Source organism: Lygodium microphyllum, chromosome 24, assembly GCF_053477565.2.
Source record: "Lygodium microphyllum isolate KBCC chromosome 24, Lygodium_microphyllum_v1.1.10, whole genome shotgun sequence".
In the NCBI taxonomy this organism is placed as follows: domain Eukaryota; kingdom Viridiplantae; phylum Streptophyta; class Polypodiopsida; order Schizaeales; family Lygodiaceae; genus Lygodium; species Lygodium microphyllum.
In genome coordinates, this window is record NC_141158.1 from 13859521 (window position 1) to 14003699 (window position 144179).

The following is a 144179-nucleotide window of genomic DNA, read 5'->3' on the forward strand; positions in this document are numbered from 1 at the left end:
AGTGTGTATATATGGAGGGGGAAAAAACCAAGGGAGAGGATATACACACACGAGAAAGGGCAGTTTCACATGGGGGGGGCCGCGGCTGGGGTGGGTAAGTAAGTGGGGGTAGGTGGGACCCTAGTTGGTGAGGCGCTCGAATGTTCGACGACCGGAGGACGAGCGGGAGGCCCGCCCCACAGGGATGGCGAAGGCGGCCGCCGGGGGACTAGGCCCGCCCACGGGGAGCCTGGTGAAACTGACGGCGCGCTTCAGCGACGAGCTCCAGGTGGGGCGGGGCGGCCCGCCCTCCGCCATCGACGAGCTCTCCCCCTCGGCGCAGGCCTCCCTGCTCGCCATCCCGCCCGCCACGCTTCTGGAGCGATGCAGCCCCGCCAGCGCCGCAGGAGACGGGGTGATGCGGCACGCCGGCGGAGGCGTCACCGGCACGCCCCCGAACAGCCCTGCGCGGCTCATCGCCCGGCGCAGCAGCGCGTGCCCGGTGGAGTGCGACCGCCGGAGCCACGGCAGCTTCCGCTCGCGGTCGCCCTTCGCGCCTGACGTCGTCCCTGCTGCCAGACCGCCCTCTCCTCTGTCTCCTCTCCTGCTGGCCCCCTCCGTCACCACCAATTGAATCTCCGGTGCTGCGGTCGGCGTCGCGCTGCCCTCTGTCTGCGCATCTGCACCGGCCGCTGCGCCGCGCGTGCTGCCCCCGCCGCTGCGCGTGCTCCCGTCGTTGAAGGACCCCCGCCGGCTGGACCCCCAGCGGAAGGACCGTGAGCCGCTGGCCAGGAGGCTCCGGCGGCAGAGCGGGCAGGTGGTGTGGGAGTAGAGCCACATGTCGATGCAGTCTGGGTGGAAGACATGCTTGCACTTGGGCAGCATCCGCAGGGGCTCACCCTCCTCGAACTCCGACAGGCACACCACGCACTCCGTGCACCCTTTCTTCTTCGCCGCCGAGTTGTAGGCCACCATCGGCAGGTTGGCCACCATCGCCGGGTCCAACCCCACCTGCTCCTGCCTCTGATCCCCCCGGCCGCCCCCGCCGCCGGCCCCTCCATTGTCCCCCTCCCCGAGGTCGTCCTCCGTGGAGCACCTCCTCACGTACACCGAGAAGAAGCCCATGAAGAAGAAGGCGCTCAGAAGCACCACCAGGATTATCGCCATCGACGGGCTGAAATGCGAGCTCATGTTCAGGGAGTTGGGATCGAGGTCTGATGATGATGATGAGTTAGATGATGATGTCGGCGACGAGTTGGTGCCATTTGATGATAGGGGAGGAGGCGACGCAGCAGCCTGCAGCAGCCTTCGGGCAACATAATACTGCTCTACATACATGCTTTGGGGGAAATTCATCCGATTCTGTGATCAGAGCCAGGGATGATGATGACGGGGTTGTGGCAGGCGGATGCTACAGGCTAAATGAATCGTCGTGGAATTGGAGAAGTAGTAATAATTGGACTTATCGGGAGGAGGTAATTAATTATCTGAGGGTAGCAAGCCAATCCAATGAATTACAGACAGCGTGAGGTGTGCGATAATTTGAACAACGTCGACGGGGGAGCATACTCGGTGTGTGGGTGAGGCTACTATCGATGTCGCAGAAGAGCCTCGAATGGAGCTGGAGGGCAATCGCTGAGGACGGACATGGCGGCTATGGCAGCAGGACGACAGAAGATGAGAAAACGAGAGAGAGGAAGAAATGGAGGGTTTTGTTTCGCTGGTGACAGCACGGGCGAAAAGTCAACGAAAGCAGGGCCCGACCGGCGACGAGAGAGAGCCGGGGGGGGGGGGGGGGGGCTCGGGAATCGGGAGTCGGTAGCAGCCCACGAGGCCTACATTATACAAATCGAAGAGGCGATCGTTGCAAAGAAGCTTCTTTTTCATAGTGCTCACCCACGCAAGGACGATATTTTCATATGGAGCGGACCGACTTCTTCCACTTTTGATGTCACGCCAAAATGCTTCAATCCATGGACCTTTGAAATTTTTGCGTTTGGGGGCTTCATGGCTCCCAAGAAGCTTATATTTTAAACAAGGCTTAACATCCAAGTGGAACAAGTCAGTGCTCCCTCTAAAACATTGGTCTTTTTATAGACAGCCTTTTTTTAAATTTGGAAATACCTGTGATTGGGCTCCATGGTTGAACATAAGCTCATATTATTATTGTTTTCCATAATAAGCCAAAAAGATTGGAAGGGACCTAATATTGATTAAGGTTGGTTACACACCAAGGTGGATGGCCTGTTTTCGCAACAAAAAATGAAGTGACAACAAGGGTACATGTCCCACTTTTAGAGGCCCTGAGTTTCACACTCAATGGATACTTCTGGGCCTGGGGTCTCCCCCACCCAACTTCTGTCCACACCCACATCCACAAAAGGACAACACTTTTCACATTAAAAGGTGAATTTGCAACTGATAGGAATTGAACCACCACCAATCATAAGCTATGGGTGTATAGAACTAGCAGGCCAACCAATAGTAGCCAACTCATATTTGTTGACACTAATGGGCATGGTTGTGTGTAAGGAAATGTCTAGACAATTTTGAGGTCGCGCAAGGACTCTCACCCGATGTGTGATTGGCCTAATTTCTCCCACTTCAATGGTAAGCCAAAATGTTTTAAAAAGTCAAATTCCCAGTCTTCGCACCTTTGAAGCTAAGGCCAATTACACATTGCCTTGGATGGACAAGGCAATGCACAAAAGGAAACGAGTATTGGACCACATGTCAACGAGGGATTAGGCCCACCTTTTTCAGGTGACAGACACATTTGGGTGAGGAAGACCGACCACCGAAGACTCGCACAGTAACAAACTCTCTCATTTAAAAACATAAATTTTGAGTCCTTCTACGAATCCCCTCACTTGACGAAGTGTGGAGAATTCTTCATCAATTTTTTTCTATTAAGCCTAATAGTTTGTTATATCAATGATATATTTTTGAAACGGTGAAATTTGTAGAATCATCCTTGTTCTCAAGAAGCCTATAAGGGCAGCTAAGATAACAATGAAGCAGTGTTCAATATGGGTGCATAAACTTAATAGAGAGTCATGAAGGAGTCGTCCTATGTCTTGACAAACACCATTGTTTTCTTTTTTTAATAATGCGAGGGTATATTAGATTGAAGTGATTGCAACCCTCCTTAAATGAGGCAAAGACTAGTTCAATTCTGAACTCAAGACCTTAGTAGCTAAGACATCCTAGACTTCGACTTTCCTCAAATAGGCCCAGGCCACCTTGAAGGTGTGATCCCTGCTCCTTATGTATCTCAACGTGGACAGAATCTTCGCTCTCAACAACAGCCATCCTTCTAGTAGTTGTTTCCATGTAGACAGTCTCCCAAACACCCTCTCATTCCTTCCTCTCCAGATCCATGACATTGATACTTCTCTCAAGAGATTCCATATCTTCAGAGATTCTTCATTTAGGCTCCCCTTGTCACCGAACAGTATGACTTTGCGAGAGATGCTCGCGTCCAAACCCGCAGTGTAAGCCCATTTTCCCATCTTGTTCCAAATTGCTTTGGTCTGTCTACATTCCTAGAATAAGTATGTAGTGGATTCAAGTTCTCTCTTACATAAAATGCACACCATTGATCCTTTGAAAATCTTCCTGAGCCTCTCCTTGGTGGGAAGTTTGTTGGCTATCACCTTCCACAGCAATACATTGATTCTATTGGATGGGATTGCTATCCATACTCTTCTAACTCCTCTCTTCCAAGCTCTTTGTTTGATTCGAGGGAATTTCTTCCTCCAATTCACTGCAATGATGGAGATGAAGTATTTATCCTTTGGAATAAGGTCTTTTTCTTTCTTACAGTTGAGCAACGGCTTTCCCCTCTGAGATTCAAGGGCTCTAACCAAAAAAGAGCCGCCCTCACATATTGCAGTGGGCCATCTTCTCTTTTCTTGGTTAAGATGTTCTCAATGCAAAGGCGTCCCCTTGTATTGAGGTGGTATTTGTCCGTTGCTTCTTCAAGGGTCATGAACTCCAACTTGGCATGGTCCCACAAGTCATGCCACTTGTTTATTCCCTTCCTCATCAACATCATGCACAAACTGGGTCTTTCCTTCCATGGAGAGCACTGAGGATTGAAAGCTTTCTGACATAGGAACACTGATTGATTTGGGTCACTCTTGCTTCCTTCCTTGCCCACCCATCTTGCATCTGAGATTATATTTACAAAGGGTGAGGAACTTGGCCTAACAAAACTTGGTCTAAACAAATCATTTAACTATTGATTCAACTCTTCCTCCATAGTCTTGGACAAACTATATGAAAACTTGAACTCCACCATAAAATCACACTTCAATTATTACTAGGCCATCTTTGAGATGGCAATACAACACAATCCTAAGCGCCTACAATTTCCAAGCATTTGTTGCCAATGTTGCAATTGTTCAATCTTCTATTTGGAATGCTAGATTTAGGAACGAAAAGGAGCTCAAGTACATTTCTAACACTGCATCAATTGTTGAGCAAACCTTATTGTCAATAACTCAAGAACAAACTTGCCTTTTGTTGTCTTAAAATTCTTTTGTGATTAGTAATGTAGTCAATTCAAGTTATTTCTCTATTAGACAACACCATGGTGCGCTCTTATACAAGGAATGGTTTGGGAAGAGTTAAAATTTCTCGAGATGAAAGGCTCAAGACTATTCAAATTTTAGTGCCTCTCCTTTTTTCTTTTCCTTTAAAGAAGGATACATGAAATGTATTAGAAGGAGGACCAAGTTGGAGTGGATATGAAAGGACCAAAAGACTAGTAAGTTGCTTAAACATAAGAGACAATTTTGGTTATGATAGGCCCATTGTAGGTGCCTCCTAGGATCATAATAATAAATCTTGGAGGTGGGTGTGGAAGTTGAAAAATAAAAAGGGTGATTAGCCTTCCTTGGATTGAGAGCACTAAACACCAAAACTTTCAAATATCTATTTACTCTCTTAGTGATTTCTTTTGTGTCCAAAATTTCTAACCATATCTTTTAAAACTTCCATTAGCTTATATCTAAAAGGGAAGCATGAGTTGGTAGGAATGAGTTTTTGTGCACAAAGACTAGGGAAATTAAATTGATTTGAAGTTTGACCTTTTTCGTGTTTATTTTGCTCAGATAAATTCGGTGGTCTACTACCCCTTGGGCTCCATTGACAAGAATGCTACTAGAAGAACCAATGAGAGTCATAAAGAGCTAATTTGACAACCTTATCATTGGATTTGTCCTCTTAAGCCTTTAGTCTTTCAAACATTGAGGCAAAAAAGGACTAGAAGACTAGTTCTCATAAACTTCAATAACTTGTTTCTAATCTATCAAGGGAAATGAGATTAGAATACATATAATATTTCATAGTGTTCACATTTGTGGACTAGGTTGTCACTCTTTAGCTTGGAAAGGAGTAGCATACAACCAAACTTTCATGCATTGTATGTCTCCTCTTTAGGTGAATGAGTTCAACATTCTCAATGAGCTCAAATTCATACTCCATCAAGCATACATTTTAAATATTTTGGTTGTCTATTGGATAAGCTACATGATGGGATCTTAAGGTTATCTTTCAAGAGAAAAAAGCATCTAGTGGCACATGAGAACATCATGTCACATGTAGCTTACATATATATTTTTAGTTTAGTTTGAAAAAGCCATAAGGATGTCCCATTGGTATTAAACAAGGTTTTGCATGTAAAGGCATGTCTAGATATGAGGAGTCACCTTTGTTATTGACAAAATGCACCATAATGGTGAATGTATCACTACTGTGCTCGTGGTCCAAAGTTCCTTTGCAAATAGGAGACACCTCCATGAATAATCATGATCATAAAGCTAACCCAAAAAGATAACTTGATGTCTCTAGCTATGGTTTTCCCACATGACCAGAACCCATATGAAAAGCATGATGCTTGGTTTAAGAAGAAGTACTGCAAACAAGACATCGATTGATGGCTAAATATATGACAAATGACAAATCCATATGTGAATAGACCTAAAAACACAAATGTGATAAAATGTAAATATCTATGCTCAATGAAGCTATTTATGCCAATCAAAAGCAATATGAATTTTTGGAATAATGTACTTCTAATTCTTATTATCTTTCAAATTCATGAAAATTGTAAAGATTGCATTTTCAAAAAGGGTTAATGTAAGAATTTGAAAAAAAGGTTACAAAATTATGAACAAAAAGAGTGCATTCTCCCAATGTGGAATTTACAAATAAAGCATTTTGTAAATTAGTCTTGAATGCACATGGTACATACTGTTTATGCACACTAAACAACATGTGGCTACAAAGCAACTACTTCCTACAATTAAAATTTTCTATTTTATGTATAGAACTTCTTGGTTGATTTGTGGCCAAAAACTTTACGTGCCTCTTAATCATCCATCTTCGTCAGTTGGATGGACTGATATGGACCATGTTATATGTATATGTAGCACGCTATACATGATAGAAAAGTGGTGATTTTCAATCAATCTTGCAATGTGACGTTGTAGAACCCTAAACTTAGTACAGTTTAGGGACCAAATAATAAACGTTGCCAAAAGTCACTTTAAAGAAAGTAGATGGTAGAGAGCTTGTAAAGTTCAAAGTCTCATTTGTAGAGCATGGAACCTAAAATTTCCCAATCACCCAATCATTCATTGATCATGGAAAATGAAAGGACTTCTAGAATCTTGTGAGTCATAACTTTGAGAGTTTAAAATGCATGAGACAATAGTCCTAAAGAAGCTTTGACTTTCTTGTTTATGTTTCTCTATGGTTGGAGCATCTCCATTTTTTCAAGGGATAGGTGGTAACCAATATTCATGGAAAAGTCAGTTAATGATCACTTAATCAAAGCTTTATGAGTGTCACATATGAAACATAAATTCAATGAACTAATGATTAACTTGTTTGGAGTTCTTACATTAAGCTCAAGAAATAAAGGCCTTGCAAATATGTTTATCAATCGATAGTGAAATGTGTTAACCACCTCTTAGGAAAAATTTTGTGACTCAACTATTTCATCACATTGTTTGATTGGATACGTCAGGGAGACATCATGTTAATCCTTGCACCGCATTAGTGAGGCTTAACTTTATGTTGTGGAGGGTTGCTACAAGGGGCTTCCCTTCTCAGGAAAGAAATAGGAAAAGTATGTCATTTTCTCTAGTTTGTGTTGTCTACAAAGGGTAGAGAGAAGATAGTGGATCATCTCTTCTTCTACTATTTAGAAGTTAATGGCACAATATAAGGAAATGGGTTAGGACTCCTAGTTCCTTTATAAAGTTTAATTTCAAGTTTATTCTTTCAGTGATATTGCAAAAATGGATGAGAATCTCCAAAGGATTGGAATATGAATAGAGCTATGATTATCAAACATATTGGGAGGTTTATGAATTCCAAGGTCTTTAGAAGCATCCTTGCCTTTAGAGGTATAGGTGAGCCTTGTCCATGCGTATATATCTATGCTTACATATTTTAACATAAGTGCACATTATTATAAAAAGATAAGGAAGAGTAGTGCAAAAATTAATAATTGAAGTAGCAAGGAGAAGCTTCCTCATTGCGTATCTTTAGAATATTAACATGTATTTATGATGAATGAGAGTTTGTACATTTACCCCCGGTAGATTACTTTGCAACATTGTTGTACTTCAACTATTGACCTTGTATTCCATAACGTAAGATTCACAAGCAATTAAATTAACTAGTGTGTCTGGATGTGGGCCTCAAGAGGCCACTCACTGCCTTATGCAAGCTAGTGTTGTTATACTAGGAGCACGTTTCGTGCCATGCACTAGGAGCCATATAATGAAAGCAATATCATCCTTTTGATTTTTTTTGCTCTTTAAGGTCACAATCTACAAGCATATCTTTATTTGGAGGGAATGTGACATGATTGGCACTTACCCTACTATCTTGATGGTCCAATGCCTACTTCCCACTCATAATTTAAGTAGATGTTGTGTCCACCTCCAAATCACACGTGGCTCTCACTTTTGTCCTTTTTATATGGCCTCATGTGATAGCACCATATATTCACATAGAGGTTATCGTACTTTGGTTAGAGATGAGGTGATCCAAACCTAGGAATGAGGTAGAAGTGCACGTACATACAATGTTTGAAGTTTGTAATAAAAGAGCAATTTATACACACATATTTCTTGTTTGCACTAAAAAGGTGCATTGTATACACAATGTTTGAAGAGTTCAACCCATGTTTCACACTCACTCACTCACTCACTCACTCACTCACTCACTCACTCACTCACTCGTGTGTGTCTTGCTTAAATACTTCTAATATTGTAGTTCGGGGATCATTGATCTAGTTAAGCAACACTTATGTCATTTAGGTTATCAAATCATCAAGAGGACACATAGATGTTGGTATTAATTATGTTGTCAACCCATTAGGGAAAGTGGGGTAGTGCTTCCACACTCTTATTTAGGAGCACAAAAACGCTTCATTAAAAGCTTGGTGGCACCAAGTGAGGATATTAAATCACTATCATCAAAAGGAACTTGATTATCAAGTTCTATGTGTGTTGCAATGTTTACCATCTCCTTACATATTACAATTTTCTAAAGTTCTAGGGCTTTTTAGCAGCTTAAACCTTCTTACCACCATTTTTCTATAAGAGATCTTATACCAAAAATGTTCAAGGATTTTCGAAGGAGGGTATGTCCATGGATGTTTGAGATATGCTACCATTTTCTATTTGCAAAGTGAGCTCGATAGTGAGCGCAAGAATAGGGTTAACGAACTTAAAGAACTGAAATGCACTTTCATTTCACATTTTCAAGGTTTCTCACTAAAGGTGGTAAGGGGATGAACATTTGTAAAAAACTCACCTTAGTACATTCTTTAAGGGAAAATTTTGTGAGATCATTATGCCCCTGATAAAAATACTTTTTAGCCCCTTTAGTTGTAAAAACAGATTGATCACTCTTTCAACTTTAAGCCAAATTAAACTTTCATTGCTTAATTGTAATTACAAAGTTGGTTTTTCCCCCTTAGGATCAAGGGTTTTAAGTTCAAACCCCCCCCCCCCCCCCCCAAAAAAAAAAAAGAAACGAAAAGAAAAGAAAATCCTTTCCATTTGTTTCATCATAAACCTTTGTTCTAATTCCAAAAACCATGTTGAATCCTAAATGGTTATAGTATTCCCTTACATCTTCTTCTATATTCTCCTCTTTCTTTCTTTCCTTTGTTGGAATGCGAAGTTGAAATGTATATAGTAAGTGTAACATTTATAGCTTTATAAGAAGAAATCAAGCTCTTAATGAGCTTTGAATCTTAGTCATTACAATTTTCCAATTGGCATGTTTGGCCTTGACACGTAGCAAAGCCAAAACCCAAGCACAAAATCAACTGAAATGCTCTAAAAGATGGGATGACACATAGCAAAACCAAAACCGAGGCACAAACTCAACTGAAATGTTCTGATGGGTCGTCAGAGATGTAAGTCAAGGCTTCCCTTTGAACACAAGACCATTCCTGCACTCGCATATTTTAGAAATGAATAGATTTGAAAATATGCCTTCGAGGATGCGGGATGTAGGGTTCAAACTCATGCATGCCCCAAACTCAACCCACACCCCAACCACTAAGCAACTACCTCACATTTTGGCCAAAGGAGCCTCTCTATTGTCAAGGGTTGGTTGTGCTTGTCGGCTCACTAACAAGGGGTTGGATGGGGAATCAAGTCGCGGTGGGAATAGGTCCTCTTTAGCCGCCCACATTCGAGAGTACTAAGCACCTTAGTACTACTTTCACCACAAACTTTCTTTCATGGAACGGGAAATAACGTTTCTAAATTTTATCGCTTTTGAACTTTCCTTTTTCGGGTCCTTGAGACGTAGGCGGTGACGGGTAAACACCCCGTTGGATAGCCTTACTAAATAAAAGTAGCGCGTGGCAGCAGTCCCACGTGGCAACCAAAAAGGTCCCTATTAGGACGGCCATCGCTCGTGCAGCAGGCATCAAGCGACCGCCACGTGTCAGTGCAAAAGCACCCCACTTCGAAACCCAACGACGCGCGTCGCGCGGCCAAGACCCTATCAACTTACAAACTCAATGCCACGACATAAGTTACACGTCACTCCAGGCCCGCCTTCTCTCCATCTCCTTATCCCGGGTATTGAACAAATTGATGGCCAAAGCTTTAGCACCATACATTAACACATCAATAATCAGCACCTCGACTTTATTAAAAGGGAGATGTGTTGTGGATAATGTTCTAGATGTATTAATGGCTACTGCGTGGGCAAGCAAATCTAGGCAAGAGTCAACACTTCTGCAGTTGGATGTAGAAAGAGCATTTGATAAGGTCACTTGGACACCTTCGTCAAAAGAGTAATGGAGAAAATGGGGTTTACAAATAAGACCGCTAACTTGCCATTTTTTCTAGCTACCAGAAGCAAAGCATGAGTTGCCTTCAATGGCACTTTGCTTCGTGAATTTGGAGTGGGCAAAGGAATGTGGCAATGTTGTCCGCTCAATCTAGCACTAATTGTGATTGCCATGCATCCGATCTTTTGTTTGATGGAGAATATGGTTTCAAATGGATCACTAGTTGGCATAAAATATAAAGGCAAGTAGATTGCAATACAAAGGCTCGCAGATGATTTGATTATGATGCTAGAGGCAACCAAAAAAGAACTTATGAAAGGGCTACTACATTCAACATTAACTATTGGATATCGACACTTATCAATGTAATTTGAGGAAGACCTGGCTAATTTAGGATGGAAGGGAAACATCACTAAGAGAGGTCATATGACTAGGTATTTAGGGTTCCCAATAGGGATTGATAAAGAGAACGATCACATTAATTCGATGCTAAACAAGATCAAGAAAAAGGCAAACTGCTGGAGTCAAATAGTCTAGCCTTTGCACATGAAAGTAAAGATCTTGCATTGCTCCATCTACTCTATGATAAGATTTTATACACCCTTGATCAGCTAGAGTAAGGGGTGGAAAAGACATGGGATAGAATGATTAATAATTTTTCGTGGGATACGGTCAACAAAGGAAGGCACATAGCTCAAATTGCCATGCAAAGCACACAAAAGAAACTAATCGAGGGGGGACTATAGAGCTGATCAATGACCAAGAGGAACAAACAGTCCTGTTGTGGGAAAAGCTACTATGGATAAGCTTCTTGGGTTGAAATGATGTAAGAAATTTTATGGTAGGACAACAAAAAATTCTGCTTGTCTTCAAGAGTAAATGAAGAAGATATAGTAGTGGCATAGGTTATCAATAGAGTTAACACCACCAGCATCATCAAGGTGATTCTTGAGTCTTTTGAAAAAGTTATTAGTAGGGCTAAGAATGATGCCAATTTAAGGTCACTTCATTCGGATGAGAAAACATTATGGTGATGGTCTTTCATGCCACCACTAGTTGAAGTGGTGGGAAGAAGAGGGAGAAGTTTTTGGCTAATGTTGAAATTTGCAAGGTCAAGCACAACAACTTGGTTTCCTTCAAAGAGGGAAGCAACACTTGGAGTTTGAGGAAAACCTCTAAAATTAGCTGGATGGTTATTAGTAGCAAGTGTGCAAGGTACATGAAAAATAAGATGAATAATGGTGGAATGGATAGAGTGCCACATGTAAAATAGAAGGAAAAGGGCCAATTGATGGCCTTAGTAGTAGGAGGATTAGGAGATGGCTAACTCAAAAAGAACTGGACATAAGTAGGATAAATGAAATGTGGGGGCTTGACATTACCAAGGAATAGTGGTGTGAGGTGTTTGGGAGACTATGGATGCTCAAATTACCATTGAAGGACAAGGTATTTGCATGGGGGTGATGGTAGGAAGCATCCTCACCAAATAAAAGTCAGAGAAAAGGCATCTATTGGATGACAAATGTGCATGTGGAAAGAAGGAAACTATTAAACATACCTTTTGGAATGGATGTATTGTGTCTCAAGTGTGGTAATTAGTCTTTGGTAAGCTAAGGTGGCAAGGCAAGGAGCAAGAAATACTTAAACATAGAATATTGGGAGAAATTAGCACTATTGAAGGAAAAAAGATCCTAAGTTTTCAATATGTTAGAATCTTTACTCTATAGACAATCCAAGAGGCTCTTTGAAGGGTTAGATCAAATTTGAATATTAGAGATATAGTATGCAAGATTGAATGGCTTTAGGAGTCTATTCACAAAATGGCGAGAATCGGTGAGATGGAGATTTGACTAGAGGGCTTGGTTGTTTTGTCTAGTCATTCTTCCTTTTGTAAATCAGATATTTATTATTTCTAATACATTTTAACTCTTTTCACAACTAAAATCCATGCCATAATAGAGCTTGCTATATAAGATACTTAAGGGTAAAGTATTAGATAGCTTATAGCACCCAAGGGTCATAACACTTAAGGGCAAAATACTTGCTAGACCAAGACTTTTTAAGGCTAATGGAATACACATAGTTCCCATGAGCCTTCAAGTAATGCAATACATGCTACACTATGACACTTAGGGGTAATGCGATGCACAATACGTGCTACAATTTCTAAACAATTTCTAAAAAGGTGATAACTTTACTTGCTTGATTTAAAAAATATCTAGGCTCAATATCTATGCTACTTGTAGCATGAAAAAAAGGGGCTTCTCTATTAAAATTTTCAATCATTTAACAATAGCATTTATAAGAGCCTTGCCACACACTAATAAATCTCTTAAAGAATCGAATAGATCAACTTAACCTACATGCAGGACACATGCTAGTGAAGTTAGTTGTGGGGTTGATAGTAGAAAGAGCAACAAAGCTCACTATGTACATAAATGCTTCACAAACTACACAAAGAATCTTCATGTGAGAAAAACCATTCATTGAGCAAATTTTTCTAAGATAACTTTAAAATCCAAACAACATGTGGATAAATACTTTGATTATGAGAAAAATAAAACTCAAATGTATAATGTAAGATGCACTCATCTAGATAGAGCCCATAGACATTGTCTCTCACTCACACACACACACACACACACACACACACACACACACACACACACACACACACACACACACACCTCTCTCTCTCTCTCTCTCTCTCTCTCTCTCTCTCTCTCTCTCTCTCTCTCTCTCTCTCTCTCTCTCTCTCTCTCTCTCTCTCTCTCTCTCTCTCTCTCTCTCTCTCTCTCTCTCTCTCTCTCTCTCTCTCTCTCTCTCTCTCGTACATGTCACTAGTTATGTGGACAAGTTTTGGTCTACTCTTCTTAAGGTTACTCCTTTCATGGAGATCAGTAAAATGAAGAGAAGAAAAGGAAGTTTGAAGCTGGCCTACTCCCTCATTGACACAGAACCATAAAGGTGTATCCACATGAAACCTTATCTCGCATGATGGAGTCTGCCATCATAGCTGAAAGTTTGCATACACCTAGTACATCTCAAAAGTTGGAGATGAGTTCTTATAGAGCTAGACAAGAGCAGCTCTATGATCAACCAAGAGACAGGACTATTAGAAGAAGACCTATCTTTACCCATGACCAATATTCAAAGCAAGAGGGTAACAAGAAGAAGTGCAAGTATCTCTCACCCTCTGAGATACAAAATTACAAAGAGGAAGGAAGGTGCTTCCTTTGTGGTGAGTTAGGGCATATGAAGCTTGATTGTCCTCACAAAAGAAAGGAAGCAAATGTGGTTAAAGATCCTCCTCCACCATCCTCAAATTCTATTCCGGATGTGCAAGCTAACACTCATTCAAATGAGAAGAAAAGACAACTCTTAAAGGGTTGGGAGACACTCAACAATCAACGAGTTTTGATACTCTCTGATCCAAGGTCCACAGATAATTTTATATCAATAGATACTGCTGAAAGACTACAAATTCCACCAGATCGATTGGGAACACCAATTGGATCAAGTTTGACATTTGAAGGAATTACAACCTATTCTACTCCTATCCAAGGGAATTTGAATCTTAGATTGGGGATTACCGTGACTAATAATCTTTTCTACTTGCACCCATTGGTAACTGCGATGTTATCCTAGGCATGCCTTGGCATTACAAGATTAGACCTCTTCCTAATTCTGTTAAGAAGATCCTTGCATTTCAATTCAAGGGTTGGAACATAGTATGCATTGCTGATGCTGAAGATTAGCTTGTGCCAATGGTTAGTCATGCTAGCATTTCTAAAGAAATGAAGAAAGCTATTTCTGCGTACATGATTTTTGTGAGAGAGTCAAAAGAAGATAACGACTCAAGGGCACTTGATGTCTCTAATGAACACATAACACCAACTAATGCTTCTAAGTCTCATACTTTAAAAGAACCCCTCTCTTCAATTGATCAAGCCATACATGATTTTGTTAAATAATATGAAGATTGTTTTAGTGATTCACTCCCAGGAGAGTTACCTCCTAAGTGCTCGGAAGATCATACAATTGATCTTATCCCAGGCAGCTAACCAACCGCCTTATCGAGTAAGTGCAAGTCAGTAATAAGAGGAGATCCTAAAACAAGTAAACGAAATGTTGGAAAAAGGGTTAGTTCCACCTAGCTCTTCTGCATACTGCTCTCCAGTCTTACTTGTTCAAAAGAAAGACAGTTCTTTCCGTATGTGCATAGACTACAGATCTTTGAACAAGATCACAATCAAGAATCGTTTTTCTATCCCAAGGATATATGATATCTTGGATAAGTTGCAAGGGGCTAGTATCTTTAGTCACATTGATCTCAAGAGCGGCTATCACCAGATATGGATAGCACCTGAAGATGTTCATAAGACAGCTTTTTGTACAACATTTGGACTATACAAGTTTTTAGTCATCCCATTTGGTTTGACTAATGCACCCGCCACATTCAACCGAATGATGGAGAGAATTTTTAGACCTCACTCAAAGTTCACAGGTGTCTTCTTTGAGGACATTCTAATATTTTCATAGTTTGAGGAAGAGCATAGAAAACATCTATCTATTGTTTTTCAAGAGCTTCGCAAGCATAGACTATAGGTCAATGCCAAGAAGAGTGAATTTTTCCTTTCAGAAACTCATTACTTCGGCCATATTGTTTCTCACAATTTGGTGAGAATGGATTTGAGAAGATTCAAGCCATTGTTGTTTGGCCTACACCTACTTCTATACATGAAGTTAGAAGTTTCTTGGGCCTATGTTCATACTACAGGAGGTTCATACGGGGTTTTGCATATGTTATATCTCCTTTACATTGTTGAGATATCGAGCTCCACTCGTGATATGCCACGGTGACCGTTGTGCATTTATGTCACCGACTTGTTAGCTGCAGATGCGGTTAGTACACCGCCCATGAATAATAGCTAGATGACAGCTATCCTTATCTACTCTAGTTCATGGCTCAGTTAGTATGCCACCTTAGTTAGTTGAGTTTGGTTTAAGACCCACATATAGGGTTCTTCTATTTCTTTTGTACTTGAGTTCTTTTGGCTTACACAACTAAGAAGAGGAAAACTGTTTTCAGCCTCTACCTGTGTGTATATTCCCCCATTGTGCAAGCAAGAAAGCTACAAGTGAGACTCCTTCCTTCTCTCCCACAATCTTGGCATGGTATCAGAGCCTGGTTTATGGTAAGAAGCTCAAGAAAGCAAACCAAGTTCGCAGCATTCTGGTAAGAGGACTAGTGTTGCTTTCATTTTTCGAGTTTGGGAGCAAGTCTCTGCAGGTAGCACAACCAGAAAGTGCAAGAGTGCATTGTCTCAGATTGAGACGCCCTTCGCGATGAAGCAAGAGGGCAGTATATGCTGCAGGTAAGGGCTTTAGCCCTTGGTTACCTTGTTTTTTTTATTTGAGGCCATTTCGGGGCCTGTTTTGGGGGCGGAAGTTTTCCGCACGCACTCAAGAAAAGGCCCTGTTTTTTGCTGTGCGACCATTGTTCTACAGGTTGGTGAAAAGTTACTGTAGAAATTGCATCGTATGCCTATGCGCAAAGACATTGGGAGTTACAGAATCATCCTTGTTGCATGTTGATGCAAAATCATCATTAGGAAGTGACTGTGTGGTCAAATACCACTTTTATCAGTTTTGCAGATTTGCCCTTGTGAGGCTGAAGCTATGTTTTTTGCAGTGACAGAATTCTTTGTAGTGTTCTGTAAGTGCGTCTGATTCTCTTTCACATATTGTCACTGAAAAGCTTGACAAGAACAACTTCCAAGCATGGAAGTTTAGAATGACGAATTTCCTTATGGGAAAAGGATATTGGAAATTTGTTGCAGGAAACGAAGAAGAACCAGTTCTTCCTGATGTTCCCAATCAACAACAAATGCAGGCATTTAAAGGATGGCATGATAGAGCCAGAAAAGTTATGTACTGGTTGTCTATCAGTATTTTAGACTCTATGATTGTGCATATTTAGGATGCAAGTACGCCAAAGGAGGCATGGAATACTTTGTCAAAAATGTATAGCACAAATACGCAAGCTAGGAAAATGCAACTCAAGCAAGAGTTGCACAATGTGCAAAGAGAAAGTATGAGTATCAATGACTACCACATGAAGGTGAAGAAGATTGCAGATGCACTTGCTTCCATTGGGTCGCCAGTGGAAGATGATGATTTAGTTTCTGTGACGTTGAATGGTCTAGGAAAGGATTATGAACAGTTCCGAACATCGATTTCCGTTCGTGAAAGATTTCCTGATTTTGAGGAGTTGATTGCTCTTCTAATTTCTAAGGAGCAGAGAAATGGTGGTGCATCTTCTTCAGGAGGAACTTCAAACGAAGCTGTCTTCTACTCAAATGCTGGAAGAGGTAGAGGCAGAGGTAGAGGAGGCCGATCTAGAGGCCGTGGTAGAAATTAGAATATGCAGCAAACTTAAGAAAACCAGTCCTATGGAGGAGGATGTGGTAACTCTAGAGGCAGGGGGAGCCAAAGAGGTTGTGGTAGATGGCAAAGAGGGCAAAATGCAAACAGCAATGTTGAATGCTACTACTATGGTAAAATGGGTCATATGGCTAAAGACTGCTATAAAAAGCAGAATGACATCATGAATAGAAAATTGCAACAAGGGAATTATGCATCTTCTAGTAGACAGGGTGATGACAGAAATGAGCATTTGTTTATGGTGCAACACATGACCAATTCTGTGACAAGTGCAGAAGAAAGCAATGATGTATGGTATGTTGACTCAGGTGCATCAAACCACATGATAGGTCATGCAGAATGGATGCAGGATGCAAGGAAAATGGAAAAATCAGGATGGTGATGATACTGCACATCCTATTGTGCAGATTGGAAAAATTCCTTTGTCTATGCAGGATGGGAAAAGAAATACCTGTCGGATGTATTTCATGTCCCGAATATCACCAAGAACCTGGTTTCTGTTGGTCAAATGGTTGAGCAGGGATTGCAGGTCAGATTTAATTCTCATGGATGCTTTGTTGAGGTATGAAAAATAAAGGTCACTTGATAGCAAAAGGAAAGAAGAAAGGAAAAATGTTTATGTTGGATGCAAACATGCTTGAATTGAGTGCAGCAATGTTTGCACATGGGACCGGTGTAGTTGCAGATATTGATATCTGGCATAAACGCATTGGTCATGTTAATGTACAACGACTTAAATCAATGCAAGCCCAAAATATTGTTGCAGGATTGCCTAAATTCAAGGTTGCAGAAATGCATAAGGTATGTGAAGCCTGTCAATTTGGAAAACAGGCAAGGAAACCATTTCCTAGACATGTTCAAGAGAGTAAGAAGCCATTGGAATTAATCCACTCTGATATGTGGACTACTAAAACTGCATCTATTGGAGGCTGTCATTATTTTGTCACTTTTATTGATGACTATAGCAGAAAAGTTTGAGTGTATTTTATGAAAAAGAAAAGTGAAGTGTTTGGACATTTCAAAACTCTTAAAGCTATGGTTGAAAAAGAAACAGGCCTGCAAATAAAATGCCTAAGGTAAGATGGAGGGGGAGAGTACCTCTCAAATGAGTTTGCAAGGTTCCTACAGGAGCAGGGCATAAAGTAGCAATATTCATGCAGTCATACCCCACAAAAAAATGGAATTGCAGAAAGGAAAAATAGGCATATTGGAGAGGTATCTCGTGCCATGCTCAACGAAAAAGACTTGCCAAATTTTTACTGGGCTGAAGCAATTGCTATAGCAGTCTACATAATGAACAGGACTCCCACTGCAGCCATACATGGGATGACTCCAGAGGAGAGGTATACTGGTAGGAAACCATATATTTCTCATTTGAATTTTTTTGGTTGCATTGCCTATGTCCATGTGCAAGATGAGTTGAGATCCAAGTTGGATCCAAAAGCTGAGAAGTGCATCTTTATTGGTTACTCTCTGCAGCAGCAGAAAGGGTATAGATGCTATAATCCTTCTACTCGTAAGTTTATAGTAAGCAAAGATGTTTTTGATGAGATGAGTAGCTGGTATAAACCAGTAAATGTGATTGATGATGTAGATGCACAAAATGGTAATGCTGCACAGAATTCACAGTAGCAGTCACAAAATATTAGTGGACCTGGAGTGTCCTCTAGCAGTGGTTCACATTCTTCGCCATGGACAGGCAGATTGAGATCAGGAGAATCTCCTCAAAACAATGCAGATAGTGGTATGCAGGTTTCATGAAAAGGAAAAGAGAAGGTAGATCAGCCCATGTTTGATGTGAATGCAGGTCACTCTTATGTGGATGGTGAATCCAGTGGCTCAGAACAGAGCATTGATGATGAGTTGGGTAATCCTTCTATTGTTACACCTGGAGTAAGGAAGACCAGGGATGTTTTGAGAGTACTTGGGAGTGAACCTACTTTGCGGAGGTCTACCAGAGCTAGGTATCATGTGGATAGGCTGAAATATGATGGATTTACAGCCATTCACTATGCCTATATGGTCAAAGTGATACAGGAACCAGAACCCACTTCTTTTGAGCAAGCCATGGAAAAATGAAAATGGGAGAAAGCCATGGATGAAGAAATGGATGCCTTGGAAGCAAATGCTATATGGGAATTGGTACCTTTGCCTAAAGATAAGAATGCAATTGGTTGTAAGTTGGTTTATAAGGTGAAACACAATGCAGATGGTTCTGTGAAGAGATATAAGGCAAGATTAGTAGTCAAGGGGTATGCACAAACATATGGCATTGATTATGAAGAAACATTCAGTCCGGTTGCAAGGATGGAAACCATAAGAGCAGTCATTGCTATGGCTGCATCAAAGGGATGATCTTTACATCAGATGGATGTAAAGAATGTCTTCTTGCATGGTGATTTGCAAGAAGAGGTCTATATGGAGCAGCCACCTGGTTATGTGCATACTGTTCATCCTGAGTTTGTTTGCAGGTTGAAGAAAGCCTTGTATGACTTGAAGCAAGCACCTAGAGCATGGTCTGACAAGATAGGACAGTATCTTGTCACTATTGGCTTTCAGATTTCCAAGGCAGATTTCTCACTTTATGTGAGAAAAACAGAGAAAGGTATTATGCTGCTTGTCATTTATGTTGATGATTTGATTATGACAGGTGATAGTGATGAAGATATCCTTCATGTGAAAATGCTATTGAAGAAAAAGTTTGAGATGAAGGATTTGGGAGAGCTGCGTTATTTCTTGGGCATTGAGGTGATTAGATCACCAAGTGGGATATGGCTCTTGCAGAGGCAGTATGGATTGGACATGCTATCCAAATATGGAATGACAGGCTGCAAGCCTATTTCAGTTTCTTTGGAGCACAATGTGAAGCTGAGCGCAAATGCAGGTGAGCTTTTGGAAGATCCTACTATGTACAAGCGCATAGTAGGAAGTTTGATTTATATGACTATTACCAGGCCAAATTTGAGCTATGCTGTTGGATTGGTAAGTCAGTTTATGCAGGCTCCAAGGAAACCGCATTTGGATGCGACTAGACGCATACTCAGGTATGTGAAGTCCACATTGCAGTATGGACTATTTTATGAGACTCGGGTTCAGATACAGTTGCATGGATACACTGATGCTGATTGGGCTGGTAGTATTTTTGATAGACGATCTACCAGTGGATATGTGTTCTCTTTTGGGAGTGCTGCAGTCACTTGGAGTAGCAAGAAACAGCCTATAGTTGCCTTGTCGAGTACAAAGGCTGAGTACAGGGATGCAACAATGGCTGCATGTGAGGTAGCTTGGTTGCATAAGCTACTTTATGATATGCATCAGCTTACAGATGGGCCAATTGTCATTTATTGTGATAACATGAGTAGTATACACTTGGCAAATAACCCAGTCTATCATGCTAGAACAAAGCACATTGAAGTGCATTATCACTATATGCGGGAGAGGGTTTTACTAGGTCTTATTGATCTAGTTTATGTCAGCACAGAGGATCAGGTAGCTGACATATTCACGAAGGCATTGGGTGCAGAGAAGCTGCGCAAGTTCAGAGACCTGCTTGGTGTGCAGGAATTGGGGTTGAGCTCAAGGGGGAGTGTTGAGATATCGAGCTCCACTCGTGATATGCCAGGGTGACCGTTGTGCATTTATGTCACCGACTTGTTAGCTGCAGATGCGGTTGGTACACCGCCCATGAATAATAGCTAGATGACAGCTATCCTTATCTACTCTAGTTCGTGGCTCAGTTAGTATGCCACCTTAGTTAGTTGAGTTTGGTTTGAGACCCACATATAGGGTTATTCTATTTCTTTTGTACTTGAGTTCTTTTGGCTTACACAACTAAGAAGAGGAAAACTGTTTTCAGCCTCCACCTGTGTGTGTATTCCCCCATTGTGCAAGCAAGAAAGCTACAAGTGAGACTCCTTCCTTCTCTCCCACAATCTTGACATACATGACCTTACTAAGAAGCGAATTCCTTTTCGATAGGTTCAAGGCAACTATAAGCCTTTGAAAGAATTAAGTTTCTTGTGACTCAAGAACCAATTCTCATAGTTTCGGATCTTCAAAAACCTTTTGAAGTCCACAATGATGCTTCTGGGGATTGCATTTTCGCTAGGGATCAATGCCTTTTTGCTAGGGATCAAGGAAACTACAAGCCTTTGAAAGAATTTAGTTTCTTGTGACTCAAGAACCAGTTCTCATAGTTCCGGATCTTCAAAAACCTTCTGAATTCCACTGTGATGCTTCTGGGGATTGCATTGGAGCTGCGCTTAACCAAGAGCATCATTCAGTAGCATTTGAGAGTTGACGCCTCAAGGATCATGAGCTACATGCTCTAGTATATGAGAAAGAGCTTATGGCAGTGGTACATGCTCTTCAAGTATGGAAACACTATTTACTTGATGCATATTTTGTTATTAAAATAGATCACCAAAGTCTAAGATACTTCCTCACTCAGAAGAAGCTCTGAGAGAAACAGATGCAGAGGGCAATTTTTTAATCTATGTTTCATTTTCAAATCCTTCATACATCTGGAATTAAGAATGTGGTAGTAGATGCAATATCACGGCGACTCGAGTGAATGCAATCACAATTGTTTACCATACTGAGTTCATGGATTTACCCAAAATTTATGCAACTGATTCTGACTTCTCAACCATATGGGATCAACTTAACTCAAGTCAGTCGATTACACCTTACTCAATTCAAGATGGTTATTTATATCATCATCAAGCAATTTGTGTAGCATTACCATTGCGACACAAGGTAATGGATGAAGCACATGCATCCCCATATGCGAGACATAGGGGTATTCTACCCACTACTCAAGCATTGGAAATATATTTCTTTTGGCCCACTATTGAAGCTGACATTGAAAGACATGTCTGTGAGTGCAAGATATGCCAAAAAGTAAAGTATGACATGCATAAACCACCTGGTCTACTGAAGCCATTACCCATTCCCAATGAGCCTTGGAAAAGTATAGCCATGGACTTTATCATAGAGCTTCCTCGCATACAAGCAGGCAACGATTCAATCTAGAATATCATTGATAAATTCAGTAAGCAATCTCACTTTATACCTGTGTGAAAGACAATCAAAGCTGTTCATATGGCTAAGCTATTCATTGCTCATATTTTTAAGCATCATGGCATGCCTAAGTCCATTATAAGTGATCAAGATCCCCTCGTGACCAGCCTCTTTTGGCAAGCTCTCTTCGAGAACCTCGAGACAAAGTTAAAATTTTCATCCTCTTATCATCCTCAAATGGATGGGCAGAGTGAAAGTGCTAATTCTACTATTCTGGACCTTTTGAAATCCTATGTCTCTGATAATCAAAGAGAATGGGAAAAATATTTGCCTTTAGTAGAGTTTGCATACAATAATACAGTGCACTCTAGTACTAGTAAGGCACCCTTTGAGATCATCTATGGTAAGCCTCATTTACCACCCATTCTTCTTACGAAGGATAAGATCTTTGCAGCAGATGAGTTTGTTAGAGACATTGATACAACTTTCACTCAAGTAAAAGTTGCTATCCAAAGGACACAAGAGAAGCATAAACGCGAAGCTGATAAGTATCTTGTCGTAAGTTAGATCTCAAGTTGGGACAGTATGTTCTTCTTAAGTTTGAGAAGGATCGCTTGAAAAAGTAGAAATGTCAAAAGGGTAAAGTGCTTAAGCTTTCTAATCACTATTATGGCCCTTTCAAGATCACAGATAAGATAAACGATGTGACTTTTTGTTTGGATATACCAAGTTCATTGGAACATTCATAATACTTTCCATATAAGTTTGCTATGTCCCTATATTTGAGAACCTCCAATGAAACCAATCAATGAAGATTTACTTGACATAGAAGAAACAGAAGAGTTCCTTGTGCCTGAAAGAATTTTACACCATCATGACAATACTCTAAGGTCAGGTAAGGTATTATAGAAGTATCTGGTTAAGTTTAAGAATTGTCCCCCATTGGATACATAGTTTATTATAAAGAGAGAACTATAAGACTTTCCGAATCTTCTTAAGGACTATGTATCCTCTCTACAATTGAGGTCAACTATTTAGAAGCCAGAGGGATGTCACTAAATTGATTGCTTATTATGCATTCGCTATTTAATAAATTTATGCCAATAAATTAATGACTCACTTTTCTATAAGTGTTGATGATGATCTAGCATGGCCATGAGACCATTTAGAGACCAATATTCCTAGTGCATCACTTAATGGGGTGATCAGAGCACTATGACAGGGATATCTGGTACACACAGTACAAGTTATGAAGGGGGAAAGAAGTGTCTGCCAAGTGTAAGAGTGTACAAAAGAACCAAGAAGTTACACATAAATGAAGATGGATTAAGTTCTAAGAAGAGGAAGTGCATTGGCATTGTGTATATGTATTTATGTGTGCATCCGGGGATGCCTGGGAATGTTTACTTGTGTGTAATGAGCATTGCATTCATTTGGGATCATCCTCTCCCTTACAAGTCAAGGTCTAAGGTCTTTTCTTTCATTAAGAAAGACGAGAGAGGTAATTCTCTCACTAAGAAAGATGAGAGACATGATCCTCTACAAGTGAGGAGAGAAGTGATTTTCTATTTCTAAGGTCTAAAATGACACAAGCTTTTGTGTGGAAGTCAATCTTAAGGTTGAGGCCTAAGGAAATTTAATGAACTCTCCTTAAGGTGGTTGCACGGACCACAAGTTAAGAGTACAAGTTTGAGAAGCTGTTTTTTTAAAAAGACATAGTGAATCCATTTTTAAAATATCTCACAATAGAAAGATGATCTCTAAAAACGGCCCGCGTGGGTTATCAGAAACAACAAGATTTACAACTTTTGTGCTGGACATTTTTTCATTCGAGCAACACACAGAGAGATATCTCGAAATTGGTGTTGCAAAGTAAGTCCTGGAACATCCACATCTTGCATGAAGATCAACTCAAGTCTCTCTGCAAGAAGAGAAGCTATTGAAAACCTATGAAAGAGGAGGCTCTCCTTGGGTATGAGAGAGGTGAAGGAAGTGTCACTTTGCATGCATCCAAGAGGAGAAGAGAAGGTGCAAGTGCTACGGAAGCTCCGCTAAAATCAAGTGTTGTGAAAGCTCTGTTAAAATCAAGTGTTGTGGAAGCTCTGTTGAAATTAAGAGGAGAAGAGAAGGTGCAAGTGCTGTAGAAGCTTTGCTGAAATCAAGTTCCAAGAGGATAAGAGAAGGTGTAAGTGTTGCGGAAGCTCTATTGAAATCAAGCGCTAAGAGGAGTGTAAAATATTACACGGCACAGCGAACAGAATCTGAGAAAGAGATAGAGAGTACACAACAGATAAAGGAGAATCAATAAATTCTTTAACTCCAAACAATTGATACAAAGATGGCTCTGTCCACCCGTGCGCTTCCACTGTGTGAAGCTTAGATGGCGATCTAGACAGAAGATATGTGAAGAGCTTAAGGCTAGTTGGAACAACAACTCTAACTGGGTGAAAGATGAGTGAGAGATGGCTGCGAGGGGGTTTAGCTTTTATGGTTAGATCGGCCTGCTGACCGACCTACCATATGAGCCTCCACTAGTCGGCCAGGGAATATTCCCTTTATCATCGGGCTGGGGGCGCTGCCCCCGGACCCCCGCTAGGGGGGCCGCTGGCCCCCCTGGGACCCCCTAGCTAGGGGCCGCTTTCGCGGCCCCCGGACCCCACAATAGGGGCCCCTTTTAACTCCCTTACACCGCAACTCGATGCAATGCACCTCGAGTTGCTACCAGCTTAACCACTCCATCTAACCCAAAGATTAGACCCACAACGGTCACCTTTTTGCCATTTGGTCATCATATAAACCTCATCTGATATACAAGTCAGGACTCAACCAATGTCCGGGCTCACATTTCGCTTCTCCTCATAATGGGGGCCTTACAACTTTGAGCACCATGGATCATTAGTAGCACCTAATGAGGGTGGGGCATTGATCATATCTAACAAGGAGAGCCCTACACATATTGTGTAGGAGAGAAGGAGACTCAAGAAGGATCAAAAGGTTCCAACTTCCAAGTTGTGAAAGTGTTAGCCGGTTGTATACCGTGCAAGGAATTGTGATATTGTCTCTAAGATCTACAAGTAAGAACTGGTTTATGTGTAACAGAGGAGCTTGCTCCTTGTCAATAATATAACTCCACAAGGGGGGGATTGACCCATCTTCCACTCCCTAGTGTGTTGTTAATCTCTCTCTCTACATGTTTCTTTTCTCTCATTTGTTCTCTCTCTAGGCCAACATAATATTCACCATATATATTTTAAGTATATAAGAAAGTCAAGCATGTATCTCGGATTGATGCCAGGAGGCATATTCCACGGTGGATTCCGTGAGATTTTGCGGTGGACTTCGTAAAATTATATTTATTTTTCGGGGCTCGTACACAAGGTGGATTTCTTATGCGAAAAGTTGATGGGGGTGCCTGTCCTTTTCGAGCGTCACGTGAATTTAATGTGCAAGTGGGTGATTCGATAGCGGGTGATTCCAAAAAATATATATTTAAATTAATGGACGTTTATGAGTTTAGAGCGCACACTCGTATTAAATTAAGGTTAGGATAGAGTTTCAACCTATTTATTTATTTTGTAGATGAAGACTACTAGGTATTTACTTTTGTTGATTTAATTTTATTATTTTCTGACAATTGTGAATGCTTCAGTTGATGTGTAGAGTAGGCGGCAGTGGCGTTGGAAAGCACTGGGCGATAGCGTGTATTCAAGTTATTTAGAAAAAATTAGCATTTTTGATGGGCGCACATCTTAGGCATGGCACCAATATTTATTTTGACATGCTTATTTATTGAAGCGCTTGATATATATTAATTATTTTGTATGCGCATGGGTGCATGATATAAATATTCATTGTTGGTCATTGTATTTGGGCACAACTTGACTCTTGGGGCACCCAACCGCTTTATTCTTTATTTGGACAAAAGCAAACACAAAAGCTAAAGCATGCTAATTGTAAATTTGAGCTATTTTTGAGCTTGGAGATGAATAAAATATTAAATACATGCTTTATGGAGCATTCACACAAGGCATGGGGGGAGATTGAACCCAATTGGTCTTTTTGCTTCATGTCGTGCAAGTCTATTCTCTTGGATTTTGAGCAAAAAGTAGAGTTCTTTGTTCTTGGGGACCTTCCGATGCTTGCTTTGTACGCATACGACATCCGATTTGTGCACTAGTGGTATCAAAGCGAAGTTGAGATTGAGGGCTTCCAATCGCTTACCATCTCATGCGAAGATGAAGCTCCTGGAACGAACTGGCTCTACAGTCGACAATCCGTCAATACTAGCGCGTTCCCAGCGGTGAACAACCCCCTACTACGCAGTCGGATCGCGAAGGACTAGCCTCTAACGGAGGACTACTTGGGAAGCTTCCTTATCAACATGTTTTTTTTTCTTAGTTAGCAGAGAGAAGAGAGAGATTAAAGTTTAAAAGCTTAATAAGATTTCTTAAAATCTTATCTTCATCAATTCAAACGTCGGTGGGAGTATCTTCTGATCGTCGCCGATTACATTGACGACATGCCGCCGTCTTGGTCGTGTTGATTTAAAAAAAAACGTTTTAATTAAGCTTTAAAAGATAAAGCTTAAAACTCTTTAAGCTTTTAAGCTTAAACTTTCAAAACTCCAATCTCTCCCATAGCAAGAGTTCACACACAATAACTCCCAAACCAGTTTTAAATTTCTCTGCAAGGGGGTTCACACCTGCATTGTGACAGAGACGAATTTCAGCAATCAGAGAATCACACTCAGACTATATGGAAGATGTATCAACTTGGAAGAAGTCCGACATTAATTTTCGTAACCATGAAGAAGAAAGATTGCTAAAAAGCCACTAAAAAAAAGCAAGCCTTGTAAACCCAACCTTGAGCTATGCTCATCCCGCTAATAAGATTTCGAGAGTGTGAGGTTGTTTGAAATTTTGCAGGATGACCGATCAAAATATGGAAGATTTTATGGCCGAAGGTGATTTACCAAAACCAACGATGGAGCAAAAATTGGACCTAATTATGATGCAGCTTCAAGAAGAATGAAGAGCACGTCAAACTTTGCGAGCTCAATTGGCCAGTCTTCAATGATCTACTGCTGATCAAGACGGACAGAAACCTGAAGATATTATACGATGCACAATTGATGCGACACTTGAAGCACAATCTATTCTGAAAGAAGCCAAGATAAGTAAAAGAAATTTCAAATTTCGTACTTTCAATGGGTTATGCGATAGAAAGATTGTACTTGCTTTTATAAATCAGTTTGATGATTATTTCCATAAAGAACAGTATGCTGAAAAAGACAAAATTAAGTGTGTCACTAATCATTTAGTGGACAGACCATTGCTATGGTGGACTATTGTCCGCAAAAGCATTAATTGTCCTACTACTTGGGAGACTTTTCAAAAGAAATTTTTGCAAAATTTTCTTCCATCCCAATTCCACGAAAAAGCAATCAAACAGTGGGATCTTCTGCAACAAAGAGATCGTGAGCCTATTTCACAATATACCGAGCATTTTTGGAATGCTTTATTGTAACTTTGAATGTTTGAAGATGTGCATGGGGGCGACCCATAAGCGCAAGTTTATGTTTGGTTTGGTTGGTCACTTCCATGCGGAAGTGAACATGTTCAAGCCAATGACTCTCGAGGATGCGATTTCCTTGGCCCTTGATGCTGAAGACAAAATTCGAGGATGAGAGAAGCGACCACAACAAATCTCAAACAATGGTAATTTCAGTACAAAGAAATTTAATTCTAACTTTCGAAGATTCAATCAAAACCGCTTTGTTCCATCTTCATTTCGTAAATCTTGGACATGACCCCCTGCTTTACCACACCATCAAACATAAATCCAAATCCTAAGCCATCTCTTCAGCCAAATCCCAACATTCCTAAACTTCCCACTATTACCAATAATGTTTCTAAAGCCAAATCCATTGTCTGTTATAAATGCCATCAACCTAGACATCTAGCGGTGAATTGTTAATCCAAAAAGCCAACTGTTCACATTAACTATTTGGGAGCAACTGGAGATGAAGACCATGAAGAAATGCCAAAATTCATGGAAGACGATGACGATAACGGCACTACTTCAGATACTTTACCATGTATACCAAATCCTCATTCTTTATTAACGATGAAATGTCTTGTGTATGGTAAAGAAAATACTGTTTTACATGACGATGGGAGCACACACGATTTTATTTCTGCAAAATTGGTCAAAGAATTGAATTTACATATTGTTTCCACTCATTACATCAAGGCTGCATTCTTAGGCACTAGATACAATGGAACACAAGAAGTGCATGACTTAGATATTAAAATTGGTGATTGTGTTGAATGTAGAAATTTTTTAGTTGTGCCTTTGCAATCTAGTGACATTATCTTAGGAATGCCTTGGCGTCATTAGTATAATCTCGATATAGATTATTCCACACATTCAATGAAGATTAATTCTCATGGGAAACAAATCACATTGCATGGTATTCATACTTGTGATAATTTTCCATTGCTTAGTCATACACAAGCTAAATGTGCATTAAGAAAAGGTAGCAAATCCTACCTAATCTGGGTGAATGAAATTGAAGTTAAGGAAAATAAGATGCATCCTAGGCACACACAATTTCTTTCACAATTTAAAGACTGTTTTACTGCTGACTTACCACCTGGTTTACCACCCATACGTCTTGAAGATCATAAAATAGACTTAATTCCAGGTTCTCAACCACCATGTAAAACACCTTATCGACATAATCAAATTGAATAGAAAGAAATTCAAACTCAAGTTGAAGAATTGTTAACCCGAGGACTCATTAGGCCCAATAGTTCTCCATTTGGTGCACCTGCCCTATTAGTTAAAAAGAAAAACAACACCTATAGGATGTGCATTGATTATCGTGCCCTAAATAAGATCACTATCAAGAATAGCTATCCAATCCCTAGGGTAGACGATCTCATGGATAAACTACAAGGGGCTACAATATTTAGCAAAATAGATCTTAAATTTGGATACCATTGACAAGTACTACTGGACACATCTGACATATTCAAAACTGCATTTAGAACTCAGTTTGGACATTATGAATTTCTTGTTATGCCTTTTGGTTTAACTAATGCACGAGCCACATTCAACCGTATGATGAATCACATATTTTTGAAGCATCAGCATTGTGTCATTGTTTTCATTGATGACATATTGGTTTTCAGTAAGAATGAGAACGAGCATTATGAACATTTATCTTTGGTTTTCAAATTATTGAAAGAGAATCAATTATATACAAACCGTGAAAAGAGTGAATTTTTCCAAACTCACATTGAATATTTAGGACATATTGTTTCATCTGAAGGTATTAAAGTTGACCTAAAAAGTTAGAAGCAATTTTGAATTGGCCAATACCTAAAAATATGCATAAATTACGTTCTTTCTTAGGTCTTGCTAGCTTTTACATAAAATTTGTAAGAAAATTTTCATTGCTTGCATTACCTTTGACAAAGTTATTAAAGAGATGTATTGTGTATCATTGATCTGAAAATCAGCAAAAGTCTTTTGATTTACTGAAACATGCCTTAACATATGCTCATGTATTGCAACTCTCTGACTTTAATAGACAATTTTTCCTAGTAGTCACTGAAGCTAATGGATCTGGAATAGGAGCTATCCTTAAGCAAGATTCCCACCCCACAGTCTACTCTAGCTGCAAGCTTAAACCCTCTGAACTTAAGTAAACCTATGATAAGACATTGCTAGCTGTAATACAAGCTTTACGTCAATGGAAACACTATTTAATGGGATCTGAATTCATGATTAAAACTAACCAACAAAGTATCAAACATCTCCTTAGTCAGCCACAAATATCTGACCAACCAACATATTAAATGGCTGCTTTTATTCAAAGTTTTCATCCACTTGTCCAATATCAACCCGAAAAAGAAAATGTTGTTGCCGATGCCTTGAGTAGAAGACCAACTATTCATAATATCTCTGTGATCTCTTTTGATTCCCTTATCCCTATGAAAGATACCTATCATCAAGACCCCAGTTTTCAAGCTGATTGGAATAAATTAATTGCCAATAAGTTGGATTCCAATTGATTCATTGTCTTATGATGATGGATTTATGCTTTATGAGAAAAGGTTATGTGTAACTGTTCCATTTAGATCATTTGTGTTGCATGAAATTCATTGTCCCCCATATCAAGGCCATAGAGGTATTATTTCCACTTTACATACATTGATTGAAGATTTTTATTGGCCACAGATAGAATTTGATGTTTCTAACTTTGTATCTAAGTGTTTAATTTGCCAAAGAGTTAAGCGACACCATGGTAAGCAGTATGGTTTGTTAATGCATTTACCAATTCCTGAAAGATCATGGGAACATATTTCAATAGATTTTATTACTGGTTTGCCTAACACTCAAGCTAATCACGATATGATTTGGACTATTGTAGATTGGTTTACCAAACATGCATATTTCATTCCATGCAAGAAAACATTAATTGCATCTCAAGCTACTCAATTGTTTCTAAAAATTATTTTCACTAACCATGGTTTACCAAAAGTTATTATTTTTGATCGTGATTCTAGATTCTACAATAATTTTTGGACTACTTTGTTTGCAAACTTAGGAACAAAGATTGATTTTTCATCTGCATTTCATCCTGAAACAAATGGACAAACAGAAGCTACAAATAGTACAACCTTGGATCTTTTACGTGCATACACAATTTCAAAATCACAAACATGGGATACACACTTGCATTTACTTCAGTTTACATACAATAACACTCAACATAGAGCTACACGAACATCACCTTTTGAAATCATTTATGGATATAGATTGCCTACACCTAGTACTTTGTTGTCAAACAAAGTTAAAGCTGCTGATGATATTGCCAATATGCATGCCACTATTTTTAATGAAGTTAAAGATATGATTGCGAAAGCCCAACAATTATATACTAAACAAGCAAACAAGAAAATACAAGCTATGAATTTCATAGTTGATGATTATGTTTGGTTACACATTGAAAAGTGAAGACTACAAAGTGTTGAGAAATACCCTGTTGTACTAGATTTTATGGACCTTTCAAAATCATTCACAAAATCAATGTCAATGCCTTCAAATTAGAACTACCCCAACACTGAAAAATCCACAATACTTTTCATATCAGTTTGTTATGACCTTTAAAAGGCCAATTACCTGTCCACCCTATTTATGAAAATCCTCCTTTTTTAGAAGAAGAAACTGAAATCCTTGAATGTGAGACTATTCTAGATATCGACTTTATGACCACTAGAACTGGCCGTAGATATTCTAGATATTTGGCGAAATTTAAAAATCATCCTGTTGAAGAGGCCCAATGGATGCACACTCGTGACCTAAGTGCTCACCCCTCACTACTCGCTCCACATTGAGCTATTAGCAATTGAGGACAATTGCTATCCCACCCCAGGGGTATGATGCGAGGAGGCATATTCCACGGTGGATTCCGTGAGGTTTTGTGGTGGATTCCATAAAATTATATTTATTTACTGGGGCTCGTACAGAAGTGTAATATTCCCAGGAAATAAAAGTTAGTTGGTTAGTTCAAAAGTTAGTTATTCAATTAATAAGTTAGTAAGGTTACTAACTAAAGAAAAAATTGACTAGCATTAATAACTAACTAAAATAAATAAATAAATAAATAAAACCGAGAGTCGTAACTTGATATTTCTTATGAATTAACAAGGGCCGTAGCCACCCTTCATGGAAGTTATAACGTGAACAAGAGATATGAGCTATATTAATCACTAATGTTAATATGCGTAATAAGGCTGGTTTAAGAATATTAAACTTTTGGACAAGACTAGAATATTTTAGATATTTTGGAGATTATCTTAAATTAAAAAAAAAAAGAGATATGGAGATTTCTAGAACTAGATGTCATTTAAAAGAAAAAAACAAGTGATGTGTTAGTTAGTTTGAAGATTTTATAAAAAGAAAAATAAAGAAAAGTGACCGGCGAAATCGCGCGCGCTGCGATCCAGTTTACAGGCAGTAGACAACACTTCGAATAGAGAAAAGAAGAAAGAGTGAACTGAGAGCTTTCTAACCAAGTGTCTTGGCGTTTTACCCCCCTTTTGGAGCCAATGGAACCATCGGATTTATGATCTGAGCATCAGATCACTGATCTTTCCAAGATCCCCCTCCACAAAGAGCTCCACTTCTCAATCGCAAGCCCTCTTCTCCAATTCACTATAAATAAGAGGCATGGGGGGCACTTAGGGAGACATAAGGAGACCCCAAGAGGCTGCGAGAGAGAAGAAGAGAGAAAGAAGAATACTCCTTCAAGAGGCTGCGAGAAGCTAGAGAGAGAGAGAGAGAGAGAGAGAGAGAGAGAGAGAGAGAGAGAGAGAGAGAGAGAGAGAAGGAGGAAGAGAGTTAGCTCAAATCCCTTGTCCCGATCTTTAACTAAGCCATATTCTCTTACCCTCTCTCATCTAAAATCTATCCCACTTTCCCTATCTCTCAAACCCCTCGTGGACGATGGCTCAAAAGCGATGAAGTGGAAAAACCATGGAGATCAACACAACTGGTTAGGCAACGGGTATTGCCAATGATACGGGAGTGCCCGAGGTTGCGGGAGTTGCCACTACAAATGGAACATCGGGTGTGGCTAATGCGAGCGCGAGTAAAGATGAAGTTCCTAATGTCGTCATGCTGCCAAACCAGGTTATTCATTATTAGATTATTATTTTACAATATAAGTTAATTCATAAGATATTAGCTTCCATATTCTTCACTTACACATTAAACCGATAACTCATCTAGAAAAACATATTAGTACAAGCATAAAACGATTAATCACTATGATTTATAGCTAGAATAGTTGAGATTCTAAGGCATAGAGTCAGGATAGAATTAATTGCCAAAGGTTATTGTACATATGTCTTTATGCACATTCAATATAGATATGATCAAATGTGACGAGGTTAAGAATTGATTAGTGATGGTTATAGAACTAATTGTCTATTTAGGAATCCTATAGATCATCTCGTTGAGTTATTGACACAATATATTTCCTTAAGGGATTTTGCTTATGTTGGATAAGTGAATCCAAATGGAAAACTCATGCCTTGCTTAACATGTTATAAGAGGTGTACTCAACACTTCTTTATGGGGAGAAGAATCCTCATTAGAATGTAAGGTTACCTTAGGATAAGGTCTACCTTAGCTATGTGAAGCTGTGATTTACATGTTGGGATGATTGTCATTGCATTATTTGATACATATTTGAAAGGACTGTTTGTGCTTGCTAGAATCTAGATTTTTGATTGAAATTATTGTCAACAGAATAAAAGGAAGGATCGCGCTAGGCTACCCCCAAGCTAGCGGCAAGACCCTACTCCAAGGGGGTCATGATTATCGCTACGAGAGGCTTGGACCGGCTTCGTAGGCAAAAGGTCTGTCAGTAGGGATAGTATCGGGCAGTAGGAATTGTAGGTGCCAGAGGGGGCTCTGGCTGTAAATCCTGCATTGTTCCAAGAATCTGACGAGCCCCTTCGTGACCCAGGATGGGATCCTGGAACCCTAAATACTAGTTATGAGGGTGGAATATTGGTGGACAGAATGTCCTTATGGAATTCTATGTATCTTCCACTGGGACGGAATGATGAAAAAGTAGTCATTAGGTAGAACTGACTTGCATTGTTTTAGGGGGCCGGAATGGGATTTTGCCTTATGGGTAGGAGAGTTGACGTACCACACTCCCCTCCGTCTCCCATTCTCTTTGAACCAAGTGCAATGGCAAGTCCGCTTCAGATCGAGTAATCCTCTAAAAAGTGGAACTCAAAATTACTGACGCTAGCTGGCTGCTAGGAGACCCATCCGATTTTAGGAACCCAAATCTTCAGGTCGATCCTAGTGTGTTCGGCCGGAACTCTCCCGTTGTGAAGTAGACTCAGTAGGGACTAAGTGACAACCCCGTGATGTTCCAAGGGAGCACCGGGCGGTATCATTTATGGGAAAACCTACTAATAGACTACTAAAAGGTGTGCTGTGGGTTGAGACTAGCGGGCACCTCACAGTTGGTATCAGAGCGCACGTTAGTATAGATTACGACGTAAGCTTAAGAAAAGTATTATTTTTTCTAAGCATAGCCTAGGACATGTTTTCTTCTCTTTATTAACATATGTTTTTTGAATTATGGCAGAGTAACGAATCTTGGAAGCGATTCTTGATCTTTCAAGTAATGTTTATGTCAGCTATGCATTCATCCAGTTTTTCCTGGAGAATTCAGATGATGCGAGTACTAGATCAGTTGTACAACCCGTCGCCTCGATATCGTGAAAGACGGTGGATGATTAGTGGAGGATATTGCTATATCGATGCAAGCCGTCTAGCTTATCTTCAAAATAATCTGAAAAGGATAAAATGGATGGAAGATCTTAAAGTTGTTAAGATCTATCTATTTCATGAGGCCACTGTAAAATCAACCTTGTATACTAGAGGCAAGAAGATCAAACTAAACCAATATATCTATGGGGAAGTTACGAAGATCCTTCCGGCTGACAGAATAAAAGTCATAGGTCGCTCTAGCCGCCACAACTACAAAAAAGACGGATTTCCTGAACTCCCTCAAAAATATAGATTCCTAGATATTTACTCTCCGAATCCGAGTTACTTCATAAAGGATGTATCAGAGTGTCATACTTAGATTATAGTAGGGAATCTTTTCCTGAGAGAAAATAAGATGAGCCTGCGAGCCATCTGAATAGTGTATTTCCTTCCATCTGATTACCTTGTACATCCGTTGTAATAAAAGATTGATTGATACTTTATCAATCAGAGAAATAATGCAATCTTATTTTTTTTGTCTTGAAACCTCTGAAATCAATCAGAGAAATAATGCAATCTTATTTTTTTTGTCTTGAAACCTCTGAAATTGCAATTTTACCTTAACATGGGAAGAGAGTTGATTTGAGAGTTGTTTCAGTAAACTAAGCGAGAGATATTTTGAGTACTGAACTCTATTATTGACGCTACATAGATTTGTAAAATTTAACTTACAAATTGCTAAAAATTTCCCAGAATCTCGCATCCACAATAATTCCCAACAAAGCTCAAGAGAAAGGGAATCTTTTGAAGCAAGTCAAACCTCTAGAGTTTGATGGGAAAGGCGAAAATGTGGAAGCTAATGCAAAAATTTGGATCGAATCGATGGAAGATTATTTTACTGCTGCTGGAACTATCCCAGCCAACCAAGCCATGATAGCTAAGCTAAAATTAATTGGCGAAGCTCGACTTTGGTGGAAGCAGTGGTGCCGAGATCAAGATGTCCCTGAAAATACCATTACTTGGGACTTGCTGAAAGAAGCCGTAAGAGGAAGGTATTTACCTCCAGCTTATCGCACCTAAAAGATGAACGAGTTCTTCAATTTGAAGCAAATGGGACTGACCTTGGAAGCATACTACTCCAAGTTTGTTTCTCTTCTTAGATATGCACCCCCCATGGATACTGTTCAACAAGTGTCCAAGTTTTGCAATGGGCTAAATTATCCTCTGAACACTCGTTTAGAATCAATGCGTCCCATAGACCTCCAGGATGCTTTGATTCGAGCTGCTCCTATTGTGCGGGAAGTACAATCAAAGCCTAATAACAATAAGTTCTGGAGCTACAATAACCAGAACAAAGGAGGATTCAAAGGTCAAGCAAAAAGAACCCAAGGACAATTTTTCCAAGGACAAAAGAAGAAGGCAAAATCCAACGTAGTTGGAAATTTTGTTCCTACCTAGGGAAACATGGATGGTCTTAGGTGCTTCCACTGTAATGAGACAGGACATTTTAGGAGAGATTGTCCAAAGCTTGGTAGAAACCATCACCAAGGCCAATTTCGAGGTCAAGGCAAAGCTGCCCAAGGTCGTGGTCATGTAGTTATGGCAAGAGGAAGAACATCAAATATTACCCTAAATGAGACTAATAAGGAGGAAGACCCTACTATGGAAGAAGATATTGAAAGAGCAACTGTTCATGCTGCATTCCACAGGAAAGGACCAAATCATCAATATTCGGTAATACAGACACCGACTAGTCACCAAGGTAAATCATTTAAAGTTTTGATTGACTGTGGAAGTACACACTCATTTATTTCACCCAAGTGTGCTAAGAAGATAGGTATAGATACTGTAAATGCATCAAAGCTGCTTGTGGAATTAGCAAATGGAAAGGAAGTACTTTCTACACAGCAAACTGCCAAGGTAGAGTTTAATCTAGGAGAAAACCTTTCAAGTATGAGGTTTAGAGTAATGAACCTAGGAGCCTATGAATGTTTACTAGGAATGGATTGGCTGATTCCCAATGATGCTCATATCCATTGTGGAAAAGGTCAAGTCAGATTTCAGGATTTGAGTGGTGAAATAGCAACTACACAAGGTGAAACAGGGAAACCTAAAGTTCAATTGGCAAAAGCTTCTCGAATTGTGAAAGGCTTGAAGAAAGGATTACATGTTTACTTGATCAAGCTTAACAAGACAAATCAAGATGGTCATGCAGAAGAAGAACCATCCTGGCTAAAAGAGTACACTGACGTATTTCATGAAGAGCTAACTGAGTTACCTTCGGAAAGAGAAGTTGATCATGAGATCAAACTTGTTCCAGGAGCCGCTCCAGTGGCAAAAAGACCTTACAAAATGTCTATTCCTGAAGCCATCGAACTAAAAGAGCAATTCAAGCAACTGCTAGAACAAGGGTATATCCGGCCAAGTAGTTCACCATGGGGAGCCCCAGTATTATTCCAAAAGAAGAAAGATGGAACTCTCCGTCTTTGTATCGACTACTGAGGGCTAAACCAGGTGACAGTAAAGAATAAGTACCCAATCCCAAGGATTGATGAGCTTCTTGATCGTCTACAAGGAGCAAAGATCTTTTCTAAGATTGATCTTCGGTCAGGATATTATCAGATTAGAGTCAAGAATGAAGATATTCCAAAGACTGCCTTCAACACAAGATACGACCATTTCGAATTCATCGTGATGTCATTTGGGTTGACAAATGCTCCAGCTACCTTCAACAGGTTAATGCAGGACATTTTTAGACCCCATCCTGATGACTTTGTCCTTGTATTCTTTGATGATGTCCTAACTTATTCTAAGGAGGAAGAAGATCATGAACCACATCTTCGCATTGTCCTAGAGACAATGAGAACACACAAGTTGTATGCCAAGAAGAAGAAGTGCGCATTCTTCAAAAGGAAGATTGAACACTTGGGATTCATAATGTCTGTTGAGGGTATATCAGTAGATCCTGCCAAGGTCAAGGATGTTTAAGATTGGCCACCCCCAACCACTATCAAGGAAGTGATAAGTTTTCTAGGTCTAACAGGATGGTATAGGGTATTCATCAGAAACTATGCTCAAATTGCAGCACCTCTTACAAATTTACTTAAGAAGCAAGTTGCCATTAATTGGACGCCAATCGAACAGTCTAGCTTTGAGCAACTAAAGCATAGCCTAGCAACTGCTCCTATCTTAAGGCTACCTGACTTAAGCAAGGAATTTGAAGTTGTCACAGATGCTAGCTCTCTTGCATTGGGATGTGTTCTAATGCAGGAAGGACATCCTATAGCTTACTCTTCAAGAAAATTGAAAATCCATGAGCAGAAATATGCTACTCACGACCTGGAGTTATTAGCTGTGATTCATGCTCTCAAATTATGGAGACATTACTTGCTTGGAAATAAGTTTTTCTTAGTCACAAATCATAAAAGTCTTAAGTGGATTTTTACTCAGCCTGATCTTAATATGAGGCAACGACGTTGGATCGAGGTTCTACAAGAATATGACTTTGAAATTAAGTTCAGACCGGGTAAAGAAAATGTAGTAGCAGATGCCCTTAGTCGTAAAGCCTTCCTTAATGCTCTTATCACTGAAGAACCATCTAGGTCACAAACTCTGGCTACAATGGTATCGATGCCGACTAATCCTATCATCGAGTTGACCAAAGATGAAGCAAATAAGGACCTAGACTATCCACAATTGTTTTTGGAAGTTCAGAATAAGGAACAAGATCCCAAACTCAAGACTAAGTATGAGGAATTCTCTATAGATGAAGTTGAAGGACTTGTTTATTTCAGAATGAGACTATGCATTCCTTCAAGTCAGACTCTCAAGAGAAGGATACTTTGGGAAGCTCATGATTCTCCTTTTTCAGGACACCCAGGATATGCAAAAACTCTTAATGCTGTCAGGAAAAGTTATTACTGGCAAAAACTCAAGGGTGATGTACTTAAGTATGTCACTGAATGTCTAAATTGCCAAAGGGTAAAATCTGAACGCGTCAAGTTACTAGGAAAACTCCAGCCACTTGACATTCCCCAGATGAAATGGGAATTTATTAGCATGGACTTTGTAGTTGGGTTACCTTCTGTGCAAGGAGGATATAACTCAATAATGGTAATAGTAGACATGCTAACAAAGGTCGCTCATCTTCTCCCAACAAAAACTAATTACAAAGCTTCAGATATTGCTAGAATTTTTGTAAAAGAGATTTTTAGGTTACATGGGTTACCTAAAAGGATCATCAGTGAATCGTGATTCTCTTTTCACATCACACTTCTGGAAGAGTTTATTTAAAGCCATTGGAACCCAACTTAGCTTCAGTACTGCTTATCATCCACAAACTGATGGGCAGACAGAATGAGTTAATTAAGTAATTGAGGATATTCTGCGTGCATATTGCAGCAAGGAACCTAAAAGGTGGATTCAGTATCTATTCTTAGTGGAATTTGCCTATAATGCCTCCTATCATCGAAGTATTTAGATGACTCTATTTCAGGCACTATATGGTCAAGATTGTCGTATGCCACTTAATTTTTCCGATCCTACTCTAAGGGTAGAAGCCTTGAGAAAAATGTTAGAAGAAATGGATGATCAAATCAAGATCATCAGATAGGATATTCAAGCTGCCAAGGATTGACAAAAGGCGTATGCTGATCTAAAATGCAAGAACGAATCTTCAAAGAGGGAGACATGGTCTTTATCCGTGTCTATCCAAAGAACAGTTCTTTGTCTTTAGGAAAGTTTAAGAAGCTAAGTCCAAGATATTGTGGACCCTATAAGATTCTCAAGTGCCTAGGACCAAGCGCTTACAAGATACAACTCCCTGAGAATATAAAAATCCACAATGTATTTCATGTTAGCTTATTGAAAGCATACGTAGCTAACCCTAACCATCTCCTTGATGATGAACAAGTTGTAATACCTAGCCAAGGAGTCCTTGAGCTACAACCTGACAGAGTAATTGATGTAAGGGAAAGAAAATTGAGGAGTAGAACCCTTAGAGAATACCTTGTCCAATGGAAGGATTATCCTGAAGAAGATGCTTCATGGATAGATGAGGATGCTCTTCATCAACAATACCCACAGTTTCTCTCGAGATGAGGACATCTCGATTTCTCTAAGGGGAGAAGGATGTAATATTCCCAGGCAATAAAAGTTAGTTGGTTAGTTCAAAAGTAAGTTATTCAATTAATAAGTTAGTAAGGTTACTAACTAAAGAAAAAATTAACTAGCATTAATAAATAACTAAAATAAATAAATAAATAAATAAAATCGAGAGTCGTAACTTGATATTTCTTATGAATTAACAAGGGCCGTAGCCACCCTTCATGGAAGTTATGATGTGAACAAGAGATATGAGCTATATTAATCACTAATGTTAATATGCGTAATAAGGCTGGTCTAAGAATATTAAACTTTTGGACAAGACTAGAATATTTTAGATATTTTGGAGATTATCTTAAATTAAAAAAAAAAGAGATATGGAGATTTCTAGAACTAGATGTCATTTAAAAGAAAAAAAAAAGTGATGTGTTAGTTAGTTTGAAGATTTTATAAAAAGAAAAATAAAGAAAAGTGACTGGCGAAATCGCGCGCACCATGATCGCAGTTTACAGGCAGTAGACAGTACTTCAAACAGAGAAAAGAAGAAGGAGTGAACTGAGAGCTTTCTAATCAAGTGTCTTGGGGTTTTACCCCCTTTTCGGAGCCAGTGGAACCATCAGATTTATGATCTGAGCATCATATCACTGATCTTTCTAAGATCCCCCTCCACAAAGAGCTCCACTTCTCAACCACAAGCCCTCTTCTCCAATTCACTATAAATAAGAGACATGGGGGGCACTTAGGGAGACATAAGGAGACCCCAAGAGGCTGCGAGAGAGAAGAAGAGAGAAAGAAGAATACTCCTTCAAGAGGCTACGAGAAGCTAGAGAGAGAGAGAGAGAGAGAGAGAGAGAGAGAGAGAGAGAGAGAGAGAGAGAGAGAGAGAGAGAGAGAGAGAGAGAGAGAGAGAGAGAGAGAGAGAGAGAGAGAGAGAAGGAGGAAGAGAGTTAGCTCAAATCCCTTGTCTCGATCTTCAATTAAGCCATATTCTCTTACCCTCTCTCATCTAAAATCTATCCCACCTTCCCTATCTCTCAAACCCCTCGTGGACGATGGCTCCAAAGCGACGAAGTGGAAAAACCATGGAGATCAACACAACCGATCAAGCAAGGGGTATTGCCAATGATATGAGAGTGCCGGAGGTTGCGGGTGTTGCCACTACAAATGGAACATCGGGTGTGGCTAATGCGAGCGCGAGTAAAGATGAAGTTCCTAATGTCGTCATGCTGCCAAACCAGGTTATTCATTACTAGATTATTATTTTACAATATAAGTTAATTCATAAGATATTAGCTTCCATATTCTTCACTTACACATTAAACCGATAACTCATCTAGAAAAACATATTAGTACAAGCATAAAATGATTAATTACTATGATTTGTAGCTAGAATAGTTGAGATTCGAAGGCATAGAGTCAAGATAGAATTAATTGCCAAAGGTTATTGTACATATGTCTTTATGCACATTCAATATAGATATGATCAAATGCGATGAGGTTAAGAATTGATTAGTGATGGTTATAGAAACTGATTGTCTATTTAGGAATTCTATAGATCATCTCGTTGAGTTATTGTCACAATATATTTCCTTAAGGGATTTTGCTTATGTTAGATAAGTGAATCCAAATGGAAAACTCATGCCTTGCTTAACATGTTATAAGAGGTGTACTCAACACTTCTTTATGGGGAGAAGAATCCTCATTAGAATGTAAGGTTACCTTACGATAAGGTCTACCTTGGCTATGTGAAGCTGCGATTTACATGTTGGGATGATTGTCATTGCATTATTTGATACATATTTGAAAGGACTGTTTGTGCTTGCTAGAATCTAGATTTTTGATTGAAATTATTGTCAACAGAATAAAAGGAAGGATCGCGCTAGGCTACCCCCAAGCTAGCGGCGAGACCCTACTCCAAGGGGGTCATGATTATCGCTACGAGAGGCTTGGACCGGCTCCGTAGGCGAAAGGTCTGTTAGTAGGGATAGTCTCTGACAGTAGGAATTGTAGGTGCTAGAGGGGGCTCTGGCTGTAAATCCTGCATTGTTCCAAGAATCTGACGAGCCCCTTCGTGACCCAGGATGGGATCCTGGAACCCTAAATACTAGTTATGAGGGTGGAATCTTGGTGGACAAAATGTCCTTATGGAATTCTGTGTATCTTCCGCTGGGACAAAATGATGAAAATTGTAATAAACTTCCAATATAATAAAGAAGTTAGCTTTACTGTTCGAATTATATGCGTGTTAGTGAGATAAATTATGTGAAGAAACATGTGACTTAATGGACTAATTAAGGAAGTTGGTTGTATATGTTCCAATAAATGTGTTGCAGGTAATTAAAAAACTAAAGATGACCGATCATCAGAGAAAAGCGGGTGGGCGTAACCCCCGACGGGTCCGTCCAATGGTACGGTGGTCCCGGTTAGCTGGGAGCTTTTCTACATCGGAAATAGAAATAGGAAGAAGATAAATTGACCAAGTAGTCATTAGGTAAAACCGACTTGCATTGTTTTAGGGGGCCGGAATGGGATTTTGCCTTATGGGCAGGAGGATTGACGTACTGCACTCCCCTCCATCTCCCATTCTCTTTGAACCAAGTGCAATGGCAAGTCCGCTTCAAATCGAGTAATCCTCTAAAAAGTGGAACTCAAAATTACTGACGCTAGCTGGCTGCTAGGAGACATCCGATTTTAGGAACCCAAATCTTCAGGTCGATCCTAGTGGGTTCGGCCGGAACTCTCCCCTTGCGAAGTAGACTCGGTAGGGCCTAAGTGACAACCCCGTGATGTTCCAAGGGAGCACCGGGTGGCATCATTTACGGAAAAACCTACTGATAGACTACTAAAAGGTGTGCCGAGGATTGAGACTAGCGGACACCTCACAACAAGGTGGATTCCTTGTGCGAAAAGTTGATGGGGATGCTTATCCTTTTCGGGCATCACGTTAATTTAATGTACAAGTGGGTGATTCCATAAAATACATATTTAAATTAATGAATGTTTTGTTGTGATTCAGAGACAGAGACAAGAGTGAAGAGCTGAGTGCTCTCTCTTTTTTCTTTCATTATCTCATAGACCACACACATAACATAAGTGTATACAATAGTACTAAGGTCCGTAGGACCATTCACACTAGGTCTAAGACTACCGACTTATTTAATGTCCCACACTTGCAGATGCAGCTGGACACAGCTAATGTCGGTCATACAAACTAACAGGAGAATAATAGGAGCTTGATATGCTAACACTCTCCCTCAATCTCAAATCACCTGATGAACTTCAAGTAGCTGTCTAAAATTACTAAACTTATATTTACCCAAAGACTTGGTAAAGATATCTGCAACTTGTTCATTAGTCTTCACATGCATAAGATCTACTCTCGCTGCAAGAACCATCTCTGTGATAAAATGGTAGTGTATCTCTATGTGTTTTGTCCTGGCATGGTATACTAGATTCGTTGCCAAGAGTATACTACTGAGATTGTCGCATAATAAGGTCACTGGAGCATCCACCTGAATATCCAAATCAGCCATAAGCTTGAGCAGCCATGAAATCTCACATGCTGCCAATGCAGCACCCCTGTACTCTACCTCAGTACTAGACAATGCAACCATTGGTTGCTTCTTGCTGCTCCAGCTGATCATGACACTTCCAAAGCCAAAAGCATAACCACTCGTAGATCTGCGATCATATGAGCATCCTGCCCAATCCACATCTGTGTATCCAACCAGTTTCAAGGGCTTATCTCTCATATAGAATAGCCCATAATCTACAGTGGACTTAACATATCTCATAATTTGCCTAACAGCATCCAAATGTGGCTTCCTAGGCTTCTGCATAAACTGACTTATGAGCCCAATTGCATAACTCAAATCTGGCCTAGTGATGGTCAAATAGATCAGACTTCCAACCATCTGCCTGTACATAGTCACATCCTGAATTTAAGCTCCAGTGCTAATGTCCAACTTGACATTCTGATCAAGGGGTGTATCCAATGGTTTGCATTCAGCCATGCCATACTTTTTCAACATTTCCATGGCATAATGTTTCTGCATTAGCCATAACCAATTTTCAGCCTTGATTACCTCAATACCCAAAAGTACAATTCACCGAGATCTTTCATGTTAAATTCAAATTTCAACATCTTCATTACATGCTGTATGCCCAAGTCATCATCACCAGTGATTATCAAATCATCAACATATATGACCAGCACTACCAAGCCACTGTTAGTCTTCTTTGTAAATAGGATGTGATCAGCCCTACCAATAGTAAATCCCAACCTTTGCAAGTACTTATTGATCCTAGCATGCCAAGCTCTCGGAGCCTGCTTCAGCCCCCTGTACAGTGCATTTTTCATCTTGCATACATAATGCTGAAAATCAGGGTGAACATACCCTTCTGGCTAAACCATACAGACATCCTCTGCTAAGTCACCATTAAGAAAGGCATTCTTCACGTCCATCTGCTGTAATTTCCAGCCTCTAGCAGCAGCCAAAGCAATCATAGTGCGTATGGTTGCCATCTTGGCAACAGGGCTGAATGTCTCCTCATAATCAAGTCCATACTGTTGGGCATACCCCTTAGCAACTAGCCTGGATTTGTACCTTTCCATACTACCATCAGATTTGCATTTGATTTTGTAGACCCATTTGCAGCCAATGGTCTTTTTTCCTTCAGGCAGTGGCACAAGATCCCATGTCTTATTTTCAGCCAAGGCATTCATTTCTTCATCCATAGCTGCACACCAGTTCTCATCTTCCACTGCTTCAGCATATGTACCTAGTTCTTTGATCTCCATCATTTTTGTCATGTAAGCATAATACTTTGCAGTGTAGCCACTATATGTCAACCTGTCAACAGGGTATTTGACCCTCTGTGAGCATCTAGGCTATGGTGCACTGCTCGATTTTCCTCTCTCATGAGGAGGAATGTACCTGCTCTACCTTGCACCGGGCGTATAGACAGTCGGAATACCAAGTTCACTGTCTAAAGTGTCAGCAAACTCATATCCAGAACTCATTCCACCAAGTGTCATCATATCTCCCCCTCACTGACATATTGGTGTCAGTGGGACGGTGAGCTCCTCAATCTCCCTGTCCATGGGGATACTGTCTGACTACTAGCTCCTATCATAGCAGTGCTCTGCTGCAAATCAACTGTAGATACATGAGTGGAAGGCATATCTGATGGCATTGTAGCTGGTGATACATACCAAGAACCCATATCATAAAAAATAACATCCCTGCTCATCAAGGTCTCCCTAGTAGAGGGATCATAGCATTTGTATGCCTTCTTCTCTTGCGAATATCCAATGAAAACACACTTATGCGCTTTTGGATCCATCTTCTTCCTTTTTTCATCTGGAATATGCACATAAGCAAGACAACCAAAAACTTTCATATGATTTACTTCCGGCTTATAGCCATACAACTTCTCAAACAGTGTCATCTCATGAATACCTGCAGTGGGAGTCCGATTCAAGATATACATGGCTGTCATAACAGCCTTAGCCCAATAATAGAGTGGCATCTTCTTCTCATTCATCATGGGACGAGCAGCTTCCATCAAGACCCTATTCTTTCTTTCAGCTATCCCATTTTGCTGAGGTGTATAGTTGCAGGTAAGCTGCCTGCGTATGCCATTTTCAGCCAAAAAGTTGTCAAACTCATTTGACACATACTCCCCATCGCTATCTGATCTCAAGCAAGAGATATAGCAGTCAAATTTCTTTTCAACCTGCTTTTTAAACTGCTGAAAAACAACAAACACCTCATCCTTTGTCTTCAAAATGTAAACCCAAGTATAGTGATTGTAATCATCAATGAATGTCACATAATACTTCGAGCCTCCCATGGATGCATTATGGGCTGGCCCCCAAACATCAGAGTGCACTAACTCCAACAGACGTGTACTCTGCCTTACATGCCTGACAAATGGCAACATTGACTGCTTATCAAACTGGCAAGCATCGCATACATGACCAATATCTGAGTATTGGAACTTGGGTAAACATGTAACAAGCTGTTTTTTCTGCATAATTTGCAGCCTTTGCAAATTCACATGCCCCACTCTCTTGTGCCAAATTTCCAAATCTCTGATAGTGCCAAAACCATGGGCAAACATAGCTGAATTCAGCTTTGGCAAGGTAGCATCAAGAGTAAAAATTCTGCCATTCCTGTGACCATGAGCTATCAACTTGCATCCATTGCCAAACTCTTCAATAAAGCAACCATGCTTGTTGAATCTAACCTGCAAGTTCTGCAAATAGTAAGTTCTTTGTAATTGAAGGAACATGCAATACATCATGCAAATTTTTCTTTTTGCCATCATGAACCACAAGAGGCACTTTGCCTTTATGCTCAATGCTATGCTATGTGTCATAACCTGTATAGACATAGCCATGTTTTTCAGCCACCATATTAGTGAACCAATCACTGTGAGGAGTCATGTGGTTTGATACCCCTGAATCAATGTACAAATCTGCATCATTAGTGCTTTTTTCAGCAACTCTCTCTTTTACATACTGCATGGCAAACTATCTATCTCCTAAAGTATCATCTGCTTGACTAGACGTAGCAAAATGTCCATGCTGTTTGCCTTTCTGATTGCCTTGCTTCTTCCAGCAGTCCTTGGCAATATGCCCATACTTCCCACAGTAATGACAATCCTTATCCTTATTCGGATTGTCAGATGGACACTGCTTTTGCCAGGAGCCTTTGCCTCCAGGGCTAGCTTTCCCCCTGCCTCTAAAGTTTCCACCACCTCTTGCATTCAATACCTGCTGGTTGTTATTGCCATAGGATGCATTTTGCTCGCCTCCTCTGCCAGATCCATAGCCTCTACCTTAGCTGCCATGGCTGCCCTGATTCGAATAAAAAACTGCATCCTTATTTTTAGAATTGCTTGACCATGTAGCCAAGCCAAGTTTAACCTCCTCATGTATAAGTAATGCAACCAGCTCATTAAAATTAGGCATTTCAGCCCTCACAGACACAGAAGTATCAAAAGACTTATACTCAGGCCCCAAGCCATTCAAAGTCACAGCAACCATGTCTTCATCTTCAACTTGTGAACCAACAGATGCTAGCTGATCCGCAATGGTCTTAACCTTCGTGACATAATCTTGTATAGATTTGCTCTTTCTCTCCATGTTGTTGAACTTCTGCTTCAACTGTATCTTCCTGGCACTTGTGGTTGTGCCATAGTACTTGACCAAAATGTCCCATGCATTCTTAAGAGAGCTACAGTTCATTATCTGCATTACCATGGCATTTGAGATACATAAAGAAAGCCAATGCAAGACTCTACGAGCTCTTTCTATCCAAGCTCGGTGTAATCGTCTCTGATCAGCTGTAGGTCGATCTGGGAGCTCAGGTTCAGCTTCCGCTCCAGTCACCAACTCCCAATAGCCTTTCCCTATTAAGAAGTTCTCCATGCGAAACTTCCATATGGCATAATTGTTACTGTCAAGCTTTTCCCCCACTATCTGGGTTATATTGTCAGTCCTCTCTGCATTAGCCATGTCATATGCTCTGTTTGACTACTTGCAAGCCAAAATCTTCCTGACAATTTAGTTTCAGTCTGCAATTGTTTATGATAGTTTTCAGCACTCTATGTGCTCAGACAGTCAGCATTTCAAAGCAGTGGTACATACACCTCTTGACACTTGGCAATCACCTAGGTATTGCAGGCTGCATGTACGGACTGCATTCAATGCAAAAACTGCATGTATTTGGGCAACCTATTCATGTACAGACAAGGAGTCTGTAGGCTGAAAATGACAGTAAATAGTAGTTCTTTTTTTAGCTTAACATAGAGGGTACGTGCGCCAAGATCACTTACAGCAGTTCAGAGTTATATCTTTGCATATGGGGTTCCAAACATATCAATCTGACACACACTGAATACATCATGAACTGCAAGTACAAGAGCAAGGTACACGTTGTAAATTCCAGCCAAGCAAAACAGTCAATGACAATATATGTCACTCCACCAAACCCCTCAAAATGTCACAGACATATGCCACCATACATGGGAACCAATACATGAACCTGACATCTTCCAAGATTGTCCCGTCATCAAGACACAGTAGTCAAGACATTCACAGTTCATCCACAGTTCATTGACATTCAAAACCGTGTCAAGTCACTTGCTTTAGCTCCAAACATTTGCATCCAACTCCCTTCTCAATGCTCAAAACATTTGACACATATATGTCAAGTCACTCCTCTCACCACAAGAGTCAGCCAAAGACATGTAATGCTTCAAGAAGGACCATGCTTGCTACCCACACTTTTTGATAGTTTTTCAGCCTGCTTTAGGCTTCCAGATCCGTGTATTTTCAGTAAGAAATTTCAGCTTCAATGCATAACATTTAGTTTATGTCTTTTTTGCATGTACCCATGCTCCAGTGGTTGTTTTGGACATGTTTGAGAGCTTCATACTCATGTTAACCATGCATCCATGCTGTATGTACCTTGTATACAACAAACAATGAAAAATCCCAAACCTGCAATCAGTGATTTCAGCTCCTAGATGAGCTCACAGCAAACAAGAATGGTTCCATGCCTTCAATCACCCTTCAAAGGGTTCACACAATAACTGATCACGATCATGATTTGCAAGCATTTGAGTCCACATTCTGGACTGGCGCAATTCACATAGATCTGCTGATGTATTCAACAGCCTATATTGATGATAATGATGGTAATGAGCACTTTAGTCATAGGCTCCATACAAGCCTCGAGTACTTATATCGATCATAGAACTCATAATGAGTAGATGCATACCTCTACAGGAGCAGGAGCAGTTAGCCCTTCTTCTCAAGAAACTTAAAGCTTCAATTTTCTAGTCTTCTTCACAAATGCTTTCCACAGAGCCCAGTCATGGGTGCACTGATACCATGTTGTGATTCAGAGACAGAGACAAGAGTGAAGAGCTGAGTGCTCTCTCTTTTTTCTTTCATTATCTCATAGACCACACACATAACATAAGTGTATACAATAGTACTAAGGTCCGTAGGACCATTCACACTGGGTCTAAGACCACCGACTTATTTAATGTCCCACATTGCTGATACAACTGGACACAGCTAATGTCGGTCATACAAAACTAACAGGAGAATAATATGAGCTTGATATTGTAACACGTTTATGAGTTTAGATTGCACACTTGTAAATTAAGGTTAGGATAGAGTTCCAATCTATTTATTTATTTTGTAGCTGAAGATTGCTAGGTATTCACTTTTGTTGGTTTAATTTTATTATTTTCTAACAATTGTGAATGCTTCAGTTGATGTGTAGAGCAGGCGGCGGTGGCGCTGGGAAGCACTGGGTGATAGCGTGTATTCAAGTTATTTAGAAGAAATTATCATTTTTGATGGGCACGCGTCTTATGCATGGCGCCAATATTTATTTTGACGTGCTTATTTATTGAAGCACTTGACATATATTAATTATTTTGTATGTGCATGGGCACACGATTTAAATATTCATTATTGGTCATTGTATTTGGGCACAACTCGACTCTTGGGACGCTCAACCGCTTTATTCTTTATTTGGAGAAAAGCAAACACAAAAGCTAAAGCATGCTAATTGTAAATTTGGGCTATTTTTGAGCTTGGAGATGAACAAAATATTAAATACATGCTTTGTGGAGGGCTCACACAAGGCATGGGGGGAGATTGTACCCAATTGGTCTTTTTGCTTCATGTCGTGCAAGTCTATTCTCTTGGATTTTAAGCAAAAAGTAGAGTTCTTTGTTCTTGGGGACCTTCTAGTGCTCGCTACGTATGCATACGACATCCAATTTGTGCACCATGGATATTATAACACAAGCATGGTTATGTACACTATTTTTAATTCTAAAGGAGATTTTATTTATTATTCCTTACTATAACCTAACATCTACAATGTTAAACATACCTTTGTATGTTTCCTCTCTTTCCTTTCCATGAAAACCTAAAATTGCACACTTAACTACCATTGTCTAATGTATTTGAAATGTCAATATAGAATAAACCACAATTCCATTGTCATTTACCCAACCATGGAATTGAGGTGCCCAATGAGAACTGCATTAGAAGCACTTTGATACGGAGTAAAAGACAATTCTATTATCGTTTACCCAACCATGAAATTTAAATGCCCATATGAGGACTACATCAAAAGCACTAAAAACATGTTATGCAACTTATGTAAGTGTAAAAAATGGTGTTTCCCACTAAACAAAATGTACCAAAATCACACAAGGTCCTATGCTCATTGCTCAAATCCCTTATAGGATACCAACACCATCTTTCTTGAAAAGAAAATGCTACATCCAAATCATTTCCCTTAAACATGCTTATCACCACCAAATTCTCCACCCTATAATGGCATATTTGTTTATTTATTACCTAATGCTTGAAACAATTCTATATTGGTAAGTTTCAGTTGATGGATAAATTCATGCACGTTCTAGTCCAACCAAGCTCTTAAAGAAAAATGTAATAGGTGTGCTTGCAAGGAACATAAACTAATTGTTTGGTCTCTCTTTTTTGAAACCCTTCAGAGGTCCATCTCAAAGAATCAATTATAGTCATTGAATATGTTACACCCAACTATCCTAACCTCCTTAAATGTGTTTCACCTCCCCATGAAAAGCATACCCATTTATTTGAAGTTCAACAACCTCCTTAGCTAGAGGACTTGTTCCCTCAGCTATTGGCCGAACAACTAGTGTAGGACTAGGGGGCTTGATCACCTAATGCTCATCCACAACCCAATTTTTGGTGTTGGAAATATTGCAAAACCAAATAATTCCTTCCACTAGTCTAGTTGTGTACTTTCCATGTCCCCAATATCCTTGAGTAGCCCTTTTATTTCCCTCATTTATGAAACTTGAAAATCTTGTTGTATTATGTCCATCCAACATCCCAAAACCTATTATTTTGCTTCCTAGATTAGTCCTTCAAATTTCCCTCACAATCTTTTCCATCCTTGGTTCTTTTGGCATGTCCACTTTGTGTGCATTAGTTGTATCATGGTTAGTGTTTATTAAAGTTTTAATGTACTCTAGCCCATGCCTATCCTCTTCCCATGTCATGTCAAAGCCAAGCATTCTCCTTTTCTAACAAATACTCTTTTGGCTACTGTTGTTGCTATTTGTACTTATTAGATTTACACCCATTCCCTGTATAGAAGATTGTGTCAAGTTAATCAATATTTTTCTAGAAGAGGATCCCGCATCTTGATTGTAAAAGCTATTAGCAATGTCTTGCAATCCAAGGCCAAGTCTAGTCATTGAACCTTTCAAGTATGCATTGTATTTCACACTTTGACGAACTGACATAGATAAATCCACACTAGTTGCTTCAAAAAAAGTGCTTTGAGTTTTATATCCCATACTTTCTCTCACGTTTGCATGTTTTGCCACAAAAACACTAGAATCATCCTGGGAGACATACCATGCACCTGAATGGAATGCTCTAGACTCCCACCAAGAAAACCAAGTTTCCAAAGTTGATATCTCAACAACCATTGCATGATCAACATTACCAAATTTTCTTGTCTTTTTTTTAGCTCTCTATAGTGGTATCCAAAGATGCATTTCTTGTATTTTGACACAAGCACTTGTGGTCCTCCTAGGAAGAAGGATGTATACATTTTTGGGTACGTCTCACCATGCTCTATTGGTACTGGAACACACAACTTCTTTTTCTCTTTGGTACTCTCTTATTAGCATCTCCAAAGTACACTATTTGGATAGCAATGCAATTAGCATTGGCCTCATCTACCATGAAACTTTCAAATTCTGGTTTTTGAAATCCCTTTCTTTGAACCACATCATCAACATTTTCCAAAACTCAATGGGTGCATATTTTTCCTCCACCATGAACTCACATGTTGCTACAAGAAATAGCTCCTGCAAGTATGGGTCCTATACATGTGTAGACATTGTTGGCCAATGTAAATCCTATGCACATGATCAAAGTGCACCCACATGTCTTGCAGATTTCCACCAAGTCACATTCTATTGACCAAGTCTAATTCACTTCGATGACTAAGAGTACATATTTTAAAAACATAGTGCTACTAATGTGACCCTAATTGTTGTGGAAATAAGACACTAAGAGGTATCTACATTTGTTTTGGGGATCTAGTATAGCCCCAAAACCCATTGATGTAATACTTTGAGACCTTATGGTGTGTTCCAAAAATTTCATGTTTCTTTTCCTACGTGAAAGAGGTATTACATACTCCATCGTAATGGAAACTCATCATCACCAATATCTGACTACTTTTCTTTTTTATCCCCCATTAGCATGTCCAAAATGCTTTGGTTATTTCAAACTCTCATGTAGTATAGAATGGATTTCCCTAGATTTGGACATAAAAAAGATAGTAATATATTGAATCAAAAAGAACTTTCCAGTTTTACAAAAGTGAGTTGACTAGTTGATCATTGACTTGTTCTAGCCAAATCTATTTGACTAATATGACCTAAAACTTTGACAGTATCCCAAATCCACCAAAATATATTCCTAATCTTAGGTCAATTCATTTCCACCCTCTTGCTTTCAAAAATTGCACTAACTTTGGACTTCCAAATTCCTTGTAGAATAGCAATACAAATAGTATGCTGCACCAACACTTCTAATCTATCTCTATTGTGCCCTTTCCCAAAAACACAAAGTTCTAGAAGATTTTTGTCTAACTCCTATTGGCAAAAATGAGCTAGAATGTGCATCCACGCATGGTCATAATGAAAGCGCCCACGATGACTCCCCAATCAAAATCACATTCTTTAGTGGTAACTTGATTGCCCAAATCTCCTTTAGGACCTTAGCCAAATGATCAATTGTGATCTTTAAGCCCCAAGTTCTCCTAATTCTTTCCACATTTGGAGTCTTGACATAGCAAATCTTTTTGATTGCCTTGGTCCACAACATTTGAGATAGGTCTTCTCCACCAATCATGATCACCAATTTCACATTAGAGCTAGTCACCGGAGGAGCTGCCTTCATAGACCTGTTTCTCCTAGCCAACATATCTCCATGAATGCTCAAATGCCTTATTAAGGTTCCACTTCCTCAATCCTTCCTCCACCCTTAAAAATTTGCAAGCGACACTAGAGAACCCTGGAATATCATATCTAGCTACATAAGCTAACACAATATTATATAATTAAAAAATGACATTTTTTCAAGGTATGGATAACAAACTAATTTTTTGGGAGTCATAAATGTACTAAATCACAATATTAATAAAGAATGCAAGAAGTTAAGAGGGGGATGGAACTTCTAGAAATACTTGATATTTTCCATGAACTTCAATGTATTGTGAATGAAATTTCTTCCTACAAAGCATATAGTTTTTGCTTATATTTTCAAGAAAATAAAAAATTAAAGATTGTTGATGTTTGATACAACAGGTCCCTCTCCTAATCTTGGAAGTGTTCCACATTTTCCCATCGACATTAGCACATTCAATTAAATGCACTATAATTTCCTTCTTCTCTTCAACGCGGTAGTCATTATAGATGTGTTTGGGGGGAGAGGGAGAAGGAAGGAAGGGAGAGAAGTGGGAGACTTGTGGTTTGTGGTTGGGAGGAAAAAGAGAGAGACGTACAAAGAGAGAGAGAATTGATGGGAAGCCATCACTATCGCATTTGCCATTGCCTACCTTCAGTTGCATGACCAGCCTTCAACTACCCTACATTGCCTTGTTGACTCAATTCACCCCTACTAAGCTTCAAAGGTAGGCTAAAATCATATGTTGGGGTCCCCCCTACACACGCACACACACACACACACATACACCCACACACATGCACACGCACACGCACGCACACGCACACGCACACGCACACGCACATGCACACGCACACACACACACACACACACACACACGGGCTAAACAGGGTAAGATGCTATGCATTGTTTTGGGATAGAGAGAGGAGGGAAAGAGAGAGTGTGTGTATTCTCTCTCTCTCTTTCCTTGGCCCTCTCTCTACCCCAAAATAGGGCACAATGATGTGCCTATATATATGTATGTATATATATATATATATATATATATATATATATATATATATATATATATATATATATATATAGAGAGAGAGAGAGAGAGAGAGAGAGAGAGAGAGAGAGAGAGAGAGAGAGAGAGGACACACACACACTCTTTTTCCCCTCTCTCTCTCTTTGCCCCCAAAAGCGAGGAGATACACATGCTCTCTCTCTCTCTCTCTCTCTCTCTCCCCCAAAATAGGGCACGGATCCGTGCCCTATTTTGGGGTAGAGAGAGAAGGGGAAAGAGAGAGAGAAGGTACTTCAATCATGCAACTTAAGTAAACAACACACTCTCTAGGCCATCATCACATCATGAAACGAGCCTTAAAGAATTTTGGCTTTTTGAAACCTTGTTCAATATGAAATGAAGTTTTGAAACCTCAACACTCTCATGCAAAGATTGTTATTTGCCATGAAAAACCAAGAGGTAATTAGACCTATTGTAGATTCCTTGGGCTATCATTCCCAAATGGTTTTCTTTAGTTTTCTCTCTTTCTTTAGTTTTCTCTCTTTCTTTAGTTTTCTAATTACCTATCACATTCTCTGCCCACCATTATCTCATTCTCCATTGCCTATCACAAATGGTTTTCTTTAGTTTTCTAATTACCTATCACATTAAGTTATGGCATATAAAAGTAGCTTCGTTAATTAACCTGTTATCATAGGTTCCTTCGTGTAATTTTACGGCACAACACAAAGACAAAGAACATAGTCTTTTGGAAACATATATTTACTTATTATTTTGCAAAGTTATTTACAATGATTTTCTCCTTCTGCCTATGCAGAAGATAAACCTCCATTCACTGGAAATCCCTTTTGTCTACGTAGAAGAAAAGAAACCCTCTAAGATTTCCGTCCCTTCACTAGTAACAGGGACTCTAGGATCCCATCCTAATTCGTGTGAGAGTTAGGCAGTTCCTAGGAGCGATCGATAGATTTATGGCCAAAGTTCCCCCTGGCCCTGCTGCCTCCTCTTGCCTAATGGATTCCTCACATTGAGTGACCTCTCGCCCCATCAGGACTAGCCCAAAGCTCCTCACGGCGATACAAAACAATCCCCCTTGGAGCACGGTTTCACGTCTAGCCATGGGGGAGGCATAGCACGATATTTCCCCTTATTATCTTGATTATATATTTACAATCAGATTGTCAAGATTGTGGGAGAGAAGGAAGGAGTCTCGCTTGAAGCTTTCTTGCTTGCACAATGGGGAAAGACACACAAGGGTGGAGGCTGAAAACAATTTTTCTCTTCTTAGTTGTGTAAGCCAAAAGAACTCAAGTACAAAGAAATAGAAGAACCCTATATATGGGTCTCAAACCAAACTCAACTAACTAAGGTGGCATACTAACTGAGCCACGAACTAGAGTAGATAAGGATAGCTATCATGTATCTATTATTCATGGGCGGTGTACCAACCGCGTCTGCAACTGACAAGTCGGTGACATAAATACACAACGGTCACCCTGGCGTATCACGAGTGGAGCTCGATATCTCAACACTCCCCCTCGAGCTCAATCCCAATTCCTGCACACCAAGCAGGTCTCTGAACTTGCGCAGCTTCTCTGCGCCCAATGCCTTCGTGAATATGTCAGCTACCTGATCCTCTGTGCTGGCATAAACTAGATCAATAAGACCTAGTAAAACTCTCTCTCGCACATAGTGATAATGCACCTCAATGTGCTTTGTTCTAGCATGATAGACTGGGTTATTTGCCAAGTGTATACTACTCATGTTGTCACAATAAATGACAACTGGTCCATCTGTAGACTGATGCATATCATAAAGTAGCTTATGCAACCAAGCTACCTCACATGCAGCCATTGCTGCACCCCTGTACTCAGTCTCTGTGCTCGACAAGGCAACTGTAGGCTGTTTCTTGCTGCTCCAAGTGACTGCAGCACTCCCAAAAGAGAACACATATCCACTGGTAGATCGTCTATCAGAAATACTACCAGCCCAATCAGCATCAGTGTATCCATGCAGCTGTATCTGAACTTCAGTCTCATAAAATAGTCCATACTGCAATGTGGACTTCACATACCTGAGTATGCGTCTAGCCGCATCCAAATGCGATTTCCTTGGAGCCTGCATAAACTGACTTACCAATCCAACAGCATAGCTCAAATCTGGCCTGGTAATAGTCATATAAATCAAGCTTCCTACTATGCGTCTGTACATAGTAGGGTCTTCCAGAAGCTCACCTGCATCTGCACTCAGCTTCACATTATGCTCCAAAGGAACTGAAATAGGCTTACAGCATGTCATCCCATATTTGGACAGCATGTCCAATCCATACTGCCTCTGCAAGAGCTGTATCCCACTTGGTGATCTAATCACCTCAATGCCCAAGAAATATCGCAGCTCTCCCAAATCCTTCATCTCAAACTTCTGCTTCAATAGCATTTTCACATGAAGGATATCTTCATCACTGTCACCTGTCATAATCAAATCATCAACATAAATGACAAGTAGCATAATACATTTCTCTGTTTTTCTCACATAAAGTGAGAAATCTGCCTTGGAAATCTGAAAGCCAATAGTGACAAGATACTGTCCTATCTTGTCAGACCATGCTCTAGGTGCTTGCTTCAAGCCATACAAGGCTTTCTTCAACCTGCAAACAAACTCAGGATGAACATCATGCACATAACCTGGTGGCTGCTCCATATAGACCTCTTCTTGCAAATCACCATGCAAGAAGGTATTCTTTACATCCATCTGATGTAAAGACCATCCCTTTGATGCAGCCATAGCAATGACTGCTCTTACAGTTGCCATCCTTGCAACTGGACTGAATGTTTCTTCATAGTCAATGCCATATGTTTGTGCATACCCCTTGACTACTAATCTTGCCTTGTATCTGTTCACAGAACCATCAGCATTGTGCTTCACCTTATAAACCCACTTACAGCCAATTGCATTCTTACCTTTAGGCAAAGGCACCAATTCCCACGTAGCATTTGCTTCCAAGGCATCCATTTCTTCATCCATGGCTTTCTCCCATTTTTCTTTTCCCATGGCTTTCTCAAAAGAAGTGGGTTCTGGTTCATGTATTACCTTGACCATATATGCATAGTGAATGGCTGTAAATCCATCATATTTCAGCCTATCCACAGGATACCTAGCTCTCGTAGACCTGCGCAAAGTAGGTTCACTCCCAGGTGCTCTCAAAACATCCCTGGTCTTCCTTACTCCAGGTGTAACAATAGAAGGAATACCCAACTCATCATCAATGCTCTATTCTGAGCCACTGGATTCACCATCCACATAAGAGTGACCTGCATTCACATCAAACATAGGCTGATCAACCTTCTCTTTTCCTTTTCGTGATACCTGCATACCACTATCTGCATTGCTTTGAGAAGATTCTCCTGATCTCAATCTGCCTGTCCATGGCGAAGAATGTGAACCACTGCTAGAGGACGCTCCAGGTCCACTAATATTTTGTGACTGCTGCTGTGAATTCTGTGCAGCATTACCATTTTGTGCATCTACATCATCAATCACATTTACTGGTTTATACCAGCTACTCATCTCATCAAAAACAACATCTCTGCTCACTGTAAACTTACGAGTAGAAGGGTTATAGCATCTATACCCTTTTTGCTGCAGAGAGTAACCAATAAAGATGCACTTCTCAGCTTTTGGATCCAACTTGGATCTCAGCTCATCTGGCACATGTACATAGGCAATGCAACCAAAAATTTTCAAATGAGAAATATCTGGTTTCCTACCAGTATACCTCTCCTCTGGAGTCATTCCATGTATTGCTGCAGTGGGAGTCCTGTTCATTATGTAGACTGCTGTAGCAACTGCTTCAGCCCAATAAAAATCTGGCAAGTCTTTTTCATTGAGCATGGCACGAGATACCTCTCCAATATGCCTGTTTTTCCTTTCTGCAATTCCATTTTGTTGTGGGGTATAACTGCATGAATATTGCTGCTTTATGCCATGCTCCTGCAAGAACTTTGCAAACTCATTTGAGAGGTACTCTCCCCCTCCATCTGACCTTAGGCATTTTATTTGCAGACCTGTTTCTTTTTCAGCCATAGCTTTAAGGGTTTTGAAATGCCCAAAAACTTCACTTTTCTTTTTCATAAAATACACCCAAAATTTTCTGCTATAGTCATCAATAAAACTGACAAAATAATGACAGCCTCCAAGAGATGCAGCTTTAGTTGTCCACACATCAGAGTGGATTAATTCCAATGGCTTCTTACTCTCTTGAACATGTCTAGGAAATGGTTTCCTTGCCTGTTTTCCAAACTGACAGGCTTCACATACCTTATGCATTTCTGCAACCTTGAATTTCGGCAAACCTGCAACAATATTTTGGGCCTGCATTGATTTAAGTCGCTGTACATTAACATGACCAATGCGTTTATGCCAGATATCAATATCTGCAACTACACTGGTCCCATGTGCAAACATTGCTGCACTCAATTCAGACATGTCTGCATCCAATGTAAACATTCTGCCCTTCTTCTTTCCTTTTGCTATCAAGCAACCTTTATTTTTCATATCCTCAACAAAGCATCCATGAGGATTAAATCTGACCTGCAAGCCCTGCTCAACCATTTGACCAACAGAAACCAGATTCTTGGTGATATTCGGGATATGAAATACATCGGACAGGTATTTCTTTTTCCCATCCTGCATAGACAAGGGAATTTTTCCAATCTGCACAATAGGATGTGCAGTATCATCACCGGTCTCCACAAATCCTGGTTTTTCCATTTTCCTTGCATCCTCCATCCACTCTGCATGACCTGTCATGTGGTTTGATGCACCTGAGTCAACATACCATACATCATTGCTTTCTTCTGCACTTGTCACAGAATTGTTCATGTGCTGCACCATAAACAAGTGCTCATTTCTGTCATCACCCTGTCTACTAGAAGATGCATAATTTCCTTGTTGCAGTTTTCCATTCATGATGTCATTCTGCTTTTTATAGCAGTCTTTAGCCATATGACCCATTTTACCACAGTAGTAGCATTCAACATTACTGTTTGCATTTTGGCCTCTTTGCCATCCACCACGACCTCTTTGGCTCCCCGTGCCTCTAGAGTTACCACGTCCTCCTCCATAGGACTGGTTTTCTTGAGTTTGCTGCATATTCTGATTTCTGCCACGGCCTCCAAATCGGCCTCCTCTACCTCTGCCTCTACCTCTTCCAGCATTTGAGTAGAAGACAGCTTCTTTTGAAGTTCCTCCTGAAGAAGATGCACCACCATTTCTCTGCTCCTCAGAAATTAGAAGAGCAATCAACTCCTCAAAATCAGGAAATCTTTCACGAACTGAAATGGATGTCCGAAACTGTGCATAATCCTTTCCTAGACCATTCAAGGTCACGGAAACTAAATCATCATCTTCCACTGGCGACCCAATGGAAGCAAGTGCATCTGCAATCTTCTTCACCTTCATGTGGTAGTCGTTGATGCTCATACTTTCTCTTTGCACATTATGCAACTCTTGCTTGAGCTGCATTTTCCTGGCTTGCGTATTTGTGCTATACATTTTTGACAAAGTATCCCATGCCTCCTTTGGCGTACTTGCATCCTGAATATGCACAATCATAGAGTCTGAAATGTTGATAGACAGCCAATACATAACTTTCCTGGCTCTCTCATGCCATGCTTTAAATGCCTGCATTTGCTGTTGATTGGGAACATCAGGAAGAACTGGTTCTTCTTCATTTCCTGCAACAAATTCCCAATATCCTTTTCCCATAAGGAAATTCGTCATTCTAAACTTCCATGCTTGGAAGTTGTTCTTGTCAAGCTTTTCAGTGACAATCTGTGAAAGAGAATCAGACGCCATTACAGAATACTGCAAAAAATTCTGTCACTGCAAAAAACACAGCTTCACCCTCACAAGGGCAAATCTGCAAAACTGGCGAAAGTGGTATTTGACCACACAGTCACTTCCTAGTGACGATTTTGCATAAACAGGAACCAAGGATGATTCTGAAACTCCCAATGTCTCTGCGCACAAGCATACGATGCAATTTCTACAGTAACTTTTCACCGACCTGTAGAACAGTGGTTGCACAGCATAAAACTGAGCCTTTTCCTGAGTGCGTGCAGAAAACTTCCGCCTCCAAAACAGGCCCCGAAATGGCCTCAAATCAAAAAAACAGGGTCGCTTGAAGCTTTCTTGCTTGCACAATGGGGAAAGACACACAAGGGTGGAGGCTGAAAACAGTTTTTCTCTTCTTAGTTGTGTAAGCCAAAAGAACTCAAGTACAAAGAAATAGAAGAACCCTATATACGGGTCTCAAACCAAACTCAACTAACTAAGGTGGCATACTAACTGAGCCACGAACTAGAGTAGATAAGGATAGCTATCATGTAGCTATTATTCATGGGCGGTGTACCAACCGCGTCTGCAACTGACAAGTCGGTGACATAAATACACAACGGTCACCCTGGCGTATCACGAGTGGAGCTCGATATCTCAACACAGATCTAACTGTTGCAAGCACAATCAATCTTTCCAGTGCAACCATCAATGTGTGCATCAATAAAAAAGAAACAATGGCAAGTGTTTTTAGCATAAGAAGCAACCCCACCCAAATCTAGGGTTTCTCTTTTTAAGGTCCCACCTTATTCTTAGAGTTTCACTTCCTACTTGCAACTCTTTTTCGGGATTCGCAAGTAGTTATTTCGCGAATCTGATTAATTATGAGAAGTCTATTTTGTCCTTATGAAAAATTTGGTATTTTTGCCCTAAAAGATAATATGGGCATTTATGCCTATGGCAGGAAATTCATGAACTTCCCTGCCCTAAACCGTGCTTAACAAGATTTCAAATGCTTTTCCAAGTTTGTTTAAACTTTAGAATTTGTATCAATAAATTCTTATCGATGTCCAACAAGTCCTACACCTTCCGATATTTATTTAATTTCCTGATAGTAATAGTTTTAGGGTTGTCAAATATTTCATAGTTGCTTTCACTTTAGCATACTTGATATTTTAGGTTAGGTTTTCTCACTGAATCATACATGGATCAACTCATGATATTGATGCTCTCGCTAATATAATCATTAATATTAACATTATGTGTGTTTTCAACAAGAAAATAATTTTTATTTTATTCTACTCATATTCTATAGTTTCATTGACGATGTTTGACCATTTGCCAAACTTTCAACGTTATCTAGAAATATCAATTTTCTTTTAGCTATGTCCTAAGTGCAATGCTGATAGTTTTTCTGAAAATTTTATTCCAAGCAATGCAAAAATCATAAGTGTAATTTTTCTTTCATCTTTTAGACATCGAATTATATTTTCACGCACCTAATTTATGCACATCTAGTATATATTTTCCTATACAATTTTTGTTGATTTAATGCATTGATTATTTCATGATATTATCTATATGATTTTCCATAAATTATTATAGAATTCATATGCTTGTTTTGGTCATTAGCAAAATAAAATAGAGATAGTCACTTTCAAGGAAAAATTATAAAAAATTCATTTTTCTAACAACGTCTACCATTTTTATGTTATTATGATTACATGCATCTTTAACTAAATAACAATAAATATCGTGAAATCAACCATAATTAAAATATTTTCTTAAGGAAAGGCATATAATAATTTTCCAAGGAAAAGATTATTTTCATTGAATATTTAATTATTATATTACTTAGGTTATTTTCTTAAGTGGCAGTTCATATGTATTTTCATTAAAATGTGTTTATAATCGTTTAAAGCCAAATAAAGCGATAAGATTATAAAATATTAATATTTTTCAAACCGATGAGATGTTACCTCTCTCAGCTTTGCTGTTGATGGAGGTCTCACCAATTCCTACTGCGTGATTTTCTCAATCTGTTTCATTCCTTGCTTCCCTTGCTTCAAATATGCTTTTTGAATTTTTGCAACCTTGTGGAGCCATCTGATGTCAGGTGAAATTGATGTGGTAGTTCAAGGAGAGTTGGTGGTTGTCCAAGAAAATTTTGCCATTGTTTTGCTTAGTGATATGGTCATATGGGACCAAGGCGTAATAGGAGGTAGAGAAAATGAAAATGAGGTAGAAGGGGGGAGAGGGGGTATTTTCCTCTTTCAAGGCTCAAACCTTCAATGGATAAGAGAAGTAGATAAAATTTTCCTTCATCAGGAGGTCTTCCTTCTTGCTTTTTTTGTGAAGGAGAGGGGGTTGTATTTATAGGCATGAGGGGAGTATGCAGTCGATTGATTCATTTGGCTACTTGTCAAGAGCCAATTGAGTTTTCTTAAATATTCTTTTTGATTGCTTACTTGTTGGATGGTGGCATGGATATGATTTTTTAATGCTTTCTCTCTTTCCAGGCATTAAAAACATAATGTATTTTGGCCTATTTTTTCCAAAACGTCTTTTTATCTTCAAAATAACTTTATTTGGTAGTTTTTGGCCTAGTTACTTCATGACTAGTATATAAAGTCATGTTATACTCTTTGATACTTAACTTACTCAATATCATGCTCGTTCTTGCACGTTCTTCATCTACTGATTGAGGCTTTTGTGAATTGTCTTGCGATTACAAAATCAATGTGATCCTCGGCGCATTAAATGAAATCGAGAATGCCAAATTAAATATAATGCGATAAAATTATATGATCAAGCCGTCGTAATATTATTTACAAGGCATCTTTGCTTTTTGTTAGTTGGGAACATTGAGACGTCTTCTCGTGTCAGATTGCGAAATTGATTTAATGAGAGACACTTGATATCAAGAAAATTAGGTGCGATCACTTATGTGACAGCTTGACGAGTAATTTTTAAAACACGTTAAGGCTGAATTCATTTCTTGATATGAAGTGATGTGGTGCCAGAAATATTACATCCTCTCCTCCTTAGAGGAATTGAGATATCCTCATCTCGAAAAGAACTAGGTAAACTGTTTTTCAAGAGATGTCTCTTCTATCCATGTGGCATCCTCCTCAGGATAGTCTTTCCACTTGATAAGATACTCTCTAATGGTTCTGTTTGTCAAAGGTTTCTCTTTTACATCTAGAATCTTATCATGCTGGAGTTCAAGGACTCCTTAACTAGGCATTACAATTTGCTAATCATCAAGAATACATAATTGACTTTCACATGATCAAGAAATTGCAATTTGTAGGCATTAGCTCCTAGGCATTTGAGAACCTTGTATGTTCTACAATACCTTAGACTTAGCTTTTTGAACTTTCCTAATGACAGAGAACTCTTCTTTGGGTGTACATGGATGAAAAACATGTCTCCCTCTTGGAAGATACGCTCGTGTTGTCCTAGATCAGCATAAGTTTTCTCACAATCTTTGATAGCTTGGATGTCTTGTTTGATAGTTTTGACATGATCATCCATGTCTTCTAGCATTTTCTTAGAAGCCTCAACCTTTAGGGTTGGATTAGATAAATTCAATGGCGTCAAACAATCTTTCCCATACAATGCTTGAAATGGATAGTAAGCTCTCATTATATCTTCAATGACCTGATTAACCCGCTCTTTTTGACCATCAATTTTGGTAAGCTAATCTAAAGCAAAGTTTGGTTCCAATTACTTTAAATAGGCTTCTCCAAAAATATGACGTAAACAGAGGTTGGTCTGTTTAGGCAACCATGAAGCCTAAAGATTTCTTTCACAAACAGTCGTGCAATATCTAAAGCTTTGTAGAGTTGGTCTTGACTGGGATAAGATGAGTGACCTTTGTCAACATATCCACAATCACCATGATTGAATTATACCCTCCTTGACCAGAAGGTAAGCCAACTACGAAATCCATACTGATGAACTCCCATTTCATTTGTGGAATGTCGAGTGGGTGGAGCTTTGCCTGGCATTTTGACATGTTCCCGTTGGCAACTTAGGCATTTAGTAACATATCTCAGTACATCATGCTTTAGTCTTCCTAGTAGTAACTTTTCTTGACTGCATTAAGAGTCTGCATAGCCAAGGTATCCTAAGAATAGGGAGTCATGGGCTTCCCATAATATCTCATTTTTCAACACTTGACTAAGAGGAATGCAGAGCCTTGCCCTGAAATAGACAAGTCCATCATCCATAGTGAAATTTTGGTATTTAACTCTGAGCTTAGGGTCAGTGTCCTTAACTAGGATTTCTCTAAGCATTAGCTGATACTTAGGATCCTTGTGTCTGTGTCTTCTTTGGCTAGCTCAATGACTAGATTGCTAGGCATTGATATCATGGTAGCTAAAATCTCTCCTTTAGATGGCTCTTCCATGATAAGTGCATTTAGAAAAGCTTTACAACTTAATACATTAGTAATCACATTCTCTTTTCCAAGTCTGAACTTGATTTCAAAATCAGATTGTTGCAAGACTTCAATCCACCGACGTTGCCTCATGTTGAGGTCTGGTTAAGCAAAGATCCATTTGAGACTTTTGTGGTCAGTGACCAAAGTAAAATTGATTCCAAGTAGATAGTGTCACCACAATTTGAGAGCATGGATCATAACTAACAGCTTGAGATCATGGGTGGTGTAATTCCTCTCATGGATTTTTAGCTTCCTTGAGGAATAGGCTATCAGATGACCTTGTTGCATAAGCACACAACCTAGTGCAAGAGAACTTATATCTGTTATGACCTCAAACTCTTGACTTAGGTCAGGTAGCCTTAAAATGGGTGCTATTACCAAACTTTTCTTGAGCTGCTCAAAACTGGCTTACTCAATGGGCGTCCACACAATAGCAGTTTTCTTTTTCAACAAATTAGTGATAGGTGCAGCTATTAGAGCGCAATTTTTGATGAAAATTCTATACCATCCAATTAGTTCTAAAAAACTTATTACTTCCTTAACTGTGATTGGTGGTTTCCACTCTTGAACATCTCTAACTTTGGCTGGGTCTACAAAGATTCCTTCAAGAGATACTATGAATCCAAGGTATTCCATCTATCTTTTGAAAAAGGCACATTTTTTTTCTTCGCATAGAGCTTGTGTGTCCTCATTGTGTCCAGCACAATGTGCAATTACAACTCATGGTCTTCTCTGTCTTGGAGTATATTAGGATGCCATCAAAGAAGACTAGGACAAACTCATCAAGATAAAATCAAAAAATGTATTGCATTCATGTGTTAAATGTAGCATGGGCATTAGTTAGACTGAAAGACATTACAAGAAATTCAAAATGACCATATCTGGTATTGAAGGAAATTTTGGGGATATCTTCTTCCTTTATCCTTATTTGGTAATAACCAGATCGGAGATCAATCTTGGTTAAGATTTTTGCACCTTACAGTCTATCAAGTAGCTCATCTATTCTTGGGATCGGATACTTATTCTTGATTGTTACCTGGTTTAGTCCTCGATAATCAATGCAAAGGCAGATAATTCCTTCCTTTTTCTTTTGAAATAGTATTGGGGCTCCCCATGGTGAATTACTAGGTTTGATGTATCCTTGATCTAGTAACTGCTTGAGTTGCTCTTTCAACTCAATTTCTTTAGGGATAGATATTTTATATGGACTCTTAGCGATTGGAGTGGCTCATGGTTCAAGTTTGATCTCATGATCAACTTCTCTTCGAGGTGGTAATTCAGTCAGCTCTTCTTAGAAGATGTCATCATATTCCTTTAGCCAATATGGCTCTCCCTTGTCTTGATTATTTTGCTCAACCTAACAACCTAATTTAATTTTATGAGATACACAGATAATCCTTTTCTTAAGGGGGGGAATCCATTTTAGAGCCATTCTATTAACACTTTCGTATTTTGGCCATAACTTTTACATACAATATTGGTTTGAGGTGTTCTATAGCTCAAAACAAAGAGCTCAACAAGAACTACATGTTTAAGCCATCACAAAGTTGATTCTATGTAGGTTTTATTTCTTTGTTTTAACATAACAGTTTAAGTCTGAACATCAAGCATTCCCAGTAAATGTCTGTGTATTAAATGCATACATGCTCTTCGAGTATGTTGCATGGTTATGTCGATGCTTAGCATTTTTGTTTATGCCTAGAAATGATTTTGTTGAGCTCTACATCCTGGATTTGAGCTTGATCCGGAAAACGTATTTCCTTCATGGGGACTTGCATGAGGATATCTACACACAACAACCTAAGGGATTTGAGGAAAATGGCAATGAACACCTAGTATATAAGTTAAGAAAAAGTCTTTATGAATTTAAGTAGGCACCTAGGGAATGGTATCATAAGTTTGATGCCTTTATGCATTCATAGGGCTATTCCAGTAGTGATATGGATCCATGTCTTTATACAAAGAAGTCTCATGATGGTAGCCTTATCATTTTGGTGCCATTTGTTAATGATATATTGAATGTTGGGACTACTCGTGATGAGCTAAATGCTTTAAGATTCAACCCAAGAAGAGCTTTGAGATGAAGGTCATGGAGTATGCCTCTTGGTATGTGCATTACATGCAATTACTCTAAAGGACTCCTCTACCTATCATAAAAGGAGTATATTCATAAAATCCTTAAAAGGTTTCATATGTAGTGTGCTAAGCCTATTGGGTGCACATTACCTTCTCATGTGAAGATTAGTGAGGCATATCCCTAGTCAAAAAATAAGAGGGCCAAGATGGCCGGATGTTTATTCCTTATATTGCTATACTTATATGTACACTTTGTATTTAGTCAACTTTTTCTTATTTTCTCTACACTCAAGCACATTTTCATTTAAATGGGGAGGTGGTTGGGGGTTAACGGCCACATGTCCTACATTATCTTGTACTTATTGCCTACACACTTATGTGGTATAGGTGGCATATGCTTGTCACTATTACCTTATTCTTTATTCTTTACATGGCAATAGAATAAGGGAAGGCATGTCACACATTGTGACTATTGGAGTTTCCACATACCATCTTACGTGAACCTCCATAGCTCTTGCTTCTTTCTTGCTTATGCTTGTACTTCTATTCTTGCTCCACCTTTCAAGGAGAGGAGGGTGATATCCTCCTCAATAAGCTACGAGCAGCTAGAAATCTAGTCTATGGACTAGCACCTCAAGTTGTTGCACTTTCTCAAGAAAGATTTGAAGAGGCCATGCCACAAAGTACCAAGAGATAAAAAATTATTGATATTGAATTTGAGCAAAAAGCACTTTAAATGCCTAGGGTTGAAGTATCATCAACCTCCATACCTTTGGTCATGTGCAAGGTTTTGAAGAGCTGTTGAAGGAGCTAAAAGAGCATAGAGATAAGTTAGAAAAAGAAAGAAAATCATCTTTAACCATGTTAAAAAGAGAGAAAGGAACTCGTGCAACATATCAGGAGCAAAAGAATAGGAAAATATTTGGTTTGAAGAAAGGATAGGCTATATTGAAGGAGAGTATGACAAAGAAAAGGGGTATGAGGAGTTGCATGAGCAATGTGAAGTCGAAAGAGAGAATCGAGTGTAGCTTGAGAGTCACTATACCCAAGCCATTAAGAAGAAGGCCAAGGTGAAAGGAGAGCTAGATGTGCTAAAATATCTGCAAGGACAACTAATGACAAAGTTTGAAGAAGAAAGTCAACTTAAAGGAGGAGGCATGTCACACAAATAGAAAGCATGTGAAGCTAGAAAATGAAATAGAAAAGCCCTCACATAACTATACACAACTCTAAAAGCAATTAGAATATGAAATGTAATAGAGAAAAACCTTAAGTCAAACCTAGAGGGAACAACAAACTATACTAGAAATCCTCATAAAGTGGAAAAATAAGGGGTTGGAGCAAGTGAAGGAGAAGATAGGTAAATTGGAGGAGAGAAATGATGACGGCATGTGTGACTTGGTTGCCCGCCTAGCTCAAGTCAAATGTGAGAAGAATTTGGAAATTGAAAGGTCCAATAAATAAAAGAAGTAATGTGCACATAGTAGCAAAGCTTCACCAACACATTTCTTGAAGTGTCAAGGCCATCTAAGAAGGACACTATAGATCATCTTAAAAGGAAGCTACAAGTCACTAGGAAGATAATGAAGCATAGTCTGGAAATAGAAGTACTGCAACTTGATTACAAGATGAAAAAGGAGGATCAAGTGCTATGACTAAGAGAAGTCATAGACTCTTGATAGAAGACCTAAGATTAATTGATATTGTGACCAGTGAAGAGCCCACTCTAGTCATGGAAGAGTCATCGCCATCACCTCCTATACTTGAGATAGAGAAGCCTAAAGATCTAATACCACAAACGCAAGAAACTATTGTAGAGATTGAAAGGGAACCCGCTCCTTTAGAATGAATAATAGAGACTATGTAAAGAAGAATGGAGAAGGTGGAAAGAAGCAAGAGAAGGCTCACTACCACTTCTCAACCAATACCGAATGTACAGTTTCCAAAAAGAGAGGAGAGCATATTTCTATTAGTTGGGATAGGGAACTCAATGCATGGGAGCAGTGAAAGACCCAAGAATCCCAATGTAGTTCTCTTTCAATCTTCCACATGGAAGTAGGAGTGTTCTAGCACTCACTATAATGCAAAAGGTGATTGAGGTATCCTTACAACTAGGGAAGATATGTCTTGTGCGAAGAACTCAAGCCCCTAGAATGTGGCAGCAAGGACCAATCGATCACTAGCAGGACAATGTGTTCTTGGTGCAATAGGCTATGAGGGGCTATAAATCTCAACCAAGATGGAGAACAAATTTTGAGAAATCAAATGATGTATGCCCATAAAGGCTAGATGTATGCCCAAAAGAGGTTGGCCCATAAGTGGCTTTGTATGGAAGATATGAGAAAAGATATATGCTCTAGAAGCTCTATGAGAGATGCCCAAAATCCCATAAGCAAAGTGAGGAGAGTGGAGAAGCTAGAAAGATATAAAGGCATGTACTTGGAACCTAATTTACTTGTGTAACAATTAGTCTATTTAAGTCTATGTCATTATGAGTTGTATATTCATCTTCCATCCTCCATAGCTTCTGCCATACTCTAGATCCATATTTTGACATGGTATCAGAGCCATGGTGGGCATGGTATAGCTTTCCTCACTGCTCTCTCAATATCTCACAACCTTTGGTGAACTCAAGACCACTATGTGACTCCATCTTCCACTCAAATCACTAGTTCCCTGTTTGGTCTGCCATAGCCAGTAGCACCCTGCTCTGATGGAGGAGTTGGATCTCTTAATAGAGACCATATCCTTGCAATCTTTCTTCTAGAGACATCATCCTCAATTCAACATGCTTCATCGTGGCACAATAAACCCTAACATTGGCCCTTCCTCGAACCAACATTGTGCAAATTTGTTATATGTGTCAGATCTGTGCCTAATGATAGTTGTACAATCCATGCTACCTATGGAGGCTACGATTTATCCTGCATATATGGGACATTCAAAGCCTATACTATAGGCTAACTTCCTACCAAAATTCAACTACTTACTCTTCCTATCCTATTGAAGTCTCTGTCATTCAGATCTGCTTGTTTTCCAGCAAGTGTAGTCCTCAAGAAGAAGATTTGAAAGAATCAAGTCAACAACATCAAGATCTTCCAGACATAGTATCTCTTGATACTATAGAGTGTGTCTTCACACTACCTTGCACTTGTGTTCTTGACACAAAATCTTTTCACTCTTCTACTGCAAAATCAAAGATTTGAGACTAATTCTCAATAATGAGAATGTGGAGCATGAAGTGTTTTCTCATGAAGAGTAGCATTACTCTTGTTGCTCATTTCAACTACTACATAGAAGACTTGTTTATTCTACTTGCATGGATGGTTGGATTTAATTGTTTTGAAGAGCAATCAATGAATTTATTTGAAGTGTTTGAAGACATTCCAGCTGCCTCAGTCATCATACAAAACTCAAAGTTGGTGGTACCTTTGCTTGAGGGGGACAAGAAGAGAAAAGTCAAGGTCAAAGAAGTTGCAAGCAAAGTAAAGAGTGAGAAAGCAAGCAAAATGAAGGGTAAGATGTTTATGATCTCAGAAGAAAATCCAATGTAATGTCAAGTCATATAGCCATTAATCCAAAGCTCCAAACTCCATGTATCCAAGGCCATGATGTGCTATCAAGCCATGTATCCCAACAAGCCCAAGAGCTAAAGAGATATGTATCCATCTTGAATGCTCTAAAGCACTGCAATGCACATGATAAGCCAAAAACCAATCCTATGTATTTCAAGACCTATGTAATGGATCACCAAGTCATGTATGTCAAAAAGAATCTACCATGTCAAAGCAATGTACCCGATTATATATATCTCATTTAACAGAAAGATTGTGTCAGGAAAACTGGAGAAAAATGCATATACCACGCATCAACAAAAGGGATAAAGAGCAAAACAAAGGAAAAGAGCCTGAAGACCAAAAGGACCTCACAAAGAAGACTAAAGCACAAGATAATGAAGAACAAGTCAAAGATGAAGAGCATAAGACCAAGACCAACAAAGATTGAAGATTGGAACAGAAGACCAAGAAGATCGAGGACATCACCAAAAGAAGCCAAAGGAACATGAAGAAGATACTTTCCGCTATTGACAACAGCAAATTTCCCATAGTGGATCTCCCTTAGTGGATCTTGTTTCCCATAGTAGATTCATATTGAAAAAAAACCCTACCAAAAATGTAAAGTTTCAAGCCTTAACTTGACTAGGCTGCCAAAGAGCTAGTCTCTTGGTCCATGCTTACATGCAGGGGGGGCAAAAGCTAGCAAGGGTAGAGACTCATCATTTGAGGGGGGGTGTTGAGAAATCAAATGATGTATGCCCATAGAGGCTGAATGTATGCCCATAGAGGCTAGATGTATGCCCAAAAGAGGCTGGCCCATAAGTGGCTTTGTATGGAAGGTATGAGAAAAGATGTATGCTCTAGAAGCTCTATGAGAGATGCCTAGAATCCCATAAGCAAAGTGAGGAGAGTGGAGAAGCTGGAAAGCTATAAAGGCATGTACTTGGAACCTAATTCACTTGTGTAACAATTAGTCTATTTAAGTATATGTTGTCATGAGTTGTATATTCATCTTCCATCCTCCATAGCTTCTACCATGCTCTAGATCCGTATTGTGACAATGAATATATTGAATGATGACATTGAAGCATGGTAGCATTTTGCAGCAATATACTACCCTTTGATGAAAGGGGGGTCCCAAATACATGTCTTATCCTCGAAGGCACATGGTTGACAAGGGATCAACTACAACCTCAAAAAACATGGTAGATATGATTTCCCTTTGATATTCAATGTTAATTATGATAAGATAGAAGATAGCCTCAAGTTCCATGAGAAGAACTTGACTCCCTCCTTTAAACAGTTTGTGATTGACTCCTTAGCATTACCATATGCAACTACTGATGATTACTTCTCCAACTAGTGAATTAAAAGTAGGTGGAAGAACTAAGGCTTATATCCACTCTTCTTTAACAAAATGCAAGAATTGATAGATATGCCATGGTGAGACTACTTCTTCGAGGAACTCTACTACTACTTGCATATTATTTTGAGCTATTAGAGGATATGAATGCTAGCAGGTTCACTAGCTACAACTACCCCTTTCTTTTGCCTACACCCCTAGTTACAAGGGCAATATTGAAGACCTACATGAAGAACAAGGCATGCCTAGAAAGACCATTACAACCACTTCATTGGCCAACACCAAGGAATGAAAAGGAGCCACAATGATATTTTCATTTAATAAAAAGAAAAAGAAAAAGAAAAGAAAAGAAAATGAGATGGGAGGGTTCCCTAAAAATCAAGGTAATGTATAAAAACTAAGAAATAAAAGGATAAGCTCATTTGTAAGGTGTGCAATCTTATGAAGCTCTCTTCTTCCTCTTGCTTGGAACTTGCTTGTATGAGAGAGAGAGAGAGAGAGAGAGAGAGAGAGAGAGAGAGAGAGAGAGAGAGAGAGAGAGAGAGAGAGAGAGAGAGAGAGAGAGAGAGAGAGAGAGAGAGAGAGAGAGAGAGAGAGAGAGAGAGAGAGAGAGAGAGAGAGAGAGAGAGAGAGAGAGAGAGAGAGAGTGTGTGTGTGTGTGTGTGTGTGTGTGAGAGGTAGAGTGAAGAAATGGTATGGGTGAAGCTCGTGCTTATATTATTATTATTATTATTATTATTATTATTATTATTATTATTATTATTCTTCTTCTTCTTCTTCTTCTTCTTCTTCTTCTTCTTCTTCTTCTTCTTCTTCTTCTTCTTCTTCTTCTTCTATGCAAAGCTCATGCAATGATCTAGGATATGTAGATCAAGCTTTCTTAAGGCGCATCAAGTGAGTTGTGGAGCCATCGACAAATCTTTGCAGATAGACTACAATAAGAAGGTAATCAATGAGTTCACCATGTTTATATTGAGAGTGTGCAATGGTTATGTGAGAGGTAGCCATAGCTTGTTTCTTGGAGTGCTTGAAACAATAAGCATTCTTTCAAGTCAATCATTTGTAAAGAGATCTTAAGATTTATACTTAGAATGAGATGAGTATGAACTACATTAGCATCTTGTCTTTTTTCTCGTTTAATAATGTGCACCATGTATAGATACATACATGTAAATGTGTACTTTTGTGTGTGTGTGTGTGTGTGTGTGTGTGTGTGTGTGTGTGTGTGTGTGTGTGTGTGTGTGTGTGTGTGTGTGTGTGTGTGTGTGTGTGTGTGTGTGTGTGTGTGTGTGTGTGTGTGTGTGTGTGTGTGTGTGTGTGTGTGTGTGTGTGTGTGTGTGTGTGTGTGTGTGTGTGTGTGTGTGTGTGTGTGTGTGTGTGTGTGTGTGTGTGTGTGTGTGTGTGTGTGTGTGTGTGTGTGTGTGTGTGTGTGTGAACTAGATAGAATGATGACTACAAGAAGAGCCAAAGGTTATTATGGTTCTACCATATGTTCCTTTCAAAATATGGAAGCAATAAATAATAGGAAGTAGAAACTAGAGGATAAAAATCAAGGAAAAGAAAGAAATTTATGCGCACAAGAAGACACCATAGGATCTTCACATAGGAGTATTCAACAATAAAAATTACATTTACATATAGATATTGTAATCAATGTATTTAAAATGTAGGAAAATGATCACAAAATTGAAGCAAAATTCACAAAAAGAGGACACAAAACAATTTTTTTAAGTCAAATGCTTTTTGTAATGAAAAATATATTCAGATGCAATATTTACATGATGCACCTAGAGTGACTCCAAAAGAGCATACATCTAGTTATCCTTACAAAGGCTCTTACCTACAATTCAAAACATATGATGTTTTAGTGTAAGGCTCTTAAGTACCATCAAAATGCAACTCAACATATTATTTGTGTATCACCTATTTTGATACCTATAGATAGTTTGCTCAATAGTTTTTCTTTGCAAAATTACTAGATAAACCAGACTATGACTACATCTAACACAACTCAAAGCTTCAATAATTCCTTATTAAGATCTCCTTCATCACCCAAAAAACATTATTTTTTTATTGATTTTGATAGGGAAGGTAGATCATGATAGACATATCTACTCATTGACTTGTAGCCACAGTTGATGTCATCCCAAAAAGGTGTGGTAGTTCCTTCTCCTTGCACATGACACACATAGGTGATAATTACATGCTTTTGTCAACCTTTTCTTAGTGGAGAACGTATTCAACATAAACTTCTAAAGGATTATATTAAGCATATTGGACAATGTGGCTTTCTATGCCCAGATTATTCTCATCCAAGTCAACATTTAGGTCCTTGGAAAATGGTGTTTCCAATATTCACCAATCCTATAAATATGTTGTGAGAAAGTTCTATCAAACTCATATTCTCTTTCATTCTCATAAAAATTTGACCCCCTTTGATGCCAAGCACTTGATGGGAAATACGCTCTTAGGAAGAATATTTGCGGGTCAATTTTGCTACTTTATTTGCTAAGTGAAAAGATCCACAGCTATTTAAGATCTCTCTATTTATAGGATTGGCCTCCCACAAGTCACTCTAGTGCCTAATACCTTTGTCATACATTGCCTTGGAAAGTGGAGGCTTGGAGTTCATATTCTTGTATTAATCATCTCCCATAGTGCTTTTTGTTCTTATGCACTCTTTGCTACCATACTTTCAATCTACTTATATAAAATGCATCTATAGTCACGCAAATATAAATCAAAACTCAAATACCTCTTAGTTATGACACATGCTTCTCAATATTACCAATAATTTAAGTTAAGGAAAATTTGGATATCATAAGCAAAACATTCTTTGGATGTAGCAAGGCGGGGTGTTGAAGAATTATCATGTGCACTTTCATCACACAGACATACCAAAGAAACTTATGAAATGAATAGTTATATATACACAAGAGCAAGATGTCAAACTTATGCAAGGAAAGCAACATAGATATGATTGTCTCCCAAGATGACTTTGGTATAAGGGTATCCATAACTCTTACTTATGGCCTATTTTCTTGGTACAATAATATGCTTTCCCAAACTATATAAACATCTATATATTGATGTTATTCAAAATACATAGAACAACCTATGAAATGAATAGTTTTGTCCATACAAGAGTAAGATTGCAAACGTATGCAAGGCAAGCAACATAGATCACAAACTTACCACAAATATTGTGGGAGACAACCATGCTCTTGCCATATATGAGAGTCATCCTGGGAGACAAACATAAGAGTTATGCACCATTTCATTTGTTAACTTTGCAAATAGAAGCTTCTTTTGCTAAAACTTGCTCAATTTTTTGTTTTGTCAAAACACATCGCTTGAAGAATAGTCAAACACCTTCATGTATGTACACATATGCTTCACAAAGTATACAAAATTAACTTGTGTCATTAACTACTAAATTGTAAAGTAGATCAATCTCTAGGTTTCTTAATTTGCTAAGTTCTCATATAAAGTAGGTCAATCCAAAGTTTTAGCTAGGTTTCTTAATTTTCTTAGCAATAGTTGCATTTTCACAAACCAATTGAGGCATCTTTGTGAACTTCCTTAAATGCACACAACCACCATGTGGATGAGACTAACAATTTATGATGCAATAAAGTTACATGTTCAAAGTAATAAGTATTTACTACACCCCTATGACTAGTCTCTAAAGCATTATCCAAAAATGCATATATAGGATAAAAGGGAAACATATACTAGAAGCTCTAGTCTTCACAACCCATACAACCAAAGCATCATCCAAATTTTTTAATGTAAGACTTTAGCAACAATCCTAAGAATTATTTCTTTGTAAGAAACTCAATTGAAAGCCTAATGAGGATCTCTTAAAAGCTAAAGGTAGTGAGACTTGACCCTATTAAAAGACTTCAACAAATTCACATCACCCCCCCTACACAACCCCCCAAAAAAAAAACTTCATAATCATTGCTCTTTTGTATTACCATATCCTTAAAACTACCCTTGCACAAAATACAACTTAAACATACATATTCCAATTTTGTTCCAATGGACTCCACTCTTTGTAATATAGAGAAAATAAGACAACATTTAGGTCTAAGGTCCATTATTTCCACTTCTCTTTTTTTACTATGTCACACTATGTGACCAAATCCTCATATTGGGTATGCAAAATACACGGGGAATTCACTAGTAGTAATAAGGAGACACCCCCCCCCCCCCCCCCCCCCCCCCCCCCATGGCAAATACCATGGTGTTAACATCACTAATCCTTCGTACAATATGCCAAGATCTAGATTGATAGGGAAACTTGTATCATAAAAACAATAAATTTTTCTATCATAGACTTGATAGATCTTTTAATTTTCTCTATAACATCTTCAAGTTGTTGGACCACTTTTAACAACTTTTGAAAGTAAAAGCTACCAATGAAAATGCCCTTCAATAAGATATTTGAGATTTTGAGTATTGCAAAAGAAAAATACAACATTGAAAGTAAAAGTTGCAACTATAAATCCTTCAACAAGAAATTGGAGAAGTAAAGAAAAATACGTGTTTCACTCATGCAAGAGTACCATAAACCAAGTCTTAGAATTCAAAGCTTATGATTGATTGTGTTAGTGAAAAAAATCTAGTGTGTCACCCTATTGGCATGAAACCACAATGATAGAGAAAGGATAATTTCATGCCTTATGGTGAAGTACAATCATCTTTGAAGTGTCCTTACAACCTCTTATAGCTAGCATAAGTTTTTACTTCCACCTCATGCATTCAAGTGGTTTCTTCCATGCTTTTCATTTGATACATCATGAGAAAACAATTGTCCACATGATTGATATTTAATTAAAGAAACCAATTTTCAACATAATCAATGATTACACTCTTGGAAAATAACATTTTCCATGTGATATATCTTCCCGTACTACTTAATGTCATTAATTTGATTTCTCAAGGGGTACCATGTAGTTACATAATCAATGGGATATTGAATCGCTTTTGTATATGGATAGAAATTGATGCTTGATTATTTTATCCTTATGTGTGAATAACCTCTTAAAGTTGAGTTATCTAGATCAGATATTGATTATGGGTGACTAACACAACATCATCAATATAGAAGAGAATAAGAAATGAATAGCAAATGGGGAACATGCTCAATTTTGTTAGTTTTTTTATTTGAATCCATTTTTCGACCTCCATTTGTACTACTATCAATTTGCATTTGCTATTTTTTCCTTTTATGAGGAATTTTCAATAGTGTTCATTTTTGTAGGTAAGGGAATTTACAATATACTTTGTGTTGTACCAAGAAATACAACTTGATTTTGTGCAAAATTTTCTCTATACAAGCAACTTTCTATTAAGTGCAATCGATTGCATGACTAGCAACAATGATTCATTTCATATATTGGTTGTTGAGGACAAGTCGGATGGAATCAACTATCCACTATGGGGTTATATTGATGAATCATTTAGTGGTTATAAAAAGTTGTGAATTTTGTGCATGAAATTTATGTATTCCCATTGTGTCTATGGAAGCTACAATTGTAGTAGAAATATATATAATTGAGAATGTTGTAGGTTCTAGTTCAATTATAGTTAATGTTGAAGCACCACTACCTACTACTACTAAACAAAATTGTCACGATGGCAGAGATGGAAATGCTCATGCCTTGGTTGAAAGACTTGTTAAATGTAGTGTGATCCCACAAATTTTATTATGCAAGATATCTAAAGATGCTTAGGATATACTTGCACATTTGTACCAAGGAAGAAATGAGACCCGCATTACTTAAAACATAAGCAAGTAGAGATTGAACACATGGTCGAAGTTGACACTCTGGATAGTTGTTTTGACCACCATCAAAGGTCTTAAAAAGTAGTAAATTTCTCTAGATTAGATTTTGCAAGTCAATTTACATATGTAGATTGTTCTCAATTATCTCCCTAATTCTTTTCGTAATTCTACTCGTCATTTGATTATGAAAGGATGTCCCAATGCTTTGCCATTTGGGGAGTTGGTCTCTATTTTGATGTAAGAAGACCACTCTCAAGCAAAACAAGTCCATTATGCATATTATAGATCAAGCTTTTGTGATTAGTTGAAAAGATAAATAAAACACTATCTTTTCTAGTAGTAAGAAACAATCTAGAAATATTATTCAGGCAAAGAATGTTGATCAGGAGGATGAGAAGACAACTGATGGTGTAAGTTTTGTTGGTATTGTAAGGCAAGAAGGGTGAAAGCATATATACATGCCTTGCTTTTAGTGCTAAAAAGTAGATGTGGTTTTTGGGGTTTAAAAAGTGGGCAGTTTAGGCTTTTGATATATTATAAATATTGGTCACTCAAAATACAAGTTTATTTTTAAAAAAGGCTTAGGTTACCATATGCATGTGAAAAAAAAGGTCAAGATGTGTAATAATAACTCCACATACCATTAGTTGTGCCTTAATAAGTGCAAATATTCATACACATGCACACACATGTGTGTGGGCACACGCGTGCATGTGTGCTCTCCACCCTCGAGCTCTCTCTTACTCCCTCTCTCATGTCAAATTTTGGTTTATATATATATATATATATATGTATGTATGTATGTATGTATGTATGTATGTATGTATGTATGTATGTATGTATGTATGTCACCATCTACTAGCATGAATTCATTGTCTCTTGTTAAGAATCACATGTTAGGGAGACTTGTTTGAGCTACTGCACCAAACACACATATTAACCCTAGTGCAAAAAAGGCAAAAAAATAGGAAGTAAAATAAAAATTTTAAATACAGGGAAAAGCAAAAAAAGGCAGTCTAATAGCAAAAATATGAGGAAAAAAGGCCAAAAGTGCAAAGACACCTTAAAAACCCAAGGCGAGTGCAAAAAATGGAAGAGGCGCATTTTAAAATGCAAAGGCACCCCTAAAACTTTGTAAAATAGCATCAGCATGCTCCCTCCTCCTGTGCAATTTGTAAAGTGTAAATGGGCATGGATGAAGCCACAATGTAATAGAAGGGAATAGGAAAAGAGGACCTAGGCTAAAATGACCAGTTATGTTAAAAAGGGATGGGTGCCCAAAAGGGATTAGGGCATGTATAAAAGCCATAAAAAGAATAGAGAAGCTCATTCTTGTGTGTGGCCAAAACTAGCTCTCCTCTTCTCTTCTTCTTTGTCTTGTTCTTGCTTGCTTGAGCTTGTGCTTGAGAGAGGGAGTGTGACGGAGTGAGTGTTTGAGGGTGAGGGACCTTAGTGGAGAAGCTCTCCATCTTCTCCTCTCTTCTTCTTCTTCTCTTCTCTTCTCTTGTGCTGCACGCGGCAATGGAGAATGGAGCTTGGGGCTTGGGGATTGAGCTTGCACCTTGGATTATGGAGCTACTAGAGTGCTTGAGGGAGGAGGCAACTCAATCTTGCATGGAGGTAAGCTCACTACACTCATAGGTGTGAGAGCGCATACGGCTATGTGAGAGGTAGCCATTACACTTGGCTTGAAACACTTGAGACAATAAGTGGTCTGTGGGTCTTGGTGATCGAATGTGAGCTTCCATGTTTTGGTTTTGTTTGTTGGGACAAACAGATTCACACTTTGCTTGCGCACTCTGAATCAAGCATTGAAGTAGGGTTTTCCCCAAACCGGTGCCTGAGATAGATAGATAGGAATTGAGGGAGTTTGAAGAAGTATTCAATCTCCTTATCAAGTAAATTTTTTAATTTTTTGGATCTAGACGAGTAGGTTGGATTAGTCTAGGCATTTGGTTGTGATTTGAATGCCTTAGGATAAAGAGAAAATAAGAAAAATAAGCTTATACACAATAGGGCTTTTACTATTGTAAGCATACCAAATAGGGAAAAAGGGAGAGAAAAAATCTCTAATGTGTAATGCATCAAAACAAAGAAAGAGGGAAGATCAGAACTAAGTAGAGAAGGGCTTTAATAGGCCATGAATGTGTGGAAGAGCTCATTTGCTCATTTGAGAGAGAGAGAGAGAGAGAGCTATAGGCAAAGAGGGGAGATTTTGCTTGGTGATCTTTGTCGCAATGTGTTTTGGCCCTCCAAGTATATTATGGATGTTGTATGGTGCTTTTTAATCGATGTCAACACCTTGGTTGTAATAATTAGCAAGGCGAGTGTAGGATTTTAAAGATTTTTTTGTCATTATGTAACCCACCGTCGTAATCGGACGAGCATTGCAAGGTCCGATTGCCCTAATCGGACCATTTGGTTTTCATCCATTTGGACACCCTTCCCTCATCCAAGTCACTAGACTCAGATACTCAGACCAGATGTCCACTCGGACACACCTCGTTTGTCCAAGTCTCTAGACTCGGAACCCTATTTGGATTGTCCTACTCAGACTTGCCAATCAGACCATCTGACTCAACAACTCAAAGCTGTTGAGATATCGAGCTCCACTCGTCATATGCCAGGGTGACCGTTGTGCATTTATGTCACCGACTTGTCAGTTGCAGATGCAGTTGGTACACTGCCCATGAATAATAGCTAGATGACAGCTATCCTTATCTACTCTAGTTTGTGGCTCAGTTAGTATGCCACCTTAGTTAGTTGAGTTTGGTTTGAGACCCATATATAGGGTTCTTCTATTTCTTTGTATGAGAGTTCTTTTTGGCTTACACAACTAAGAAGAGGAAAACTGTTTTCAGCCTCCACCCTTGTGTGTATTCCCCCATTGTGCAAGCAAGAAAGCTACAAGTGAGACTCCTTCCTTCTCTCCCACAATCTTGACACGGTATCAGAGCCTTGTTCGTGGTAAGGAGCTCAAGAAAGCAAGCCAGGTTCGGGGTGTTCTGGTAAGAGGATCAGTGTTGCTTTCATTCTTCTATTTTGGGAGCAAGTCTCTGCAGGTAGCATAGCCGAGAAGTGCAAGAGTGCATTGTCTTAGGTTGAGACGCCCTTCGCGGTGAAGCAAGAGGGCAGTATATGTTGCAGGGAAGGGCTTTAGCCTTGGTGACCCTGTTTTTTAAATTTGAGACCATTTCGGGGCCTGTTTTGGAGGCGGAAGTTTTCTACACGCACTCAGGAAAAGGCCCAGTTTTATGCTGTGCAACCACTGTTCTACACGTCGGTGAAAAATTATTGTAGAAATTGCATCGTATGCCTGTGCGCAGAGACATTGGGAGTTACAGAATCATCCTTGGTTCCTGTTTATGCAAAATCGTCACTAGGAAGTCACTGTGTAGTCAAATACCACTTTCGCCAGTTTTGCAGATTTGCCCTTGTGAGGGTGAAGCTGTGTTTTTTGCAGTGACAGAATTTTTTGCAGTGTTCTGTAATGGCGTCTAATTCTCTTTCACAGATTGTAACTGAAAAGCTTGACAAGAACAACTTCCAGGCATGGAAGTTTAGAATGACGAATTTCCTTATGGAAAAAGGATATTGGGAATTTGTTGTAGGAAATGAAGAAGAACCAGTTCTTCCTTATGTTCCCAATCAACAGCAAATGCAGGCATTTAAAGCATGGCATGAGAGAGCCAGGAAAGTTATGTACTGGCTGTCTATCAGTATTTCAAACTCTATGATTGTGCATATTCAGGATGCAAGTATGCCAAAGGAGGCATGGGATACTTTGTCAAAAATGTATAGCACAAATACGCAAGCCAGGAAAATGCAGCTCAAGCAAGAGTTGCATAATGTGCAAAGAGAAAGTATGAGCATCAATGACTACCACATGAAGGTGAAGAAGATTGCAGATGCACTTGCTTCCATTGGGTCGCCAGTGGAAGATGATGATTTAGTTTCTGTGACCTTGAATGGTCTAGGAAAGGATTATGCACAGCTTCGGACATCCATTTCAGTTCGTGAAAGATTTCTTGATTTTGAGGAGTTGATTGCTCTTCTAATTTCTGAGGAGCAGAGAAATGGTGGTGCGTCTTCTTCAGGAGGAACTTCAAAAGAAGCTGTCTTCTACTCAAATGCTGGAAGAGGTAGAGGCAGAGGTAGAGGAGGCCGATCGGGAGGCCATGGTAGAAATCAGAATATGCAGCAAACTCAAGAAAACCAGTCCTATGGAGGAGGACGTGGTAACTCTAGAGGCAGGGGGAGCCAAAGAGGTCGTGGTGGATGGCAAAGAGGCCAAAATGCAAACAATAATGTTAAATGCTACTACTGTGGTAAAATGGGTCATATGGCTAAAGACTGCTATAAAAAGCAGAATGACATCATGAATGGAAAATTGCAACAAGGGAATTATGCATCTTCTAGTAGACAGGGTGATGACAGAAATGAGCATTTGTTTATGGTGTAGCACATGGACAATTCTGTGACAAGTGCAGAAGAAAGCAACAATGTATGGTATGTTGACTCAAGTGCATCAAACCACATGACAGGTCATGCAGAATGGATGGAGGATGCAAGGAAAATGGAAAAACAAGGATTTGTGGAGACTGGTGATGATACTGCACATCCTATTATGCAGATTGGAAAAATTCCTTTGTCTATGCAGGATGGGAAAAAGAAATACCTGTCCGATGTATTTCATGTCCCGAATATCACCAAGAATCTGGTTTTTGTTGATCAAATGGTTGAGCAGGGCTTGCAGGTCAGATTTAATCCTCATGGATGCTTTGTTGAGGATATGAAAAATAAAGGTCGCTTGATAGCAAAAGGAAAGAAGAAGGGAAGAATGTTTACATTGGATGCAGACATGTCTGAATTGAGTGCAGCAATGTTTGCACATGGAACCGGTGTAGTTGCAGATATTGATATCTGGCATAAACGCATTGGTCATGTTAATGTACAGCGATTAAAATCAATGCAGGCCCAAAATATTGTTGCAGGATTGCCTAAATTCAAGGTTGCAGAAATGCATAAGGTATGTGAAGCCTGTCAATTTGGAAAACAGGCAAGGAAACCATTTCCTAGACATGTTCAAGAGAGTAAGAAGCCATTGGAATTAATCCACTCTGATGTGTGGACTACTAAAGCTGCATCTCTTAGAGGCTGTCATTATTTTGTCAGTTTTATTGATGACTATAGCAGAAAAGTTTGGGTGTATTTTATGAAAAAGAAAAGTGAAGTGTTTGGGCATTTCAAAACTCTTAAAGCTATGGTTGAAAAAGAAACAGGCCTGCAAATAAAATGCCTAAGGTAAGATGGAGGGGGAGAGTACCTCTCAAATGAGTTGCAAGGTTCCTGCAGGAGCATGGCATAAAGCAGCAATATTCATGCAATCATACCCTACAACAAAATGGAATTGCAGAAATGAAAAACAGGCATATTGGAGAGGTATCTCGTGCCATGCTCAATGAAAAATACTTGCCAGATTTTTACTGGGCTGAAGTAGTTGCTACAGCAGTCTACATAATGAACAGGACTCCCACTGCAGCAATACATGGGATGACTCCAGAGGAGAGGTATACTGGTAGGACACCAGATATTTCTCATTTGAAGATTTTTGGTTGCATTGCCTATGTCCATGTGCCAGATGAGTTGAGATCCAAGTTGGATCCAAAAGCTGAGAAGTGCATCTTTATTGGTTACTCTCTGCAGCAACAGAAAGGGTATAGATGCTATAACCCTTCTACTCGTAAGTTTACAGTGAGCAGAGATGTTGTTTTTGATGAGATGAGTAGCTGGTATAAACCAGTAAATGTGATTGATGATGTAGATGCACAAAATGGTAATGCTGCACAGAATTCACAGCAGCAGTCACAAAATATTAGTGGACCTGGAGTGTCCTCTAGCAGTGGTTCATATTCTTCACCATGGACAGGCAGATTGAGATCAGGAGAATCTCCTCAAAACAATGCAGATAATGGTATGCAGGTTCCACGAAAAGGAAAAGAGAAGGTAGATCAGCCCATGTTTGATGTGAATGTAGGTCACTCTTATGTGGATGGTGAATCCAGTGGCTCAGAACAGAGCATTGATGATGAGTTGGGTATTCCTTCTATTGTTACACCTGGAGTAAGGAAGACCAGGGATGTTTTGAGAGCACCTGGGAGTGAACCTACTTTGCGCAGGTCTACGAGAGCTAGGTATCTTGTGGATAGGCTGAAATATGATGGATTTACAGCCATTCACTATGCATATATGGTCAAAGTGATACAGGAACCAGAACCCACTTCTTTTGAGCAAGCCATGGGAAAAGAAAAATGGGAGAAAGCCATGGATGAAGAAATGGATGCCTTGGAAGCAAATGCCACATAGGAATTGGTACCTTTGCCTAAAGGTAAGAATGCAATTGGCTGTAAGTGGGTTTATAAGGTGAAGCACAATGCAGATAGTTCTGTGAACAGATACAAGGCAAGATTAGTAGTCAAGGGTATGCACAAACATATGGCATTGACTATGAAGAAACATTCAGTCCGGTTGCAAGGATGGCAACCGTAAGAGCACTCATTGCTATGGCTGCATCACAGGAATGGTCTTTACATCAGATGGATGTAAAGAATGCCTTCTTGTATGGTGATTTGCAAGAAGAGGTCTATATGGAGCAGCCACCAGGTTATGTGCATGCTGTTCATTCTGAGTTTGTTTGCAGGTTGAAGAAAGCCTTGTATGGCTTGAAGCAAGCACCTAGAGCATGGTCTGACAAGATAGGACAGTATCTTGTCACTATTGGCTTTCAGATTTCCAAGGTAGATTTCTCACTTTATGTGAGAAAAACAGAGAAATATATTATGCTACTTGTCATTTATGTTGATGATTTGATTATGACAGGTGACAGTGATGAAGATTTCCTTCATGTGAAAATGCTATTGAAGCAGAAGTTTGAGATGAAGGATTTGGGAGAGCTGCGTTCTTTCTTGGGCATTGAGGTGATTAGATCACCAAGTGGGATACAGCTCTTGCAAAGGCAATATGGATTGGACATGCTGTCCAAATATGGGATGACAAGCTGTAAGCCTATTTCAGTTCCTTTGGAGCAAAATGTGAAGCTGAGCATAGATGCGGGTGAGCTTCTGGAAGACCCTACTATGTACAGACGCATAGTAGGAAGTTTGATTTATATGACTATTACCAGGCCAGATTTGAACTATGCTGTTGGATTGGTAAGTCAGTTTATGCAGGCTCCAAGGAAACCGCATTTGGATGCGGCTAGACGCATACTCAGGTATGTGAAGTCCACATTGCAGTATGGACTACTTTATGAGACTGGGGTTCAGATACAGTTGCATGGATACACTGATGCTGATTGGGCTGGTAGTATTTCTGATAGACGATCTACCAGTGGATATGTGTTCTCTTTTGGGAGTGCTGCATTCACTTGGAGCAGCAAGAAACAACATACAGTTGCCTTGTCTAGCACAGAGGCTGAGTACAGGGGTGCAACAATGGCTGCATGTGAGGTAGCTTGGTTGCATAAGCTACTTTATGATATGCATCAGCCTACAGATGGGCCAGTTGTCATTTATTGTGACAACATGAGTAGTATACACTTGGCAAATAACCCAGTCTATCATGCTAGAACAAAGCACATTGAGGTGCATTATCACTATGTGCGAGAGAGAGTTTTACTAGGTCTTATTGATCTAGTTTATGTCAGCACAGAGGATCAGGTAGCTGACATATTTACGAAGGCATTGGGCGTAGAGAAGCTGCGCAAGTTCAGAGACCTACTTGGTGTGCAGGAATTGGGATTGAGCTCGAGGGGGAGTGTTGAGGTATGAGGAGGTGAATATGTCTCTAATTACTTTGACAGGCATCTTGCTAAATATGGGATTAGAAGACAGCTCACATGTAGCTATACACAGCAGCAAAATGGTGTTGCAGAGAGGAAAAACAGGGTCCTGATGGAATCAACTAGAGCTATGTTGAATGAGAAATGTCTGCCAAATGATTATTGGGCTGAAGCATTGATGACTGCTATCTATGTGTTGAATCAAACCCCTACAGCAGGGATTCATGATGTCACTCCATATGAGAGGCTGTATGGTCATAAACCTGATATTTCACACGAAGGTATTTGGCAGCATTGCATATGTGTATATACCAGATGGGAAGAGGAAGAAATTGGATCCTAAGGCAGTGAAGAGTGTGTTTATGGGATATCCACAGGAATGGAAAGCTTATACGTGTTATGTACCTTCTACGCATGAAACACTCATAAGCAGAGATGTGGTATTTGATGAGTTAGCATCCTGGTATGGGAATCCTGTTGCAGTGCCTACTGATGGCTCACCTAGTATGAGTCATGCTGAAAAAACTCATGCAGAGAGTACTTCCATGAGTGGTCAAACAGGTGATGTATAATCTACAGTGAGTCCTTGGACAGTATGATTGCGCAGTCACACTACTGCATCCGCTAACATGGATATGTCAGTGAGGGGGAGAATAGATAAGGGAAAAGAAAAGGTTTTTGAAGATGTAAGAGGTCCACTCACTAAAGTTATGATTCATCTAGCAGTGAAAGCTTAGATAGTGAATTGGGTATTCCGTCTGTTATGACGCCAAGTGCTAGGTAGAGTCGTTATGTGCCACCTCATGAGAGGCAAGCTCACAGTGAGCCATAGCTCACGAGATCAGAGAGGGTCAGACGACCTATTGATAGGTATACTTACACTGGATATTCAGCCCGTCATTATGCTTATATGATGAAAGTAACAGGTTTTAGAGAACCAAGTAAGTTTGATGAGGCAATTGCAGATGAGGATTGTCGTGCTGCTATGGATGAGGAATATTTAGCTTTGGCTAAAAATGGCACATGGGATTTGGTACAGTTGCCTGAGGGCAAAACACCTATTCGCTGCAAGTGGGTGTATAAGGTAAAATGTAAATCAGATGGATCATTGGAAAGATACAAGGCCAGGCTGGTTGCAAAAGGGTATGCGCAACAGTATGGTCTTAATTATGAGGAGATCTTCAACCCTGTAGCAAAGATGGCTACAGTTAGAACTGTGATTGCTTTAGCAGTAGCTAGAGGCTAGAAACTATGGCAGATGGACGTAAAGAATGCCTTTCTGAATGGAGAGTTACAAGAAGAAGTTTACATGGAACAGCCTGAAGGCTATGTACATCCAGAATTTCCAGCACATGTATGCCGGCTGAAAAAGGCATTATATGGGCTGAAACAGGCACCCAGAGCATGGAATGCTCGCATCAGCAGTTATTTGTAGCAACATGGTTTCCGATTGGGTGATGCTGATCATAGTTTGTTTGTGAAGAAGACAAATCATGGCTATGTATTTCTAGTGGTCTATGTTAATGACTTAATCATTACAGGAGATGATGAAAGTGGGATTGCTGAAGTAAAGACATGTTTATAGGCTGAGTTTAAGGTCAAGGACCTAGGAGAGCTGAAATATTTTTTGGGGATTGAGGTTGTCTCTACACCTCAAGGCATATGGCTACTACAGAAGCAGTATGCTCAAGACATGTTACAGAAATATGGTATGACTGATTGCAAGCCTATGGATACGCCTTTAGAGCAAAATGTCAAGCTACAGATTGATGTTGGGACAGAGATTGAGAATGTTAACATGTACAGACAGATGGTAGGCAGCTTGATCTATCTCACGATCAATAGACCTGACTTGAGTTATGCTGTGGGGCTGATAAGTCAGTTCATGCAGAAGCCTCGCAAACCACACTTGGATGCAGTCAGGAGAATTCTGAGATATGTAAAGAGTACCACAGATCATGGACTGTTTTATGCATATGGGAAACCCCTTGACTTGATGGGGTATACTGATGCTGACTAGGCTGGTTGCACGTATGACAGGAGGTCAACCGGTGGTTATGCATTTGGATTGGGTAGTAGCATGATCAGTGGTAGAGTAAGAAACAGCCTACAATTGCACTGTCCAGTACGGAAGCAGAGTATCATGCTGCTGTTGAGATATCAAGCTCCACTCGTGATATGCCAGGGTGACCGTTGTGCATTTATGTCACCGACTTGTCAGTTGCAGATGCGGTTGGTACACCGCCCATGAATAATAGCTACATGACAGCTATCCTTATCTACTCTAGTTCGTGGCTCAGTTAGTATGCCATCTTAGTTAGTTGAGTTTGGTTTGAGACCCATATATAGGGTTCTTCTATTTCTTTGTACTTGAGTTCTTTTGGCTTACATAACTAAGAAGAGGAAAACTGTTTTCAGCCTCCACCCTTGTGTGTATTCCCCCATTGTGCAAGCAAGAAAGCTACAAGTGAGACTCCTTCCTTCTCTCCCACAATCTTGACATGGTATCAGAGCCTTGTTCGTGGTAAGGATCTCAAGAAAGCAAGCCAAGCTCGCGGTGTTTTGGTAAGAGGAGCAGTGTTGCTTTCATTTTCTGTTTTGGGAGCAGATCTCTGCAGGTAGCACAGCCGAAAATTGCAAGAGTGCATTGTCTCAGATTGAGACGCCCTTCACGGTGAAGCAAAAGGGCAGTATATGCCGCGGGTAAAGGGCTGTAGCCCTTGGCGACCTTGTTTTTTTGATTTGAGGCCATTTCGGGGCCTGTTTTGGAGACAGAAGTTTTCTGCACGCACTTAGGAAAAGGCCCAGTTTTATGCTATGCAGCCACTGTTCTACAGGTCGGTGAAAAGTTACTGTAGAAATTGCATCGTATGCTTGTGCGCAGAGACATTGGGAGTTACAGAATCATCCCTGTTGCCTGTTGATGCAAAATCGTCAGTAGGAAGTGACTGTGTGGTCAAATACCACTTTCGTCAGTTTTGCAGATTTGCCTTTGTGAGGCTGAAGCTGTGTTCTTTGCAGTGACAGAATTTTTTGCAGTGTTCTGTAATGGCGTCTGATTCTCTCTCACAGATTGTCAATGAAAAGCTTGACAAGAATAACTTCCAAGCATGGAAGTTTAGAATGACGAATTTCCTTATGGGAAAAGGATATTGGGAATTTGTTGCAGGAAATGAAGAAGAACCAGTTCTTCCTGATGTTCCCAATCAACAGCAAATGCAGGCATTTAAAGCATGGCATGAGAGAGCCAGGAAAGTTATGTACTGGCTGTCTATCAGCATTTCAGACTCTATGATTGTGCATATTCAAGATGCAAGTATGCCAAAGGAGGCATGGGATACTTTGTCAAAAATGTATAGCACAAATACGCAAGCCAGGAAAATGCAGCTCAAGCAAGAGTTGCACAATGTGCAAAGAGAAAACATGAGCATCAACAACTACCACATGAAGGTGAAGAAGATTGCAGATGCACTTGCTTCCATTGGATCGCCAGTGGAAGATGATGATGGTAACTCTAGAGGCAAGGGGAGCCAAAGAGGTCGTGGTAGATGGCAAAGAGGCCAAAATGCAAACAGTAATGTTGAATGCTACTACTGTGGTAAAATGGGTCATATGGCTAAAGACTGCTATAAAAACCAGAATGACATCATGAATGGAAAACTGCAACAAGGGAATTATGCATCTTCTAGTAGACAGGGTGATGACAGAAATGAGCATTTGTTTATGGTGCAGCACATCAACAATTCTGTGACAAGTGCAGAAGAAAGCAATGATGTATGGTATGTTGACTCAAGTGCATGAAACCACATGACAGGTCATGCAGAATGGATGGAGGATGCAAGAAAAATGGAAAAACCAGGATTTGTGGAGACTGGTGATGATACTGCACATCCTATTGTGCAGATTGGAAAAATTCCTTTGTCTATGCAGGATGGGAAAAAGAAATACCTGTCGGATGTATTTCATGTCCCGAATATCACCAAGAATCTGGTTTCTGTTGGTCAAATGGTTGAGCAGGGCTTGCAGGTTAGATTTAATCCTCATGGATGCTTTGTTGAGGATATGAAAAATAAAGGTTGCTTGATAGCAAAAGGAAAGAAGAAGGGCAGAATGTTTACGTTGGATGCAGACATGTCTGAATTGAGTGCATCAATGTTTGCTCATGGGACTGGTGTAGTTGCAGATATTGATATTTGGCATAAACGCATTGGTCATGTTAATGTACAGCAACTTAAATCAATGCAGGCCCAAAATATTGTTGCAGGATTGCCAAAATTCAAGGTTGTAGAAATGCATAAGGTATGTGAAGCCTGTCAGTTTGGAAAACAGGCAAGGAAACAATTTCCTAGACATGTTCAAGAGAGTAAGAAGCCATTGTAATTAATCCACTCTAATGTGTGGACTACTAAAGCTGCATCTCTTGGAGGCTGTCATTATTTTGTCAGTTTTATTGATGACTATAGCAGAAAAGTTTGGGTGTATTTTATGAAAAAGAAAAGTGAAGTTTTTGGGCATTTCAAAACTCTTAAAGCTATGGTTGAAAAAGAAACAGGCCTGCAAATAAAATGCCTAAGGTAAGATGGAGGGGGAGAGTACCTCTCAAATGAGTTTACAAGGTTCCTGCAGGAGCATGGCATAAAGCAGCAATATTCATGCAATCATACCCTACAACAAAATGGAATTGCCTTAAGGGAAAACAGGCATATTGGAGAGGTATCTCGTGCCATGCTCAATGAAAAATACTTGCCAGATTTTTATTGGGCTGAAGTAGTTGCTACAGGAGTCTACATAATGAACAGGACTCCCACTGCAGCCATACATGGGATGACTCCAGAGGAGAGGTATACTGGTAGGAAACCAGATATTTCTCATTTGAAGATTTTTGGTTGCATTGCCTATGTCCATGTGCCAGATGAGTTGAGATCCAAGTTGGATCCAAAAGCTGAGAAGTGCATCTTTATTGGTTACTCTCTGCAGCAGCAGAAAGGGTATAGATGCTATAACCCTTCTACTCGTAAGTTTACAGTGAGCAGAGATGTTGTTTTTGATGAGATGAGTAGCTGGTATAAACCAGTAAATGTGATTGATGATGTAGATGCACAAAATGGTAATGCTGCACAGAATTCACAGCAGCAGTCACAAAATATTAGTGGACCTGGAGCGTCCTCTAGCAGTGGTTCACATTCTTCGCCATGGACATGCAGATTGAGATCAGGAGAATCTTCTCAAAGTAATGCAGATAGTGGTATGCAGGTATCACGAAAAGGAAAAGAGAAGGTTGATCAGCCCATGTTTGATGTGAATGCAGGTCACTCTTATGTGGATGGTGAATCCAGTGGCTCAGAACAGAGCATTGATGATGAGTTGGGTATTCCTTCTATTGTTACACCTGGAGTAAGAAAGACCAGGGATGTTTTGAGAGCACCTGGGAGTGAACCTATTTTGCGCAGGTCTACGAGAGCTAGGTATCTTGTGGATAGGCTGAAATATGATGGATTTACAGCCATTCACTATGCATATATGGTCAAAGTGATACAGGAACCAGAACCCACTTCTTTTGAGCAAGCCATGGGAAAAGAAAAATGGGAGAAAGCCATGGATGAAGAAATGGATGCCTTGGAAGCAAATGCCACATAGGAATTGGTACCTTTGCCTAAAGGTAAGAATGCAATTGGCTGTAAGTGGGTTTATAAGGTGAAGCACAATGCAGATGGTTCTGTGAACAGATACAAGGCAAGATTAGTAGTCAAGGGGTATGCACAAACATATGGCATTGACTATGAAGAAACATTCAGTCCGGTTGCAAGGATGGCAACCGTAAGAGCACTCATTGCTATGGCTGCATCAAAGGGATGGTCTTTACATCAGATGGATGTAAAGAATGCCTTCTTGCATGGTGATTTGCAAGAAGAGGTCTATATGGAGCAGCCACCAGGTTATGTGCATGCTGTTCATCCTGAGTTTGTTTGCAGGTTGAAGAAAGCCTTGTATGGCTTGAAGCAAGCACCTAGAGCATGGTTTGACAAGATAGGACAGTATCTTGTCACTATTGACTTTCAGATTTCCAAGGCAGATTTCTCACTTTATGTGAGAAAAACAGAGAAAGGTATTATGCTACTTGTCATTTATGTTGATGATTTGATTATGACAGGTGATAGTGATGAAGATATCCTTCATGTGAAAATGCTATTGAAGCAGAAGTTTGAGATGAAAGATTTGGGAGAGCTGCGTTATTTCTTGGGCATTGAGGTGATTAGATCACCAAGTGGGATACAGCTCTTGCAGAGGCAGTATGGATTGGACATGCTGTCCAAATATGGGATGACAGGCTGTAAGCCTATTTCAGTTCCTTTGGAGCAAAATGTGAAGCTGAGCATAGATGCAGGTGAGCTTCTGGAAGACCCTACTATGTACAGACGCATAGTAGGAAGTTTGATTTATATGACTATTACCAGGCCAGATTTGAGCTATGCTGTTGGATTGGTAAGTCAGTTTATGCAGGCTCCAAGGAAACCGCATTTGGATGAGGCTAGACGCATACTTAGGTATGTGAAGTCCACATTGCAGTATGGACTATTTTATGAGATTGGGGTTCAGATACAGTTGCATGGGTACACTGATGCTGATTGGGCTGATAGCATTTCTGATGGACGATCTACCAGTGGATATGTGTTCTCTTTTGGGAGTGCTGCAGTCACTTGGAGCAGCAAGAAACAGCCTACAGTTGCCTTGTCCAACACAGAGGCTGAGTACAGGGGTGCAGCAATGGCTGCATGTGAGGTAGCTTGGTTGCATAAGCTACTTTATGATATGCATCAGCCTACAGATGGGCCAGTTGTCATTTATTGTGACAACATGAGTAGTATACACTTAGCAAATAACCCAGTCTATCATGCTAGAACAAAGCACATTGAGGTGCATTATCACTATGTGTGGGAGAGGGTTTTACTAGGTCTTATTGATCTAGTTTATGTCAGCACAGAGGATCAGGTAGCTGACATATTTACGAAGGCATTGGGCGCAGAGAAGCTGCGCAAGTTCAGAGACCTGCTTGGTGTGCAGGAATTGGGATTGAGCTCGAGGGGGAGTGTTGAGATATCGAGCTCCACTCGTGATATGCCAGGGTGACCATTGTGCATTTATGTCACCGACTTGTCAGTTGGTTGTAGATGCGGTTGGTACACCGCCCATGAATAATAGCTACATGACAGCTATCCTTATCTACTCTAGTTCGTGGCTCAGTTAGTATGCCACCTTAGTTAGTTGAGTTTGGTTTGAGACCCATATATAGGGTTCTTCTATTTCTTTGTACTTGAGTTCTTTTGGCTTACACAACTAAGAAGAGGAAAACTGTTTTCAGCCTCCACCCTTGTGTGTATTCCCCCATTGTGCAAGCAAGAAAGCTACAAGTGAGACTCCTTCCTTCTCTCCCACAATCTTGATAGGTGCAGCCTTAGCAGCCTGTGAAGCTATGTGGTTACAAGAATTGTTGAATGACTTGGGAGTACACTTGGACAGCAAAGTCAGGCTGTACTGTGACAATTTGAGCAGTGTCATGTTAGCAAGCAATCCTGTTTATCATGCAAGATCGAAACACATTGAGATTCACTATCATTTCATCAGGGAAATGGTTTTAGTAGATCAGATTGACTTGGAGTATGTGAAAACTGAAGACCAGGTAGCAAACATATTTACCAAATCACTTGGTAAAGATAAGTTCATTCACTTTAGATAGCTACTTGGAGTGATGCAGATGACTTGAGTTTTGTTTTTGAGCTTGAGGGGGAGTCTTAGAAGTCAAGCTCAGTAGGTACGTCTTTATGTGTGACCGACATCTGTGATAGCTAGGTGTGTGTTGTCTCCATGTGACTGCATTGAATAAGTCAGGTTTGTGTTAGTAGGTGACCTGACTAGAGTTAGTCAGTCTAGTCAACACTAAGACTAGGTTACTTTACATTGTATTGTGTGCTTCTCAGTTAGTGTGGAATAATGAAGAAAGCTATGGGAACCTGAAGGTTCATGGAGATTGAGTTTCCCGGTCTCTCTCTCTCTCTCATCTTTGAACAAGATCTTGAATGCATGACCAAGGATACTAAGCCTCAAAGTAAGCCTCTTGGAGAGAAAACGGAGTTGACATGATTAGGGACTCAATCTTACCCAAGTTGATTAGCTTGATTGACACTCTAGTAGCCTAAGAGACTGATGAAATATCAGGATCCAACACCAATCCCAAAAACGGTGAGCTCGACTTGGGAGACTTCCCAATTGACATCCAGCAAATGATGAATCCGTACAATTTGCAAACCAAAAAGTAGCACCATAGTAGACCAACAAAGGACATCATAGCAGACCTCGAGAAAGTGCAGAAACTAGCAAGGAAAGTGCTGCAAGGCATAGCCACCTATAACCAAGCAGCAAGCTCAGAGGCTAAGGCAAGAGATAGAAATGTGAGAGGTTCAGCGAGTTTTAGGGCTTGCCAATAGAAATAGGACAAGACCCAAAGTTGAGAGGGAAAGAGCACTTGAACCCAACCTTACGTTGAGCAAGCTGCTCATGAAGTGACTCATAAATAATAGGGCTATGGAGCAGAGTGAAGTAGCCCTAGCAACTTCGTTGCTAACATGACTAGGTATTACTCCGAATTCAAAAAGCCAAATGAAGATACCTGTAGTTGCCAAGAAACTTGACAGGTATTAGCTCGATAACGACCTATATAGTTTCGTAGAGCAATTTGAGCAGGTATATGAGGTGAACGGCCTAACAAACCCTACTCAACACACACAAGATTTTGGTCTTTGCCTTGGGGATGAATGACGGATGTGGTACATTAGTCTAAACGGAATAATTTCAACAATCTCAAGAGTCTTTTCATCAAAAGATTCTCTGAGGTAGGGTACTCTGATAACCTTATGGTTGGATTGATGAACGTCGATCTCGGTCAAAAGGAAAAGAGGATATTCATCAAGACTACATCACCCATGTGTGCGGAGTCTCTTCAAGAGAATCCCAACCATGCAGAGCGACCTAGCAAGCGAGCGGTCTCTACCATATTCATGAGTGGAATTAGGAGTGAAGAGCTTTACAAGGCCTTGATTGGAAATTCGAACATGAAAAGGGATGTGCTAGCTAGGATCTTTGAAGAAGACATATGAGTGGACAACCTGCTCAAAGAGAGGAGCTCAAGGACTACAAGCCGAGATAGCACAACCTCTAGAAATTCGGAGAGAGTCATGACTGCTAATGAGAGATTGAGCCAGAGCATCCAAGAGAAAGAAAAGAGTGTTGACTTGAGCTAGGAATTGGTGGATGTAAAGCTAGAGCTGGCCAAGCTCTAAGAGATGATAAGGAGACTTAACTGACCTCACATGCAATGTCTGCATTGTGGAAGGAACCACCTCCCAGCTGAGTGTATGGATCCTAGATCTAGACCTTGTGCTAATTGCAATAGGTTTGGTCATGATGCAATGCATTGCCAATTGTCGAGGCGGTTGCCATACCCATAGCCATACAATCAACCTTACTACCTAGGGGATAGACTACTTAATTACAGAATGGGAGCTCCACTAGCTCTCTCAACACCCAATGATTCAAAGCCAGCTATCCCTAGGATAGACATCAACCCCATAAGCATACCAAGACCACCTAGACCCTTTGTGACCCATCCACCGAGTGACGCTCCAGTGCATTATATCAAGGAGCCAAATGAAGAAGAGGCATACATAAACCCTTACATCTCCTACAATGAAGAGGGTAATCCCATTCTAATGGATTTTAGATCAATATTAGTGATGGTATTAGGTCAGGGAAGGGGTAGAGGCGGCCTAGGAGGTCAAAACCAAGAGCCAAGGACTTGCGATCATCTATGATAGATCTCTCATCTTGTTGGCCTGAATGAGAGCAAGCTAATCAATAAAAGGACGACTTAAGATGCCTTGAATGTGGAATCACTCATTTGTATGCAGAGTGCCCTAAGCGAAAACTGTCCACTAGCTTAGCTATCATGCCATTTGTACCTTTGGGGCTATTTGGAGTCGAGAGACTTGATGTAAAGGCCACTCCAATCTAGTTGAATATCATGACCAGGGCACAGACGAGGCAGGCCAGTATCTCATTATCTGGACCTAGAAACCTTGACACAGCCTCCATAGGGAAGAGGAGTCATAGGAGGAGAAGAAAGAGAGCTGAGACAAAAGTCGCACTCAAAACTGATAGTGACAATATACTATCAAAGGGTAAGAAAGTCATAAATGTAGAAGCAAAAACATCTGCTCCTAAGACAATGGAGAAGGGGAGTGCCAAGGTTGGGGAATATTTGATCCAAGCACCAATCGGAAGTGGTTGACAAGGTCAAGGAGTGGGTGAGAGAGGCCCAAGAGTGCCTAAAGGATGCCAAGCCCATGTTAGAAGACAAGATTAATGAGTTCTCTAGTGTGAGAATGCCTATCTTGCCTACCCACATAGAATCTAGAGAAGCATGCACACCCCATGTAGCACCACAAAGACGAAGCCTAGGCACCACAGGTGGGCATACCACCCAAGAGAAATGGAAAAAGAGTGTAGAGCATAATGAAAGGCAGGTAGCTAGTAGCCTACTTACAACGTTGATATTGGCCCATGTGACTCTGCCAATGGGGGATCTCCTTAGGCAAATTTCCTCATTATGGTGAGAGTTAAAGAAGTGGTGGATAGAGGGATCTAGCGAGCCAAGAGCAACCAATTTGCATGACCATGACACAACCACGCAGATACCGAGCCTAACAATAAATTCAGTGCCTAAGTCCTTGTATGTAAATGCTTTCTAAGAGGGCACAGAGATGCATGCAATCCTACTAGTGGTAGCATTAAGAGGCATCACAAGAAAGGGGATCATGGACACATGAAGAGTGGGAGTCAATGTGCTTAGCCATGTAGTCCTATAGGCATGGGGTAACCCACCGATAGAGACTGCACAATTTAACGTCATGCTGACTAAAGGTATGAAAGTTACACCATTTGGAGTGCTAAAGGATTGGCCCTCGAAAATAATGAGTGTCCAATTCTCAGTGAACTTCATAGTTATGAAGGGAGTAGACTATGACATTCTGCTAGGCCAACCCTAATGCAAAATGCAAGAGTAATCGAAGACTAGGTAACTACCTTATATTCCTAGGTAATAGGTCAGAGGCAATAATAGTCAATATGGACACCTGGAAGACCACATTGATTGACTTGGATGCCATCTCCTCTATCTTGAAGGGAGACTCATAGGCTATAAATTCATATGGGCCATTAACAAAGTATATTCCCTATCCTGAAGATGAGTAGGATTGGATGCATGTGCTAGCCACAATCGACCTACCATTTTTGGACAAAGAAGAGGATTATAAGCAGGCTGCAAGGATAGTAGGTGAGTCCCGTAAAGACACCACAACCCAGCTACCAAAAGGGTAAGACCCCACCTTCAGCGCCATTTTGCATGATGGCCAGAACTAGCAGACGACAAACTCCTACCCCTTTTTGTATTCCTTCTAATATACTTGAGCTCGAAGGGATTCTTGAGTACTTGATAAGGGAGCTAGCAGTAACGGATGAGCCGAAATGGGAATGGACCAAGGTACATGGCCTAAACCTTATGTACAATAATTGGGCCCTGATCAGGATGAAAAGAGGGTTGAGAATAGAGACCTAGACAACAATAAGTAGTCAAAATGTAGTGATTCACATGACAAGTACAAGGATTGCTACTCCTTGAAGGAAAGTGAACAAGAGGCCAAGATGATAGAGTACGACATAGAAGACTGAGTGATTGAACAAATAAGAGTAGACCCCAAGTTCGTAGAGAGTCAACACTTTTAGAATTGAAAGAGAAGTCTTCAGAACTAAATGTGATTGCACTTGGTTGGATCACTTAGGCATGATAGACTATGAGCAACCAGGGTTGTTGGTTGAGCCGCCTAGTGCCACACCTCTCTTAGAATAGAATCAGTCTCATAGCTGCAACCACCAAAGGGGAGACTCCCTCCTCTAGCTAGGGTTGCGAGTTTAACCTAGAATTAGAAGTAAACTCTGAGAGTGATCCAGAGATACCCCAACCACCTAAAACTAGACATACCAAGGGGAACTTGCTGGTCCATCTAAGGCGTAGACAGTTGAAGGAGGAAAATAGAGGACAACCAAAGGGGTTAAACGCCGAAGAAGAAAGGAAGCCCCAGGACCTACCAAAGCACTTTACTAAATTCAAGAAGGGAGATAGAGTAGTGATTGTGTTGGGATCAAAGATAACAAAGTTCAAGTGCACCTTGACAATAGACACAAGACGACATTCACCACAAAATGGGGTGTATTTACTTACATAGCCATGCCATTTGTGCTGATCAACACACTTGTCACCTTTCAGTATCTAATGTGCGCCATCTTCAAGGACATGCTTAGGCAAGAACTAGAGGTATACATTGACAACCTATGCATACACTCTAGTTGGACAGAATACCTAGATAAGATTACACAGTCTTTGAACGGCGTAGTAACACAATATTAGTGAGTTTGGGAATCTCCCAATTCCCATTTTTTGAATACTAAAAAGGTGGCACCCGGATAACATGCCCATAAGTTTCTCAAAACCATATGTTCTGACCTATCATTGGAAAGGGCTTGAGAAATGGAATTTATTAAGCTATAGAGCGGTCAATTTGGAGTTATAGTGTTCAAGTTATGACAAATCCAAAGATTTGACCACATGTCCCAAACTTATGGGAAATTTCCATATTCCCCAATATGGTGTTTAGTTTGTATAATCTCTCTTTAAACCCCTTAAAGTGCTAGTTTTGGATAAAACACGAATGTATCCTAGGGCATGTTGTGTCCAAGAATGGCATTGCCAGTGACTTCTCCAAAATCAGGTTTATTGTCGACTTGCCACCACAACAAACTATAAGGGAGTTTAGTGCTTCTTAGGACACACACACGGTACTATTGGTGCTTCTCATCTTGAACTATGCATTGATTGCTAGATCACTTTACAAGTTGTTGATTGTATTCAAGTGGACCGAGGAGTGCCAACACACTTATGAGGAATTGAAAAAGGCTCTTATTATTGCACCAATTCTACAAGCCCTAGATTGGACCATAACATTCCACATGCACATTGATGTGTCAAAGGTTGTGGTGGTGGGAGTTGATTTGCACTAGCTTGGTGAACACAATCTTGACTATCCGGTGAGCTTTGCTAGGAAAAAAATCATAGATATGGAGATTAACTATTCCATGATGACAGAGATGGAAGGTCTAGCCATGGTATTTGTTGTAAAGAAGTTTCAGCATTATCTTTTGGCTACACCTTTCACCTTCTTTGTTGACCATCAAGCTTCACTTTACCTTGTAAATAGACCCAGCGCTACATGACACATAGCTAGATGGCTACTTTTGCTTTTAGATTTTGACTTCTCTATGATTGTACACAAGGGAAAGCAATATTACATGGCCGCTCACATGTCCCGCATACCCATAAGAGAAGCTGCTAGATAGGGAATTGTAGAGGATCTTCCCGATGTGCACCTGTTTATAATATCCAACGGAAATGAATTATTCAGGGAAATAGACTTAACGCCATATTGGCAAGATGACATAGTCCCATATCTTAAAGCATGGATTACCTGATAGACCTATTGAAAAGGCCAGGCTAAAGCACCTTATCCTTAAGATTCAGCCTTATCAATTAATTGCCAACTAGCTTTATAGATTGGTACAAGATGGCTTATTGCAAAAATGCATGTGTAAGCACAAAATGCATTATGTGCCGACTGAAGCACGTGCAAGAATCACTAGAGGACACTTCCATGGAGATACCACAGCCCACAAGGTGCTACAATCTCAACTATGGTGGCCCACCCTATTCCACGATGCTAACAAATTTATAAAGCATTGTGACAAATGCCAAAGGATCAAGGTCCCTCTTTGTAAAGATAAGATGGAGTTGACCTTGATCATATCACGACAACCCTTTGAAAAATGGAAAATTAACTTCATTGGGCCGATCAGTCTTGCGGCACAATACTCCCAAGCCAAGTGCATCATAGTGATCCTATCAATAGAGTTTTTGGTTCCAAGCTTGAGAGTAGTAGTACAAGAGATGGGATGGAAAGGACGCATGGAAAAAATGCCTAGTAGAGCTAGAACATCTTTCTGAAACTCGACTCTTAGCTACCCATGCGTTAATATGTGAAAAAGCATGATGCAAGAGTTAGTTTGACAAGTATGTCAATAGCGTGACTTTGAGCAAGGGGACCTCGTGTTAATGTACTATGTGAAGGACCATAAGTAGAAAATGAAGTTCAGAGGATTAGGACCTTTCAAAGTCTGCAACATTAGTTGAACCGGCAATGTCAAGCTTGAGACCTTAGAGGGCAAGGGCATAGGCTTCTTCGATGGTAGCCGCCTCAAGAAGTATTACCCTCTAACCCATCCGTTGCATGAGCCACCTATGTTGCAACCGTCTATCAACATGAGAGTGGCCACCACTATCACAAAGATTGAGGACACAGACGATGAAGTAGTAGAACTTGCTTACATGTGAATAACACTGCTCAAAAAATACACACCTTCGATGCACTTATTGATGAGGGAGCTTAATTCAATATATTTACCCATGAGCATTGGACTCTCATTGGTTATCCCCAATTATAGCCCATGAATGCTAAGCTCAACCCGTTTGGGGGGTAGTCCTACCCACTACTAGGAAAGTACAAAGTAGCGGTCTCTATCGAGAGACTGAGAGCCTCCCTATGATCTTCTATGTGTTACCTAACACTAAGGTTGCTGGTAGAGAATTGATGGCTAGAGATGGTAGCCTCAATGCAACCCATACAACCGACATTACCCCCGAATTACTCCTTCCTTGCTGCTGACTCTATCGCCTACTTTCGCTCCTCAAATGGTGGTCTCTATGAAGAACTCTGATTTCAATCTTTCTCTCTCCTCCCTCTCTCTCTTCTAAGGGCAGATTCATGTGGTGAAGAAGAAGAAGAAGAATGGATGACGGATGCTCGGATTGCACTGTGATGCAAGAGGAGGGTAGATTGCTGATTCTGGACTGTCATGGACATTAATGGCGGCTGGAAATCAGTCTCGAGATATGGCAAATAAAAACCCGCAACCCGCAAAGAATGGTAATTTCATTTTTACAAAGGAAATTGCTCCCTCTGAGGAGTGTTAATTGGGTTAGAGTTGGACTACGAGACGTGATACAAACGCAAGATGTTTAGGGAGGCAATGTATGATGTATGTGCCATCGGCGCTCCTGGCCACAAGGCCGTGGGTTTGTTGAGCACATGATAGAGGTCCGGCTAGTGCATGAGCCAGTGCCGGCCCATTTTAGGTCCCATCAATTACACATTCAAGAAGTGTAATAAAGCATAGGTTACCTTGGTTTAGGGTAGGCTAAGATTAAGTATAAAAGGTGGAGATGTAACATGTGAAGGATCTTTTTGCCATTTTCAAACATTATATGTTTGAAGTCTCAACCTCCCACCATCTAAGAGGGTGAATACTCTTGGCCACCATAGCTTGGGATGCACACCATGCTGCAACCACTCATCATGTGATTCTTAGCCAATCTTGGTAATATCATTTCATGCCTAGCCACCTTGGCTATGGTTTCTTGGCATTTTATGTCTAATTCTTATATTTTCAATTTAATGGCTTTATGTGGGAATTATCTTTTTTACATTGGTATTAGAGCACATTTGTTTGATCCAATGGGAAGGTTACTTTCATGGTGAATCTAGTTACAGTTTATGCACAAAGTAACTAGAGGATAAGAATTAATCACAGGATTTGATTCAATTTAAACCATGACTAGTTAAGGTCTCTGCAGTAAACCGTGACTAAATTTGATGGTCTTGAAGAATGTCTGAAGAAATAATGGCAGAATCATGGTCATTTTGGTGGTTCGTGGTCAATTTTGGGCCATTTTGAAGGATCATGGATTTAACTGAAGCCTAAATAGGGTTTAGAGAGGTTAAACCGTGGTACTTTTTGGAACAAGCTTCTTTTTCCTCTTTCCAAGCTTCTTGTTGAAAACTGCCATGAAAATCTCTGTAACGTGTGTCCCTTACCACTTGCAGGACATGTCTTAGTAGCCCATTGAAGAGAGTCTAGAAAGCACTACCTGGCACTCCCAAGGAATGTCATGGATTTTGCGATCTAGGTCTTCTCGAGTCTGCACCACGAAGTGAAAGCATTCCGACTGTTCCCACTTAGAACCAACCTGAATCAGGGTTTTCCTAATGGTCAAGTTCCTAGAAGATAGCTAGCGTCGAGCCCCAGACGAACTACTTTATGTAGAAACATCAAGGTCAAAGCGGATTTATACTGCACTTGGTTCAAGGAGAATGGAAAATGAGAAGGATGCGAAGCTCACCCTCTCTGCCCGTAAGGCATAGTCCCATTCCGTTCCCCTAAAACAATATAAATCGGGACTCTAGCTTTCTAGATTCTAGGTCATTGTTACTTTGCCGTCAATTTCTTTGATAAAAGTTCCCAGTCGACTGGGACCACCCCTCTATAGGATGGACCCATGGTCACATCCACCACACTTTCCTCAGGTTGCTTTAGTTATCTAATTACCTACCACATTTAGTTTGACAAGCAAAAATAGCTTCTTTAATTAACCAATTAATCACTGGTTCCTTCACGTAACTTAGGCACTGACATAGAAAAACAATGTCAAACAAGTTCATTTTCAACATTTGATCTTTATTTATCAGTCTTTGGAATACATCATATAATCCAACCCGAACGCTATTCCATAATCCACCTGAAGGCTAATCCATAATCCGCCCGAAGGCAATTCCAGCAATCCTCAGGGGTCGCTATTCCAAGTTTTCGCCCGTTGACTACCGCATACCTCGAGATCCAATCTCGAGTCACGTTGGTCTCTTGTGCAGGTTTTGGAGGCAAGGGATTTATGGCTAGAGCCCCCTGGCACCAAAGCGTCCTCCTGCTCCAAGTAGCACCCATGGAGAGACCTCTCACAGCGGGTTCGATCCACGTACCCAGTGCGACTAACAACCCCCTTGGATAGGGTCAGGTAGACAGTCGGGGGTAGCTGATGCTGCCTCTCCTTCCAGGATTTCAACCTGAAGCATTAGTTATTTTCCAGCATTAGTTCCTTGAGCAAAATGAGTACGAAGATGATGATGATGGTGGTGTAGGCGGCGTGGTGCAGCAGGCGATGATGGCGGCAGCTCCCAGGCGGCGTGGCAACGTCCTCCACGACAGCAAATAGCAGCACGATTCCCTTTCTCTCCCTCCCCTCTTGTGGAGGGGGGTCATATATAGGTAGAAGGGGGGAGGGATAGCCACATACGTGGCTAGTTGCATGCCTCCCCACCACCCCCCCCCCCCCCCCCCCCCCCCCCCCCATGCTCTCCTACTCCACACCCACTCCTCTCACACTCCCTCTCCCTCGTCATGCAATGGCTGAAGGGGAGGGGAGTTTTAAAAAAATTTGCACTAAATTATCCATTATCCTTTTGATTTTCCCGTGAAGGGTGTTCCCACGTGGGCTTGCGGTTTCAATCCACTGCTTTTGAGCCTCGGTCTCTTATGCACAATGCGGGCTAGAATCTGATGATACATGCGGAGGGAGCACTTAGCCACCAACATTTTTACGTTGCGGGAGATTACTTTAAGTTGCTCTTGTGCAGGATGTGCGGGGTCTAGGATCATTAATATTTCATGCAGAAATATTACAATCTCTACTCATTTCTCTTTACCATGGCCATATCTCTTCATGAGACCTTCAAAGAATGATTCATGATGTCTTAAGCAATCTGGGAAGGACTACCTATTTGGCCAAGCATCATCAATTTTTGAATCACATGGAGCAAAACAAAGGGCTAGACAATTTGCACCATTTTTTTGGTGCTCCTTGCTGCCTGATTATTCAAAAATCTCCTTCATCACTGAGCTTCTCCTTCATTTGTTGGATCATTGGCAGCCCTAACATGAAGTACCTACACACTATTGCTTGATCTTTCACTCTCCTTTAGCCATTAAGCTTCCTTCACAACCCTAGCTATGGCTTAAATTGGACAGCATGAAGAATCCTTCAATTTATTGAAGATTTGGCCTCTTCTTGACTTCTTCTAGCTTCCTAATAGTAAGGGCAAGCATCTACAACCGTAATTGAGCAAACGTTGGAGCCTTCAAGCAAGATTGCAGTATTTTCCTCATCTTAGATTGGGGAAAAACAGGGCAGCCATCAATCTTCATCAAATTTTGCTCCATTGAGGCTTCAATTCATGGGGTTTTTATTGTCTACAACCCCAGGAAGATTCAATTGAAGGTATTTATTAATTGAGGCTTCAATTCATGGGGTTTTTATTGTCTACAACCCTAGGAAGATTCAATTGAAGGTATTTCTTAAAGATCAAGCTTAGATTGAAGAATTTCTTCAAGATTGAAGGCATTTTTAGCCTCTTGAACATGGCAATGTCTAAAAATTCATAGAATCCTTGATTCTAACAAGAATTTACACCCTTCAAAGCTCAAAGGATCTTTTCCAACAAGCTATTGTAGACTTCTATCAAATCATTGGCTTCTCTTAATTGCATTGGAGCAATCTTATTGATCGAGAGCTAAAGATTACATTGGGAGCAATTATATTGGACAAAGCTTTCTTGAAGTTATTCTTATGATCTAAAATATTGGTCTATTGATGGTGGTTTATGTTGAATGTTGATTGGTTGGATTCATCTACTACTCTTCATCAACATTAAAGAGGTAATTATATTGCTTTCAGCTTAATCTCTCTTTTCATCCAATTGTTGAACTAGTCCCATTGTTCATAAGAGAGATTAAGTGTAATAGAACCTCTTAATTCCCATTGAAGGGCATGTAGAATTCAGCCTAGTACTGATTATGATTGCTTGAGGAATTTCTTTCCTACCCATTCAAATGTTGATGCTCAATTGATTGCATAAATGCTACTCACTGCCTACTTAACTTGGATTTTTGTTGGATGATTGAACATTGATGCCATATGACTAAAATAATGATGAGAATGGTAAGTGGGAATATTGTAAAAGTAGTGAGTCATTGCAAGAGGGTAATGCCCTATCCATAGCCTTTTCAATTCAGTCATTTCCCAATACCCACTTGCATTTCATTAAAGAATTTAAAGGTTTTTTAAGTCAAAGCATAGCATCCTTGTTTGATTAGCCATTAGAATGTACTTGCATGTTGGTTTCCACAAGAAAAAATCAGATGCTAGGCAAATCAAGAAGACAAAAGAGAGGTGATCCTCCCTTCCTGATTAAGGCCCTGGAGGGGTGCACGACTCAACTTAAGGTGGAACTTTGCACACCCCTCTTGTCTTGAAGCCGATGCAATTTTCAAATTTAGGTGCAGGTACATTCTCCATTATCAGATTTTGGCAGTAGTACAGTAGTGATCAGCCCTATTCAGGGTCCACAAGTTGTTAAAGGTTCCATTGGAACAACATTGGAATAGATGCAGGGCATCTCCTATTTTCAGGGTACCTACAAGTAATGATTAGAGTTTTAACAGATCAAATAGTAGGTATATACCAATATATAGGTTATCCTTGAGCCCTACAGATACCCCACAACCCTCTTCTAGTTGCTACATTGGTTTACAAGGGTTTTTTCCACTCAGGGTATTCCTACATGGTCAAACAAGATACTTACAGGTGGTGGACAGGGTGCACGAAATTCCTGTTCAGACCTAGAGATACAATCACAGAAAATTCTATCCTGGTCCAAATTAGGAACTTGATAGCTCCATTTGAAGAGGGGATTCTAAGCTTCAATTTGAATAAAAAAATTTGACAATCCAACATCAGAGCTCAAGTTATTTCTGATTTTCTAACACTAGGTATACTAAGATAGCACCTAGACAACATACAATGGAGAACTATTTGACATTGTTCCACCCAAAGTATCCAACCCAAGTCCATATCTTTTGAAATATACTATATCCCTATATAATAAGCTTATTATAGAGTTATTAAGAATTGGGATTGGTGCCATATTCTAAGATAAACAATAATAATAAATATTACAAAATAAACCATAATTATGATATTTTCTTAATGATAAACATATTATCTTTTTCCAAGTGAAAGAGTCTTTTTATTGAATAGTTAATTATTATATTACTTATGTTATTTTTCTAAGTGGCAGTTCATACAAGTGACAAACTGTCTACTACTACATCATTGTCTCCTAATGGCCAGGAATAAGAAGAAAGATCCCATTATTGAGACATTGAATGATGGTGTCAGGGACTTTCAAGAAGATCAAAATTACACAAATGAAGACCCTAATTTTGAACAAATAGATAAAGACTTAAGCATTGGGATTACTTACATCACACATTAAGGACAACATGACATACATGAAGTGCATGCAGGGAATGATGATATTTTACTGTCAAAAGAGTTGGGATATATCAACGAAGGCCTTTCTAAGGATTTGAAGACTTTGAATGAAGGCTTAACACATATGAATCAAGGTTTTTTGCAGGGAATGACACAATTAAGCCAAGGAATCTCTAATTTGTAACAAAGCAACTAATCTTTATTCCAAGAACTCATCTCAGCCATAAAAGAAATTGGAAGCAAGCCACAAAGGGAACCTCAAACCATTGAAGACTCCCATGCAATTCCATTTGTTGATAATCCTTCCCTTCCAAGAAAAGAGAAGTCTTAGCCAATTATGCACACTTTTGAAAAAGGGGAGAACCATCTAGAGTGAGGGGCAATCATCATTCATAACAAATCCATGGCATTCATACCCCAAGGCCTCAGTTTAGCAACCCAAAAGATAATCATAGACATGAAGGGGAACAAGACACACTCGATTGGATAATGGATGTGACCCCTTCTACAAGACTTTTTATCATCAGTTCTCAATGTACAAAAAGGAAATGCAGTCAACAATCAAGTTCATGAAGGCCGAAGACATAATGAGCAAGTCCATGACATTCAAAACCAAGAGCATATTTTAAATCGACAACATTCATCTCAAGGTTTTGGGCCACCTACTTTTAGGAAAATGTATGGAACAAAGTTTCATGGAGACAATCATATTTTGGCCAACAATTTCTAGACAACCTATAATGAAAGAGAGTACAAAGAAAAGATTACCATTTTCAACTTCAAGGGGGATAATGTATCTCCAATGGAGTAGGAATAATGGATAAATAAATTATAGATGTACTTCACACTTTCTCTCACCATGATGAAACCAATATCTATTTTGTGGCACTCCATCTTGAAGGCTACGCGCATACATGGTAGAGTTATATGCAAAGAGTTGGTCACAATTTTGCTTCTTGGGAGGATTTTAAGACGGCAATGTTGGAGGTGTTTGTCTCTCCAATGGAGAAAGAAAGATTGAAAAGAAAATGGTATGGTCTTCAACAAAGGGGTGTTCTCGTGAATACTCTAATATGTTCCTTAATATTCCTATGTACATTGAATGGATTGATGATTTGACCAAGTTAAACAAATGCATATTTGGTCTAGATCTGGCCCTCTCTTTGGAAGTAGGTGCAATGTAGCCCAAGCCAATTCATGAAGCCATTTTATATGTTAAAGGTATGGAAAAAAATATAGAAGAGACTCAATGGGGGTTCAACCAAAAAGTGCAAGGTATTCATTACCTAATCAGCCTTCAAGTGTTGGAGCTCATTTCAACTAGCAAAGGGATGTTTATAGGCAAGAAGGCAAGGGAACTAGTACCTACAATAGTAATTACAGCAAGTTGCCTACATATCCAGCGGTCTATGGATCAAAACCAAGTGGAGGAAATGGTTATAGACCAATGCTTGAGGCAAAAAAAAGCTTTGCAAGGGCTGAAAATGCACAAAAGGGATCTCAAAACAAAACTTACATCAAGGTCCTTTCAAATGATCAAATAAGGGACATGAGGGCCAAAGGGTTATGCTTCAAGTGTGGAGAAAAGTGGACACAAGCCCATAGACTGAAATGCAAATCCAAAAATAGCAAGCTTAACTTTTTCATCATCGATGAGCAGGATGAAGATGAAAGTGAAGAGGGGAATGTATTTAATGTGTAAGCAAATGGTTGAAGAAATGCATGATGAGGATGAAGGAAATAATGATGAATTTTATGATAGTGTGGATAGCTTTCCCTTTGATCCGGGCGGTTCTTTATGTGCAATTTCTCATGATGCATGAACCGGTTGTAAGGGAGAAAACACCCTTAGACTTGAGGGGTTGACCAATGGAAGAATGATTCACCTTTTGATTGATACAGGCAGCACCCATAACTTCATTAATACCAAATCTTTGCATGGGCTAAGATTTATTCCTCAACAAATGCAAGTGTTGTTGAAGATCCAAGTGGCTAATGGAGCTTATGAGTCAAGTAATGAAGTATGCCTACACACTCCTATCACTCTATCTCCTTCATGTACTTTGGAAGTGGACTTGATCACTTTGGAAATGGGACCCATAGATATTGTCATTGGCTGCGATTGGTCGAAAACCATTGGAAATTTTTCTTTCGACTTGGAAAACTTGATGATGGAGTTCAAATGGAATGGACAACATATAATATTGAAGGGCATTGGTTAAAAGCAAATGGAACTCATCTCTATGAAGAATATGTATAAAGATGTCAATGCACGGTCATGCATATTCACTCTTTTGCTTGCAAAAGTGGATAAAGAGCAGCCTCCAAATCATCTATCATCTTCTTCAAAGCAAAAGGATCAAGCTATTGGAGGAACACAAATATTTATTTTAGCAACCATCATCTTTGCCTCCAAAGAGAGAGATAGATCACCCTATTGACTTGCTACCCTCTTTATTTTAGCAAAAGTGGATAAAGAGCAGCCTCCAAATCATCTATCATCTTCTTCAAAGCAAAAAGATCAAGCTATTGGAGGAACACAAATATTTATTTTAGCAACCATCATCTTTGCCTCCAAAGAGAGAGATAGATCACCCTATTGACTTGCTACCCAACACAAAACCCATCAATAAACCTCCCTATCACTTGTCAAAGTTTGTTTGGGAAGAGGTGGAAAGACAAGTTAAAGAGTTGCTGCAAATGGGTTTAATTTAGCCAAGTCAATCTCCATTTGCCTCTCTATGCCCTTGGTAAAGAAGAAAGATGGATCTTTTTGCATGTGCATTGATTATAGGAAGCTTAACAAGTCCATGGTGAAGAATAGATACCCAATTCCTCGCATTGATGACCTCTTGGATGAGCTCAAAGATGAAAAGTTCTTCACCAAGATTGATCTTTATTCGGGCTATCATCAAATTCAAATGAAGGAAGGGGATGAGTTCAAAACAACCTTTAGGACTAAAAGAGGATTATACCACTTTTTGGTCATGCCATTTGGGCTTTTAAATGTGTTAGCTACTTTTCAAGCACTCATGAATAAGATATTGCAGCCTTTCTTGTTCAAAACTATTATAAGATCCGAGATACACGCTCGACTTTCTTATATACTTAAAATATATATGGTGAATATTATGCTGGCACAGAGGGAGAATAGATGAGAGAAAAGAAAGATGTAGAGAGAGAGAGAGAGGTAGAGAAATCGATAACACACTAGGGATTGGAAGTTGGGCTAGTCCCCCCCTTGTGGAGTTATATTATTGACAAGGAGCAAGCTCCTCCGTTACACATAAGCCAGTTCTTACTTGTAGATATTGGAAACAAGATCATGGTTCCTTGCACGGTATACAACTGGCTAACACTTACACAACTTGGAAGTTGGTACCTTTTGATCCTTCTTGAGTCTCCTTCTCTCCTACACAATATGTGTAGGGCTCTTCTCTTGGCGCTCGATTTTAGTAGAGCTTCCGCAACACTTGCACCTTCTATTCTCCTCTTGGAAAATGATTTTAGTAGAGCTTCTGCAGCATTTGCACATTCTCTTCTCCTCTTGGAACTTGATTTCAATAGAGCTTCCATAGCACTTGCACCTTCTCTTCTCGTCTTGGAACTTTATTTTAGCAGAGCTTCTGCAACACTTGATTTCAGCAAAGCTTCCGCAACACTTGTACCTTCTCTTCTCCTCTTGGATGCATGCAAGTGATACTTCCTTTTACCTCCCTCACACCCTAAGAGAGCCTCCTCTTTTATAGGCTTTCAAGAGCTTCTCTTCTTGGAGAGAGACTTGAGTTGATCTTCATGTAAGATGTGGTTGTTCCAGGACCTACTATGGAGCACTAATTTCAAGATAACTCTTTGTGCATTGTTCGAATGAAAATACATCCAATACAAAAGTTGTAGATCTTGTTGTTTTCGATAACCCTTACATCCCATTTTTAGAGATCGTATTTCTATTGTGAGATATTTTAAAAATGGATTCACCATGTGTTTTTTAAAAAGAACAGCTTCTCAAACTGTACTCTTAACCCATGCAACCACCTTAAGGAGAGTTCATTAAATTGCCTTGGGCCTCAAACTTTAAGATTGACTTCCACACTAAAGCTTGTGTCTTTTAAGACCTTAGAAAGAGAAAATAACTTCTCTTCTCACTTCCAGAGGATCACATCTCTTGTCTTTCTTAGTGAGAGAATTACCTCTCTTGTCTTTCTTAATGAAAGAAAAGACCTTAAACCTTGACTTGTAAGGGAGAGGATGACCCCAAATGAATGTTATGCTCATTGCATACAAGTAAACATTCCCAGGCATCCCCGAATCCATACATAAATACATATACACAATGCTAATGCACTTCCTCTTCTTAGAACTCAATCCATCTTCATTTATGTGTAACTCCTTGGTACTTGTGTACACTCTTACACTTGGCAAACACTTCTTTTCCCCTTCATAACTTGTATTGCATGTACGAGATATCCCCATCATAGTGCTCTGATCACCCCATTAAGTGATGAACTAGGAACATTGGTCTCTAAAAGGTCTGATGGCCATGCTAGATCATCGTCAGCCCCATGCTAGATCATCGTCAACACTTTAAAGAAAAGTGAGTCATTAATTTATTCACATGAATTTATTAACTAGAGAATGCATAATAAGCAATCAATTTAGTTACATCCCTCTGGCTTCTAAACATTTTACGTCAACTGTAGAGGGGATACATAGTCCTTAAGAGGATCTGGAAAGTCTTGTAATTCTGTCTCAGTCATAAACTGAGCATCGAATGGGGGATAATTCTTAAAATTAACTAGATACTTTCGTAATACCTTACTTGACCTTAGAGTATTGTCTTGATAGTGTAAATTTCTTTCAGGCACAAGGAACTCTTCTTTTTCTTCTATGTCAGGTAAATCTTCCTTGATTGGTTCCATTGGAGGTTCTCCAATATAGGGATGTAGCAAGCTTATATGGAAAGCATTATGAATGTTCCAATGACTTGGTAGATCCAAACAAAAAGTCACATCGTTTATCTTACCTGTGATCTTGAAAGGGAAATAATAGAGATTAGAAAGCTTAACCACTTTACCCTTTTGACCTTTCTGCTTCTTTAAGTGAGGCTTCTCAAACTTAAGAAGAACATGTTATCCCAAATTGAGATCCTAACTTACGATGATGCTTATCAACTTTGCGTTTCTGCTTCTCTTGTGTTGTTTGGATAACAACTTTTTTCTTGAGTGAAAGCTGTATCAATGTCTCTAACAAACTCATTTGCTGCAAAGATCTTATCCTTCGTAAGAAGGATGGGTGGTAAATGAGGCTTACCATAAATGATATCAAAGGGTGCCTTACCAGTACTAGAGTGCACCGTATTATTGTATGCAAACTCTACTAAAGGCATTTACTTTTCCCATTCTCTTTTATTATCAGATAGGATTTCAAAAGGTCTAGAATAATAGAATTAGCACTTTCACTCTGCCCATCCATTTGAGGATGATAAGAGGATGAAAAATTTAACTTTTTTCCAAGGTTCTCGAAGAGAGCTTGCCAAAAGAGGCTGGTCATGCGGGGATCTCAATCACTTATAATGGACTTAGGCATGCCATGATGTTTGAAAATATAAGCAATGAATAGCTTAGCCATATGATCGGCTTTGATTGTTTTTTGCGCAGGTATAAAGTGACCTTTCTTACTAAATCTATCAATGATATCCAGATTGCATCGTTGCTTGCTTGTGTGTGAGAAAGTTCCATGATAAAGTCCATGGCTATACTTTCCCAAGGCTCATTGGGAATAGGTAATGGCTTCAATAGACCAGGTGGTTTATGCTTGTCATACTTTACTTTTTGGCATATCTTGCACTCGCGGACATATCTTTCAATGTCAGCTCTAAGAGTGGGCCAAAAGAAATATATTTCCAATGCTTGAGTAGTGGGTAGAATACCCCTATGTCCAACATATGGAGATGCATGTACTTCATCCATTACCTTGTGTCGTAATGGTAATGCTATACAAATTGCTTGATGATGATACAAATAACCATCTCGAATTGAGTAAGATGTAATTGACTGACTTGAGTTAAGCTGATCCCATATGGTTGAGAATTTGGAATCAGTTGCATACATTTTGGGTAAATCCATGAACTTGTTATGGTAAACAATTGTGATTGCATTTACTTGAGGTCACCTGATAGAGCATCTGCTACCACATTCTTAGTTCCAGATGTATGAAGGATTTGAAAATGAAACATAGATAAGAAATTTTCCCAGCACATCTGTTTCTCTGAGAGATCTTCTGAGTGAGAAAGTATCTTAGACTTTGGTGATCTGTTTTAATAACAAAATCTGCACCAAGTAAGTATTGTTTCCATACTTGACGAGCATGTACCACTGCCATAAGCTCTTTCTCATATACTAGAGCATGTAGCTCATGATCCTTGAGGCGTCAGCTCTCAAATGCTACTGATGATGCTCTTGGTTAAGCACAGCTCCAATGCAATCCCCAGAAGCATCGCACTGAACTTCAAAAGGTTTTTGAAGATCCGAAACTATGAGAACTAGTTCTTGAGTCACAAGAAACTTAATTATTTCAAAAGCTTGTAGTTTCCCTGATCCCCAACAAAAAGGCATTTGCTTCTTAGTAAGGTCATGTAGAGGAGATGCAACATATGCAAAATCTCGTATGAACCTCTTGTAGTATGAACATAGGCCCAAGAAACTTCTAACTTCATGTACAGAAGTAGGTGTAGGCCATTCAATAATGGCTCAAATCTTCTCAAGATACATTCTCACCAAATTGTGAGAAACAATATGGCTCAAGTAATGAATTTTTGAAAGGAAGAATTCACTCTTCTTAGCATTGACTTGTAGTCTATGCTTGCAAAGCTCTTGAAAAATAGTAAATAGATTTTTTCTATGCTCTTCTTTAGACCGTGAAAATATTAGAATGTCATTAAAGAAGACACATGTGAACTTTGAGTGAGGTCTGAAAATTCTCTCCATCATTCGGGTGGGTGCATTAGTCAAACCAAATGGCATGACTAGAAACTCGTATAGTCTTAATGTTGTATAAAAAGCTATCTTATGAACATCTTCAGGTGCTATCCATATCTGGTGATAGCCGCTCTTGAGATCAATGCGACTAAAGATACTAGCCCCTTGCAAATTATCCAAGATATCATCTATCCTTGGGATAGGAAAATGATTCTTGATTGTGATCTTGTTCAAAGATCTGTAGTCGATGCACATATGGAAAGAACCATCTTTCTTTTGAACAAGTAAGACTGGAGAGTAGTATGGAGAAGAGCTAGGTTGAACTAACCCTTTTTCCAATAGTTCGCTTACTTGTTTTAGGATCTCCTCTTACTAACTTGCACTTACTCGATAAGGTGGTTGGTTAGGAGGTGAACTGCCTGGGATAAGATCAATTGTGTGATCTTCCGGGCGCTTAGGAAATAACGGTCATGGGAGTGAATCACTAAAACAATCTTCATATTGTTTAACAAAATCATATTTAGCTTGATCAATTAAAGAGAGGGGTTCTTTTAAAGTCTGAAACTTAGAAACATTAGTTGGTATTGTGTGTTCATTAGAGGCATCAAGTGCCCTTGAATCATTAGCTTCTTTTGACTCTCTCACAAAAATCATGTACGTAGAAATAGCTTTCTTCATTTCTTTAGAAATGCTAACATGACTAGCCATTGGCACATGCCAATCTCCAGCATCAGCAATGCATACTATGTCCCGACCCTTGAATTGAAATGCAAGGGTCTTTTTAACAAAATCGAAAAGAGGTCTAATCTTGTAATGCCAAGGCATGCTTAAGATAATATCATAGTTACCAATGGGTGCAAGTAGGAAAGATTATTGGTCTCGGTAATCCCCAATTCTAAGATAGGAGTAGAATTGATTGTAAGTCCTTCAAATGCTGAACTTGATCCAATTGGTGTTCCCAATCGATCCAGTGGAATTTGTAGCCTTTCAACAGTATCTGTTGACACAAAATTATTAGTGGAACCTAGATCAAAGAGTATCAAAACTCGTTGATTGTTGAGGGTCCCCAACCCTTTAAGAGTTGTCTTTTCTTCTCATTTGAATGAGTGTTAGCTTGCATATCTGAAATAGAATTTGAGGATGGTGGAGGAGGATCTTTAGCCACATTTTCTTTCTTCCTTTTGTGAGGACAATCATGCTTCATATGCCCTAGCTCACCACAAAGAAATCACCTTCCTTCCTCTTTGTACTTTTGTATCTCAGAGGGTGAGAGATGCGCTTCTTCTTGTTACCCTCTGGCTTTGAATATTGGTCATGGGTAAAGGTAGGTCTTCTTTTATTAGTCTTGTCTCTTGGTTGATTATAGAGCTGCTCTTGTCTAGCTCTATAAGAACTCATCTCCAACTTTCGAAATGTACCAGGTGTATGGAAACTTTCGGCTATGATGGCAGACTCCATCATGAGAGATAAGGTTTCATGTGGATACACCTTTATGGTTCTGTGTAAATGAGGGAGTAGGCCAGCTTCATACTTCCTTGCTGATCTCCATGAAAGGAGTAACCTTGAGAAGAGTAGACCAAAACTTGTCCACATAACTAGTGACCTTCTCATCCTCTTTCTGGCCCAGCCAATCCCACTCCTTCTTGACATCATTCTCAAAATTAGGAGGCAAGAACTTAGCATAAAACTTCTTCTTGAACTTTTTCCAAGTCATGGGTTTCCTTCCCTCTGAAATGAGAGTCAACCACCAATTGGTAGTGGTGTCTTTCAAGTGCATGCCTACATGCCTTATCTTGGACTTTTCTGAGAAATTACCATTAGAAAAAGCAACTTCAAATTGATCTCTCTTACTAGAGTAAGAGTCAAACTTTATGTCCTTATCCCTAGATTTGAAAGTCTTAGTCTTCTTAAGCTTTCTCCTCTTGTGGTCCCTCTTTATTCATTTGCGGATTGTACGAGACTTAGAACCAAGAGAGTAGGAACTAGAAGTTGATGAGGAGGAGGAGCAACTTGAGTAATCAGGGGAGTAGCTGGTTCCTGAGGGAGATGACTCCATCCTAAATGCCTCACTCAAGGTGAGGTCTTTTTACTCTTCTTGACTTGAGAGTCCTTCTTCCTTCTAGGAAGCATCTGAACAATTGGATGCTTTGGTGTTTCTTCCAGTATCACCATCTTTTGGAGGATTCGGTCCTTCATAAGTAGCTTCTTCCCTTGCCCTTAAGTTGTCCATCAATTGAAATACTTCGGAAATTTCCAACAAGATATGATACTCTGTCAATTGAGCCTATAATTGCTCACTTGTAGGCACTTCATCAGTTGCCATCTTTACCTTCTTGTTGCAAGGATCGCCTTTACTTTGAGAAATGCAAAGAGACTTGCTCTGATACCACTGTTATAAGATTCGATATACATGATCGACTTTCTTATATACTTAAAATATATATGGTGAATATTATGTTGGCACAGAGGGAGAATAGATGAGAGAAAAGAAAGATGTAGAGAGAGAGAGAGAGAGGTAGAGAAATTGGCAACACACTAGGGACTGGAAGATGGGCCATTCCCCCCTTGTGGAATTATATTATTGACAAGGAGCAAGATCCTCCGTTACACATAAGCTAGTTCTTACTTGTAGATCTTGGAAACAAGCTCATGGTTCCTTGCACAGTATACAATTGGATAACACTTACACAACTTGGAAGTTGGCACCTTTTGATCCTTCTTGAGTCTCCTTCTCTCCTACACAATATGTGTAGGGCTCTCCTCTTGGCACTTGATTTCATTAGAGCTTCCAAAGCACTTACACCTTCTCTTCTCCTCTTGGAACTTGATTTGAGTAGAGCTTCCACAACACTTGCATCTTCTCTTCTCTTCACACTTGATTTTAGCAAAGCTTTCGCAGCACTTGTACATTCTCTTCTCCTCTTGGATGCATGCAAGTGATGCTTCCTTTTACCTCCCTCACACCCAAGGAGAGCCTCCTCCTTTATAGGCTTTCAAGTTCTTCTCTTCTTGGAGAGAGACTTGAGTTGATCTTCATGTAAGATGTGGTTGTTCCAGGACCTACTCTGGAGCACTAATTTCAAGATATCTCTTTGTACGTTGTTCGAATGAAAAAATGTCCAACAGAAAAGTTGTAGATCTCAATATTTTAGATACTCAAGTGGTCCATTTTTAGAGATCGTCTTTCTATCATGAGATATTTTGAAAATAGATTCACCATGTATTTTTTTAAAAGAACAGCTTCTCAAACTCTACTCTTAACTTGTGGTCCATGCAACCACCTTAAGGAGAGTTCATTAAATTGCCTTGGGCCTCAACCTTAAGATTGACTTCCACACAAAAGCTTGTGTCTTTTTAGACCTTAGAAAGAGAAAATCAATTCTCTCCTCACTTCCAGAGGATCACGTCTCTTGTCTTTCTTAGTGAGAGAATTACCTCTCTTATCTTTCTTAATGAAAGAAAAGACCTTAAACCTTGACTTGTAAGGGAGAGGATGACCCCAAATGAATGTAATTCTCATTGCATACAAGTAAACATTCCCAGGCGTCCTCGAATGCACACATAAATACATATACACAGTGCTAATGCACTTCCTCTTCTTAGAACTTAATCCATCTTCATTTATGTGTAACTCCTTGGTTCTTGTGTACACTCTTATACTTGGCAGACACTTCTTTCCCCCTTCATAACTTATAATGCATGTACTAGATGTCCCCATCATAGTGCTCTGATCACCCCATTAAGTGATGCACTAGGAATATTGGTCTCTAAATGGTCTGATGGCCATGCTAGATCATCGTCAACACTTTAAAGAAAAGTGAGTCATTAATTTATTGACATGAATTTATTAACTAGAGAATGTGTAATAAGCAATAAATTTAGTGATAGAACCAGTCCTTGCATTCTTTGATGATATCCTCATTTATAGCAAATCCAAGAATGTGTACTTACTAGAGAATGTGTAATAAGCAATCAATTTAGTGACAAAAATAGTCCTTGTATTCTTTGATGATATCCTCATTTATAGCAAATCCAAGAATGGGCATTTGATACATGTGCAAGAGGTCTTTGACACATTAAGAAGACACACACTCTTCGCCAAAATGTCAAAGTGTTCTTTCATGGAAGATGAAGTGGAATACTTTGGTCACATTGTGGGAGAGCAAGGCATTTGTGTGGATCCTAACAAGGTGAAATGTGTCAAAGAGTAGCCTACTCCTACGAATTCTACTTCCTTGAGGGGTTTTCTTGGATTGTCTTCATTCTATAGGAGGTTTATTAAAATTTATGCTCATGTGGCAGCTCCTTTGACTGATAGGCCGAAGAAAGAAGCTTTCTTTTGGGACTCCATAGTCGACAAGAGCTTCAATGAGTGAAATATCTCTTAGTTTCAGCACCTATTCTTGTATGTCTGGATTTCTCTAAGGAATTCATTATATGTGTTAACCCCCCAAGATGTGCTATTTTTGACATAATTTTTGAGCTTCAATGTAACATTTTGTCTTACATACGTATTTTCTCTTCAAGTCAAATCCAAAAGAATGTATCATGCCATGGTTATTAGCCAATCCGCAATTATAAAACCATGGTAAAAAAAACCTTCCACATGAGATGGGTGTGTTGGTTCTACTTCTTTTCATTTTAGCTTAAAGACCTAGTTCAAAGGTCTAGAAGATAATGTAAAGCATTTTTAATAATAATAAAAGAAAAGAGAAGTTGAAGGGGTCGTGCGAAGAAAGGTGGTTGGGGGTGATGTAACCACCTCTCACCCTTATCTTGCACGCATTCTTTCTTTTCTCTCTCTCTTTTTTCGAGCTCAAACTTGACCTCTCACCTCCTCTTGTGCTTCAATTTTTTCATGGATTGTGATGAGGATGAGAGTGAAGATGCAGATCATTGTGAGATTTTCTGTGAGCTTGTGTTCTTGTGTGATGGTTGAGAGCACTCTCTTTTGAAAATTTTCATGGATCGGGCATTGTAGATGCCGCTTCGAGGCCTGGTTCTCTGACAGATTTTGGTGGATCCTTGGGCATTTCATTTTTTGGCAATCCTGCCAGGGGGCCTGCTCGAAGTAGTTCTGAAGATTTCAAGGGAAGTGCTCTAATTGAGTTTGTAAGTTTGGGATATGCTTCATGTATCTGCGAAAGGTTGAATAGAAAGAAATATTGTAAATTCTCCCAGATGAAGAAAAAGAAGAACCGCGAGGCAGCGTCGCTGTACGGACTGTCGTCAACAACACGGACCTTCAGGCTGAGCTCGTAGATTTGATTCCAGGCCAATAGATAAGAAGAAGAAGAACATCGAAGGAAGAAAGAAAAAAAAGAGGAAAATAAGAAGAAACATATGGAGGGAGTAAAAGGTCTTCTGTAGTCGACGTCTGGGCATCGGCAACGTAGGATCTTGCAAAGGAAGGCAGCGTGCCCTACAAACGTGATGTCATCGTCGATCCATGGAGCCTGTCATGGATGTTTCCCGAGCAATCCAGCCTTGTCGGTGCCCTCCTCGATCCCTGCAATCCCACAGCAATGGTGTTATTTGCCTCCACGCTCTAAACATTGACAAATTCGAGAGCATAGCAATGGCAGGATGCTTCTTCTAAACAAAAAACCTAAAGTTTCATTTCTGATGTGAAGCTACCCCAATCTTCTAAACTCTTAACACCTCACACTTGCAATTAGGTAGGTCTAATTAATTATCAATGTAAAACATCCACACTCATGCCTTTGTGGAAGCAAGCGGGAGGAGCACTTGAATGTCATATCTATTGCGAGGGTAATCTGCAATGTTTAATCTTGTGATTGGGGTTCAATCCATGGAGTTTATCCATGGAGTTTTGAGTGCTTCAATGGTGGGTGTTCTCATAACTCCTTGTGGAAGATTATGACCTTTCTTGTGTTCATATGGGAGGAAGTTTGCTTTGCTCTTTTGAAATCCAAAAGCAAAGGAAAGTTAAGGAAGAAGTAAAGCTTTGAAGAGTTCAGTTGAAGTAAATTTGGGACGGGTACTGATGGAGGTGGTCCCAAGGCAAAGTGAACTGAAGTGTTCGTGATGTGGATTTTTCAACATGTTTGAAGTGCTAATTTGAAGGCAAAGCTTTCTTCCATGTGCTCACGAGGACGTTCGCAATTCAAGCGGAGGAGAAATGTTAACCCCCCAAGATGTGCTATTTTTGACATAATTTTTGAGCTTCAATGTAACATTTTGTCTTACATACGTATTTTGCTCTTCAAGTCAAATCCAAAAGAATGTATCATGCCATGGTTATTAGCCAATCCGCAATTATAAAACCATGGTAAAAAAAACCTTCCACATGAGATGGGTGTGTTGGTTCTACTTCTTTTCATTTTAGCTTAAAGACCTAGTTCAAAGGTCTAGAAGATAATGTAAAGCATTTTTAATAATAATAAAAGAAAAGAGAAGTTGAAGGGGTCGTGCGAAGAAAGGTGGTTGGGGGTGATGTAACCACCTCTCACCCTTATCTTGCACGCATTCTTTCTTTTCTCTCTCTCTTTTTTCGAGCTCAAACTTGACCTCTCACCTCCTCTTGTGCTTCAATTTTTTCATGGATTGTGATGAGGATGAGAGTGAAGATGCAGATCATTGTGAGATTTTCTGTGAGCTTGTGTTCTTGTGTGATGGTTGAGAGCACTCTCTTTTGAAAATTTTCATGGATCGGGCATTGTAGATGCCGCTTCGAGGCCTGGTTCTCTGACAGATTTTGGTGGATCCTTGGGCATTTCAATATGTATGGATGCTAGCGGAAGAGGAGTTGGGGCTTTTTTGTATCAAGACCATGAAGTTATAGCCTATGAAAGTCGCAAGCTTGATGACAAGGAGTGTCAATTACATGTCTATGAACAAGAGATGTTGGAAATTTTGCATGCTATCAAAAAGTGGCATCACTATATATATGGCAGCCATTTCAAGGTGAAGAGCAATGACCCTGTGCTAAAATACTTCCTTTTCCAACCAAATTTGTCCCCTATATAAATGAGGTGGCTAGCTACTCTTCAAAGCTATGATTTTGAAATATCCTACATGGCTAGAAAAGATAATGTTGTGGCAGATGCTTTATCACGGATGTGGGCATGTTCTATCTCTTCAATTTCAATTGTACATAAGGATTGAATTCATGACATCCAAGAAGAATATTTGCTTGACGAGCAAGCATCAAAGATGATGAAGGAATTTCAGTAAGGTAAAGGAGAAGAGTAACCCAATTTCAATTGGCACAATGATCTTTTATGGTATCATGGTAGAGTCTCCTTGACACCACAATCCTCTTTCAAAGACTGTATTTTGCATGAGATGCATTCTTTACCTTTAGCGGGCCATCATGGGCTGTTCAAAACATTTGAAAACATCCATAAGCGCTTCTATTGGAAGGGCATTTTTTCGGATGTCAAGGATTGTGATGCAATGTCTTCCGTGTCAACAAAATAAAGACTCGTCTCTTCTACTCAGTGACTTACTTTAGCCACTCCCTATTCCTCAAGGCAAGTGGATTGATATCTCCATGGATTTTATTATGGGACTGCCTACAACTAAGCATGGGTGGAATAGCATTTTTGTGGTAGTTGTTTGGTTGACCAAATCAGCCCATTTTATCCCTACTAAGGCCTAATTTATAACAAAGCAAGTGGCTCAACAATTCATGGAATGCATTTTCAAGCTTCATGGTATGCCAATGAAGATTGTGTCTGATCGTGACACTAAGTTTATGGACAGCTTTTGGAGGAATTTGTTCTCTTCAATGGGGATTACCTTCAAAAACAAGAATCCATAATGTATTTCATGTGTCTCAGCTTAAAATGTATGTGGGTCCTCAAATTCAAGTTCTTGAAGAACTACCTCCCTTGGATGATGATGGTTTCATCATTTATGAGCCCGAGAAGATTATTGGCAAGCAGGAGAAGGTTCTAAGGAATTGTATTCTTGTGGAATACCTTGTCAAATGGAAGGATTTTTCTATCGAAGAGTCTTCATGGTAACGAGCATCATATTTGGAACAATTTCCATGGCTTAAGCAAGAGGATAGTTCATAAACAGGGCAATAAACAGTTTGTTGTATTAAATTTTTGTGAGAAATTAAATTGTATTATCATCATCAAAATTCAATTTTGAAGGCATATCTGGATACTACATGTTATCCTCTACATTTCTATATATTGCACATGGAAATCGACCACTTCTAGCTCACGTTATGGCCAATTTTGTATTACATAGCATGTTTTGGACTATTTATAGTAGTTTGTTCCATTTATATGGTCGTTCTTCATCAACTTCTTTGATCTTCATCAACATGGAGCTTTATTTCAGCATGATTCCAAATTCTTCAAGCTATCTTTGTAATCATCCTTGTAATTTGTTCCCAATTCAACTTTGAGGACAAAGCTCTTTTAGGCCGAGATGGCTTGTAATAAAGCATAAGTTACCTTAGTCTAGGGTAGGCTAGGGTTAAGAGTATAACAGTTGGAGATGTAACATGTGAAGGATCTTTTTGCCATTTTAAAACATTACATGTTTGAGGCCTCAACGTCCCATCATCTAAGAGGGTGAATACTCTTGACCACCATAGCTTGGGGTGCATACCATGCTGCAGTCACTCATCATTTGATTCTTAGCCAACCTTGGTAATATCATTTCATGCCTAGCCACCTTGGCTATGGTTTCTTGTCATTTTATGTTTAATTCTTGTATTTTTTGTTTAATGGCTTCCTATGGGAATTATCTTCTTTACAAGAAGCAAGCCCATTGCAATGTTGACTACAACTCGTAGTGCATTCACCTTGCAGTTGGTAGTGTTCGCATAGTGACAACTTTTTGCAAGGGCAGTGTGGTTCCATCTAAGCCCATAGAGCCACCGGTAGTAGGAAAACCTAGTGCAAAGTCTAAGGAAGGGGATCGTGACTCGTCCCATCCCACCATCAGGATAAACTGATTGCAACCCAAAGAAGACATGGCCCAAACCATTGATCCATTACTCAAATGGATACCTAAACAACAATCAAGGCCACCTAAAAGCCAACCTGCATGGACCCATAATTACCGAACATAAAAGCCACCAAACCCAAAGAGCCTCAATGGGTCTATTGGCCAAAATCGAGCAGCCTGCTACCCCTAAACTAATGCAACAACCTGACACTCCCAATGTCCTTGTTGTTTCACAAGTAGGAAGCAATGCAACCTCGAAGCCCCAAGACAAGTCCCTCACACAATTCGCTAATGAGCGCTCTACTGAGTAATCCACATACTAGGCATCAATTGCTGAGTTATCTATTTTAGTTAATATATTCTCATGAACATCAATCTATTCTCACTTTGGCCTCAGATTTAGCCAAGAACACAGGGGATGACTTGGTCACTTACATTAGATGTTTGTATGCCACCTTCACTATGCTTGGTAAAAGCTATGAGTGATAGGTCTACTAGAAGAGCCTTTAAAAACTAATATATGAACATTGCCATGCACCTAGGAAGAATCTGAATTCATGTTCATTAAAGTCCCCATGGTAGCTAATGAATTGATCGCCATTGAGATTTCTTGAGAACAAGCACGTAAACGAAGGCTAATCACCTCCTATAGCAAGAGCAAAGTCTATGTCACACAAGCCAAGAGCTAGAAGAACTTAAAAAGCTAGCCGACACTGACTCTGTATTTCTACATAAATGGTATGCTCTCCATCTCCAATGGGAACAAGAGGACTTCCCAATTATGACCAATGCACCATCAAAACCTCTAAGTATGACCCCACTTATGTAGCTCCTACCTCCTTTAGAATATTGGCCATCACTCGTAATCAACCCTTAGTAAATCATGTCATGGCCCACACCTCCTTAGATAATCCTTACCAAGGAAGAGCTACACATTGCCATAGTAGGATCAACTCCAATGACTTCTTAACTGATGTCCTGACCTACATTACACATGTAGGCATTCGACACCTCATGACATGGACCAACATGCTCACTTGGAGTATAAACCACACTTCTATGCTTGGCTCATGCAAAAGTGAAGCACTGCAACATGCACTTAATGCCCTTAACCCTTCATCCTCCAATCCTAGGAAGGATTTGCATCATTCCCAAGGGGGAGGGGGTAAGGTGGAAAAGAAGACATGTCTTAAAATATCAACCGAATTTTAAAAGCTAAAAAGATAGATAAAGGTCAACTTACGATCAAGGAAAAATTCAAGAATTTTTGTTGGAATGTGTGGATTTCCTGAAGCAAAAGTTTTCATTCTAGACTTAAGCATTTCACCTTTCCATAGCTTGCATTCATTATCTACTTATCTTGTCGCAAAGAGTTGGCTCAAGAAAACTAATGGTGAGTTGTGATGTCATGACAAGAATCTGGCATGGTAGGTCAAGACAAAGGCAACAAACTTCCATTCACAAAAGAAGAGCACACAAAGTACAGCCTAATGACAGAAATAAGGGCCTTCAACCAGTTTAAGTTCAAGAACATCCTAAACTTGGAAGACGTTTCCATGGAAGAATAGGCTGTGAAGCAATTTATCGACCAATGCAACTTGAGCAACTATGTAGAGAAGGTCAGATAAGCTATGCATTATAGCAAGTTCATGGAATTCATATGAACCTTTGATGCTAATAGGAACCGTGGCACTGTAATAGTGAGACAAGGAGAAGAAACCCGTAGGGTTGAAGTTGAACTAAGCCCTGAAATGGTGGAAAGAGTGTTGGGCTTGGTCAACAAAGTTGAGAGGTGGCCTAAAAGAGATGTCTATAGCAAGATGGGAATGGACAAGGCCCTAGTCCACACCAAGAGTCAACCTAGCCAACATTCCAAACCCTAAGGTTAGGCTACATGCAAATACAATCCATGCTCTATTCTCCAATCAGAGGTACAACACCTTAATGAGTACGATTGGAGTGCCATTGCTAGAGAGCCTTGCGGCCAAGTCCTTAGATGAAGTAAATTGTAATGGCTATGTGCGGAAAACCATTGAATCTTCAACAAAGGCACTAGCCATAGATGCAAGACCAAAAAAGCAATGAGTCCCTAGCTTCCGTAGCAAGGAAGGTATAGAAGAAACCATCGGCCCCAAGGCCTCAAGCATAGGATTCGAAGGTGTTCTCACCACAATTATCCAAGAGGCCATTGGAGACTTGAAAAAGCGTGAAGTAGTGAAAGAGACTCTAGAGCGCTCCCCTGCGTGTGAATCACCAACTCAATCACCACTATCGATACAAACTCTAGTCTCCTTCTCCATAGGAAACCTAGGTGGCAAAGAAGCAGCAAGGGTGCAAAGAGAAGAAGTTCAGCAAGTTGCAAAAGAAAGAGGAAGCAACTAGAGGAGGAGAGGTTGAAAAGAGACGATGATGAGGAGCTGGCCCTAGACATGAGGCTGTCAATTGGGAGGCATTTTGCCCTTGAGAGCTAACAAAGAGAAGCCCAAGGGAAGAACCAATATCAAGCACCATTGTAGAAGAGATGGATCAAGAACCCATTGTGATGGGAAAGGGAAAGGCCCCACTGCACCCACCATCTCCAACCTTGATGACTGTCACACCTACTGCCACTCAAGAGACCTCATAAGTCCAAGTGGACCAAAGCAACAGGGTGGCGTGGGTACAATACTTGCTGAGCTCAAATTAGGTAGGCCCAATGCCAAGTGGCAGAGCTCCTATGATAAGGACAAAGAGGCCGCTCGTAGGGGACATTGAATCTAGAAAGGAGCCAAAAAAGCCCAAAGTAGAAACATCAATGACATCCATGCTGCTAGCCTTGCCACCAGTGGTGGTGGCTAATTATGATGAATATGTACAAGAGCTCCAAGGATAGCTGGAAAATATGAAAGAGGAAAGAAAGGATGCTATGGTAGAGCTAGAGATTGAAAAAGAGGTGTTTGCTGCCTATCAGCTCAAGAAGACGAAGCAAATGATTACTTATAATCAAATATAGCTAAACAACCTAAGGAAGGAGTTAGAAGAAAAGAAGGAGGTGGAGGTAAGAAAAAAAGAAAAAGGCACACAATAACTCCAGATGCAAAGGCTAGAAGAGCAAGATGAGCAGCTTCAATTGGAGAAGGTAGAGGATGAAACGAGCTTGGAAATGAATTTTTCAAGTCTCATGTAGAGACAAAAGGACATGGAAGAGGTCCTTGATCAACTGAAGAAGACCGCAGATGAGCTCATAGAGGAGGTGAAAAGAGTGAAGACTCAAGTTCATGCACAATACCATAAAGAGAGAAGGCAAAAAAAAAGTTGCTTAAGTACTTGTAGGAGGCCAAGGCCCAAAAGGACAAGGAGTCAACCAAAAAGCTACTAAAGGTAGAAAACCAATTCCTTAAGACTCTCCAAGAGTAGAAAAAACTACAAGAAGAGTAAATCACCATAAATAAGACAAGGAAAATTTGATTGACATGTGGAAAGAACAAGAAGAAGTGATGGCAACATTATCAAGAGAGCTGGGCGACAGTCAAGGAAGGATGGAGGAGAAGGCCAAGGCCTAGGAAGAGAGAAATTTTGGAAGGGTTAGAGACTTAGCCAAATGCCTCACTCTAGCAGAAAGTGGAAGGATCATGCTAGAGGCAAGGGCCAAAGTAGTGGAAGCAGGGCTAGACAACAATAGGCCTTCCTAAGTATTGTGCTTCATGTAACTCAAGCAGGAGAGAGAGAGAGAGAGGGAGAGTGAGTGAGTGAGTGAGTGAGTGAGTGAGTGAGTGAGTGAGTGAGTGAGTGAGTGTGTGTGTGTGTGTGTGTGTGTGTGTGTGTGTGTGTGTGTGTGTGTGTGTGTGTGTGTGTGTGTGTGTGTGTGTGTGTGTGTGTGTGTGTGTGTGTGTGTGTGTGTGTGTGTGTGTGTGTGTGTGTGTGTGTGTGTGTGTGTGTGTAGAAGGCCTAAAGAAGAAACTAGAAACCACAAGAAGAGCCATAAAGTATGGGCTCCAAGAACACACCCCCAGAACCAGCTCAAGCCCAAGTCTAGAACAACAAAGGCACATTATTTTGCTACAAGTAGGGCTCTCTAAAGAAGACTTAGAGCAGTTGGGAATCAGAGGCCAAGGACAGTAGGAACACCATACCAAAACCACCCAAGAAAAACTACCAACGTAGGAAGGCCCTGATTTGGAGCTACTTGATGACCATGAAGGACAGTTTGCTGAACAGATCCCACCCATGCCTCCATCAACAGAAGCAGAAGGCCGAGAAGAAGACCCAATTGCCATGGAAAGAATAATCAAGGCAAAAAGAAAATGCAAGGAATTGGCCGATCTCCTACACAAAAGGAATGACCCCACCTACATGGCTTACCCAAGGTGCCACGGTGTGGATTTTGACAAGGGAAAGCATGGCATGTGTTGGGGGTAAAGGCGCCTCCGCCTAGTCGTCCGTGTATTACTACACTGATAGTCATCGCCATTGCACAGTGCAGGTGGTAGGCGCCGGTCACCATCACTTTATTCTTTATTCTTTTAGTGATAGTTTGAATAAAGGAAGGCCTGGTCACACATTGTGACTGTTGGAGTTCCCATTTCTTGTCTCACTCTTTCTTGCTCTTGCTCTCCCGCCATAGCTCTCGAGTGCAAGCTTCGATCCTTCTCACCTTTCAATTGGTATTAGAGCACATCTTCCCGACTCTTGAGCTTGGCTCATGGCATTCTCAGCTTCTTATCAACTCGCCACTTGCATTGGGTCTCCTTCTCGGCAGCCATAGCTCATTTTCTTGAGCTCCTGCCACTCCCCGGCTTCTCGAGCTTCTTCCTGGCCTATTGAGGCACCATCTAGGCATTGAAATTGAGGTATTACTTCATTATTTTAGAGATTTATCTCAGTCCACAGGTCTAGGTAAACAAGGTTTTCACAGGTTGTGGGCAGCCATAGCTCACACCTCTTGGAGCTTCCTTCACCTGGATCTTGCTTCCAGTCTATCAAGGCTTGCTGAGGCTTGGTGTAGGACTTCTTTGACCACCATTTGTGCCCCTTTTGGGCCCCATTGTTGACATGTAGGACAGCAGACCCCCCCAGCCAGCTCACGTTTTTTTTTTTGCGCATGTTTCAAAATCTGGCCCAAAAATCACTCTTTTTATCATATCTCGGGCATTTGGAACCCGATTCAGGCAAGTTGGGCTTTTGGCACACTCCGGACGTGATGGTGATGTCGGATTTGCCAAATTCTGATGACAGAATATTCTGCAACTGATTTCAAGTCTGAGACAACATGTATTTGTATGCCTATGGCTTACGTGATGCTTCTACTGATGTCTATTGATACCAGATCACTTGTGGATGTTATGCCTCTTATGTGAGATGCATTTAGAGCTGATTTAGCTCAGCCATTAACTGTTTTGAACAATCCCAGATCTGTCCAAAATAGGGCAGCCACCTATTACTTCAATTTTATGCTTACAAGTCTTGGCATTTGATGCCCGATTATGCCCGATTGGTGTTTATGCATATGGGAATGTATGCCTATGGTTTGAGCTTGGATTGAGCACTGATTTTCTCATTTTACAGAGGTTATATGCTGCTAGAAACTTCAGGGCTGAAGCTATTTATGCTACAGTTGGGTTATGCCTATTGGTCACACAGGGTGCTCTTGGCTACTCTGTATGATGTCATGATGTATTTGGACTATGCCACATGTCTTGTTTATGCTCTGGAATGATTTTGAGCTGAGATTAGAGCTTGATTTGGCTTTGACTGTCACTTCTTTGTAACTGGCATTTCATCTATGACATGGTTTATGCCTAGGCTACCCAGTACGGGTTATGACATCTTGGTGAATGCTTTACGCTTTGGCTATGGATGGTAGTTGTTTGAGCTCGTCTCGACATAAATTTGAGTATTCCCTTGAGCAGTTGGACATCGACTTGGATCTTTGACTTGGTTTGCTTGAGCTATTGAGCTTGTTTATCTGCCTTTTGAGCTAGTGGGAGCATCTTGTATGCTTGACCGACATTGAGTAGGAGGTTTATGCTATTTGAGCATTTTGCAGATACTTGAGACTTTGGGATCTCTTATACTTAAATGTTGCATGGTTCATGTACTAATATCTTGGAGTTGTTTTTGACCTAAGCTTTGGCTTTGCACTCTTATGAGCATACACCTAGTGGTGTTAGGTGTTGCCAGTGTTATGTATACTTTGCCCTATTGTCCAGGGGGTATGCCTACTCATCACTGACGGATGCTTTGGTGACATGTTTGGGTGTTTGCTTAGGGTCTTGATGACTATTTGGTGTTGATTTATGCATGTTTATGGCTGGTCATGTCTTGGCTATCATTTATTGACTTGGTGCATTGATTTGGTCAGCAATTGCCTCTCACAGTACCCTGCTATCATTTATTACATCAAGCATATAACTCCGGACTAACATGAGTTTTTCATGCTGAAATATTCTAAAATGATGTACTTTCACTAGTACTTGGTGGGCAGCAGCTTTGGTTACACTTTTCTCGCCATCTTCTCTCGAGTTTGGTGATTTTTTGTCATTTTCTGCAGTAAACAGCAAGCAGTTTTGAACTGTCTATAGTCTTCCAACTTGCATTATGGTGAGTTCTTCCACTCATCATGCTATTTTCAACATCACTAAGCTTGATGGTACGAATTAGTCTTATTGAAAGATCGAGATTTGGTAGGTGTTGGTGCAGAAATTGCAGATCAAACCATTGAGGTTGAGCAGGCATCTGCCTGCAACTATGCCAGATGAGGAATGGCTTGATCTTGATGAGTTATGCAAGTCCACTATTGTATTATCTCTCACAAAACAGGTTCATTACAATGTATTTGAGGAAGAACAGAGTGCATGGCAGTTGTGGGATAAAATCAAGAATCTCTATGACAAGAAAAGTCCAGTGAGTCAGATGTATTGGCTGAAGCAGCTTATGGATCTGCACATGAAGGAGAATGTGACTATGTCTGCTCACTTGAGCCAGTTCCATGCTATAATCAAGAACTTGACTTTGCAGGACATCACTTTTGCAGAGAATGTCACTCCTCTTTTCTTGCTTGGTACTCTTAATGAGTCATGGGATGTATTCCGCACTGCATTATGTGCCTCTACTGCTACCTTGAAATTATCTGATGTTGAGAGTGCTCTTCTGTAGGAAGAGGTTAACTGTAAGAATTTGGATGCCTCTCCTGTGTCACATGCTATGATAGTTAGAGGTAGAAATGATGGATATGGAAAGCATGACAGTGGTAGTGGTAGTGGCCATGGACGAGATTCTTAGAAATCTCGGTCCAAGTCTCGTGGAAAGTCACGTAGCAAATCTCGTGGTAGAAATGCAGATGTTACTTGTCACCATTGTGGGAAAAATGGCCATATTAGGCCACAATTCCATGAACTGCGCAATGAAAGGTGCAAAGATAAGGGGAAAGAAAAAGTGCAGGATAAGTCTTCTGATCGCAGCATAGTGCCTGCAAAGTCTAGCGTTAAAATTGAAGAGATCAATGTTATGCAGCCTGAGGATGTTGATGATGATGATTATATCCTTGCAACTTCTTCTAGTGATTCTTCGTAGATGACAGAGATACACTCTATGTATGCACAATGTTGGCTCTTGGACTCAGGTGCGTCCTTTCATGTGACACCTTGCCGAGAGTGGTTTCATTCATATCATACTGTTTCGGGTTCTGTGTGCTTGGGTGATGACAGCTCTCTTGATATTGTGGGCATTGGTGATGTTAGGCTTTAGTATCCTTCTGGCAGTAGTTTTGTTATGCAGGATGTACGTCATGTACCTGCTTTGACATGCAATCTCCTGTCAACTGGACAGCTTGATGACGCAGGTTATCATGTATCTTTTGGAGACTCTGCATGGAAGATCACTCGTGGTAGACTTGTGATTGCAAGAGGTGCCAAGGCTGGCAGCCTCTATCCCTTGATAGTATCCGCTTTTTCCCTTGATCATGTTTTGTCTGTGGGTTCTATCCCACATGTATCTCTTTGGCATGCCTGTTTGGGCCATATGTCTTTGAAGGGAATGAAAATGCTTTCTAGTTTGTAGTACTTACCGCCCCTTGATTATGCATGTTTTGATTCATGTGAGCATTGTCTTTATGGCTGGTAGACTAGGTTTACGCATAAGAAGTCTGGTAGGCCACGCATGAGTGAGCCCTTGGCATTGGTACATTTGGATGTCTGTGGGCCCATGCCTTGTCAATCTATGGGTGGTGCAAAGTATTTTGTTACTTTCATAGATGATTTTTCACGAAAAGTTTGGGCTTCTCGCATTAAGTTGAAATCCAATGTCTTAGATGTGTTTCAGAGATGGCTTGTATTGGTTGAGAATCAGTCTGGGTATCGGCTAAAATGCCTAAGGACAGATAATGGGGGTGAATATGTCTCATGTGCTTTTGAGCAGTTATGTGATGAGAGGGGTATTAAGCGTCAATTGACCGCCCCCTACACCCCCCCCAGAATGGTTTGGCTAAGTGGATGAATAGAACCATCTAGGAGCGTGTACGTAGTATGCTTAGCCATGCAGGCCTACCACAGAGCTTTTGGATTGAGGCAGTTAGTATAGCTGTACATATCATAAATAGATCACCTTCTAGTGGTTTGGATTTCCAGGTTGCAGAGGAGGTATGGATTGGAAAACCTCCCTTTTATGTGCATCTCCGTGTCTTTGGATGTGAGGCATTTTGCCATGTGCCCAGGGACAAGAGAAGTAAGCTGGATCCTATGAGTGTCAAATGCATTTTCCTTGTGTAATATTTCCGCACACTGCGTGCCGCAAATATTGACTTCCCGCACGTCGTGTAAATCTCGTGCAAAGATTATCACCAGTGCCAGCAGCCATACGCGGGAAATGGAGACACTCCACCTTGCGAAAATAGGGTCGGGGATTCAAACCGGCATAGCCGCGGGAAAACTCCCTCTTGGGAGGAGGATAAGGGGATAAAGGTGGATTTAGTGCAAAATTTTTTTATTATCTTCCCCAGCCGATGTGTGGCTGGGGAAAAGGGATGGGCTAGCATGAGGGAGGTGAGAGGGAGAGAGCCATGCAACTGACACGTGGGGAGGACCCCTCACCCTCCTTGGACTATAAGAACCCCCTCTTGGGGGGGGGAAAGAGGGCGTGAGAGGAAGGATAGAAGGCTGTCGTATGGACGGGCCGTGAGAAGGAGGAGGTCAGGTCGCCGTGCCGGATGTGAAGGGAAGAAGGCCGTGAGGGAGGTGGCCGTGTGGAGGAGGGACGGGCTGTGAGAAAGGAGGGACGGCCTGTGAGAAGGAGGCTGTGGGAGAGGAGCTTGAAGGGAGGTGCCGGACGTGGGAGCTGGAGGGAGGTGCCGGACGTGGGAGCTAGTCGCCGTGCTGGAGAACGGACGGGCTGCTGCCGCCGTTGGGAAAGGGGAAGGAGACCAGGCCGTCACCACGTGAAGGGAGCTGCCAGCTGCCAGCCGCCCGCCTGACTGCCCAGTCCGCCGCCGCCTGGAATTCGACTCCCCCCCCTGGGACGTGCTGAGAGAAGCTTCCTAAGAAGCTTCTCTAGGAAGCTTCTAAGGGGCTTCTTAAGCCCCCCTTCCCACTAGATTGCCCATAGGTCTATCCACACACCCCCCGGGTCTTTGAAGAGAAGGAGGCGACGAACCTTCTCACCGATTTTCCATAAGGCCTTTAGGCCCAGATCTTGTAGAGAAGAAGAGGGGATCTCTTAACACCTTTCCCCAATATCTTTAACCCCCGAGATTTTGAAGAGTAAAAGAGGAAGCCTATAAAGGCCCTCCCACTAATCACTTACAAGGCCGGTCCTAGGATTTTTGGGAAGGAGAAGAAGAACTCTAAAGCCCATTCTTGCAAGCCCCATTCGCAAGAGCCTTTTTCCGCGAACATCATCGTAAGGCCCACACAATCCTTCCTAAACCCGGAATTTCAAGGTGGATTAAAGCTCTCAAATCTCCATTGTCCAAGGGACCTCATAAGAACCCTAAGGCCTTCCCAAGGCAAATTCCGCAAGTCGGAACTTCGGTCAAGGAAGCCATATATCAAAGAGAATTGCGCATACAAGGGAGACGGACCAAGGTCATAAGACTGCAAGCCAAGGCCAAAAGTTGAAATCCACAAAGGCTAACTGGAGATCGAATTCGCGATGGCCTCTAAAAAGATCACAAGGTGCGATGCGGAAGGTTCACCCCGAGCATACGTGGACATTTCCCGGAATTCACAAGTCCAGGTTTGATCTATTTGGATTCCACACAAAAGTATTGAATTAATCACGATAACTTCACGGATTAGGAAGCACTCATGCATGCTCGAATTCAACTAGTCAAGTTAAAAGCAATTGGAAAATGAATTGGCTATTTGAACATTATTAGAAATAGCTTAAGATATGGAAATTGATCATTGATACGTTTCAAAGGAATGAATGAAAAGAGCATAAGGTGTCTATGCATTTGTAGGATCTTATCAGCAAGTTTTCCTTTTGTGTATTCAAAAGCGACGAGCCTAGGACAACTGTTGCCTCATTACAAGGTTGAAATTATTGAGGTACACCTTTTTACTAGGCATGGAAAGATTAATGGCATGTCCCATTTTTAGATAGATCTTCCTCGTAATGATTTCATGAGGCAAGGTTAACCCTATAAGGTATTATCCGAAAAGGAATAATAGAGTACGAAGATGATCTTATGAACTTGCAAATACAATGTAAGATGGAATAAGTTAACACTAGCTTTGGATGAGTTTCATTGACTACTTCGTAGCTAGGAGAATGATGTGTATTGCGTAGTCGTCATGCGAAAAATGACATTCATTAAGAGCCGCATTTAGGAGTCAAAGCATAAGATGCCAAAGTGTAGACAACAAGGTTGTAGGTATGATTATTGATGTAAGACCTAGTAGTCCTAGGAAAAGTTAGTACCCAGATTATCGTGCACCAGAGAAGGATAAAGTTATCATGGACCATGTGCTGCGTAAATACAATAAACCGCATGTTTACGCGAATTGGTGGAGTTATAACTATTGTCCTCCGTTAGATTTAGTTTATTACTTTAGAAGGATCATCCTTGTCGCAAGACAAGCATAATTGAATTGACTAAACCACAAGGATTCGTATGGACATGATTGAGTCGATATGATAGGAATCCTAAGTGTTAACTAGGGTTTAGTGCAATTTGATCTAGCCTTAGGCAAAAACCGTGATTCTAAAGATCCTACACACGTTCACAAAATGTCGAAGCAATGGGATGTTCATGAATGAAATGATCTAAGGTTTTATCCTAAGGATCATGACGAAACTCCGACGGAGTTGCATATTTCTAGAACCATGGGCCAACATAACTAGGAATGGTTTGGAGGATACCCTAAAACCCTGTTACTCGGCTGGAGGTAAATTCCGTGACCGGAAAACGCTAAACAATGGGTAGAATAATCCCGTGGAATAGATGCAATACATGTGCAAAAAGCTGCGACTTTGTATAGACTTGAGATTTGCCCACAAGAGAGCTTTTTCATCTCTCGAAATGAGGTTGGCAAGTTATTGAAAGAATTTAACTTACAAGAGGATGGGTAATCATCCTGTTACTCACTTTTCTTGGGGGATAACTGCAAGGAAAAGGAAAGGTTAGGTGTTTGCCTTGAAGCAAATGACCAGACAATAAACTAAAGCGACATGGTCGCTGGATCCTGCCACAACAAAACCTAAAGTATTGATAGGGTATGACCCTAACCCAAGAATGATAGGAATCTTGCCAAGTGCAATTGATTCCAGATCGAATGCGGGTTGCATTCGAAGAAAAAGGAGTCACTCCTTAACAGTTTGCTAGCTAAACGACCATTGAAATTGATTGTGCTTGTAATAGTTTAGAAAGGACTGTTTGCATTGTTTGCTCAATGAACTAAAGGATGAAAATATATCTAAAGCTTCAGGTTGGTGCCTGAGAGGCAGCTTCAGTTACCCCCGACTGCCTGCCTGACCCTAACCAAGGGGGTTGTTAACCGCACCGGGAACGTGGACCGAACCTGCCGTGAGAGGTCTCTCCGTTGAGTTCTACTTGGAGCAGGAGGACGCTTGGTTGCCAGGGGGGGCTCTGGCTGTAAATCCCTCGCCTTCCGGGCCCTGCACAAGAGACTAACGTGACTCGGGATTGGATCTCGAGGCGCGCATACTAGTATACGGGCGGAAACTTGGATTAGTGATCCCTGGTGGATTACTGGATAGCCTACGGGCGGATTATGAATACGCCTACGGGCGGGAACTCCTTGTATTTCAAAGATAAAAGGATAAAATGATAATAAAGGAGTTGTTTGACATTGTTTTCTTTATGTCCTGTGATAAGATTACGTGAAGGAACCAGTGCTTAACAGGGCTAATTAAGGAAGCTGGTTGTTATATGTCAAACTAATGTGGTAGGTAATTACATAACTAAAACAAACCGAGGAAAGTGCGGAGGATGGACCATGGGTCTGTCCTATGGATGGGTGGTCCCGGTTAGCCGGGAACTTTTCTCAAAGTCTTCGACGAACAGAAGGATGATCAACATCACCGAAACAAGTAATGAGAAGATGACTTGGAACTACCGATTACCCGATTCACGCTGTTTTAGGGGAACGGAATGGGACTAGGCCTTTTGGCAGAGAGGTCGAGCCTTGCTTCCCTCTCGTTTCCCATTCTCCTTGAACCAAGTGCAGCATGAATCCGCTTCAGACCAGGCGCTTCTGCGTAAAGTAGTTCGCTCGGGTCTGACGCTAGTTGTTGCTAGCTAATGACCAAACAGGAAAACCCAACTTCAGGTCGATCCTAAGTGGGAACGGCCAGGATACTTCCGCTACGTGGCAGATGCGGGAAGACCTAGATCGCAAGTCCCGTAATATTCCATGGGAGTGCCGGGCGGAGCTTTCTAGACATCCTTCCCGATGGACTGCTAAGACGTGTCCGGGATGGTTCTAGTGGACACGTTACACCTTGGTTATAGGGATGCAGGTGAGATGGGTTACCGTCTCTGGGATCCGCAGGCGTGGAAAGTCATCCGCAGTCATGATGTAGTCTTCCATGAAGACAAGATGCATCTGCAACTTGAGAGAGTTGTTGAGATCCGCAGGATCATATTGCAGGAGGAGCCGAGAGCTCCCGCATAGCCAGTTGGACAGCCTATAGCTGCAGTAGATGCTCATGGTCAGGGTGTTGAACAGGCAGCTGGGCAGGCAGTAGAGCCTACCATGAGATGGTCTACTAGAGACAGACATCCACCTAATAGATTTCAGCCCTCGATGCATTATGTCTTGGTTACAGATGCAAGAGAGCCTTTCACTTATGATGGGGCTATGTGCAGGGGTGACAGTCACTCCTGGGAGAGGGCTATGCAGTTTGAGATAGACTCCGTGCATAAGAATGACACTTGGGATTTGGTTTCCTTGCCTACATGCAAGAAGGCTTTGCCATGCAAGTGAGTGTACAAGCTGAAAAGTACCCCTGGATATCCCAAGCTGATATACAAGGCTAGACTGGTAGCAAAGCGTTTTAAGCAGGAGCATGGTGTGGAATTTGATGAGGTCTTTTCTCCTGTGGTTAAGATGACCACCCTACACTTAGTCTTGGCTTTGGTTGCTCAGCTTGACTTGGATCTATGCCAGATGGATGTCAAGACAGCTTTCTTACATAGAGAGTTGCATGATGAGATTTATATGGAGTAGCCTAAGGGCTTTGCAGAACCTGGTAGGGGAGCACCTAGTGTGCAAATTGAAGAAAAGTCTTTATGGCTTGAAGCAAGCACCTAGGGAGTGGTATCATAAGTTTGATGCCTTTATGCAGTCACAGGGTACAACAGTGTTGAGATATCGAGCTCCACTCGTGATACGCCAGGGTGACCGTTGTATATTTATGTCACCGACTTGTCAGTTGCAGACGCGGTTGGTACACCGCCCATGAATAATAGCTACATGATAGCTATCCTTATCTACTCTAGTTCGTGGCTCAGTTAGTATGCCACCTTAGTTAGTTGAGTTTGGTTTGAGACCCATATATAGGGTTCTTCTATTTCTTTGTACTTGAGTTCTTTTGGCTTACACAACTAAGAAGAGGAAAACTGTTTTCAGCCTCCACCCTTGTGTGTCTTCCCCCATTGTGCAAGCAAGAAAGCTTCAAGCGAGACTCCTTCCTTCTCTCCCACAATCTTGACATGGTATCAGAGCCTTGTTCGTGGTAAGGAGCTCAAGAAAGCAAGCCAAGCTCGCGGTGGTCTGGTAAGAGGAGCAGTGTTGCTTTCATTTCCTGTTTTGGGAGCAGATCTCTGCAGGTAGCACAGCCGGAAATTGCAGGAGTGCATTGTCTCAGGTTGAGACGCCCTTCGCGGTGAAGCAAGAGGGCAGTATATGCTGCGGGAGAGGGCTTTAGCCCGTGGCGACCTTGTTTTTTTGATTTGAGGCCATTTCGGGGCCTGTTTTGCAGACGGAAGTTTTCTGCACGCACTCAAGAAAAGGCTCAGTTTTATGCTGTGCGACCACTGTTCTATAGGTCGGTGAAAAGTTACTGTAGAAATTGCATCGTATGCTTGTGCGCGGAGACATTGGGAGTTTCAGAATCATCCTTGGTTCCTGTTTATGCAAAATCGTCACTAGGAAGTGACTGTGTGGTCAAATACCACTTTCGCCAATTTTGCAGATTTGCCCTTGTGAGGGTGAAGCTGTGTTTTTTGCAGTGACAGAATTTCTTGCAGTATTCTGTAATGGCGTCTGATTCTCTTTCACAGATTGTCACTGAAAAGCTTGACAAGAACAACTTCCAGGCATGGAAGTTTAGAATGACGAATTTCCTTATGGGAAAAGGATATTGGGAATTTGTTGCAGGAAATGAAGAAGAACCAGTTCTTCCTGATGTTCCCAATCAACAACAAATGCAGGCATTTAAAACATGGCATGAGAGAGCCAGGAAAGTTATGTATTGGCTGTCTATCAGTATTTCAGACTCTATGATTGTGCATATTCAGGATGCAAGTACGCCAAAGGAGGCATGGGATACTTTGTCAAAAATGTATAGCACAAATACGCAAGCCAGGAAAATGCAGCTCAAGCAAGAGTTGCATAATGTGCAAAGAGAAAGTATGAGCATCAACGACTACCACATGAAGGTGAAGAAGATTGCAGATGCACTTGCTTCCATTGGGTCGCCAGTGGAAGATGATGATTTAGTTTCCGTGACCTTGAATGGTCTAGGAAAGGATTATGCACAGTTTCGGACATCCATTTCAGTTCGTGAAAGATTTCCTGATTTTGAGGAGTTGATTGCTCTTCTAATTTCTGAGGAACAGAGAAATGGTGGTGCATCTTCTTCAGGAGGAACTTCAAAAGAAGCTGTCTTCTACTCAAATGCTGGAAGAGGTAGAGGCAGAGGTAGAGGAGGCCGATTTGGAGGCCGTGGCAGAAATCAGAATATGCAGCAAACTCAAGAAAACCAGTCCTATGGAGGAGGACGTGGTAACTCTAGAGGCAGGGGGAGCCAAAGAGGTCATGGTGGATGGCAAAGAGGCCAAAATGCAAACAGTAATGTTGAATGCTACTACTGTGGTAAAATGGGTCATATGGCTAAAGACTGCTATAAAAAGCAGAATGACATCATGAATGGAAAACTGCAACAAGGAAATTATGCATCCTCTAGTAGACAGGGTGATGACAGAAATGAGCATCTGTTTATGGTGTAGCACATGAACAATTCTGTGACAAGTGCAGAAGAAAGCAACGATGTATGGTATGTTGACTCAGGTGCATCAAACCACATGACAGGTCATGCAGAATGGATGGAGGATGCAAGGAAAATGGAAAAACCAGGATTTGTGGAGACTGGTGATGATACTGCACATCCTATTATGCAGATTGGAAAAATTCCCTTGTCTATGCAGGGTGGGAAAAAGAAATACCTGTCCGATGTATTTCATGTCCCGAATATCACCAAGAATCTGGTTTCAGTTGGTCAAATGGTTGAACAGGGCTTGCAGGTCAGATTTAATCCTCATGGATGCTTTGTTGAGGATATGAAAAATAAAGGTCGCTTGATAGCAAAAGGAAAGAAGAAGGGCAGAATGTTTACATTGGATGTAGACATGTCTGAATTGAGTGCAGCAATGTTTGCACATGGGACCGGTGTAGTTGCAGATATTGATATCTGGCATAAACGCATTGGTCATGTTAATGTACAGCGACTTAAATCAATGCAGGCCCAAAATATTGTTGCAGGATTGCCCAAATTCAAGGTTGCAGAAATGCATAAGGTATGTGAAGCCTGTCAGTTTGGAAAACAGGCAAGGAAACCATTTCCTAGACATGTTCAAGAGAGTGAGAAGCCATTGGAATTAATTCACTCTGATGTGTGGACAACTAAAGCTGCATCTCTTGGAGGCTGTCATTATTTTGTCAGTTTTATTGATGATTATAGCAGAAAAGTTTGGGTGTATTTTATGAAAAAGAAAAGTGAAGTTTTTGGGCATTTCAAAACTCTTAAAGCTATGGTTGAAAAAGAAACAGGCTTGCAGATAAAATGCCTAAGGTCAGATGGAGGGGGAGAGTACCTCTCAAATGAGTTTGCAAAGTTCTTGCAGGAGCATGGCATAAAGCAGCAATATTCATGCAGTTATACCCCACAACAAAATGGAATTGCAGAAAGGAAAAACAGGCATATTGGAGAGGTATCTCGTGCCATGCTCAATGAAAAAGACTTGCCAGATTTTTATTGGGCTGAAGCAGTTGCTACAGCAGTCTACATAATGAACAGGACTCCCACTGCAGCAATACATGGAATGACTCCAGAGGAGAGGTATACTGGTAGGAAACCAGATATTTCTCATTTGAAAATTTTTGGTTGCATTGCCTATGTACATGTGCCAGATGAGCTGAGATCCAAGTTGGATCCAAAAGCTGAGAAGTGCATCTTTATTGCTTACTCTCTGCAGCAAAAAGGGTATAGATGCTATAACCCTTCTACTCGTAAGTTTACAGTGAGCAAAGATGTTGTTTTTGATGAGATGAGTAGCTGGTATAAACCAATAAATGTGATTGATGATGAAGATGCACAAAATGGTAATGCTACACAGAATTCACAGCAGCAGTCACAAAATATTAGTGGACCTAGAGCGTCCTCTAGCAGTGGTTCACATTCTTCGCCATGGACAGGCAGATTGAGATCAGGAGAATCTTCTCAAAGCAATGCAGATAGTGGTATGCAGGTATCACGAAAAGGAAAAGAGAAGGTTGATCAGCCCATGTTTGATGTGAATGCAGGTCACTCTTATGTGGATGGTGAATCCAGTGGCTCAGAACAGAGCATTGATGATGAGTTGGGTATTCCTTCTATTGTTACACCTGGAGTAAGGAAGACCAGGGATGTTTTGAGAGCACCTGGGAGTGAACCTACTTTGCGCAGGTCTACAAGAGCTAGGTATCCTGTGGATAGGCTGAAATATGATGGATTTACAGCCATTCACTATGCATATATGGTCAAAGTGATACAGGAACCAGAACCCACATCTTTTGAGCAAGCCATGGGAAAAGAAAAATGGGAGAAAGCCATGGATGAAGAAATGGATGCCTTGGAAGCAAATGCTACATGGGAGTTAGTACCTTTGCCTAAAGGTAAGAATGCAATTGGCTGTAAGTGGGTTTATAAGGTGAAGCACAATGCTGATGGTTCTGTGGACAGATACAAGGCAAGATTAGTAGTCAAGGGGTATGCACAAACATATGGCATTGACTATGAAGAAACATTTAGTCCGGTTGCAAGGATGGCAATCGTAAGAGCAGTCATTGCTATGGCTGCATCAAAGGGATGGTCTTTACATCAGATGGATGTAAAGAATGCCTTCTTGCATGGTGATTTGCAAGAAGAGGTCTATATGGAGCAGCCACCAGGTTATGTGCATGCTGTTCATCCTGAGTTTGTTTGCAGGTTGAAGAAAGCCTTGTATGGCTTGAAGCAAGCACCTAGAGCATGGTCTGACAAGATAGGACAGTATCTTGTCACTATTGGCTTTCAGATTTCCAAGGCAGATTTCTCACTTTATGTGAGAAAAACAGAGAAAGGTATTATGCTGCTTGTCATTTATGTTGATGATTTGATTATGACAGGTGACAGTGATGAAGATATCCTTCATGTGAAAATGCTATTGAAGCAGAAGTTTGAGATGAAGGATTTGGGAGAGCTGCGTTATTTCTTGGGCATTGAGGTGATTAGATCACCAAGTGGGATACAGCTCTTGCAGAGGTAGTATGGATTGGACATGCTGTCCAAATATGGGATGACAGGCTGTAAGCCTATTTCAGTTCCTTTGGAGCAAAATGTGAAGCTGAGCACAGATGCAGGTGAGCTTCTAGAAGACCCTACTATGTACAGACGCATAGTAGGAAGTTTGATTTATATGACTATTACCAGGCCAGATTTGAGCTATGCTGTTGGATTGGTAAGTCAGTTTATGCAGGCTCCAAGGAAACCACATTTGGATGCGGCTAGACGCATACTTAGGTATGTGAAGTCCACATTGCAGTATGGACTATTTTATGAGACTGGGGTTCAGATACAGTTGCATGGATACACTGATGCTGATTGGGCTGGTAGTATTTCTGATAGACGATCTACCAGTGGATATGTATTCTCTTTTGGGAGTGCTGCAGTCACTTGGAGCAGCAAGAAACAGCCTACAGTTGCCTTGTCGAGCACAGAGGCTGAGTACAGGGGTGCAGCAATGGCTGCATGTGAGGTAGCTTGGTTGCATAAGCTACTTTATGATATGCATCAGTCTACAGATGGGCCAGTTGTCATTTATTGTGACAACATGAGTAGTATACACTTGGCAAATAACCCAGTCTATCATGCTAGAACAAAGCACATTGAGGTGCATTATCACTATGTGCGAGAGAGGGTTTTACTAGGTCTTATTGATCTAGTTTATGTCAGCACAGAGGATCAGGTAGCTGACATATTCACGAAGGCATTGGGCGCAGAGAAGCTGCGCAAGTTCAGAGACCTGCTTGGTGTGCAGGAATTGGGATTGAGCTCGAGGGGGAGTGTTGAGATATCGAGCTCCACTCGTGATACGCCAGGGTGACCGTTGTATATTTATGTCACCGACTTGTCAGTTGCAGACGCGGTTGGTACACCGCCCATGAATAATAGCTACATGATAGCTATCCTTATCTACTCTAGTTCGTGGCTCAGTTAGTATGCCACCTTAGTTAGTTGAGTTTGGTTTGAGACCCATATATAGGGTTCTTCTATTTCTTTGTACTTGAGTTCTTTTGGCTTACACAACTAAGAAGAGGAAAACTGTTTTCAGCCTCCACCCTTGTGTGTCTTCCCCCATTGTGCAAGCAAGAAAGCTTCAAGCGAGACTCCTTCCTTCTCTCCCACAATCTTGACAAACAGGAGTGCTATGGATCCGTGTCTTTACAGAAGAAAGCCCGTGATGGTTCTTTATTGATTTTAGTACTCTATGTGGATGATATGCTGATAGCAGGGAAAACTCATGATGAGCTAGATGCTCTTAAGGCTCAGCTCAAGAAGAGCTTTGAGATGAAAGATCTAGGAAAGGCCTCTCACATACTTGGTATGCGCATTAGACGTGACAAGCATCAGGGACTCCTCTACTTCTCATAGAGGGAGTACATTCATAAAGTCGAGCGCTTTCGCATGCAGGATATAAAGCCTATTGGTTGTTCATTGCCTTCTTATGTGAAGGTATCACAGGCTGATTGTCCGCAGATAGATGAGTAGAGGGTCAAGATGGCCAAGTTTCCCTATGCATCCGTAGTGGGAAGTCTTATGTATGCCATGATTGCCACTCGTCTAGATATTACCTTTGCAGTTGGTGTTGTGGCACGCTATATGGCTACACCTGGCAAGAAGCATTGGGATGCCATGAAGGGTATCATGAGGTGCCTGAAGGGCATTGCAGATATGTGCATATGCTATGGAAGCCAGGATACACGAGTCATGGGGTACACTGCTTTGATTATGCAGGACATGCAGATAGTAGGAAGTCCACTTCTGACTATGTATTCACCTATGTTGGAGGTGTTGTTTCTTGGATGTCCAGGGTGTAGAAATGCACGACCCTTTCTACTACAGAGGCCGAGTATGTTGCAGCCACTGAGGCTTGCAAGGAGGCCATTTGGTTGGATCGTTTGGTTACTGACCTTGGTATTGATGCTATCCCTACACTGCATTCGGATTCTATGAGTGCTATTCAGTTAGCCAAGAATCCGGTCTTCCATGCGAAGATGAAACACATTGAGGTGAGGTATCATTTCATACATGGGGTCGTTAAGGACAAGTCTATTGACCTTGTCAAGATCTCAACTGACCAGAATCCTGTAGATGTGATCATGAAAATCCTCTCTATAGAGTGCTTTGCCTTCCTCAAGAGGTTGATGGGCGTGGGATGAGATGACGTCTTTCCTCATCTTGTTGTACATGTATACATGTTGTACTGTCTTTTTTCTTTTTCCTTTTCACTCCTCACTAGGGAAGATTCGCCTTTAAGTGGGAGGTTGTTGGGGGTAAAGGCGCCTCCGCTTAGCCGCCTATGTATTACTACACTGACAGTCACCGCCACTGCACACTGCAGGTGGCGGGTGTTGAGATGACAAGCTCAACACATGCAGACATTAATGATGGACCGCTTGGTTAGATGGGTCCACATGTCTACACTTAGCACGTGATGGTCATTATGACTCTCACATGGCCACTGACTCATTACTATTATATTCAGGTTATTACACCTATTTACAGTGGCATAGTTATAGCGCCATTTGACTAGTGTAGTCAGTTATGCATTGTTTGACTTAGTAGGCCACTTTCCATTATGTTGTATCTTATCTATACTTTGTGTACATTGTAAATTGTGTGGAACAAGAAGAAGAAACCAGCAAGAAAACGTTTTGGCCTCCATCTCTCTTCTTGTCTCTTGAGTGAGCTTTTCCTTGAGCATTCTGTGTGTGTTTGGCGCAGCATCTTGAGCAAGTCTCCCAACCACACGATTCTTGACATGGTATTAGAGATGCACCACTGATTGAGGCTAGATTTGAAGGCTAAAGTGAAGGAGAAGAGCCAAGGATTCGAGCAAGCAAGCAACGGGTAAGAAGCTCTTCCATTCTCTACTTCTTCTCTTAGACAGTGCCTGTGGAGACACTGGAAGTAGGGCAGAGCAAAAATCTCAGATTGCAGTGAGATTTGGCATGCGCGAAGAGCGCTGTGTATTCTGCACATAAGCCCTTTAGGGCCATCCCGCTGCTATTTTGGCCATCCGATGTCATTTCAGGCCCCATTTTAGACTCGCAAGGTTACGGATAGCAGTTCGAGGTATCCTACAATTTCAGTTGTGTTTGCTGTATACATGTGCATAGGTTACAGAATTTAGATCTGTAAGTTTAAAGGTGCTTACAGCGAATAAAAACAAGGTTTATCTGCAAACCGGTTGTAGATTGCATGTATTTTTGAGCAAACTGTGAAAAAGGCTGTCTAAAGTATTGCTGTGCACTACAAGTCGAGGGTTGCAGAAGATTTGCTTGCTGTTTGGTATTAGTTTTGTCATGATGGCAGAGAAGAGTGGAAACCCCATCATTGTGAAGCTCGACAAGAACAACTACCCTTCATGGAAGTTCCGTGTCATAAACTTCCTTATTGGAAAATGCATCTAGGAGTTTGTTTCAAGTGAAGAAAAGGAGCTGGAGGTGAGTGATCCTCCAATTAAGAGACAAAGGCACGAAAGGAATGGAATGCAAAAGACAAAAATGTCATGTATTGGTTGTCTGCAGTAATGAGAGTGGAGTTTTGAGCTTGGGATATGCCTAAAATTTGCCAAAAAATTTGGAATTTAGGGGAAAAATATTCAACATCGAAAGCAGCGGCTCCAACTAGGATGATTTTAAGCACCAAGTGAAATACAACTCTTAAAATGCGCCTGAGTGACACTTGTTGATTTTTGATAATTTTTCAGACTGCCGAGCAGGTTGTCAGGAATTTCCAGCCAATGCGGGATGTCAAGGCGGACGCCGAAAAATTTACAGCAATGTGTATGGGTTCTCCTGCTGAGGAGCTTATGGGAAGCGAAATGTTGGACTATAAACTATAAACACATAGATTAAGCTTTAGGGCAGTTTGTCCTTTAGCATTAGATTGATGCTCCTGGTCCACGAGGCCGTGAGGGTGTTTGTGTGTCATGAGCATGAGGTCTGGCTAGTGCCATAGCCAGTGCCGGCCCATTTCAGGTCCCATCAGTGGTGCGTCTGTCGAGAGCTACCAACAAGTGGTGTTTCTAGAATCTAGGGTTTCTAGGGACCAAAAGAAAGTTGGTTTATGTCCTTCAACAAGGACCATCAAGCCAAAATACAAAAAGAAGAAAGTGCTGAGGGGGCTAGACGGGGGTTAGAAATTGTAAGTCGTTATTCCCCTCAAAGGAGTAGCCCGATACGCATAAGAGGCAATGGTCTTAGTAACCCAACTGCTCCACATAGTCCTTTAGGTGCAGGAGGAAGCGTAAGTTCTTCCTTTCTTCCACCAAGTCAACCCACTTCAAGTGAGGGTGTGAGTCCATCAGTTCAAGCTCCTATTGTGAATCCGATTGTCGTCATGGCACAACCCATTGCAATTCCTGCAGGGACACCGGATTTTCCATCTTTAGGAGTTCCTTTGCCCATTTTTAATGGGTTAGCTGAAGATTATGTGGAGTTTCACATTTGTGAATTACAAAGGTTAATGTTTAATTACCGCATCCAAGACGAGGGACATCTCATGATGTTCTTTAACATGACGTTAAAAGGAAGGGCTGCAGTATGGTATCATAGCATAGAGTCTGGAACCATAACCACAATCGACCAATTTTATGCAGCTTTCTGAGGAGAGTATGCCCCTGAAAGAGGTGGCCAATATTGGTTGCATGGCTTGAATGTAACACGCCAAGACCCCCATGAGAACGTGAAAGCCTATGCCAAGAAGCTTAAGGAAGTGTTTCGTAAGTTACAAACTTACATTCCCATTCCGTCGGCTACCCAATTGCAATACTTTTTGCATGGATTGGATTTCAATATTCAAGTTCAATTGAGCAGTGTGGCTTTGGCTGATATAGACACCGCCATTATGCGGGCAGAAGGAGTAGAAGCACGATTACAAACTGCCTACTCCTCTCGAATAAATGTTAATGCAGGTTTAGTACCTAGAGGCAATCTACCATTGACGAATGGAAGTCAAGGGATGCCTATGACTAACCCTAATGGGAGAGAAAGCATGGTTCAGAATGTACCTTTGCTGACAGCTCCTCCCAGTGTGACTAAGCCTATGGCAAGTCAATTGGCTCCACAAAATGTTGGAGGCCAAGGTTCGAACCCTAATGTTGTTCCTGTGAGTCAACAACCAATGCTAAATCAAATTGTTAGGCCAATGGAATGACGAGTAGACGATTGAGGCTATGAGTCCAGTGCATCTAATGTCCTTGGCAAAGTTAATGATATGATGAAGCATTATACCGACATGATTTTTGAACAATATCGGCAAATAGCTATTGACGTCAATTTCTTAAAGAAGCAGCAGAATCTGATAGGGAGTCGACGCCTCGAAGAGGGTGGACCCTCAAGATTCAGCTGCTGTAAGTGGTGTGGCGGACAACATTTCCCTAGAAACTGTCCGAATGTTAAATGTGACATTTGTGGGAAGTCGGGCCACTTAGCTGCTACCTGTTAGAGTAAGATCAGTTTCCTCCAACAAGGGAGTAAAAAACCAGGTCTAGTTAATCATAGAGCGCAAGG

At 40.4% G+C, this 144179-nt stretch overlaps 1 protein-coding gene across 1 annotated transcript in view; it reads right to left on the reverse strand.

The window, feature by feature from the left end:
• The window catches only part of LOC148014860 (uncharacterized), a 2057-nt gene extending 305 nt beyond the window's left edge, over positions 1–1752 (reverse strand). Inside the window, exon 1 of the mRNA XM_087665475.1 lies at positions 1–1752. This exon is cut by the window's left edge and continues 305 nt beyond it. Coding sequence (XP_087521601.1) covers positions 121–1335 — 1215 coding nt within the window. The 5' untranslated portion in view covers positions 1336–1752 and the 3' untranslated portion in view covers positions 1–120.
• Positions 1753–144179: the final 142427 nt, after the last annotated feature.